General features: G+C 43.5%; 2 protein-coding genes across 13 annotated transcripts; both read right to left on the reverse strand.

Moving 5' to 3' along the window:
- Positions 1 to 14159: 14159 nt before the first annotated feature.
- Positions 14160 to 42174, reverse strand: TCAF2 (TRPM8 channel associated factor 2). Of its 8 annotated transcripts, none has more exons than XM_045495979.1 (9): positions 41812 to 42174; positions 38698 to 39331; positions 24426 to 25417; positions 24027 to 24124; positions 22788 to 23001; positions 22244 to 22483; positions 21060 to 21397; positions 18473 to 18721; positions 14160 to 14367 (listed from the first exon to the last, which is right to left on the reverse strand). In XM_045495979.1, exons 2-9 carry the CDS (start codon positions 39318 to 39320, stop codon positions 14356 to 14358), a joined length of 2766 nt encoding a protein of 921 aa, XP_045351935.1. In that variant the 5' UTR covers positions 39321 to 39331; positions 41812 to 42174; the 3' UTR covers positions 14160 to 14355. The 8 variants fall into 8 exon arrangements, with proteins under 8 accessions (XP_045351935.1, XP_045351933.1, XP_045351932.1 ...); XM_045495977.1 differs by having other exon boundaries at positions 38698 to 39353; positions 41812 to 42105; XM_045495976.1 differs by having other exon boundaries at positions 38698 to 39334; positions 41812 to 42090.
- A 12381-nt stretch (positions 42175 to 54555) lies between these two features.
- On the reverse strand, positions 54556 to 108861 carry TCAF1 (TRPM8 channel associated factor 1). 5 transcript variants are annotated; one of them, XM_045496009.1, is made up of 9 exons: positions 108704 to 108861; positions 85855 to 86488; positions 63246 to 64240; positions 62885 to 62982; positions 61392 to 61605; positions 60894 to 61133; positions 59272 to 59609; positions 57635 to 57885; positions 54556 to 55063 (listed from the first exon to the last, which is right to left on the reverse strand). In XM_045496009.1, exons 2-9 carry the CDS (start codon positions 86472 to 86474, stop codon positions 55054 to 55056), a joined length of 2766 nt encoding a protein of 921 aa, XP_045351965.1. In that variant the 5' UTR covers positions 86475 to 86488; positions 108704 to 108861; the 3' UTR covers positions 54556 to 55053. The 5 variants fall into 5 exon arrangements, with proteins under 5 accessions (XP_045351965.1, XP_045351964.1, XP_045351961.1 ...); XM_045496008.1 differs by lacking the exon at positions 108704 to 108861 and adding an exon at positions 95787 to 95918; XM_045496005.1 differs by lacking the exon at positions 108704 to 108861 and adding an exon at positions 93688 to 93857.
- Between the last annotated feature and the right edge of the window lie 10430 nt (positions 108862 to 119291).

Raw genomic sequence — 119291 nt, forward strand, 5'->3', positions numbered from 1 at the left:
GGAGAGTGGGTGGTCTGGAGATGCTATATATAAGGAAGAAGGTATGATTACCTTCACAATATCCTTTTTTCTGCCTCCTTTTGGGAGAGTGGTGCTTAGCTGGATGACTTCCCTGGACACCTGAGCAACACTCAAGTGATGCTTCTTGCAAACAAGCCCCTGGTCACTTCTCTCTGGATCTGAGTCTATAACTGAGAGGATTTAGGTTGAGACTGTCCCAGTCTCCTCAAGTATTCTCCACTCATCACTGTCACACTCTGCATGGAGGTGTTTCCCTGTGGTGAGCAGAGGGGTCTCTGCAAAACTATTGTTACCTTTAGTGAAAAACATGACCCAAGAGGACAGGAATCGGTAACAGGCTGAGGGGAAACAAAAGGAGTAAAAGCAGAGGTCAGTGACTACTCAGGGATGTCCCATTAGAGAGCCTCCGTAGAGTGTCAGTTTTCATCTTTGCTCTTTGATCTTGGGTTAGGAGATTGGAACACCACTACCGACCATATGGGGCCAGACTGGACATTCTGTGTTGGGCAGCTCCTCTCTGGTGAGAGGCAAGGCAGTCAGTGTACCCTGATGCAGGGCTGGTCAGCTGCTGCTGTGAGGCCTCACAAGATACCTGGGCTCAGTGCTGTTGATTTGGAAAGAGCCAGAGTGCTGAAAGCTGATTCACTAAGAGCTAATGTTTGAAGTGTACATTCTTCACTGGAATCCAGGGTGGCTAGTGATGAGTTTGCTGAATTTATTTGTTCCTTGTAGCTATTTGTATAGGGTACAGCACTTTGTACCAGATGGGGGTCGGTTTTAATGGATTATGAAGATATCTGCCTAATTAAGGTTTGGTTAGTTTTTATTTTAGTTTATGACAGTGTCTGAAAGAATTTTCATGTGTTCTTTTTGCCAAAACTTTGCTACTGGTTGCAGAGGGAGACAGGACAGAGAGAATGAATTGTCTGCTTCGGAAAGATGGAATGAAAAGTGATCATTGATAAATATACATTCTTAAACGTTAGTATAAGAAAGACTGAAAATAAATTGAACTAAACATTTACTTAAGAAGTTAGAAAGTGATAGCAAAACAATGCCTCCGCCAAGAAGCAGAAAAAAGGAAATAATGAAACTAAGAGTAGACATTATTTAAAAAGAAGAAAAGTGTAAATAGCCAAACTCGAAAGTCTGAAAAGATGAGTCTCCTATGACACTGGTCAAAGACGAAAGAGGTGAGAGAAACACAAATAATAACATCAGAAATGAAAAGGGAAAAAAAAGGACAGACGATGTAGAGATTGAATAATCACACAAGGATTTTCTAAAAACCTTGAAGCCAACACATTGGAAAAATTAGATACACAAATTATTGAAAAGCATCACTTTCAAATCTGAATCGAGAAGGAAGTTAATAATTCTGTAACCATCAAGGAAATTTTATCAGTAGGTAAAAATTTCTTATAAATAAAATGCCAGACACAGTGTCCAGTGAGTTCTTTCAAAAAATAATTTTAATCTTATGAAATCTTTCCAAAGAGAGCAAAAGAGGGAAATGTTCAATACCTAACTTTGTGAAGAAGGATGTAACTTTGATATGAAAACTTGGCAAACACGTGTAAAAAGGAGAATTGTAGTCCAATCTAACCTGTAAATGTAGATGTGGGAATCCTAAGAACAGTATTATACTTACAAATAATAACTTATATGTCTCATAATGCACGTGACTAGTTATGTTGATCCCAGATGCCATATTGGTTTAAACATGAGAAATTCAATTCATGAACCCACCTATGTTTACAGGCAAGAAAAGAAAAAGTGTGCAACCATTTGAGCAGTTGAAGAAATACTTTTTATGAAACTCAAAGTTTATCTAGTAAAGTCTCTTAGAAAATAAAGAATAAAAATGAACTTTCCCAAACTGATCATGGATATGTATAAAACCTATTGTTAGACATTAGTTACATGATGAAATATTCAAACATTTCCCTTTGAGATCAGAATAAGATAAGGATGTGCACTGGTACCATTTTTATTCAACATTAAAAGTCCTTGCCAGCATAGAATGCTAAAGTGAAAATACACAAATAATAAAGAAATGAGTAAATGTTAAGAAGGACTGGAAATAAATTTTTAAAACTTTTGTACTTACAAGTGATGTGAGTGTGTAGGTGGAAAATATTTAAAGATTCCCAAAGTTTGGGGCACCTGGGTGGCTCAGTAGGTTGAGTGTCTGACTCTTGATTTCGGCTCAGGTCATGGTCTCCAAGGTTTGTGGGATTAAGCCCCATGTTGGGCTCTGCCTGACAGTGTGGAGCCTGCTTGGGATTCTCTCTCTCTTTCTCTCTCTCTCTCTCTCTTTCTCTCTCTCTCTCTCTCTCTCTCTCTCTCTCTCACTCTCGCTCTCACTCCCTCTCCCCCCTTCCCTCCCTCAAAATAAATGAATAAACATAATTTTTTTTTAATTCTCATAGTTTGAAAGCTATGGGGTTTATCAGTATTGCTGGAGTTAACATACAAATATTATTATTTGATATTGCTGAAGTTAACATACAAACATTACTTGCATTCCTATATACTAGCAATATTCCAGGTGTGAAATGAATATTTTATTCATTTGGAATAATGGGAAAATCCACTTGCATTAAAAAATATGGAGTCAAGAATGAAGTAACATATCTAGAAACTGTTCCACAACTTTGTGGGAAAACTAGGAGTAAACAGGGGCACCTGGGTAGCTCAGTCAGTTAAGCATCCAACTCCTGATTTTGGCTCAAGTTATGATCTCATGATTCGTGAGATAGAGCCGCAAGTCTGGCTGTGTGCTGACAACACAGAGCCTACTTGGGATTCTCTCTCTCTCTCTCTCTCTCTCTTGCTCACTCTCTCTCTCTTCCTGTTTCTCTGCCCCTCCCCTGCTTGTGCTCCCTCTCCCTCTCTCTCTCAAAATAAATAAATGATAAAAAGAAAAAAAGAAATGTGGACAGAGAATCATTGGGGGGTACCTAAAGAGGTGCAGAGGTAAAATATGATCATAGACTGAAAAACTAATTTCTTAAAAGATATAAATTCCCCATAAACTGATGTATACTTAAAAAAGAAATCACTTAGAATCAAAGTGTAGCAGGGCTTGTGGTGGTGATTGTTGTTCACTTATTTGTTTTGGTAGAACACAATGAGCTGATTTTAAAATTTAAATATAAGCAACAAGGAGCCAAGAACAGTTGAGTGTTCTGGAAGAAAAATAAAGAAAAACAAATATAAAAATCTTACACTATTGAACCATTGGCACAGAGATAGAAAAATAAATCAATAGAAAAAAACAGAGCGCTTCCAAAAGACACATATATACGGGCAGTTGGCCCTGCAGATGAGGGGAAGGAGTAGACTTTTCAATGAACAGTGTTACGATAACTGGGAAGCCATATTTTTAGACACTGAAACTGTATTCCTACTTCACATGACACAAAAAACTTATTTAAAGATCTTCACTTGAAAGGAAAATTGCAAAACTCTTGGAAGATAGTATAGAAAAGTGTCTTCTTGTAATTTGGGTAAACAAAGTAATTTTTAATCAAGATGCAATTAGCATTACCCATAAGGAAAAGATTAAAAACTTGGACTTGTAATGTTTATCAGAAGTAATGTTTCTCAAATGATACAAGAAAAAGAAAGAAAGGGCAACCCAGAGTGGGAGAAGCTATCAGAAAACATGTAACCAACCACGGTTATATAAACAGAATAATCATGACATACAGAAAATCCAACAGAAAAATGCACCAAGAATAAAACAAAATCTAAATGTCAAGTTAATATATGCAAAGCTACCTAACCTCATTAGTAATCAGTACAGCATAAATTAAAACCACAATAATATACTATTCTGCACCCATCATTTTGGCCAAAAGGAAGAAAAAAAAAGCCAATGATATTAAGTGCCCACAGTATCTGGAGCAATGGAATCTCCTCATATATTCAAAGTGGTCCAAATTTAACTTGCTGTTGTCTACAACTTGTTTTTATCTAGTAAGGTTGAGTTGTGCATATTTTATTTATTTTTACTTTTTTAAATTTATTTTTTTAATTCACATTCAAGTTAGTTAGCATATAGTGCAATGATGATTTCAGAAGTAGAATCCAGTGATTCATCCCCTACATATAACACCCAGTGCTAATTCCAAAAAGTGTCTTCCTTATTCCCCCTTGCCCATTTAGCTCATCCCCCATCCAAAACTCCTCCAGCAACCCTCAGTTTGTTCTCTGTATTTAAGTCTCTTACGTTTTGTTCCCCTCCCTGTTTTTATATTATTTTTGCTTCCCTTCCTTTATGTTCATCTGTTTTGTATCTTAAATTCCACATATGAGTGAAGTCATATGATACTTGTCTTTCTCTGACTAATTTTGCTTGGCATAATACCCTCCAGTTCAATCCACGTTGTTGCAAATGGCAAGATTTAATTCCTTTTGATTTCCGAGTAATACTCCATTGTGTGTGTGTGTGTGTGTGTGTGTGTGTGTGTGTGTGTATGTATATATGTGTATACACACACACATATACACACACACACACACACATACCACATGTTCTTTATCCATTCATCCGTTGATGGACATTTGGGCTCTTTCCATACTTTGGCTATTGTTGATAGCACTGCTATAAACATTGGGGTGCGTGTGCTCCTTCAAAACAGCATGCCTGTATCTCTTGGATAAATACTTAGTACTGCAGTTGCTGGGTTGTAGGGTAGTTCTATTTTTAGTTTTTTGAGGAACCTCCATACTGTTTTCCAGAGTGGCTGCACCAGCTTGCATTCCCACCAACAATGCAAAAGAGATCCTCTTTCTCCACATCCTTGCCAACATCTGTTGTTGCCTGAGTTGTTAATGTTAGCCATTTTGATAGGTGTGAGGTGGTATCTCATTGTGGTTTTGGTTTGTATTTCCCTGATGATGAGTGATGTTGAGCATTTTTTCATGTGTCTGTTAGCCACCTGGATGTCTTCTTTGGAAAGGTATTCATGTCTTTTGCCCATTTCTTTACTGGATTATTTGTTTTTTGGGTGTTGAGTTGGTAAGTTCTTTATAGATTTTGGATACTAACCCTTTATCTGATACGTCATTTGCGAATATCTTCTCCCATTCCGTTGGCTGCCTTTTAGTTTTGCTGATTGTTTCCTTTGCTTTTTATTTTGATGAGGTCCCAGTAGTTCATTTTTGCTTTTGTTTCCCTTGCCCCTGGAGACGTGTTGAGTAGGAAGTTGCTGTGGCTGAGGTCAAAGAGGTTGTTGCCTGTTTTCTCCTCGAGGATTTTGATGGCTTCCTGTCTTACATTGAGGTCTTTCATCCATTTTGAGTTTATTTTTGTGTGTGGTGTAAGAAAGTGACCCAGGTTCATTCTTCTGCATGTCACTGTCCAGTTTTCCCAGCACCACTTGCTGAAGAGACTGTCTTTATTCCATTGGATATTCTTTCCTGCTTTGTCAAAGATTAGTTGGTCATATGTTTGTGGGTTCACTTCTGGGTTCTCTTTTCAGTTACAATCATCTCTATGTGTCTGTTCTTGTGGCAGTACCATACTGTCTTGATGATTATATCTGTGTAATACATCTTGAAGTCCGGGATTGTGATGCCTCCAGGCTTCGTGTTCTTTTTCAGGATTGTTTTGGCTATTTGGGGTCTTTTCTGGTTCCATACAAATTTTAGGATTGTTTGTTCTAGCTCTGTGAAGAATGCTGGTGTTATTTTGATAGGGATTGCATTGAATATGCAGATTGGTTTGGGTAGTATTGACATTTTAACAATATTTGTTCTTCCTATCCAGGAACACAGAATGGTTTTTCATTTCTTTGTGTCTTCTTTGATTTCTTTGATAAGCTTTCTATAGTTTTCAGTATATAGATTTTTCACCTCTTTGGTTAGGTTTATTCCTAGGTATTTTGTGGGTTTTGATGCAGTTGTAAGTGGGATCAATTCTTGATTTCTCTTTCTGTTGCTTCATTATTGGTGGATAGAAATCTACCGATTTGTGTGCTTTGATTTGATATCCTGCAACTTCGTTGAATTCATGGATCAGTTCTAACAGTTTTTTGGTGGAATCTTTTGGGTTTTCCGTATAGAGTATCATGTCATCTGCAAAGAGTGTAAGTTTGACTTCCTTCTTACTGATATGGATGCCTTTTATTCCTTTGTGTTGGCTGATTGCTGAGGCTAGGACTTCCATACTATGTTGAATAACTGGATAGACTGACCTTAGGGGGAAAGCTCTCAGTTTTTCCCCATTGAGGATGATATTAGTGGTGGGTATTTCAATTATAGCTTTTATGATCTTGAGGTATGATCCTTCTACCCCTACTTTCTTGAGGGCTTTTATCAAGAAAGGATGCTGCATTTTGTCAACTGCTTTCTCTGCATCTATTGAGAGGATCATGTGGTTCTTGTCCTTTCTTTTATTGCTGTGATGTATCACATTGATTATTTTCAGATATTGAAGCAGCCCTGCGTCCCAGGTATAAATCCTGCTTGGTCGTGGTGAATAATTTTTTTAATGTATTGTTGGATCTGGTTGACTAGTATCTTGTTGAGGATTTTTGCGTCCATGTTCATTAGGGAAACTCCTTTTTAGTGGGGTCTTTGGTTTTGGAATCAAGGTAATTCTGGCTTTGTAAGTGAGTTTGGAAGTTTTCCTTCCATTTATATTTTTTGGAATAGCTTCAAAAGAATTGGTGTTAACTCTTCTTTAAATGTTTGATAGAATTCCCCTGCAAAGCCATCTGGCCCTGAACTCTTGTTTTTTGGGAGAGTTTTGATTTCTAATTTGATTTTCTTACTGGTTATGGGTCTGTTCAAATTTTCGATTTCTTCTTGTTTCAGTTTTGGTAGTTAATCTGTTTCTGGGAATTTGTCCCTTTCTTCCAGATTGCCCATTTTATTTGCATATAATTGCTCATAGTATTCTGTTATTATTGTTTGTGTTTCTGCAGTATTGGTTGTGATCTCTCCTCTTTCATTCTTGATTTTGTTTATTTGGGTCCTTTCCTTTTTCTTTTTGCTCAAACTGGCTAGGGGTTTATCAATTTTGTTAATTATTTCAAAGAACCAGCTGCTGGTTTCATTGATCTGTTCTACTGTTTTTTGATTTTGGTATTATTGATTTCTACTCTAATCTTTATTATTTCCTGTCTTCTGGTGTGGGTTTTATTTGCTGTTCTTTTTCCAGCTATTTAAGGTGTGAGGTTAGGTTGTGTATCAGAGACCTTTCTTCCTTCTTTAGGAAACCCTGGATTGCTATATACTTCCCTCTTTTGACCACCTTTGCCCTGTCCCAGAGGTGTTTTGCTGTGGTGTTATCATTTTCATTGGCTTCCATGTAATTTTTAATTTCCTCTTTAATTTCTTGGTTTACCCATTCATTCTTTAGTAAGATGTTCTTTAGTCTCCAAGTATTTGTTGTCTTTCCAAATTTTTTCTTGTGGTTGATTTCGAGTTTCATAGCATTGTGGTTTGAAAATATGCATGGTATGATCTCTATCTTTTTGTACTTGTTGAGGGCTGATTTGTGTCCCAGTATGTGATCTGTTCTGGAGAATGTTCCATGTGCACTTGAGAAGAATGTGTATTATGATGTTTTGGTATGAAATGTTCTGAATATATCTGTTAAGTCCATCTGGTTCAGTGTGTCATTCAAAGCCATGGTTTCCTTGTTGATTTTCTGTTTAGATGATCTGTCCATTGCTGTAAGTGGGGTGTTGAAGGCTCCTACTATTATGGTATTATCAGTGAGTTTCTATATGTTTGTGATTAATTGATTTATATATTTGGGTGCTTCCATATGGATGTTTACAATTGTTAGGTCCTCTTGGTGGATAAACCCCTTAATTATGGTATAATGCCCTTCTTTATCTCTTGTTACTATCTTTATTTTAAAATCTAGATTGTCTGATACAAGTATGGCTACTCTGGCTTTCTTTTGACATCCATTAGCATGATACATAGTTCTCCATCCCTTTACTTTCAATCTGAAGGTGTCTTTAGGTCTAAAATGGATCTTTTGTAAACAGCATGCGGATGGATATTGTTTTCATATCCATTCTGTTACCCCGTGCCTTTTAATTAGAGCCTTTAGTCCATTGACCTTTAGAGTGAGTACTGAAAGAAGAATTTATTGCCATTGTGTTGCCAGTAGAGTTGGAGTTTCTGGTGGTGTTCTCTGGTCCTTTCTAGTCTTTGTTGATTTTGGTCTTTTTTGTTTTGTTTCATCTTTTCTCCCCTCAGCGTGTCCCCCTTAAAATTTCTTGCAGGGCTGGTTTAGTGGTCACAAACTCCTTTAGTTTTTGTTTGTCTGGGATACTGTTTATCTGTCCTTCTATTTTGAATGACAACCTTGCTGGATAAAGAATTCTTGGCTGCATATTTTTCCGATTCAGCACATTGAATATATCCTGCCACTCCTTTCTGGCCTGCCAAGTTTCTGTGTATTGGTCTACTGTGAACCTGATCCGTCTTCCCTTATAGATTAAGGGCTTTTTTCCCTTGTTGCTTTCATGATTCTTTCCTTGTCTGTATATTTTGTGAATTGAACTATGATATGCCTTGTTGATAGTTGGTTTTTGTTGAATCTATGGGAGTTCTCTGTGCTTCCTGGATTTTAAATTTTTTTTTTTTTTCAACGTTTGTTTATTTTTTGGGACAGAGAGAGACAGAGCATGAACGGGGGAGGGGCAGAGAGAGAGGGAGACACAGAATCGGAAACAGGCTCCAGGCTCCGAGCCATCAGCCCAGAGCCCGACGCGGGGCTCGAACTCACGGACCGAGAGATCGTGACCTGGCTGAAGTCGGACGCTTAACCGACTGCGCCACCCAGGCGCCCCATGTGCTTCCTGGATTTTGATGTTTGTGTCTTTCCCCAGGTTAGGAAAGTTTTTCACTATGATTTGCTCACAGAAACCTTCTACCCCTTTTTCTCTCTCTTCATCTTCTGGGAAGTGTATGATTCGGTTGTTATTCCTTTTTCATGGGTCACTGAGCTCTCTAATTCTTATATAGTGCTCTTTTGCCTTAGTTTACCTCTTTTTTTTCCTGCTACATGACTCTCCATAATTTGCCCTCTATATCACTGATTCACTTCTCTGCTTCATCCATCCTTTCTGCTGTGGCATCCATTCAAGATTGCATCTCAGTTATAGCATTTTTAATTTTGTCTTGACTAGATTTTATTTCTTTTGCCTTCGCAGAAAGGGATTCTATGCTTTTTTTCCACCCCTGCTAGTATTCTTATTATCATGATTCTAAATTCTTGTTCATACATCTTGCTTATATCTGTGTTAAGTCCCTGACTGTCAATTCTTTCTGTCCTTTCTTTTGGTGTGAATTCCTTTGTTTCATCATTTTCAAGGAAGAAAAATAATTGATAAAAAAATAAAAATCAAAAACACAAAAAATCAGATAAAGGATGCTAGATCCTAGGTTTGTTTTGATCTGGTTGTTGAAGGAAGCTTGGTAGAATAGAGGGAAAAGGGAAATAAAAGAAAAGGATAAAAAAAGGAAAATGTTTGAAAATTTTAAAAAAGTGAATACAATAAAATAGAATAAAATGAAATGATTAAAGTGAAATAGAGTAAAAAAGTTACAAAAAAGTAAAAAATATAGTAGAAAAAAATTAAGGAAAAATCTTTCTTATAGAAACAAAAATAAAAATAAAAAATTTCTCTTTCTGTATTCAAGAATAAGAAAAGAAAAAGAAAAAATGAATAGATGGACCAGTGAACAGAATGGAATACGATGGAAATTACATCCAGTTTCCCCTAGCAGTCAAACTATGAAGCACTTTATACTCCATAAACTAAGCAGGTGGAGAGACTTATGTTCTTCTAGAGCATGGTTGACACAGTTGGATGGGGCTTGGTGTAACAACTCCATTCTCTACTAGATGGCACTGGTTAACTTACCTGGGGTGGATTGTTGTGGTATGTGTACGTGCACGCGCAGGAGAGGGGAAAATGGCATCACCCAGCTACCCAGTCTCTGGTATCAGAACTTTGTGTTTTTGCCAACCGGCAGTCAAGCACCCCTCCATTGTCTTTGGCCTCCACCCACTCCCCACTTCTACCCTGTCTGCTACCAAGACATCAGCCTGCCAGGTGGCACCTCCCTCCCGAGTTTTATCTCAGATGGGGCTGTGTTGCAAACCCCTCGCTTCTGAGGGCCCTGCCCCTTTGACCCACTCCACCCCTCTGGGGGTGGAGTTTCACCAAGCAATGGCTGGGTACTAGTCCACTTCCAGGAATGCTTATGTGACCACTCCGATGCAGACGCTCAGAGACTGTAGCTGGGGGCCAGCCCACCCCAGAAAAAGTCTGTGTGATTGTGTAGCAGCAGCGTTTCAAGGATTATGGTAAATCACAGCACACATCTGGCACCTTGTTCTTGTCTCTTAACGTCCTTGTTCCAACACCAGCAAGTGTGGCTGTTCCCTGGGTCCACTGGGACCTTTGCCTGTGGGGAGGCTGCACAGCCTCTACCAAATGTCCTCTCAGCAAGAGAACTGCCTCTCCCCGTGTGGCCCAAGGACCCCTCAGACCTCGCTGTCTGCTCCTAGGGATTTGCCCTTCTTACCACAGCTCCACCAGGTATCAAGGTGCAGAGTCTCAGACTCTGCACTCCTCTGTTTACATAGAGTCTTGAGGGTATCCAGACCCTCTCCTTTCTCTTTTCTCCCTTTCTTTTTAATTCCCTTATGGGTGCTTCCAGTCTTTCTCTTTCTCTCCAGCTGCTTTCAGGGGCGGTGCATTTCCTGTACTCTCCCCTCTGTCTCTGTTCTCTCTCTGAAAGCAAAAACAGCTCCCTACCTTCCCTGGCTTCTCTCTCCCCAAGTTCACCTCTCTGCATCACGTATGAGTTCTGTGGTTCAAGTCATGCAGATTGTTGAGTTAATCCTCAGATCAATTTTCTAGGTGTGCAGGTTGGTTTGATGTTGATCTAGCTGCATTTCAGGGATGAGAGACACAAAAAATTTCTATGCTTTTCTGCCATCTTGGTCCCCTCCAACAGTGTTCTTAAAAATACTCCTCAACCCCCAGTTTTAAAGTCTATGTTTTAAGAAATGAGTTATGGCCAGTAAAGTTCAAAGTTCTGCCTGTTTCTGAGTTGTAACTTACTGCTTCTTCCTTCAGATTGTCTGGCCTTTGCACAGATTCAGATAATTTCCATGTTACCTTTTAATTTGATCTTTAAAAACTTTAAGACAGTGTTCCAACACCTACCGCAGAATCTCCTTATTTCTGGAGGGGTCCAAGAGGATGGAATATTTTTGATAGAAAATCATAATACCCTAGTCATGTTAATTTAAATCACTTATTATGTTCAACTGAGAACTGCCTACACCAAGGAGTCTTGCTTCAAGTAAAGGCAAAGAAAAATAGGGTAGAATATCCCTCAACAATATCTGTTTTTCTTTTGTCTTTTTACAGCTGAATATAGGATGTGGATATAATTAAAGGGATACATTAGCTTAAATCCTTTTAAGGGCAACCATGTATCACATTCATAAACCAGTTTCCTGCTACTATAGGAGTAGCTTGAGGTCCCAATAGAACACCCACTCTAATTAAGGTAACCACTGCATAATTCTGCTTAGAGTCTTAAATACTATGTGGACACACACAACACACACACACACACACACACACACACACACACACATTTAGTTGGCATAAACATGTGAGACTAAAACTTTACTCTTCAAAAAAAATTTTTTAATGTTTTTATTTATTTTTGAGAGAGAGTAAGAGAGAGAGAAAGAGTGAGTGAGGGGAGGGGCAGAGAGAGAGAGGAAGATACAGAATCCGAAGCAGGCTCTAGGCTCTGAGCTGTCAGCACAGAGCCTGATGCGGGGCTTGAACTCACGAACTGTGAGGTTCATGACCTGAGCTAAAGTTGTACATTTAACCGACTGAGTCACCCAGGTGCCTCTGAAATTTTACTCTTATCTGTATATTTGGCCAACTGGTTTCAGATTGGTTTGTTCTCTATTACTTTGGATCCAGTATACCAGTTGTCCAATGCCCCAGGGTTTGACCACAGCCAGGTTATTGGAGATGATGCAGAAATTCTCTGTGTGTATTTAATTCTGCAGTCTTTCAAGATCTTGGGGCCTGACATAGTTGCTGATTTCAGAGCCCTCATTTTCTAGTCCTGCAGCAGGGCCAGAGTCCTTGACAGGAAGTTTGAGAACAGAGATCCAAAAGGAGAAAAGACCCCTGAGGTCTGAGATACTGGTCTTCAGGGTAGTCACAATTCCCTGATCATGGGTCCCATTTGGTAAGGTGATCATTGACACAGGTATGGGTGAAATCCCTGATAAATTGAATTTTATTTTATTTCCTAATATGCTTTTTACGTTTTTATTTTGGGCAGAGCTCTTACTAGCCTTAACCATCTCATGGCTGGTATCCTATCATTACTCAATTTTCGATAAGTAGTTTGTAACACTTGATGTCCTTCTGTGAGTAGATTTTTTTTTCTTACACCAAGTGCATAGTTCATGTGGTATAAACCAAGTGAAAATTACACACTTAATAAGAGGTATCAACTAAAATTTCACATGTGTAATTAATAAAGGCAGTGATTCTATTGTATGCCAAGATTCTAAATCCACATTAACAATATTATTAGGTAAACAGTAGATGAATTTGTTTCTATTTGAGTAGAGCAAATTGATTTGGGAGATTGTTCATGGATAGTACAAGTGAAACTTGGCCTCTTCTGTGTATCTCTAGTGAAAGATCAAAAGCCACAGTGTCTTTGGTGAGATGTTTGCCTTTGTAATAAAGACAAGCTCTTTGAGACCTTAAAGAAAGATTTGGTTGGTAGGTTTAAATTACCCCTTCAGGGAATTTGTGTATTTGTCCTCTTCTAAAAGTCATATTTCTTTGCTTTAAAAAATTCACTTAGAATATTTTTTAAGAAGTGAAGACCATACTGGGGGGCCTGGGTGGCTCAGTTGGTTGAGCATCCGGCTTCGGCTCAGGTCATGATCTCGTAGTTCATGAATTCAAGCCCCGTGTCGGGCTCTGTGCTTGACAGCTCAGAGCCTGGAGCCTGCTTGGGATTCTGTGTCTCCCTTTCTCTGCTCCTTCCCTGCTCATGCTCTGTCTCTGTCTCTCAAAGATGAATAAATGTTAAAAAAAATTAGAAAAAAAGAAGTGAAGAGCATTTGACTAGCAATTTTATGGGAAGAGTCACATGGATAAACTCGTAAACTAAAATGAAGGCACGGTCTGAGTTTGCCACTATGGGAACAATACTGTTGATAGCAAGGAGTTGTAATGTTTCTGAGTGGCCACAAGGAGGAGACAAAGAACAACATAGGTGGCCCCAGCATCTCCAATGCCTAAGTTCACTCAAGGTAGACATTACTTTAATTTCCTTTAGCAGGGCTTGTTATTTCATTTTAACAGTATTTGCTAGAGAAGTAGGAGATTTTATTGTTCTGTTCAGTGTGACCAACCATTAGTGCTTTAATCGTTTTGAAATTCATTGTCCATCCTAATAAGTCAGTGGCTGTCTAGTGCTAAGGGAAGAAGATATAGGTAGAGTCCTTTTTATCACCTCAAAAACTGTAAAGCAGCCTTTACTACTTCCCTAAATTGCCCTAGGGTGATGTCTTTCCTTTGAGATTTGTCCAGTATTCTAGGAATTTGGGTATTTCAGATATTGGATCTAACAGGCTATAAGAACACATGTGGTTCCTTGTCCCATGCTCTGAGACATGAAGAATGGAAGTTGGGGTACCCTTAAGAATGAGCAAAGGACATGTGGATACAAGTCCTGTGTTTCAGACCAGCTTCTAGGACTCCACCAGGCTGTTACTTTAAAGCATCAGATCTTTAAAATCCTCCAGACTAGATAGGCCAGGGTCATGGTATTAAAGGATGTGTACCTTAGATGAATGACCCTTATCATTAAGTAGTTTCTTTTGAGTAACTAGAAATAACGTTTTTTGGTTTTAGCAGTTTTGATCTGGTCATTTTTGGTTCAATAATAACTACACATGCAAGTTTTTTTTAACGTTTATTTATTTTTGACAGAGAGAGAGAGAGCATGAATGGCAGAGGGTCAGAGAGAGGGAGGCACAGAAGGCTCCAGGCTCTGAGCTGGCAGCACAGAACCTGATGCAGGGCTTGAACTCACAAACTGTGAGATCATAACCTGGCCTAAAGTCAGACGCTTAACCACCTGAGCCACGCAGGCGCCCCGATACATGCAAGTTTCATGCAAGAGGAGCTGGAGGTTGTGGCAGACCCAGGAAGCACGTGGTATGTTGGCTGAAGGTTTGGGCTCGGCAGTCCAACTTGGGCTTTACCACTTAGCTCTGTGTTTCTACTTCCTTCTCTGCAAAATGGAAGTAGTAAGAGTACTTACTCCGTAGGACTGTTGTGAACATAAAAAATAAAAGCACTTATAACAGTTCCTGGAAGACAGCATTTATTGATGTTGAGACCTACACTGACATCCTTGTGAGCAAATGTACTTGGATACAGAATACCCTGACATTGTAACAGTTACAATTAATTTTGAACTCAGAAACAACCAGCAGAGCCATTTGTAAGAGAGAAGGGCTCCAATTTCCACTACAGAGTGTGTGGGGGAAGAGTCAGGGTTTGTCTTTGTCTCTATGGCAACCTCTTTTTTTTTTTTAATTTTATTTATTTTTTTAAATTAACATCCAAATTGGTTAGCATATAGTGCAACAGTGATTTCAGGAGTAGATTCCTTATTGCCCCTCACCCATTTAGCTCATCCCCCCTCCTACAACCCCTCCAGTAACCCTGTTTGTTCTCCATATTTATGAGTCTCTTCGGTTTTGTCCCTCTCCCTGTTTTTATATTATTTTTGTTTCCCTTCCCTTATGTTCATCTCTTTTGTCTCTTAAAGTCCTCATATGAGTGAAGTCATATGATTTTTGTCTTTCTCTGACTAATTTCACTTAGCATAATACCCTCCAGTTCCATCCACGTAGTTGCAAATGGCAAGATTTCATTCTTTTTGATTGCTGAGTAATACTCCGTTGTACATATATATACCACATCTTCTTTATCCATCCATCCACCGATGGACATTTGGGCTCTTGCCATACTTTGGCTATTGTTGACAATGGTGCTATAAACTTGGGGGTGCATGTGTCCCTTCGAAACAGCACACCTGCATCCCATGGGTAAATGCCTAGTAGTGCAATTGCTGGGTCGTAGGGTAGTTCTGTTGTTAGTTTTTTGAGGAACCTGCATACTGTTTTCCAGAGTGGCTGCACCAGCTTGCATTCCCACTAGCAGTACAAAAGAGATCCTCTTTCTCTGCATCCTCACCAACATCTGTTGTTGCCTGAGTTGTTAATGTTAGCCATTTTTATGGGTGTGAGGTGGTATCTCATTGTGGTTTTGGTTTGTATTTCCCTGATGATGAGTGATGTTGAGCATTTTTTCATGTGTCTGTTAGCCACCTGGATGTCTTCTTTGGAAAGGTATTCATGTCTTTTACCCATTTCTTTACTGGATTAGTTTTTTGGGTGTTGAGTTGGTAAGTTCTTTATAGATTTTGGATACTAACCCTTTATCTGATATGTTATTTGCGAATATCTTCTCCCATTCCGTTGGTTGCCTTTTAGTTTTGCTGATTGTTTCCTTTGCTTTTTATTTTGATGAGGTCCCAGTAGTTCATTTTTGGTTTTGTTTCCCTTGCCCCCGGAGACGTGTTGAGTAGGAAGTTGCTGTGGCTGAGGTCAAAGATGTTGTTGCCTGTTTTCTCCTCAAGGATTTTGATGGCTTCCTGTCTTACATTGAGGTCTTTCATCCATTTTGAGTTTATTTTTGTGTGTGGTGTAAGGAAGTGGTCCAGGTTCGTTCTTCTGCATGTCACTGTCCAGTTTTCCCAGCACCACTTGCTGAAGAGACTGTCTTTATTCCATTGGATATTCTTTCCTGCTTTGTCAAAGATTAGTTGGCCATACGTTTGTGGGTCCATTTCTGGGTTCTCTATTCTGTTCCATTGATCTGAGTGTCTGTTCTTGTGCCAGTACCATACTGTCTTGATGATTACAGCTTTGTAGTATAGGTTGAAGCCCAGGATTGTGATGCCTCCTGCTTTGGTTTTCTTTTGTAAGACTGCTTTGGCTATTCAGGGTCTTTTCTGGTTCCATACGAATTTTAGGATTATTTGTTCTAGCTCTGTGAAGAATGCTGGTGTTACTTTGATAGGGATTGCATTGAATATGTAGATTGCTTTGGATAGTATCAACATTTTAACAATATTTGTTCTTTCTATCCAGGAGCATGGAATCTTTTTCCATTTTTTTTTTGTGTCTTCTTCAATTTCTTTCATAAGCTTTCTGTAGTTTTCAGTGTATAGATTTTCCACCTCTTTGGTTAGATTTATTCCTAGGTATTTTATGGTTTTTGGTGCAATTGTAAATGGGATAGATTCCTTGATTTCTCTTTCTGTTGCTTCATTGTTGGTGTTCTATGGCAGCCTCTTAAAGCTGGTATTATCCATCCATGCAGTCTTCCTTAACATCATGGATAAGAATACCAGTTCTGGAGTTGAATTTCCTGGGTTCAACTCCTTTCTCTACCTATATGGAAGCTAACTAGTCACATGCTGAGACAACCAGAAAATCAGGTACCAATACTTTTTGGAGGTTAAATTTGATATTTAGTAAAAATTCAGTAGTTAACATGAAGTAAGTCAGAAGTTTGTTGAACTTCCATTTTCTAGGTAGATTTTTGTTTAAATTATAAATCTTTCATGGAGGAGTTTTTCACTGCCAGGGGTTTCACTCAAGCCCTGACTTTTCCTCTTATTATCTGGGTGACTTCAGAAGTTATTTAATATTCCTTAGTATTTGTCTCCTCATTTTTGACATGGGAATAATAATAGTACCTACTTCAAAGGGCTGTTGTGTAAATTCCATGAGATAACTCACATTAAATACCCCACACAATGCCTGCACATACTGATCGCTCATTGTGAGCTGGGTGTCACTACTGTTCTTTGAACTCACAAATGTTTATTGAGCACCTTTCATGTGAAAAGCACCTGAGAAAATATAGTAGTGAAATAAAAGGAAATTATCCTAGAATCGGGAGGAGGAGGATGGGATTCAAAAAAGACATTTCCTAAGTCAGTTCTTCTTTGGAAGAGCTACTCTACTCTGAACACAGTTCATGGAATGATATTCAAACCACAAAATATGGTTTAAAAGTAAGCTAGAGAAAAATGGCCACACCCCATTAATCCTGGAGATGTAGCTCCATTTAGAACTCCACCTAGCCAAAGAGTTGGGATGGGCTGGAATGCATTATTAGAAAGCTCAGGGTTAATTTGGTCTGCTGCATCCAGTAATCCTGCTCCTGAGTAAAGGCTGTCACACACAAAGACTTTTCATTCAGTACAGCTGTTGTTATCACCGGAGAGCGCCTTGATTCTTTGGTGACCAGAGGAGTCAGTCACCTGTTTTGTGCTAAGAACAAACAGGCTGGTGGACCTGGTAGGGGTTACTACTGTGACTTTACTTTTGGTTGAAACAAAAATACTAGAAGATGGAACTAACCAAAAAGACCAAGTGGCTTTGTAACATTGAGCTTGAATTTATACCATCTTACTTGAATTTATACCACTCTTTGGGTTAGGTCATACCCACGAGTCCTTCTAGAGGTGGGAGAAAGGACGTAAGACAGGTTAGGATCTCAGTAACTATCATCACCATGTCTGGAAACAACACCTGTACTCATTACATAGTCTTACACAGAGACTGCATGCCTACCTCAAGTGGCCAACTCTGAGGTGGGATTCAGTCTTCAGGTTGTCCACACAAGACTGGATAGACAGGCCAGGCCACCATGGGACCTGGCAAAAGCTGAAGAATGCCCTTGCATGTGTATGCATTTTGCAGTGGATGAACATGTTCACCATTATCAAACAGTGGACGTTTATCCCCAAGTCATGGATGAGAATACAGAAGCACAGAGAGTTGAAGAGATTTCCCACAGAACCGAACAAGTCCAGGGCTCTCTATACCAGCCTGTCTCTCTTGCTATTAGAAAACTTCCCAAAGCATAAGAAATCTACAGTCATGTTCAAGGCTGGCAGGGGTGAGGGAGTGATGTCAGATTGTTATGGTAACCCATAGTCGTTAGAACTGTTGGTCAAAAGTAGAAGCCACGAGCCTGCAGGACCTCAAGATGCGCAGATGAAAGGTCCTCTGCTGGAGAAGGAGGGTGGTGAAGCAAGTCTGTTGAACAGGGAAATAGTAACAAGGGCATTTTCCTGAGAAAGTTGGGGTCATTTTGTCTTATGACCTTAGCTGCCTTCCTGAAGACAGCTCAGGGATGGATGTGGGGCTCAGGCTCAAGAAGCTAAGCTGGAAACATGGGTGGTGGCCTTGGCGAGTGATCGTTCCTCCCCACCACCACCCCCCCACTGCCTTGCTGCACATCCTTTATACCTGAGGATGCACGTACACCCGCACGGGGTTTTCTTGCCACTCAGGCAGACAGGACAGGCCGGCGGCCACTTCCTTCTGGACAGGCCAGCCCCAGGCCTCAAAGAATGGAGCCAGATTCTTCTGCACCTTTTCCGAGAACTTCTTCACCCACAGATTCATCTTGCCAGCCTTGTCTGTGGGGGTGCCAGAGAGTGTCTGGTACTCAGCAAATAACTGGGTGAATGGCTCCCACCCAAAGGCTTCCTGGAGCTGAGAAGGGAAGGAAGGGACAGAATCAGATACCAAGTTGTGAAAGCACCGGCAACATGCATGTTCAGAAGTATATTTCAGTTACAGCGATTTCTTCCCCTTGACCATTCATGAGCCTCCCTCCTGTAGTCTTGGCTGAGACTACAGAGGTATAGAATGTGCAGGGATCCTGGGGTGTCCCAGACCACCCCTCTTTTGTGGAGGAGAATTCTGACCCTGGGGTATAAAAGCCAAAACGGATAACATCCTGAATTCAGACCTCCCTCTGATCTTATTGCCCTGGCCTCTGACAGTCCTGCTCATCACTATTAATTAATGCATCAACAGACACTTATTACAGATACAGCATTTATTAAATACGTATAGTGTGCCAGGCATTGCACTAAACAAAAGTGATTAAGATCTCCTGTCTTCCAGAGGTCACGGGTCAGTGGGAGAGACAGACGTGTAAATAAATGTAAAAAAAAAAAAAAAAAAAAAAAAAAAGGCTCATCAAGGAGATAATGTCAGGAGAGGAGGGCAATAGAACTGAATGTTGACAGGGGACCTGACTTGATGGGTAGATAAGATGTTCAAGCACATATCAGCCACAGGAAGGAAGGAAACCTGGGGACGGGGGGACGAGAAGCTGAAGCAGCATGATGTGTTCATAGTGGGAAGGAGTTTGGAGTACCGGAGGGTAACTCGAGGGGCACGGGAGCTGGGCGATGAAGCTGGTAAAAATCTGAAGCTGGCAGGGTCTTGTACACCCTGCTAGGCGGCTTTGACTTTGTATGTAGAGGAGATCACTTTAAGAGTTTTAATCGTGGAGTATTAAGATTATTTTGGAAGTAGAGTGGATGATGGACAGTAGGGGGTTGAGGCAAGGAGGCTGTTGTCACAGAGCAGAGACGAGCAGGGAGCACCTGTACCAGGGTAACAGTGGGAGGAAGGGTGGCGAGCAGGTAGAGGAATCAGAAGGTGCCTGCCCATCCTGAGACTGAGTCCCAGACCCCAAGATGATGGATCTTTCCGTAAGTTCTGCAAAATGATCTTCAAGGCTCCATGGTGAGTGGGTAGGCGGGTAGGGTGAAATTATGGCTTTAACTTCCACTTCGGTGCAAGCTACTATTTCAGGTCTGTCTCCATGTAGACCCTCAGACCGGCCGTATAAGAATACAGAACTGAGGCAGTGCAAAGTCATCTCATTGAGTGGCGCTGTCTCCATTCACTCTTAGAAAATAAGGGGAAGAGGGGCGCCTGGGTAGCTCAGTCGGTGTACGACATTAGCTCAGGTCATGATCTCGCGTTTGTGAGTTTGTGCCTCACATCAGACTCATGGCTGTCAGACTGTCAGTGCAGAGCCCACTTCGGATCCTCTGTCCCCGTCTCTCTGCCCCTCCCCCGCTTGCACTCTCCCCAAAATAAATAAATATTTTTTTAAAAAATAAGAGGAAGAGAAGTGATTGAGAGGCAGTGCCAAAGCTTGAGTTGTGTCATTAACTTCTGATTTTAGGTTCCGGGTCCATCATTTAAACGAGTGATATGGGAGAGGCTGCTGAACTTCTTTAATCTGGTATTTGCCTCTGTGAAAAGCAGACCATACCACTGCCATATAGGGCTGTGGTCGGCAGCATAAGAGATCTGATCTGGGGAACAGCCTTGAGGACTCTGAAACATTAATATTCAGAGCAGGTTGGGGAGGGGACAGGGCTTTGTGCTTATTTCACAGCAAGTCTACCTGCTTCATGACTTTGGTATTCTTGGGAAGTGGGGTTGGTTGGTTATTCCTTTATTTGTTCTAAAGACATTTCAGGTTCAAGTGGTGTGACTGAAGTCAGAGAGCCTTGATAACAGTTATCTCCTAGAAAGCTCTCGTAATGCAGTTGTCCCGGACTCATACCACTGTTATTACAAACGGATGGATGAAGGGATGTAACATTCTCTTAATTCACAGAACTAAGGTTAGGAAAAACAAAGAAAAACAGAATGACACCCATTTCTGGAGCACTCATTAGGCAACCATGGTCAGAACCAGTAAGTGGAAGTGCTTGGCTCCAGTCTCAGGAATGCCTCAGAACTTCTGCTCATGACCAGTAGACCAGTAGGCTGTATTTTGTCCACTTACTTTGTTTTTCATAATACTTTTCATTTCCTCTTACTTAACATCGCAAAGTACAGAAGGCGAGTGGGACAGGTGTCATTATCTCTATCGTAGAGATATATAACCTGGGAAGCCCCACCATGTGGTCCGGTCCCCCCCTACCTGTGCCCAGTCTGGAGGGGGCAGTGAAGGGGATCCAGGATGCTACATGGTGGAGGGTTCTGGTGGCTCTCAACTCCCTGACCTTCTCCGTACCTGTAGGTATGTTTCCAGAGCTGTCCACACATTCCAGTCGTGCAGTGGGGCTCCCTTTCTTATGTGTGTTTCAATTCTCTTCTCTCGTTCTGGAGGGCTCAGCGCAGGATGGGCCCGAGCCCTGGGGATGCCCAGGACCGTCTCATGCACATAGACTGACCAGAGGTTGCAGGTGGCCTCAGTGGTGTGTGGGGGGAACTCCCACTCTTGTTGCTGCTGGTTGTGACCCAGCTCATGGATGGGTCCCCACAGACCCCCGCTCCTCATGCCTGCCTCATTGATGAGCTCCTGCACTGACTCCACGTGGCACATGATGGGGTATCCTGAGTGCATCCAGCCTGGGAACGCAGAAGCAAGAGGTGAGGGGCAGGGGGTACCCAAACCCATCTCCCTTCATTCCTCTCTGCCGGGTAACTTTCCCTCACCATCCGGGTTGCCTTCCGCAACACCGGAATCTCCATGTTGATCGGAAAGTAGATGGCTTCCTTTACCTGGTCAGAAACTGAACGGTCCCTGGCCCCCTGCCCAGCCTCTCACGCCAGAGTTATGCCCTCCATCTCACTGTGGCCCTGAAGGATATGAATACACTTTACACAGCCATTCTTGCTACAATTCAGTGCTTCACTTTGTGTGATTTTCCTATCCTGTGAGTCTGTGACACCATGTCCTGTGTCTGGGTTGGAGAACAGTGTCATTTCTTCTGCCACGTAAACCACTGTCGTGCAGACTTATACTCATCAGCAGAGGTCATCTTCTCCTTTTTTTAAAGAGAAGAAAACTGAGGTCCAAAGGAAATGTCAATATGTCAGAACCAGATCTCCTCATTTTTCTTTCATGTAAACCACTCAATACTGAACATAAATTGCTCCTTTCCATTGCCAACTCACTTCTGTTTGGAGCAATATTTCTATTTTAACCTCTCCTTGAAATAACAAAGAGATGGCTCGTCACTATCTGTGAACCCCCAGGAGCAATTTTTTTTTTCTGAGATTCTCCTGCCATCCTGTGAAATCTCACCTTGTAGATGTTCACCTTTTCACACGTGAACATCTCTGCATCCCAATCAAGGTCTTTTTTCCTTTACTGGTGAGATTATACCTTTCACATACTGGACATGAAAAAAGGCAAAACACGGAATAAATGGTGTGCGCTGACTAGGAGGAGCACAGCCCTGGAGTACCCACCGGCTGAGATCTGCACGTCGGCAACAATCCTCTCGGGACGGCAGAGAGGGAAAGGCTGGGCTGCCAGCCGGGCTATCGCCTGCATCATCTCGTCCCAGAGGTGGAGTGCAGGCTCGGGGTCCTCCAGGGTACGGAGGTCTGCCGTTGGCACCGTCAGGATGATATTATCTGTGGCCAGCTCTCCCCAGGGAGCCAGGCTCTCCTGGACACAGTTCTTCCACTCCTGCACCGATGTCTTACCTGGGAACAAATATCATGGGCATGTCTCCCCACTTCTCCAGCTTACCTTGAACTCCAGGAGGAGGTCACTGAAACAATGAACTGGACATGTGGGTCTATGTGCCATGAAGTGAAAGACGGGCCTCTAGACCCTCCCCTTAGTTCTGCCCGGAAGTCTCCACAGCCACAGGGTGTTTCATAGCCCCACCCCACCTCTACTTACATCTTGAACACTTCTTCCCCCTTCTGTGTGCCAGTCCCTGCCCCAGCCCCCCTTAGCAACCGGCCTGCAACTCTGGTAGCATCCCCGGCATTGTCTCCTCACCTAGCTTGTAGTATGGGGCGGGCACGGCCCTCTTGATGGTGACAGATATGGGGCCCAGTTTGCTGCCCTCCGGCACAATGACATAGAGGAGGCCGCCCCAGAGGCAGGAGACCGACCGCGTGGTCCTGTCCATGCAGCACTGGTGAGTCACCACAGGGGCTCGGGACAGCTTTCTGGCCTTGGTCAGGTTATCAGTGTGGCAGCCAACCTGTATCTGGGGAGGTGAGTCCATCATGCGTAGCAGGAGCTATGTCTCTGTGGTGAGTGTGGGGGGCCCTGTGTGTGCTGGCTGGATGGCGGGTACCCGACAAACACCAGCTTCCCCCTTCTGTGAGCTACCCGTGAAACCTATGAGGTTGTCCTTCAGCAGTCATAGGGAACGAACGGTATGTGGGATCATTCTTCTGGGGGTTTAAACAGCCCAACGATGGAGTGTCACCAGACAGACCAGGCACGACAGCCCTGAGGCAGATACGGACCAGGGCCCTGCAGCATCTCTGTACCAGGTGGGACCCGGGCTCTCGTGTCAGGGCCTACACCATGTGGTGATTCCAACGCCAGGATGAGCCAGACGGGGTCCTGGGCCGCCTTTTGTGCACAGAGGGGGCCAGCCGTCCAGAGGCGGTGAGATGTGGCCCGAGGCGGGAGGGCTAGTTCTCACTTCCCCCCGCCCTTGTCCAGGGCCCCCCCCCCCCCCCCCCCACCCTTTCTGGTCACACGGGTTGAGGTTTGTTTTGTCCGGAGTCCTGGGGTTTCTTCTTTTAGGTGGAACGTAAGCGAGCTCCTGAAAGGCGGACACAGAAGAGCCCTTGACTGTGGCAGGAAGTGACCCTCAGGTTGAGGCAGGACAGTGTTAATCCTGCCTGTAGGGCCTGCTTGTGTGAGTGACCAGATGAAGCACAGCCTAATGACGTAAAACACAGAAAGGCCGTGTGCTGTTGGCGAAGTGGGTGAGGTTCTGAGGATGTGATGGGGCTCCTGGGGCCCCTCACATCCCTGTGGGGACGTAAAATCACCACACGTGGAAGTGCGAGGGCTTAGGTGTGAGTTCTACGCGTGACAGTAGCTCTCGCATCCCAGTTGCTCCTTCAGGCCCCCTGAAATAGATCTGCTTCGTCTATGAAACCTGTGAAATGGGCAGAATGGTCCCTCCTGGCCTCCTGGGAGCACTGCCAAGAGCCGAGGAAAGCCAAGCGGCTCTGGGGTTTGGGGCGTTGGCAGTGGCTACTCTGGTCTTACCTTCAGACCGGCGCAGGCTGCAGCTTCGGACAGCGAGACTTCTGCACTTTGTCCGTGCGGGAGGTAGAGCCCGGTACTCACCCAGCAGTCCCCGTTGCCTGACAAAAGCCACAGGAAAGGCTGAGTTCTCCGCCCAGCTGACTCTGGGGCACCCTGGAGCCTCCCGGCCCCTCCCAGAGGCACAGCCCCTGCCCTGCAGACCTCAGCTCACCCATGCTTCCGGCATGCATGCCCCCCAAACCCTCAGTGGAACCCCGACCCCATCTTCCCTGAAGTATGTGATAGGGAATGACGCTGGCCCACTGGAGCTCAGTACCTGCAATGTCCTGTGACACCGAGAAACCGCCCCCCCCCCCCCCCCCCCCCGGGGCCTGCTGCTCTGGGCATCTCGCTGTGTACCTGGGTTGCTGCCATCGATCTCCACAGTGATGGGCTGATCTGAGGGGGCCAGAAGGGAGCCGCAGGTCCCCATCCCAAGCTCCCGCACCAGCTGGGAGCAGTCAGTCCCAGAGCGTGCCAGCTCCGTGGCCAGGCAGAGCACCGCGGCCTCACAGGAATCACCAGCCACTGGGTGCTCCCGGCTCACGGCTGGGAGGCCTGACAGACGCAGCATCTTCCTCAGGAGCCGGTGCAAGGACGCGTAAGCCGGGACCCCCTCCGCGGGAATCTGTAGGAAGGCCGCACCGTCTGCTCCCAGCTTTGCCAGCCAGCGCTTTTCCAGGTTCCCAGCCCCACGGTTCAGCGTGGCCTGGAATTCGCACAGCGCCGTGCGGATGTGGTAGCTCCGCATCTCGGGGGTGGGGACAGGGAAGCAGCCCGGATCGAGGGTCTGAGCCAGGATGCTGAGGCCAAAGCGGTTGAGGATGACGTTACCAGGGAAACCGGCCAAAGTGGAGCGGCCCGGGTTCCGGGAGGCCCACCACCAGGCCTGGCCCCCGATCAGCAAGCCCCCACCCTCGGCCACGAACTCCTGTAGCTGCTTGGCCTCCTTGTCACCGTAGGCCTTGCAGCAGTAGACACTCAAATCGTGCGTCAGATGGGACTGCAGACTGCACTCCAGGCCATGCTCCGACAGGAGGGTGCACAGGTTTTTCAGCCCTGTGTTCACCCCACATTTGCCTGTCTGGCCTCTGGCCAACCAGCGCACAGCATTGAGCAAAAAGGGCCCCATCTTGGGAGCCCAGAGCATGCCCTCGTGGGCGGCAAGGACCACCCGGCCCCGGCCATAGCGGGCGGCTGCCAGGAAGCAGCCGAGCGAGGCGTCTAACCCCAGCGGGAAGGCCAGGGCCCCGTGCACCAGCAGCTGCGAGGGGACTCCCCCCGTCTTGATGTCCAGCTCTGAGATCCCTTCCAGGAGCTGCTGCTGATCCCGCCTGAGATCCTCCCCGCACCTGGAGGGTGACACGGGGACAGAGGGTCAGAAGCACCGAAAACAAGCTCCTAGATAGGGAGTTCTCGGTGTGGGTGCAGAGGGGACAGTTCGTGCCAGCCTCCTGGTTCTGACTGATAACTGCTAGGATTCAAGTATGGAATACCATTTACCTTATCGGATCTGAGGCAGATTTTTTCACCGTTGAACGACTAACTGACGGCATATTGCTGTTTAATTGGCAGTGTTGACTCTTACTTCGTGACACAAAAATAGTGCTTATCTTATAACCGACATTGCAGTGGATTTGATGAAATACTGAGGAGTGACGTAGTGGCCTTATCTGTCCATCTTAAAGTCCACCTTCTCCAAATAAACACTGCCAGGAATTCTTCCCATGTTAGTCAACTGGTTGTTGAATATTCTGGCTTGAATTTCATATCTTTTTAAGTAATTAAACATATACATAAGTTAGTAAAAACATAGTGTATTCCTAGAGAAAGTAGTCCTACTGTATTTCTCAGAGCTAATTTTCTGCCAGAAAAAAAGCTGTAAAAACATCAGATTGCTAGCTCTGAGCTAGAAACACAAGTAAATTGTTTAATACTACACTTAAAGATTCATACACACACACACACTGTAAAAATTCTCAAATCTGATGAAAGTATTTGTCAGTTTTTATCGAGAAATGGTCTAAACGTAATAAATTCAAAAAAACTTTTGTATGTCAAGATTTTTTTAAACCAATTTGTAGATAGATTTGTGAATGTCAAACAATGGGACATTGGTTAAATAAGTTATGGTTAACTGTAGATGGCATACCATATGATAATTAAAATAACTATAAGATAATATTGGAAAATGCTTCATGGAAAATATTTAAAAATCAGATTCCAAGATACTGTGCCCTAAATGAGCCAAATTTTTGGAACAAACCACCAAAAATGAAAAAGCAAATAGAAAACATGAAACCAGAGGCAGAATCTAAACATCACAACTATCTGTCTAAACATCTATCACATCTATCACATCTTCAGTGACCATCTTGGCTTGTGGGATTATAGGCAATTTTAATTATCTTTACAAAACTTTATTGTCTCATCATAAAAATCAAGTGTTGTTAAAAAATAGTTTATCCATTTAAGTTGCAAAACATTATTGAAAAAAGTACCTCTTGCACAGCTTCTCCTTAATTTCTCTTCAGCATAAAGGAGGAACAAATAAAAAAATGGCATTAATCATACCATGGCTTGCTATTTATCAGTTAAAAACAACAGGTAAACCCATGTGAATTAACATGGGCAGATGTCCAGAACATTGTGCTGAGCAAAACAATTTGCAAAATAACTTGGGGATGCAATTTATGTAAGACAAAAATAAAACAGTGTTAATATATGTCAATACATATGTCAAAAAAGTCTGGATAAAACCACAATAAACTTTTGGATCGTGGGATGGAGAGAAAGGGCTGATATTGAAAGGGATGGTCACAGGGGTTTTTCCTCATTGGTAGTTTTCAAATAGGGAGAATGTATGAATATAATTTCTCTGGCAATTAAAAATTAAATTTAAAACGCTAAGGTAACTGCTGGAAAAATAGAAATAAAATGTATAATCTACAAATGTGTTCGGGACTTTAAGGAATAGAGAAAACTTAGTCAAAAAAAAAAAAAGAATGCAGAAAGAAACAAAGAAAGCATAAAAGCAGAAAATAAGGCAAGAGGAAGAGATACACTGAAATTATTATTTTATATAAATGGGTTAAATTTCTATATGAAATGACTGAGCCTCTTAGCTCAGGTTAAAAATATCTAGGTATAAGCTGCTTGTAAAAGACATACTCAAAACTGACACAGAAGGACTGAAAATGAGGAAATCTGTGTATCAACAAAGCTGTATCGGAAAAAACCACAACAAAAAGAAAGCAGAAGTGCCGGTATTAATATGAGATGCAACTAAATTCAAAGAGAAAAGAGTTAAAATACACCAAGTGAATATTTTCCATGGGTAAAAGTTACACTTTACCAAAGATACAATTTTCATCAATTTTTAGGGTCCTAAAAACAAAATGCTGAGAGCAAAAACTTGGCACAAAACAAATTAAAATTTGATGAACTCATAATTGCATTTGGGATGGTAATGGATCTGTCAGCATCCAGTGGGTCAATTACATTAAAAAAAAGAAAAACGAGGAGAGAGATGATTTGAGCAGAACAAAAAACACGCTTGATCAGAGAACACTGGTGCAATATCTCCCAGACGCTGAGGATGATGGGGAGAGAGCCTAGGATGCTGCATTCCACCAATTTGAGGCAAGAATATAAGGAAGAAAGTAGATTTTCTTAAACATGATGCATTAAATAACATACCAATTTTCAGCACACAAGCACATGCATAGATGAGCAAATTAGATTATCTGCATCAAGCTTTTAAGAGCAGTAGCAACCTCAGTCCAGAGGCGTCCTCTGGGGATAGGGCCTGGCAGTGTGGGATAAAAGACAATCTATTATTCTGTATATATTTCTCTGTGGGCTGTATGTTCTTGACAATAAGCTTGAATTCCTTTTGAAAGAGTTTTGTAAAAAGATGGGATGTTTCTCAAAAGACAAAGGAAAGATGGAAGGAAGAGCAAACATAGTAGATGGGATACCAAGTAATTCTCAACAGAATGCTTGACAGTGTTATGAGGGCAATATTAATGATCTCAGATATCGATTTACCAATATTCAAATCTTGCATACTGTCAATGGTATTGAAGTCTGGAAAATAATGAACGTAGCTATTGCTTAACGAGGCTTAATATATACTAGGTATCCACACACATGGATTCTCTCTTTTAATCATTATGATAAAACTGAAATACATTACTCTCGCTTCACAAATGAGGCTTAAAAAGTTAAGCAGTTTGCTCCATGGTTCTTAGCTAATAACTGGCAGGGACAGGAAGCAAATCCAGGGTGGTTTGCCTCTAGCCAATGTTGTCCACACAGTGAAAACTCTCCTTCAATTGCTTGAGTCTTTGGAGTAAGCCCACAGGTGGGTATATGGCAATCAATGCATATAGTTTGTGCAAAGGAGACTTCAAAAAGATGTGAAGGTGCAACTAATACTGCGTTTATGAAAAATGAAATATGTGTGTTCCTTCGGAGCTGACAGTGAAGGGAAGTGAGAGGTGATAGTGTTCAGGTAATACACTAGGTCACACCTAAGCAGACAGGTGATACGTGCAGTGGCTTTTTTTTTTTTTTTTTTTTTTTTTTTTTTATGTAGACTTCACACTCAGTGTGGAGCCCAACGCAGGGCTTGAACTTACCCTGAGATCGAGACCTAAGTTGAGGTCAACAGTCAGGTGCTCGCTCAACTGAGCCACCCAGGCATCCCATGTAATGGTTTTCTGAATGCAGCTTAAAGAACCTCACAATAATGACAACTATGAAGAGAGGGCTTAGTGGGAAGTGAGCCACTGTCCCCTTAACCATACATTGGCCTTCCCTATCCTATCCCTTATGATGCCTAATTGACTTTTTTCCTGAGGTGTTTGGTTCTTAATTTGTTTTCTTTGCTCTGACATCCTCCTTTTCACTTCAGTTACTTGTTTAACATATATTTTTGGAAAGTTCTAAATAGAACTGTAATAGCCTGAAACATTCTCAGGGAATCTGCTTCTGCTCACTGGGTCGCATTTTTCTCCCACGCCTGATTGATTCTGTCATCTTTCCATACTAAATTTCTGTCTTTTCTGTATTTCCCTTTCCAATGTATTACGGTGTTTTTATAGAGTTATTGTACAGATTTGTTCCCCCAATTAGCTGCTGCAGATCTCTTGCATGTTCTGAAATAGTTTGGTTCAGTTCTCCTTCATATGCTCCGGGTCCCGTTTGCCTATACACACCCCACCACATCTATCCACCTTCCTGGATTCTACGGAGGTTGGGATATGGCTGCTTTCCACTTTGTTGCCTGAGGTGTGTGGCATGACTCAAACGGCAAAGTAATCACCTGGGCCTACTGCTGTCCTTGCTGGGGGCTAGTCCCTGCACTTTTGGGGACCTAAGGCTATGCCTACCCCACCCGAGCAGGTGTGGAACACGCCTGAGGGGTTCCACCCACCACTGTGCATGGAAGATGGCAGCTCCGGCTTCCCTTTCTGCCTCCACCAAGTCCTGCAGTGGCTCTGGTGCTTTTATATACTCCCCAGTGTGTTCGTTCTAGAATATGAGAAGGCATTAATGATAATTCTTGGGTTTGTGGTGGTAGCTTTCTTCTTGCGTCTGGGTTGGGGGTGGGGTCAGGAGATGGAAATACCGTGCCACACATCAGTCACCTGCCAGCCTCGAAGCCTCCCGTTCAGCTCTCTACTTGGCATTGCTCATTCATTTGGTCAGATTTGGTGGAGAGGGCAGTTCTGGGATCTAGCCCCATTGCATACAGTCTTTACCTGGAAACTCTTTGGACTGTGGTGAGGATCAAATGAGAGAACACAACACCTTCAGAAGATGCATAAGCTGCTGGCATGTGTTTACTTTCACGTGAGCAATTCCTAATATATTCTAGACCTTCTAGGTTACACCATGTATAAATGTCACGAGCTATTGTTCTGGGAGTTGTTTTCCCTAGCAAGTGCCTTTGGATCTGACTTTGTTCTTTTTTTTTTTTTTGAGAGAAAGCGAGTGCGGGAGGGGCAGAGAGGGGGACAGAGAATCCAAAGTGGGCTCTCTGCTGACAGCAGAGAGCCAATGCAGGGCTCCAACTCATAAACCATGAGATCATGACCTGAGCTGAGATCAAGAGTCAGACCCCTAACAGACTGAGCCACCCAGGCACCCCCTGACTTTGCATATTAAAGTAACTTCAGTGTCTCTCTCAGTTATATAAGCATGGGTGTGCAGTCAGCGCTTGCCCTTGGGGACAAGACATTGAGAGTATCTTCTGTTTTGGATTTTGGAGAATGCCCCTCCCCTTGGCAGAGCATTTCCCTTAAGACGCTCGAGGGCCTCCAGCAGGACTTTGAAGTCATCGAACCTGCTGGGTCAGTTCAGGCGCCTTTGACCAAGATTTGCCAGCAGGAAAGTTCCCTAAAAACCTCTAAGGGGACGCCAGGTAAAGGAGGCAGGAATCTGAGCTGAGGGCCTGGGCTCAACATTATCAGGTCTTCTTAGACTTTAGACGTGACCCTCTCAGCCAGCTTCAACCCAGTTTTTGGCTGAGCTCCCCTGGCAGAACATTCCTTAACATGAACTTATCTGTGGGGTTAACACTAGCATACTAGCCACCCTTTCTCCTTCATGGTTTTGGGTGTGTATTCACCTACGTATCCATTAATTTATATGGTATACAAACATGTGTCACTCTATACTGTGTTTCACACGGCAGGCGCTGCGAAGAAAGCAGCAGACATGACAAGCAAGAGCAAGGCATTGGTGCAGCTTAATGTTCTGGCTGGCTGGACAGGCGCCAGCCAGCGCACAGGTCGGGGGTGTGCAGGTTGTGATCACTGATGTCGAGGCCATAAATGCAGAAGAGTGACACGGGGAGGTTAGTCTTAGATTCATTAGGGTCATCGGGAAAGACTCCTCTGAGAAGGGGGTTTGAGCTTGAAACTGAATAAGAAGAATAAATTGTCTGGTCCAGAGCTTCCCAGAGTAGGAAGAGAAATTTGAAAACCAGGTCTTAAAATGAACTTTGCCATTGAACTACTAGTGTTATTTTTTTTTTGAATAACTGGATTTGCAAATGTCTTTAAAAAACTTCTTTAAAGTTTATTTATTTTGAGAGAGAGAGGGAGGAAGAGAGAGAGAATCTCAAGCAGGCTCTGCACTGTCATGTCAGCACAGAGCCGGACGTGGGGCTTAATTTCATGAGCTGTGAGATCATTACCTGAGCTAAAACCAAGAGTCAGTTGCTTAACTGACTGAGCCATCCAGGCACCCCCACAAATGTCTTGAAACTTTATAAGACGAGAAACCTAATGTTGCACCTTGAGGTCTTTGAATTTGGGGGGATTATTTTAGAAATTTAAAGATGTGTGTGACTGATGTACAAGCTATACCCCCCCTCGAAATACTCAAGTTAGAAAATGTCTACGTACTCAACAAAAGGACACAGTTAAACCAACTGTGGCACGTATATTGTGACTAAAAATTCTCATTAAGAACATTACTTTTAAAAATAGAAAAATGTTCTTAAGCAAATACAAAATAGCAGTACATAACAACAACTAGCAAAAATGATGCATGATGACAGAAGATGTGTAAAGGTCAAAATTTTGTTGGGGACACAATGAGAAGCGAAAAATATCCAGATATTTCACTGTCATGTTGTTATTTCAGTAAAAGTTTTACAAATCAGGAAAACTGATAACATGGAAAACTTATTTTCATACTTTACCTGAACATTCCCAACACTTCTGTTGGTCAATCAAGTATGGACTTCAGTTAAACACTACTGTAGGCCCAGAGCCCAAAATAGTGTCTACAGTTTCACAGGCTCTCAGCACATTTTAGCTGAGTGGAAGAATGGATTGACAGGTTCTAGAAAGAGGGAAGGAAAACTGATATGGTAATGAAATTTGCATCTTTACCCATTTTGTTGCTGCATTAATAGAACAATATAAGACATAAGGTCAAAGAAAGAATCTTAGTGTAATTTGAGGAAAATTTCCTATTGTGTAAGGGTTTATACAAAGGCAGAGGAGTGATATAAAATTTTTTTCAGGTTATAATTATAGACAACTTGGAGATAACAAATGTTTAAAGAAGAAAATAATAATCACCTATCAGCTTATCTCTAGAGATATACTATTAATACTTTTGTTTTCTATCTGTACACATCTTAACTAATTTGGCATCATTTAATATAGTTTTATATATTAATTTTGTCTATTGTATCATCAGTATTTTCTTACTCCTTTAAGTAATAAGTCTTTAAGGAGTTAAAGAGTAAGATATACCATAATTACTATTTTTTTAAAGATTTTTATTTTATCTTATTGAAAAAAAATTTTTAACATTTATTTATTTTTGAGAGACAGAGACAGAGCATGAGAGGGGGAAGGGCAGAGAGCGAGAGGGAGACACAGAATCTGAAGCAGGCTCCAGGCTCTGAGCCGTCAGCACAGAGCCCGACTCGGGGTTCGAACTCATGAACTGTGAAATCATGACCTGAGCCGAAGTTGGACGCTTAACCGACTGAACCACCCCGGTGCCCCTGTACCATAATTATTTAAGCAATATTCCATCTGTTAGACACTTATAGTTTTCCCCGTGTTTTACTTACTAGTGAAAACACCATTAAAATTTTTGCTACTAAACTGTGCCCCATAGACACATTTCTCTTTTCCAATCCTTCCATCTTCCCTTCCCCCATAGGTGCTGATTCGGAGAGTCCCTCCTAGTAGACTTTCTGCTTACTGTCTCGGTCTCTGAGTTGGGTTCCTGGGGAACCCAATTCTGGGATAGTTGGTAATGTTTAGCAAAAATTACATGTGCATTTATCCTCTGACTCAGCAATCCCATTTCCAGTGATATGCAAAATTACGAAGACATATGCACACAGGCATTTACTGCAATATAGATGAAATAGTAAGAATACTGGAAAAAATTTTAAATACTACAAACTCAAATCTGTCAGTAAAAAACTATCTGAATAAACTATACTACATCCATACATTTCAGTGTAATAAAATGTATAGTGCATATCTATAGGTTATTACGGAGCCATATCTAGAAAACAATATTAAGTGAAAAAGTAAGGTGGAGAAAAATATGTATCGTATACAGTTGCTTTTTTCAAGAAAAAGGACACCAGTGTGTGTGTGTGTGTGTGTGTGTTCATACATATACTAACAATGGAGTAAAATGATTTTTTTTTAAAAAAGGGAGAAAAAATTATATAAAGGAACAGGGATAGAATATTGGCTTCTTAAGATTTTACTTTAGATCCACATAGCTATGCTAGATTATTATAAAACAAAATTAATTCACAGAAGCACTTCCAAATAGCAAAAGTAAAATATCCAAATGAATCTACAAGTGTATCCATTTAGTGGTATAACCACAAAGAGAAGAACTAGTCTAAGTGACTTTAAAAGATGGTAATTTGACTTTATATACCTCATAAAATATATCATAAGGATGAAAGGAACTGAAAATAATCTTTAACTGTGCTGGTAGTACTGTTATTTGGCAACTGTTATGTGTGTCTTGTGGGATAAAACAAATGAGTTATTAGGGTGCTTTCTTTCAGAACTAGGATTATTTAGCATGGGACAAAAAGGAGGCAGATGTAATAAGATCACTGAAAGGAAATAAAACCCTATAGCTCTGAAGTTGAAGTTGAAGCATCAGAATGAGCTCTTGATGTATTTATCATTTCAAAATCCTTATTTCTTAGCTCTGCCCACTCAAAAGGCCTGGAAACAATGATCAACCCAAGAGCAGTGAGCACACCACTGTGTCTCTGTCTCTGACTCCTAAACACCATTTCCCACTCAAAGGAATAAGGGCTCCTTGTAGAAATGGCTGACGTTGGGTCTGGGGCAGGAAATGTGTAACATGAGGCTGAAACAAGGAAGTCCATTAAGGCTGGGTCAGAAAGTTTTAGTTTGACTTGAATAGGTTCATGATGGAACATGTTTATTATGTGAGTGTTCCAATCCATGAGTTCATAAGGACAATTAAAAAAAAATAAGACACAGTGGAGACCTTTGGAAGATTCTAGGGAGTCCAACTCAGTGCTTTGGAAAATCCAGCATTTATCCTGCCTTCCCTAAGCAGACTATGCCAGGGTATGCAAATAGTAGATGAAGGGAATTATGTTTTTATAGAAGTATTCTAAATACTGGATAAAAGGAATGCTAGAATTTTAAATATACCATTTTAAGTTTATTTTTATTTATTTTGAGAGAGAGAGAGACACAGCAGGTGAGAGAGGGGCAGAGAGAGATAAATAAAATAAACAAAAGAGGAGAATTTCAGGCAGGCTCAGCTGTATCAGTGCAGAGCCCGAAGTGGGGCTTGAACTCACGAATGGTGAGGTCATGACCTGAGCCAAAATCAAGAGTCAGACACTTAACTGGCTGAGCCGCCCAGGCGCCCCTAAATCTACCATTTTATAGTCACTGATGAATTAATGGATCTAGGACTAGGCAATGATTATTAATAACTTTTAATATCACAGTGAGAGAAACAGACATTATGTTCCATTCTGTGGACATACACACATTACCACGTTTAAAGTGGTCAGGCCAAAAATTCAAACATGAGGCTCATCAAGCTTCTAAATTGGGGGTGGGAAACTTTTCCAGCAGGGTAGATAATAGACATTAGGCTTGTGGGCCACATGGTCTCTGTTGATCCTACTCAACTCCACCATTGTAGCTCGAAAGCAGCCACAGACCACATGTACACAGAGGGGCATACTGTGTTGCACTGAAGCTTTATTTACAGAAACAGGCCATGGTTTGCTAATCCCTGCCATAGAATCTACATCTAACTTCCAGTGTACAGGAAATACAGGGAACAAAGGAATATATTACATGACACCGTAAGAATGCAATCTAAAACTTCAGACTGAAGGAAACTGTTCAGGCAGGACAAAGTGCCTAGTTTCTTCAACAACAACAACAACAACAACAACAACAACAACAACAACAAAACAGAACAAAAAAAAAGCAAGAGATAAAAAGAATTGGGAAGGAAACTCATATCTTACAGGAGACATAAAAGTCGTATCAGTCAAAATATTTGGGTTTTAATAAATACCAGTTCCAATAAACTTTGAAAAAAAAAGATAATCATGGAAATAAATGATGCCATTAAGGAATGACAGTGGTGCCTTGTGGTTGTTTTTGAAAAAATTTATATGTTTAGACATACATATTGAAACATGATGGGAGCACCTGGGTGGCTCAGTTGGTTGAGTGGCTGGCTTTGGCTCGGATCATTATCTCATGGTTTGTGAGTTCAAGCTTCACATCAGGCTCACTGCTGTCAGAGCAGAGCCTGCTTCGGGTCCTCTGTTCCCCTCTCTATTCCCCTCCCCGGCCTGTGCTCTCTCTCTTAAAAAAAAAAAAAAAGAAAGAAAAAGAAATATGATATGTCTGCAATTTACTTCCAAGTAATGGTAGGGCTGTGGGTAAAACTGACTATGAGTTGGCTCTTCTGAAGGTCAGGTCATGGCTGCATGGGGCTCATGGGACTGGTCTTTTGCATGTTTGAAGTTTTCCGTAATTAAAAGTTGAAACCAACACAAAACATAACTCAGGTTCAGCAACAGAGATGAAAAAAATGTACGTGTAGATGAAGAAAAATAGCTTTAGTTTGCCGGACAGGAGCCTCTGGAACAATTAAGTAGAATTGGGCTCATGGGATTTCCTGTTTGTCCCATAGAATTAGAATCAAAGACAACCTGGAGTGGATCAGATTCCACTCTGAGGTTTCTGAGTGACCCGTCCCCTCCCATCCCCTCCTGCCCCTCTCGGAGGGAAGGAGGTCCCAGGGCACCAGGGCTTGGGGCTGACGGCCCAGGGTGCTGCCAGCTGCTCACCCAACAAGTGTCTGCTCTTCCTGGCATCAGCAACTTGATTTCTTCAGAGTTGCTAGTGCGCCTTTAAAAATACTCAGCAGGGGCGCCTGGGTGGCTCAGTCGGTTAAGCGGCCGACTTCGGCTCAGGTCATGATTTCGAGGTGTGAGTTCGAGCCCCGCCCGCGTCGGGCTCTGTGCTGACAGCTCAGAGCCTGGAGCCTGTTTCCGATTCTGTGTCTCCCTCTCTCTGACCCTCCCCCGTTCATGCTCTGTCTCTCTCTGTCTCAAAAATAAATCAACGTTAAAAAGAAAAATTTTAAAAACACTCAGCCCCTCAGAGCCTCTGGCAGCAGAGCTGGCCAGGTGAACAGCAAGTCTAATGGTCGGGGCTTCCAAAAATATTTTATTTTCTGAACTAAAAGGGATCTACTCAGCAGGTGTGGATATCCTAGCTTATCCTAGGTATACTTACAGTGCCTGAAGTAGTAGGGGCAGCCTTGTGACCATAAAGAATAAGGTGATACGCCATGACGGGAGGGGTGGAGGTGACGGTGCAGAGACAGAGAGAGAATGAATGAACCTGGCACGTCACGGAGTGTCTGCCACAGGCTTATCTACCTGAACTTTGTGCTACACAAGAAAACTTAATCCTGCATGGTTAATCCACTGCGGTAAGGCTTCTGTGACATGTCACTGAACACAGTCACTGATTTAACCGTTACCCCAACCCCCAAGTATCCAAAATTAAACTTCCTGGTCTCCTCTGAACTCCCTTCTCAGTCTTCCTCCACTTCATAAATAGCAACTTTGGTCTTTAAGGCATTCAGATCCAAACTCCTGTCGCTTTTTCCCTTCTCGCTCCATTTTCATCCATCAGCCATGCCTGTTGGGTCTCCAGTCTCCCCTCCAGCTCCACTGCCGTCACCCTGGTGTGAGCCACAGTACCTCTTAGGTAGCCTGTTTCAGGAGCCTCCTGACTGGTGTCCTGCTTCAGTCCTGCCTCCTACAGCCTATTCTCCATCAATCAGAAGGCCCCTTCTGAAATGCAGGTACTTCCTGTCAGTCCTCTGACCCAAATTCTCTCACTTCCAGTAAGACCCAGAGTGCTGCCAAGGACTACCTCACGTCCTTTTACACCAGCCCTCATTCACCCACCTCTGGTCACACCAGCTTCCTCAGTGTTCCTGCAACAAATCAGGCGGGCTTCTGCTTTGGGCTTTCACCTTTGCTCCCCCCTCTGCCTGAGTTCTCTTTTCTTTTTTTTTTTTTTTTTTTTTTCAACGTTTATTTATTTTCGGGACAGAGAGAGACAGAGCATGAACGGGGGAGGGGCAGAGAGAGGGAGACACAGAATCGGAAACAGGCTCCAGGCTCTGAGCCATCAGCCCAGAGCCTGACGCGGGGCTCGAACTCACGGACCGCGAGATCGTGACCTGGCTGAAGTCGGACGCTTAACCGACTGCGCCACCCAGGCGCCCCTCTTTTCTTTTTAAAAGTGTATTTATTTATTTTGAGGGAGAGAAAGAGAGAGAAAGGGAGCGCATGCAGGTTGGGGAGGGGCAGAGAGAGAAGGAGAGAGGGAATCCCAAGCAGGCTCCACGCTATCAGCACAGCCCGATGTGGGCCTTGATCCCACGAACCATGAGATCTTAACCTGAGCCAAAATCAAGAGTAGGACGCTCAACTGACTGAGCCACCCAGGCGCCCCCTCAGTTCTCTTTTCACGGATGTCCATATGGCTCATTCCTGAAATTCTTTCACATCTCTTAGCTGTCACCTGACCAGACCAGAGAAGCCTTCCAAGGTGGCCGTTTTCTTGTTTGCACTCCTATCCACTCCCCACGCTCCTCTGTCATGCTCTCCATTTTAGGGAGTTGTGTTTCCCTGGCTTCCTTGCCCTTGGGCTTCTGGTGGGTACGCCCACGGGAGGCAGAGGCAGAAAGAAGACTGAAGGCAGGCAGGCAACAAGAAGGAGACGAGGTCTGTGTCTCTCTCTTCAGGCTGTGTCTCTGGCACTCACAGTGTCTACTCTGAGATGCCAGGTCCCACAGACACCCCTCCATCTGCGGTCCCAGCTCCTGCTACACAGGCTCCTACCAGGTGACTCAGAACCTGGGCTCCAGTGACAAGGCCACCTCCCTCTGTTGGTCATGCTGTCACTAAGCCCTCCATTACTGTGCTGTCTCTTGTGTGGCTTTCCAGTTCCTCCCTCACCTGCATAGTCAAGTTCTTATATTAAGTCCTTCTGTTTCAAACACCAACTAGTCCTGACGGGGCCTGACCGATAAGCCTTCCCTGATGACCCTCAGTGCCCTCCACTCCCCTCCCTGTCACTGTCCACTTATGCTGCATTACTTTCCCTGTAGTTCTTATCAACACCTGCTAGAGTTTATATTTATTTGTTTTCTTAATTGCCTGACTCTCCACCGGCATATAAATGAGCAGGGAGTAGGACTTGGTGTGCTGTGTGGGGCTGGCAGTGGGCTGAGCTCACACAAATAAACCAGTGTTCTTTGATTTGTTTAAGAGATCTTGATAAGCACTCTCCCCATCCTGGGCACTAGACACGGGAGACGGAGAGATGAATAAAGCAAACACTTCTATCTGGACACAGGACAGGGGTGGCAGTGAGAACCCAGCCTCCCTCCCTGTGTTTGCCTTGTGGTGCTTCCAAAACAGAGTGGAGAATCACGTGTGTGAAAATGGAAGCTCATCCAAGAGGGAGATGAAATCTATTGTTACCATGCGTCTGACTCCCCGTAGGGAAACACCACTCACCTGACACAGAGTGGGATCTTGGGTACCTTCTTAGAGACCTTGAACCGTCCTCTGTCCCCGTAGATGTCGGTGAAGTACACTCCAGCCACACTTGTCACCTGGTTCCCGGGGAACCTGGACAGCACATTGTCACGACCATGTTGACTGGCCCAATACCAGGCTTGGCCCCCGATGAGCAAGCCGCCTCCACGTTTCACAAACTGGATCAGCTCTGCAGTCATCTCATCATGGTAGGCACTGATGCAGTAAACCCCCAAGGGGGCCCCCAGTTCCGGCTGAATCTGTGCCTGAACTCCACAGCCCTGCAGGATACTTACTAGTGATCCCAGGGATGGGTGTACTCCAGTGGGAGCCCCAGGTGAGGGACAGAGCCAACCCACTGCATTAAGAAGAAATGGAACCAAGCCAGCATCCAGCAGGTAGCCTTCATGGGACACCACCACCAGGCGGCCTCGGCCGTAGAAGGAGGCAGCAATGAGGACCTGGCCCTTGTCATTCACCATCACCGGGAAGGCGGCCTCTCCAATAAGAAGAAGTTCACTAGGGATGGGGTCTTTGGGGACATTCCAGCTTGTCACTCCATCCATGAGGGCCTCGAAAGCACTGGCAGGAGTTGTCGCCATGGTTCAACCAGCTGCTGCAGAGGAGATGAAAGGCTGCGCTTGGTCAGAACTGATGAAGCTTCAAGTGAAAACACAACTACATGCATTCAAACTAAACCATTCACTGGGTTCCCCACTGTGTGCCAACCACTAGGGGGCCCAGCAAGGCACACGCGGACAAGGCCCTCACTTTCATGAATCTGATATTTCAGCAGGGGAAGGACAATAAATAAATCGGTAGACAAACATAAACACAGCAATTCCTAACCATTAGGATGAAAATAAGAAAGTGATGTGATATCAAGTAACTGGAGAGTCCGTTGAGATTGTGTGACAGGAAGGGCCTTTCAAGGTGTAACCTGACGTTTCAGCTGAGATGTGGCATGTGTAGGAGCCCAAAGTAGCCCTGGGCAGGGCAGAACACGACCTGAGTGGCTGAGGGGGGCGGGGCTGGGTCCTGCACAGCCTGGTACAAGGTGACAGCCATGTGCGTGAGCTGACTTAGTATTGTGCTGCATCTCTATGGACAAAACGGTCAAGTGACCTTTCAGAAAACTGCATTTTGGGGGACAGTTTTGACTAAATGAATTGAAATGCCTCCCAACTTATCACGGCTGCCCTAACTAGGAGTTCCCTACCTCTGTGTGGGTAGCTTTCTTTTTCCAGGGGTCTTTCAAAATTCATTGTGCCTGGGGAGCCTGGGTGGCTCAGTCTGTGAAGCGTCAGACTTAGGCTCAGGTCATGATCTCACGGTTCAAGGGTTCAAGCCCTCTTTTGGGCTCTGTGCTGACAACTTGGAGCCTGGAGCCTGCTTCAGTTTCTGTGTCTCCCTTTCTCTCTCCCCTCCCCTGCTTATGCATTCTCTCTCTCTCTCTCAAATATAAATAACATTTTTAAAAAGTCATTGTGCCTAAAATTCAGCTATTTTTTCCCTTAAAGCAGCTTCTCTTGGATAAATTACTTAAGCCTCAGTTTCCCCACTTATAAAAAGAATAATACATCCCTTGGAGGATCGTTTTTGGAGATTGAGAGAATGCACATGAAAACACCTTGTTCTGGGTACACAGTGAGTGCTGGGAAAACATGAGGGTCTGTCCCTATGCTGACCTAACTTCCCCAAATGACAAGGGCCATGTTCTGGGTGCCTGTCTGCCCCCCTCGGCCTACCCCTGACTTCAGCAACTGCCATGGAGGAACTTCCTGGGCACTCGAACGCCTCCTCACTTCCGCAGGTACACAGGGGCAGCCCTGCAGTGGCCCTGAGCGAGGAAGTGGAGGGCATGCGGACTGCATGCCACAGCGGCCGTCCTACGTGTGTCCAGGAGTCCCTCAGCAAGCACCTGAGGGGCTCAGCTCCAGCTGCCCCAGTGGTGAGCAGCTCAGCCCTTCGCTGCCTTTCCCTCCTTCCTGGTCTCCCCCTCCCCACTTCCTCACCTGCATTCGGGGCTCACTTCCCAAACAGGCTGCCCGGCTCCAGTCCTTGTAGCAGGCCTCGCTTTGGGGAAGAATCGAAACTAAGACACCAAAGTTTTCCTCTACCTTTGCCTCCTTCCTTCCTCTCTCCTGTTTCCATAGACAGCTACCTCACTTTGCTCTTCTCACACCGGATCTCTCCAACATGAGTGAGTGCCTTCCGCTTGTATTCACATCCAGACTAAAAACCCATCTGGCTTTAGTCCCAGGATGGATTCTTACCAACCATCTTCTCAAACCATCCTACCCACCACTTCGTAATAAAAACCCTCTGATTTCATCCACTCTCCATAAGGTAAAAGCTGAGTGCCTTGCCCTGGGTTCTAAGACCTCCATGGTCTGGGCTCTCCCCTGTATTCCAGACTTTTTTCCCCTGCTACATACATTCTCTGCAAACCTCTAGCAGGCTTAGCATCCCTGAACATGTCCTGTATGTCCTATAGAAGTCCAGCTCCTGATCACCCTCTAACTTCCCGGCCCATCTAACCATCTCTTTCTCAGTAATGCTCCCAGGAAAGTGAATTCACAAAAGAGAACCGGTACCCACATCGAGTATCGTGGGCCATGAGGGCGAGTGATCTCAGCTTTCTGGTTTAGGACTAGGGAAAAAGCAGCGAAAGAAGTCAGGCAGCCTGAGATCAAGATCATGTTAACTACCTTGGAAAGGGAAGTCTTTCAGTACCCTGGGCCTAACAGGAAAAACAGACAACCCAAGAGATGAGTAATAGTTCCTCCGAACCCTGACCTCAGCTCTCAAGAAGTAGGTGCGCGCGTGTGCGCAGACATGCGCACGTACATGCATACATCTTGGTAAGATTTTTGATTCACGGGTTCAAAGAGGCGAGAGAGAAGTGTTTTCAGAAAAATAGCAAACAGCACCAGACTGGGTACACGAAAGGAAACCCGGGACCCAGGCAGAGAGAAACACCCTGAATGAAGGAACATTCCTGGGCATGCTTCTGGCACCAAGCGGCGCCCCAGCGAGCCCAGGTTCTCGGCCCCCGCCCCACCCGCAACGCTCTCGGATTGGCAAACTCACGATCGGTAGCCGGGTCCGCGGCGCTAGCTCCGAGCGCGGGGAACTTGTGCGGTGGCACAGCGAGCGGTCTGGGGTGGGGCCTGATGGAGGAGGCAGGCGGGGTGGGGCGCGGTTGGGGCCGTCCGGGGTGCGGTTGGGGCGGTCCGCGGCGCGGTGGGCGGTCTCGGGGCCGCGTGGAGAGGGCGCGGAGTGGGACCCAGAGGCGGCGAGGATGCGGCGAGGTGCTGGGGGGACGGCCCGGGGGCAGGGCGCGGCGGTCGGTCTGGGCGCCTTGTGGAGGGGGCGCGGCTGGCCACCCAGGGGCGGGCGTGCGGGGCGGGGTTGGGGTGGTTCAGGGACGGGGCTCAGTGGGCGGTCTGTGGGGCGGAGCCGGCGGGGCGCGGCAGGCGTGGTGGGGCACCGCCCGGTTGATGCGGCCCGGGGGCGGGGCGGCCCGGGGGTGGGCGGGGCGGTTGGGGCGGTTCGTGGGCGGGACAGGCAGGGGAGGGGGCGGGGCGAGGGGCAGCTCGCCTCCGAGAGGCCCCTCCCGGCCCGCTGCGCTTGAGGTGGTGTCGCAGTTTGCGGAGCTCCATCAGGGTGCCTGACTCACGCTCCCAGGAGGTGGAGTTCCTCGATCTGCGGGGTTCGGGCGGAAAGCGGCTCTCTCAGGCCCTCCGAGAGTTCTGGGGTACGAGAGGGGAGCTTTGCCGGAAAGCAAACGCCAGGTCTCTTGTAAACCAGACTCGGGGCAAGCAACGCCCGACGACAGCGTAACCCAGCGCCTAGGGGTTTTGGCGTGGAAGCGCCTCCCTCCCCTCCAGTGGTGGGGTGCAGCGCCAGAGAATAGTTTCCTGCGTTGAAAGGCTGCCTCCTGGTGGTCAGCACCCGCCCGCGCAGCCCGTGCTCGTGGGGTTTCCAGGCTGTGCAGGACACTCAAGCTAGTACTGCGTCTGGGAGTAGAAGAGACACCGGTGCCAAAGATATTCTTGTTTCAGGGGTTTTCTTTAAGTGTATTCAGTGTGCAACACTCCTTCCTAGGAAAGTGAAATTTTCTTCTCTTAGAAAGCGACGCTTTTTCTTACCTTAGCGCAGCAGTCACTTGCCTCGAAAAGAATTTCCTAACCTCCAGATTATACCAAATCCTGCTCCCGACCACACCAGACACCTCTCTTTCTTCTTCTTTCCCAGGTTGCCACTCCACACTTGCTTGTATGACCACCGATTACCTTTGGTTTCTCCCATAGGCTCTCTTGCTGAGTGTGCCGTCTGTCTCCGTCGTGTCCGTCATTGCATCCTCACTGCCGAGTTTCATTTGTCACGTAGCAGGGTTCCGTTTCTTAATAATTGCATAAAAGTGTGTGATTGAATAAGTGAATAAGCATATAGCGAATGTTCAAGAAATGTGTACTGAACTAATAAATAACCGAGTCTTTGGAGAACTAGCAGAAATTTGTCAGAGGACCAAATGCAGTCAGGTTTCAGATAGAAGAGGCAAGGAGAAACCTATACAAGGCACGCGATTTGGCTAAGACCTATCGGAATTTGAGAATACTTCAGGGTGGAAGCCCAATGTGAGCTGGGGTTAGTTGAATTCATAGGTTTCATACCAGGAAACCTTGGAGAAGTAAGGTGGGAGCCAGCCACTGAGGGAGTGTGTCAGGAAAGTTCCATGTCAAATGCGGAGTCTAGGGGCCCTTTTGTGTTTGCGCTCTAAGGTTTTAACCAGTCTCTGCCTACATCAGTGTCACACTTTATGGTCAAGTGCCACGATTCTAGTAACACACCTGTGAGTATTTTTGGTGTTGATCTAATAGAAGAAAGGGCTTCAAATAAAGGTGAATTTTTCAGGGCCAGCGAGCAAATGGTACCTGTGGTCATTAGGGTACCTCCATTTGGGAACAGAAGTTGGCTGAAGAATGGAAACAAAACAACATAAGAAACAGCACAAAGGTCCATTTAAAACCTAGCAAATGAAAGATGGTGGCCAACACGGGTCAGACTAAAGGGTCATTGCTCATGTGCAGACCTCCAGACCCTTCCTCCAGCCTAGGGGAAAACAGAGACTCCTCCATGAAAATCAGCATATTCTCACCGGGCACATATTCTGTGGGGTGCTCCGGGAGATGGAGATGATACTGTAGTCAGTAAATCTAAGAAGACAGTAGACACGAAAGAGCTGTAATACCATAAGGATTTATGTAGGTGTCATAATCAGCTGAAAAATCAGTGCCAGGAAAGAGAAAGGAAGAGGCCATTATTTTTAGTCATCAGAGATGAACTTACAGGGACGGAGCCACTAAAACTTAGCTTTGAAAAACATAAATGTTATTTGTGAGCAGACAAGAGTCAAGGGCATTATAACATGAGCCCACATCGTAGTCCACAGCATGGAGATGTCCTTGTGAAAGCTTGATCTGAGAAAGACAAAATGTTCATTGTGACCGAAATTTGTGAACCGCGCTTGTGGGAGTGAATTTGGATGGCAACCCAGGAGTTTGGATTGTAGTCTGCAGTCTGGAGGAAGGTTTTTAAGAAATGCCGTGTCGTAAACATGGAGACTCCCTCCTCCACATCTATTCCCTACCCCACCTCTACTGCCCTTTCTCAGCAGATCCCATTTTTGTTAGATAATCTCCTTCTCCCTCTCCCTTAAGATTCGGGGGGAAATGGAGCCATTTCCAGGTCCAAGTGTGGGTCTGTCCTAGCTCAGGCCAAGCATGCCAACCCCTGTCCTTTGTGCTACAATGACTGACTCCTTCTGGGTTATACCTAATAAGTATACACGAGCAATATGATACTTAATTGTCTAGCACATGCAAGGGGCATAGGGATCAGAACTTTTACTGTTAACCACTGGTACACCAGCCCGTTTTTGTCAAACAGAGGAAAATTCTTGCAGTAATTCCATTTTCTCACAAAGCCAAATGCAGGGGTTACTTAATACCTAAGCTTTCTAATTATGGGCTAGCATTAATAGTCACTGACTTCCTTCTTCAATTATTTTTAGCTCTGAGTTAAACTTAATGTGGTCCCATATATTCTTTCCCTGAAGGGCCTCAAGAATCTGGGAAGGATTAGCCATGGTCTAATTTAGGAATAGAGATGGTTGAATGCACCTATGCGCATTTATTGGTATGAGTCGCTGGGGAGGGTTACTAAGTCACTATTTAAGATGATCCAGAACAGGTGTCCGCAGCTGTTTGAAGAATAAGTACTGGGCCATGAAAAGGCTCCACTCCGATCTCCAACTGCAAGGAGCGGGTATGTAAGTGACAGGCGGCCACAGCTGGTGCACCCTGGAATCCTGGGTGCTGGGCCATGGATTCTCCTGGCTGGTGATTAAGTGTACTCAGGCTATTGAGGCAGGCCCATTCCTGGGGTACATGGGACTCTTCTGATGGGTGACTTTGGCTCAAGGACTCCTATTGGCCTTGACAGGACTTTCTCTGAGACCTGCCCCACAGAAGCCTTTCCTGCGTTTGCTCTCTTCCTTCAGAGGATGAAACCTCCCTCACGGTCCCATGGCTCTCCCAGCCTCTTCTGGTCCCTCTCCATTTTCTCTCACAGATGTTTCCCTTGAGATAAATCTCTTGCGCATCTGACCTCATCTTGGCTTCTACTGCTTGGAGGATCCAGGCTAACACATGTACGGTTACAAGGATATCTCCTAAAGTTAAAATGCTCAAGTGCACTTATCAAAATTGTGCCTTAGTGGGAGTAAAGAGCAAAGCCATTAACTTGAGAGCATGTAGGAAAGCCTCACCGACTACATTTTTTCATTCTTTAGTACATGTATGATAACCCTCATTCAGATTATAGCATGGTCTATCTCTAGGGCAAGTTCCTGCCTGTCTATTTATTTAAAGCAGTGAGGCTGGAATTTGCTGCTACTCTTGACAGATGGCCAGTGCTTAATCACAGTTAGAAGAGCTTTCATTTTCTCCTTTGGTGTCTTTGTGAAATTAACCTAGGCCTATTTTTTAAAATTTATTTATTTTAAGTAATCTCTACACCCAACACAGTCACAACCCCGAGATCAGGAGTCACATGCTTTACCGACCGAGCCAGCCAGGTTCCCCAACCTGGGCCTATATTTTCTTTTTGGATCGTAAGGATGTGGGACGTATGTGGCAGGAGCAGTAATATTGCAGTCACAGGGTGTGTCTTGGAACATACCACTACCACTCTACAGATATCCATTCTGAAGATGTCTTCTTCACATCAGCAACAAGAGAGGAGTCTTCATACATTTCCAAACTTGTCCCATCTCCATAACGGTTGGTTTTGTACTGAAGATTTCAGTTGTCCCTGAGCCAACGGAGCTGACTTAGCCCAAGGCTGAGTGTGGATGTTTTTCCTCTGGCTCTGAAATATCAGACCCATTAGGTAGGTATACAACAGACCCAGTTTCTATAATTGTACCCACACCAGTGTGGTTTATCTGTCTTCATGCACAAACCCACAAGGGTCGCAGATGTCAAGATGCCAGAGGGGCTGCTGTATGGGAATTGGGAATCACTGAAGGCCAATATCTCTACAATAAAATCCATGTAGAGAAGGAATATCAAAGCTCCCAGTCCTATGGGATCAATAACATTATTTTTTAGATTTTTCTGCAAGTATAAACAATTATTTCCAAATTGATTTATTCCGAGAATTACTGTAATATCAAGGTTTTCCTTCTCAAGGTTTTTCATTTTATATCGATACTTATGACCCAAGTATCTTTTATTTTTTTTTAAGTTTATATATTACTTAGAGAGAGAGAGAGAGAGAGTGTGTGTGTGTGTGTGTGTGTGTGTGTGTGTGTGAGAGTGGGGGAGGATCAGAAAGAGAAGGAGAGAGAGAATCCCAAGCAGGCTCCGTGCTGTCAGTGCAGAGCCTGGTGTGGACCTCCATCTCACAAACCGCGAGCTCGTGACCTGAGCTGAAACCAAGAGTCAGATGCTCAACCTACTGAGCCACCCAGGTGCCCCCATGTGTCTTTTAATTTTAACCAAGGTCAAACGGATATTATACAGCTTAACAGGGGAAGAGGGATATGGACTAGGAGGCCAAGGATAACTGAGGCTGTTTCCCATGACACATTTGTCCTGATGGACATCAATATGGACGTCTAAAACTTGCACTGCTGTGCAAATTTAGTCATTTGCTTCCAAATCAGTTTTCTCCCATGAATGTGGTTCCAAAGCCCACTTGTTACTGGATCCATCAGGCCATCAACAGGGACCCAGAACTTAGTATATAAAAGTTAAAGGCATGTCTTCATTCAGTACCTTTGGTAGAGGTCACAGCAGCCACTAAGATGAGCCCCTCATACTCCTCAGTCACAGGGATATTTCAGAGTGAGAAGTGTGCTTTGACTTTGAAGTTTGAGGAGAGATAACTCAAAAGTAGTGAGTTTCCATTAAGTCAGTGGATTCTATCATAAAGCTAAGGTCAGAAATTAAAGCTTATATCCAAGAAATAGCTATTGACTCTTACGGGGATGAAATTCTTGTCTGTCTTGCTGCTCTCAGTATGCCAAGTATAATTTTACCTCTCTTTGCTTTGAATTATCTGCATGCTTTGCTCCCTCATTTCCTTCAAGAATCTGCCACATGTCCCCTTTATCAGAGAGGCTTTCCTGGACCTCACTGCATAAAACAGCAAACACACCCCTTGTCCAGTGCCCTCCTCCCCAGAACACTCACTTCTCTGTCTTAACTTTGTTTTCTACTTCAACATACTCGATATATGTTTATTTGTTCATTTTAATGTTCAAACTGGAACATAAGCACTATGAAGACAGGTGCTTTATTATGTTTATTGTGTTTTTCCAGACCCTCTAACTAGCATTGTAGTAGGTGTTCAATAAATGTTTATTGAGTGAATTTATAGGTGACCCAATGGCCAGATTGGAAGGAGATGCCCAAATGTGGGACATGCATCTTACAGAAGCCAAAATTTTATAATGATTTTATGAATGTTTAGGGAACATTTCTTTGAACATTTCTTTTTTTAAAACTTTTTTTAATGTTTATTTATTTTTGAGAGAGACAGAGTGCATGCAAATAGGGGAGGGGCAGAGAGAGAAGGAGACACAGAATCCAAAGCAGGCTCCAGGCTCTAAGCTGTTAGCACAGAGCCTGATGAGGGGCTTGGACTCACCAACTGTGAGATCACGACCTGAGCTGAAGTCGGATGCTTAACCGACTGAGCCACCCAGGTGCCCCTCTTTGAACACTTCTTAAAAGAGGGCAGATCAAACACGAAGAATTTTAATTTAACTTGGTAAAGCATTTTTCCAGTGGTTTCATTTAGTTTTATGCTAAAAAATATTTAAAATCTCAGTGAGGCCACAGATCTTTACTGCTTTACTCACCTATCTCCCAGAGACTATGAGCCCCATAAGGGAAGTTTGAGCCCTGGAGAAAATGGTTTCTGCTACTCCTTTTATCAAAGCACTATAGATCTTTTTTAAATATACATTTTTTTAAAAGTTGACTTATCTTTGAGAGAGAGAGAGAGAGTGTGTGTACACAGCAAGCAGGGAAGGGGCAGAGAGGGAGAGAATCCCAAGCAGGCTCTGTGCTGTCAGCACGGAGCCTGATGAGGGGCTCAATTTCATGAACCATAATAAGATCATGACTTGAGCCCAAGTCAAGAGTCAGACGCTTAACTGACTGAGCCAGCCAGGTGCCCCAAAAGCTTTATATATCTAACTAACATAAAGGCACCTTTCAGTTTCTGTTTTAAATTCCAATTTTTCCTGTGTGGCTCAACTAGCAAGTGCATTTAGATGGATTGTAATGGTATCTTACTGTTATGTTCTTCCTGTTAGGTAAAAGCAAACTGCTTCCCTAATGCCTACTTTATATTCTTCTCAGGAATGGCTCAGGGAACCGACATTTCAGAAGTGGGAATGTTTCAGAGAGTAAGTAAGTGGCCTGTTAGTATTAACTTGTGGTCCCAGCCTCATTTTGAATTATAACCAAGACTTGCTCCAAGTCTAGGGAATCATTAGGGAACCACCCTTTCCAGGGGTTGCTCTTGGGCACCTTGTGATATTATTTTTTTCCCCAACTCATCCCTATGCTCAGTCAAGAGAAATGCATATTTTTTTTCAATATATGAAATTTATTGTCAAATTGGCTTCCATACAACACCCAGTGCTCATCCCAAAAGGTGCCCTCCTCAATACCCATCACCCACCCTCCCCACCCTCCCACCCCCACTCCCCCAATCAACCCTCAGTTTGCTCTCAGTTTTTAAGAGTCTCTTATGCTTTGGCTCTCTCCCACTCTAACCTCTTTTTTTTTTTTCCTTCCCCTCCCCCATGGGTTTCTGTTAAGTTTCTCAGGATCCACATAAGAGTGAAAACATATGGTATCTGTCTTTCTCTGTATGGCTTATTTCACTTAACATCACACTCTCCAGTTCCATCCACGTTGCTACAAAGGGCCATATTTCATTCTTTCTCATTGCCCTGTAGTACTCCATTGTGTATATAAACCACAATTTCTTTATCTATTCATCAGTTGATGGACATTTAGGCTCTTTCCATAATTTGGCTATTGTTGAGAGTGCTGCTATAAACATTGGGGTACAAGTGCCCCTATGCATCAGTACTCCTGTATCCCTTGGGTAAATTCCTAGCAGTGCTATTGCTGGGTCATAGGGTAGGTCTATTTTTAATTTTCTGAGGAACCTCCACACTGTTTTCCAGAGTGGCTGCACCAATTTGCATTCCCACCAACAGTGCAAGAGGGTTCCCGTTTTTCCACATCCTCTCCAGCATCTGTAGTCTCCTGATTTGTTCATTTTGGCCACTCTGACTGGCGTGAGGTGATATCTGAGTGTGGTTTCGATTTGTATTTCCCTGAAGAAATGGGCAGAAAACATGAGTAGACACTTCTCTAAAGAAGACATCCGGATGGCCAACAGGCACATGAAGAGAAATGCATATTTTAATCTTGCGTAAGAGGAACAGAGGCTCTTCATTTCATCCCCTAGCACTGAGAAAGAAAAAAAAAGCAGCTCCTGACATCAGGAGCCTGTTTGATACACCTAGGCGCTGTTTTTCCCCTTTGTACATAAACCATTCCATGGAACATCCACGTCAAACAAGATCACTCTGAGACCATGATAAGGCAACAAGAGCATGATCTCTGGGCAACCACAAAATACCAAATATCCCTCTCTCTTACCTAAAATGAGGACCTGCTACTTTTTCAGAGACCAGTTCTGGCTCTATGGCCACTTTAGGCATCCCTTTACCAATAGATGAGATTTCCTGAGACAATCATAGAATTGCCCCTGCGTCTTGACAGCATCCAAACCAGAACGAAGCCTTGCTTCCTTAGACCCTCCCCAAAATGTTTCACCCAAAGCCAAATTCTCTAGTCGTTTCTTTTAAACACCTTTTACTGAGATGCCCAGTTCCCTGCAGTGTGTGCTTTTCCCTAGCCGCAATGAGTTACCCAGCTTGTTCAGCTAGAGGGGTGCTCCTGGTGGTCTTTGGCTGGAGGGCGTCAATACCATCATCTGTTAGACCTGAGGATATTCACCCCTCCCCATCCCATCCACCCCATTAAATTCTCTTCTTCATCCAGTATCAGAGACTCTGTAGGTGTTATCCAAAGGTCACTCTGACACTACTGATGTGAGTCACTGTTCGCCTTTTTATAGTTTAATCTCCATTTCCTACGAGGATTTGAGATTTGTCTGCTCTAGATTTTGACTGTTACCAACGGACCAGCTCACAGTGCCAAATGTCTTGTGAATAAGTATCAGAAACCTTGATTATGACTTACTATTGCTTCCTTTGTGTGGCCCCCAAGCTGCTCTGACAGTAAGAACCACAGGAGAAACTGTTAAAAAATAAAACAAAAAATTGGAGTTGGCCTCTCCCACTCGTTACCTTGATGGAGGCTACAAGGAGAGCTCATGACCTCTTCCAGGTACTTGGCTCTTACTTAAAGCAAACACTTCACAGACAACAGGACTTGGCATAGGTATAGCCAGTTATATATACTTGGGCCCAGAATTACAGGTTGTGTTGGGGAATGGGGGGGGGGATGTCTCGGTCTGTGGGGCCTCTCCTGGACTCCTTGATTTGGTTGTCTTTATGTTTTACATTTGGTCATTTTGCCCTCCTGGCTCCCACCCTCAACGTTCTCCCACCCACCCACCTGTACTATCTCTGAACTCAAATTATACTAAATAATTTTGGCAGTCTGTGACAGTGAATTTTATGCCAAATTTAAGGCAGTTCATGCAAAGAAATTTTTAGTACCCACACGTACATGTTTCTTAATTATGTATATTTGAGTTCCTTTATAGTTCAGATGAACAGAAGTAACATTTTAATGACCTTCATGTACACATACTTGTGTTAACATAGTCCTTGGCTCCTGATAACTGTCATCACTGATCAATGCTTGTTTTGTTTCTAATTTACTCATTTATTCTATTTTTTTCCTAATATAATGAACACCTATAAAACTAAGCACCCAGAATGAGAACATTGCCAATAACAATGTACACAACCTTTCCTCTCAAAGAAATGCTTCTTTATAGCATTCAAATGTGTAAGAATCCAAATGAATCAGTAGCATTTCTATAGCTCTCTTGAATTAGATGTGGTGTGTGTGTGTAGTTAGAAGATGCTTGAAAAGTAGAGGATCACCCCCCCCCCCCACACACACACACCTTCTCTACCACACTTCTGACACTAATGATGAGGGTCAAAGAAAGAAATCCTTTTCAAAATGGAAGCTAAGTAGGGGTCCAAAAGCATTGAAGGAATAAAGAACCTAGAAGTGATGCCATCTTGAAAGAAGGCATAGAATGTGTTACTTTTGCCAGCAAAACCAGTCAACATCTAATGCCATATCTACTTACCTAGTGGCTTGCTAGCATATACCTTAGGTGAGGTTGCGACTCACCAATGTGAGGACATTGGTTTAGGGACTAAATATAGCAGCCTAATGTGTAAGGCCAATATATATGGCTGTAAGGCCAATGTTCCTTAGAGAGTTCCACCTGGCCTTGGGAGTTGGGCAACAGAAGAAAGTAAACTAGTGGGGAAGGAAGAGCCACCAAGAGATGAGGAATAGCAAAACACAAGAAATTTGGGAGCCTGAAGATTTCTCCTACATAGTTGACTGCCTCTCCAAAATATGGGGGTGGGAGGCAGAGGGAGAATTGGAGAAAACAGATTATGATGTTCAAGCAAAGTGGCAAAGAACATAACAAGGAGACTGACAGATGGATAGAAATCTTCTGACATGACCTGGTCTCATCTAAGACTAAAACTTACCCAAATCGTCAAATGAATAGGAATGCAGGAAGACTTACAGCCCCATTATGATCTTGAAATGTTCCCTGGAATAGAATAGGGACAAATATCATGCCTTCTTGGGAAAGAACACTGGTTGGCAATCTTCATGCAACACCTGTTGAGTGTTCCTTCACTCGATGAATATTAAAAATCTGCTAGAGAGTAAGCTTAATCTCAGTTACATGGTGAGATCAGGGACAAGCTTTGTTTTTTGTGGAACACCTGCAGAAACAAGGGAAGGTGAAGTGTGAATAATTGGAAGAGATTTAGTGTGGTCGGACCTAGAGAGTAGTGGGAAGAACAGTGAACCTGGACACACTGGGTGGATCCAAATATCTGAGGGCCTCATAAGCCATTGTAAGGGTTTGGTTTGGAGCATATCTTAGTCAATATGAAGTCACTGGAGAATTTTTATTTGAGTTTATTAAAAATTTTTCAAAGTAATACATGCACAAGGTAAAAAATTAAATAGTACAGAAGGACTTAAAATGAAAAACACGGTTTCCCACCCCACCCTCTTTAACCCTAGCCCCGTTCCCTAGAGGCAATGCATTTAACATTTTCTATTTTTAGATCTTCTGTTAACTAACTTGCTAACATTAAATAATATGTCTGAACAATAATTCTTGACTTATTAACTTTAGACAATCTTTAATAATTCCCATTACAAAAGATAAGGATTTAACTTACACTATCCCCACCTTTCCTTTGCCTGTCCTTTCCCAAGCTTTCAATAGATAATGCCATTTTTAAGACTTCTGTTGATTTCATTTATAACTTTGGACAGTATACTGCCTTCTAGTTCTTGTTCCATTAACTGCAGACTTCATCTTCTCATTCTCGCTGTGAATGCAGAAGTGGCCCATCTCTTCCTTCCACCCCTCCTCCCCCAACCAATTCTCAACCTCTTTCTGTTCTCTTGTTTCTTAGCTTGTCAGGATTCGTTATATTCCATTTCAGTTCTGAATAAAAAATTAAGCTTCTCGTGTTTTGTCTCTAGGCTGATCAGAACACTGAATACCAACAGACAGCATCTACATTATTTTGTCTAGGTAAATAGTGTTTACTGAGAGCCAAGTAGATGCGAGGGCATTTTTTTGCCATTCAAAACCCAGTGTTCATGATTCCTATGCCACTTGTAAGGAAAGGTACCTACCGCCAATGTCAAATTGCATCTCTTCGTACATTCCACGAGTTTTTGTTTCACACTTGGACCTGAATGTCTCGACATACTTCCGTTTTCTTTTTGCCGACTGAAGCATGTATGTCTTCCATATTTTCAAACATTCCAGCTTCTCAATGATACGATCTGTGGAACAGAATGTATATTCTTCCCAAAGAGCCTGAGACTGTGTGCTCTCATCTGAAATGGGTCTGCTAGAGTGAGGCATCCTGCTGGGACAGCTGTCACTCTAGAGTGACACATCTTGCTGGACTGTCACTCTAGAGTGAGACATCCTGCTGGACAACTGTCACTCTAGAGTGAGACATCCTAGGTGAGGTCCATTGTTTCCTGGATTCCATTTCTTCTTCTTTCCTGGTCTTCTTCCTCATTTTCTTGGAGAACTTCCTCAAGGTACTTTCTTAGTAAGGGTGCAAAGTAGGTAGACTTTCTGAAAACTTGCCTGTCAGAAAATGTCTTTATTTTGACGTCACTCTTGACAGTTTGGCTTGCTAGGTTATCCGGGATCCAAATATTTTCCATAAGGGAAGAAACTGCTCCATTGGCTTCCAGCACTCAGTGTTGCTGATGAAAAATCTGCTGCCAGTCTATTTCTCATCCCTTTTTAGTTGAGCTAATTATGATGACTTTATTTTCTCTTTGGGCACTTGTAATATCTTCCCTCTTTCCTTAATATTCCAAAATTTCACAAGATCGTGTCTAGATATAGGTGATATCAGGGTCCCTCCATTTGGAGACTTAGTTCTTTCTGTTCTTCAATTTTTAAAAAATTTCTTCACCTAGATTTTGTATGTTCTCTTTTCCAAAAAGTCCTAATGCTTAGATATTGATTGACTAGATCTCTTTCCTTCATTTTTTTCTACTGTTTCTTTTTGTTGTGTATCTAGGGAGTTGCCCTCAACTTTATTTTCCAGCCTGTCTACTGAATATTTTGGGTAGTTTTATTTCACTTTCAAAGGGCTCTTTTTATTCAGTTTTTCTTTCCTTTGTAGCCTTCTGTTTTCATGTTCACTTTGTTCACCATGTTCACTTTGTTTCCTCTAGAGTTGGTTGTATTTTTCAAGTCTCCCAATTCTAACTGGTTATTTTTCTTACATGCTTCTCCCCTGGTCCTCCCCCTCCACCTCCTAATGCCCAAACTACTGGGCTGACCGTTTGCATTTAAGAATCAATATAACTGTTAACTTCTATAGGAATTGGCGTGGGTATCCTCTGCCATTGTATGGCTGGGTCTGTTTCTCTAGTTAAGCCTCTTCTGGAACTAGAAGCACTTGGGCATTTGTAGAGGGATTTTGACAGAGAATTAGCTGATAGGCTGGGGGGGGGGGTCACTTATTTCCAAAAAAGAGAAATCTTATTCTGGGGCACCAACTTCTACCTCTCCTCAGGCAGCTTAATCAACTTCTGTACAAACAACAACAACAACAAGAACAACAGATTTTTAATGGGTACCAATCGCAATACTGCCTGTGTTCTGCACAATGGTTGGGGTAGGATAGGACGGGGTTCAGATTTACAACGGGTATAAGGTATAACTCTATAGACTCTTCAGGTGCTCATGTTTCTTTGGGATTAGGTTGTTCAGATCAGCTTCTATTCTGTCTGAAAGACACCTTCACTCTTTCATTCATTATCATGCTTCATCCACCTTCTCTCTTCCAGAAATGTGTTGAGATCTTCTTCAGTTATAATCAAATCTGTTCCGTTTTCTTTGCTGAGATGCGTCAATTCTCTTTTGCATTTCTTGACTTCAATTTCAGTGGGGCCTGGGGAGGGAGGGGAAGTAAACTTATATGCTTAGTTCATCATCTTAAATTCAAAGTCCCACTGGAAGCTTTTAGACACAAGAGTGACATGAATAGCTTTATATATTTAAGAGGTCCCCGGGGCTGCAATGCTAAAAATGAACTAAAGAGGGCCAGAATGCATACAAATATTATTCTAGAGGACTAAGAATCTGATTTCCTCACTGAGAACATGCAATGTCTGAGACTTCTGGGAGTCAGGCACTTTACCAAAATAACCCATCATTCAAAACCCAGTAAGCTACTAGAATGCGTTCATGGTGCCCTAGAGATAATGCGTGAAACCTGAATACACTGAACCTGAAAGACCCACACTGTCTTTGGGAAACACTTTAGGAGCCTACTGTAGATTCTTCCTTTGAACTGGCATTTGGGGTAAACAAAGGGACTTTCTGTTCTGATAAAATTGGATGGGGGGTGAGCACAAGCAGCCCAAAAGCTGGCAAGAAGGACATAAAGGTCCTTCTGTTTGCTGGCTGGTTTAATTTACTCACTGATTTGCTTATTCAAAGCACTTTCGTTACTAACACCCATTCAGTAATCAGAGGGCCCTGGTTCGAATCCCAGGTCTACCACCTGTTAGCAATGTAGCCTCAGGCACTTTACTTGATCTCCATAAAATTCAGCTCACTTATTCCTGAAATGGGAGCGATACATTTCCACTTCATCAGATTATTGTGACGATTAAATTAATCTATATTAAAAACAAAAAACAAGTATGTTATTTGGCACACACTCAAAAACCCTCTAATTGGCAGGATTTTTTCAAATGTTGAATGAACGTCCAACATCTACGTTTAAAGCATCTAGAGGAAGACATTCATGAAATAGAGGAAAATAATTCTAGGACTGAGAAATGACATAATAAAGGAATCCACAGAAGAATACTCTGTGGGTCCAATCTTGTTGCCTATGCCTCCACCCAGTTCCTAACAAAGCGAATAAAATAGTGTATTAAAACAACTAAATGAATAGAAGTGATCTAAAGGAAACTGGCTGGGTGTACGAATTAATCCCAGAGCCTCAACTCTAGTTAAAATTACACAGAAAATGGGAGGTTGTGAATAAGATCAGAAGAAAACTTAAGAAAGTCTTTGCATTGTAATTAAATGAAATTTGGGTCAGTCATATCCAGTTAGCTGGTTCTGAAGTAAAGATTTCTCTGTGTGTGTGGACTTCATCTGCCAAACTGGTAAGGAACTCTGGGCAGCGATAGGAATCTGTGCCACTCTGGAAATATAGACACCATCACTAAGCCGGGTGCCCATTGTTTGCTAGACAAACACCCTCATGGATTTGTTCTAGTTTTTCAAGTGACTTCCACTCTTGATCTAATCAAGGAAGGGCTTTTACCTGAAAGGTGGAACTGAATGGAGACCAAACCCCAAGTAGCTATTAAAACCCCACTGTGGATTTAGAGCCTGTGGATCCTGTAGATGCTAAAGCAAGATTCCACAATGCTTTCAGAGGCTGGTGTATAAAGTGTAGGATGGGATGGGATAGATCACACTGCCATCTGTAAATGCCATCTAAAAGGGCGGTCTAGCTCTACAATGATACCGAATTCATTAGACAGTAACAACAGAAGCTGACACTTTCTCAGTACCTGCCAACTGCCTGGTACTGTTCCAATTCCTTTTAGAGATGCTAAAATTTAATCCTCACAATAATTCTATGAAATAGATCCCATTTTATAAGCAGTTTGCCCAGAGTCACGTGACTAACAGGTGGAAGAACCAGGCTTTGGATGCAAGGAGTCTGCTGTGAGAGATGATGGTCTTAACCTCCAGGCTGTGGCGAGAAAAGAGGACGTACTAAGCTCACTACTCCGTGGGCCAGCAGAACGCGGAGCAGTCTCTGAGACGTGCAAGTACTGTATTCGCAGGCCTCTTCAGAGCTATTTATCTGAGTTTTCACGACCACCCTGTGAGGCAGGGATTTTTGTCCTCACCTCACACTCATAGAGCTACAGTGACTTTCCCAAGAGCTAACCCCAGCTATGGGCTCTTTCTGGTACACTAGATTGTGTCTCACGCTCTTGGAAAATGATCTAAGACACAGAATATCAAGGAACTGTCTGGTTATCCTGGTAAATTTGTGCTGCAGTAGATTCTAGGGTCAGGTTTTTGGAGGAGCTGGTCAAAACATACAAGACCAGAGAGTCCTCAGGATGTCAGAATGAGGACCACCCCCTAAGGGCCATGGCCCCCAGTGGTGAGCCAAGGGCTGGCATGAAGGCAGGTGTCAAAGCTCTCAGAACCAGGCCAGTATAGGGCCAGGAGAGAATCTGACAGCTGAGAGCAGAGGAACGAGACTCACAAACAGAAGGCCTTGCTCCTGAGAAATTAGGATTCCCCTTTTTGCTGTGTTCTTAACCCACTCTCTAGGGATGCAGCCAGGCAGTCAGGTACAGGGGCAGGGAGCTGAGAGGGCAAGGCTAGGACCCTAAGAGACAGAGGTCGAGGACTGAATCCCCATCTCTGCCTACCTCCCCAAACCTCTCTACCTGCCACCTCGCTGGGCACTCCTTACATCTGTGTGAGGAGGTATAATTTCATAATATTTTCCTTCCATTCAGGCAGATAGGCCAGGCTGGTAGCCACTTCCTTCTGGATAGGCCAGGCCCAGGCCTCAAAGAACGGAGCCAGATTCTTCTGCACTTGGTGGGAGAACATCTTCACCCACAGATTCATTTTGTCAACATTGTCTGTGGGCAAGTTGGTCTGGTTCCTGTACTCAGTGAAGAGACGGATGAACGGCTCCCACCCAAAGGCCTCCTGTAGCTGGGAAGAGAAAGCAGCAGCAAGATGAGACATTTAATCCACAGAAAGAAGGCCCAGCAGACACTACAGTAAATTAATGTATTTAACCTCTGAAACACAAGTTTCATCTCTGTCACTGACCCTGTCTCCCGTTGTGGCTGCTGGCCTCATGGGCCATCCTTGATCTTATCTTCGGAAGGGCCTCTGAGCTAGCACGGTGCTCAGCACCGAGCAGACACTCAATAAATGATGGCTGTGGTAATAACTGTAAAGGTTATTATCAGTATTTACCACCAGTATCGTTATTCATGTAGCTCACTAGATCGTGAAAGTGTCCACAGGATATCACACAAGGATTCAAAACAGGCTGACGTGAAAAAATCCTTGTATCTTCAACAGTTGCAAAGTTAAACCCCAACAGTTGGGGAACCTCCACCCTTACCCTGACATTAGCCTGCATCGGCCACAGGCCTATGTCAATCTGCAAGGCTAGGAACATGGCCTTTAGGGAAAAGAAGGTGAGTCCTATAGACACAGAAGATTATGTACAGTCTAGGCGGCTAGAATTAAGTTACGTAAGACATAGTTTTAGGAAAAGGCAGCTGTCCTGAGGCCACTGGCAACAGCCCACGTGAGGCTGGGTTATGGTGCTTTACAGTTGGGACGGACATTAGCCATTCTCTGGAACAGCGTCAGCTGGATTTCACACGTGAGCACCTTTTGTCCCTGGGGTGAAAGCGGCCCAACGACAAGGTTAAGGTCTGCAGGCACTTTCACTGTTGTTCTCAGGGCAGCGGATTCGAACAGAGCAAGAACCAGAATAGAGTGTGCCTGGCTGGAGACTGAGTTCCAGAATCCCAGGTGCTGAGACGCTGCCCCAGCGACCGCAGGGAGGGAACTGGCGTGTTGAACAGTAGTTCAAAGGCAGGGGCAACCTTGTGTCCAGGCCAGTGAGGAATCTGGGACTGCCTAAGAGGGAGAAACTGAGGCAGGGAGAAGATCCACCTCCTGTAAGGAAACAACAGGTCCCATCCCATATCTTGTGTGTGGGGGGCAGGGCGGGGGGGTGTTTTTGGTTTTAGAGGGCTATTCTGTGGCACGGCTTGGCTTCAGTCTCAGGTATGTCTGGGTTTAAAGCCAGAGATGATAACTGTATTTAAGTACTCTTTTCGCCTCTACCAAGTTTAAGCTTTCGTGGTGCTTTCTATCCACTCTACTGAACCTCCTCTGAATCATGGTGTGAGGGTGGGGCTGAGGCAGTCATGTCCACTGGGAGGCTTCATCAAATAGCACTGTCACACTTGGGCTCCGTCAGGTCTCCTGGGTCACTAGAACGTCACCTAACAAGGTTGCGCTGCCGGTCCCCTGAGTGGGAGGTTCCCATCCCCCTCCACTGCTGCCCAGTACCTGGAGATATGTTTCCAGGGCGGTCCACGCATTCCAGTTTTTCACATTGGGACCCTTGCCCAGGTAGATTCGGACCCTCTTCTCCCGAACCGGAGGCCACAGAGCAATATTGGCGCGGCCTCGAGGGATGCCCAGGACCGTCTCGTGCACATAAACACACCACAGGTTGCAGGTGGCCTCCGTGGTGTGCGGGGGGAACTCCCACTCCTGCCGTTGCTGGTTGCGGCCGAGCTCGTGGACGGGGCCCCACAGCCCCTTGGTTCTGATGAGCTTCTCATTGATGAGCTCCTGCACAGACTCCAGATGGCACATGATGGGGTACCCTGCGTGCATCCAGCCTGGGCCGCAGGAGGGAGGAAGAGGGGTTAGGATGCTCCCCACGCATCTGTACCAGGACTCCCAGAAACCGTAATGCTCAGAAGGACGATCCACACAAGACCCACCTGGGCTTCCCCCCTCCTCTCATGGTGGATGGGTGCCCCCACCCCACTCCCACCCAAGAGGATGTGGCTGCAGGACTGATGCACGTTACAGACAGCCCTTCGTGTTCCTCTTCAATTTCTATTTTTGTGAGAGTGTCCTCTCCATCTGAACCTGTCTCATTATACCCTTCTCTCAAAACTGAAAAACTCCTGATGGTAGTTTCCCTTTCTCAATATTTAGATGTGGAGTTGCCCACATTGACACTACTTTATAGGGATCATCTCCGGAGGGCAAGAAAACTGGGGTCCAGAGAAATAATTTCCATCGTTCTTTAATGTCCACACCCCCCCCCCCCGGTTTTCTAGGCTTCTTGACCCCCTGGCACAGATCTCTTCATTCAGTGTCTTCTCAAAGTTGTTAAGTTCCTTCTCCCAACAACTGTGACTTAGGTCCAGACCCTCTGCCACTTTTACTTTCTCCTTGACATCCCCTGCTGGGACTGCTGTGAAAGCCTGGCACTATTCTCAATGGTTCCTGCTGTTGAAGACCTCTCTTGACATGCTGACTTCAACTGTTACATACTTTTATGTTTTACTTTATTTTTATTTTTGAGAGAGGAAGAGAGAGAGTGAGAGAGTGGGAGTGGGGCAGAGAGAGAGAGAGAGAGAGGGAGAGAGAGAGAATCCCAAGTGGGCTCCGGGCTGAGAGTGAAAGCCTCATGGGGGCTCGAACTCACGAACTGTGAGATCATGACCTGAGCTGAAGTCTGACGCTTAACCAACGGAGCCACCCAAGCGCCTGTCAACTGTTACATATTTTAATGTGCTGCTCATATAGTTCCGTAGCCTGCTTTTCTTGTGTCACATAATCCCATCATATTTCTTTCTGCCATCAAAATATCACTTTAAATATCTTCCTCAATGACTATTGAAGGTACACACCATATATCACTTAACCATTCCATACTTTTGGACATTTAGGTAGTTTCCCATTTTTTGTTGGGGGATATGGCTGTGTCTATTTTTCTTAGATCCATTTTCCCCCTTTTCATCTAGATGGCAAGACTTACATCTTACATGTCTTGCTAGAAAAACATTTTTAACCTGCTGGCTGCCCACTGGATGGCTGTTGGAAAAAAAAAAAAAGGAGAGGGCCCGAGGGGAGCACGCACAGAGGGCTGGTTCGCCCAGGGCACCCACCAACTGAGATCTGCACGTCGGCGACGATCCTCTGGGGCAGACGCAAAGGGAAGGGCTCGGCCCCCAGCCGCGCCACAGCCTGCATCACCTCATCCCAGAGGCGAAGCAATGGCTCAGGGTTCTCCAGGGTACGGAGATTGGCGGTTGGCACGGTCAGGATGATGTTGTCCGTAGCCAGCTCTCCCCAGGGACCTGGATTCTCCTGGATACGCCTCTTCCACTCCTCCTGCGAGGTCTCCCCTGGGAAGAGAGGCCGTGGGGCTTGAAACTCACTTTCCCAAATCCCTTAACGTGAAAAGATACAACCTGAGCCCAGGCGGAGAACAGCAGGGTCATGAACAACCACATCCCCTCTCTCTCCTTCTGTGAAGTCCCTCCCCATGAATGTGGTTTGGTCCTTCTCTCCTTCCCTCTACCAACCCACGTGTCTCTCTTCCTACACCGAACAGCCCCAGACGACCCATTCCTGCAGGCATGCACCCCACGGCTTCCACTCACCTAGCTTGTAGTACGGGGCATGCACAGCCCCCTTCACAGTGATGGGCACGGAGCCCAGTTTGCTGCTCTGAGGCACGATGATGTAGAGGAGGCCGCCCCAGAGGCAGGTGATGGACTTTGTGGGCTTGTCCAAGCAGCACCGGTTGATCACGAGCGGGCCTCGGAACAGCTTGCTGGCTCTGGTCAGGTCATCCGTGTGGCAGCCAATCTGTATCTGGAGCAGAAGATCCCCCCGGCCCAGAGTCACTTCGGGGAGTGTGCAGGTGGAAAGGGAAGGTTCTCAGGAGGTAGGGACAGTCAGGATCACTGGGCCATGACCCCCGCAAGCCCAGTTTTTCCACCATTCGTGAACCATGTATGCCAAACCCATGCAATTCCATCATTCCTCAGGGCCGCGTGGACTGAACCGCATGTAATGTCCTCCCGGGGACGCTGAAGTGAGGGGCACCGGGTGGAACCCACACGCTAATGCTGAGGAGGGCCGACTCCCGGGCCCCTGGGTGTCTCTGAAACCCACAGGATACTGGGTTGCCTATTTCACTGTGGCCATTCTGGCATTGGTAATGGGGCAGAGGGGATCTTGTGGACTTCTGCGTTTTGTTGACTACAGAGGAGGCCCGGTGAAGGACAGGGTGACCGGCTGATGGCCTGGAGGATGGCCTCAGTTCCTCCTGTTCTCCAGGGCCCCCCTCCTGGGCCAGTGGAGCAGTCCCTGTACTTCGCAGAGTCCTGGGATGGTTCTCTCAGGCTGATGCTAGAGAGTTCCAGGAGAGGTACAGGCACAGAACAGACCCTACATGTCACATCTCTTAAGGGGGCTGAGCAGGATGGCTACTTAATTTGTGATATGTGTGTGTGACAGCGACAGAGCTGAAGGTGGAACAGGGAAGCAGGAACAGTCTTCGGTGTCACAGGGAAGAGGCAGAAAGACCTTGGGCTCCAGTGGGAGGTTAGATGGGCATGGAAAGGGAACTGAGGTTGACTGCACATTGCTGCATGCCGGGGTCCCTCCATGTGGTGTCTTATTTTATTTTACTTTAATGGAAACATTTTATTTTTTAAATTATTACTATTATTATTTTTAAGTAGGCTCTGTGCCCAATGTGGGGCTTGAACTCACGACTCTGAGATTGAGAGTCGCTTGCGTACCGAGTGAGCCAGCCAGGCACTCCTGTTTGCCGCCCTTCTTATTCCCCACTGCAGGACATGAGTGAAAGGCACAGAACTTGAGAGCTAGCAGTTGGTGAGCTTTGAGTCCTGGGCTCTGCAATGCATCAGATCTACTGATCGAGCCAAGTATAGTTGACACACAGTGTCACATTAGTTCCAGGTGTGCTAGATCGATATTTTCAATCCACCTGCCCCCTCAGTTGTCTTACCCTTAAAATGGGGTAAGTCCTTGCCTCACATGGCCAGTAGGGTTTTTAACTGGCAACCAGGACAGCAAGGACCTCTGGCTTCTGCATCACACGGGAGATGGGGCCTGGCCTTACCTTCAGATCAGCAGAGGCAGCAGCTTCAGGCAGCGAGACCTCTATGATCTGCCTTCCAGGAATGTAGAGCCCGGTGCTCATCCAGCAGTATCTGGTGCCTGCCGACGCACAGAAGGGCAGACTTTATCCCTCCTCCGTGACGCCATCTCCGTCCAGCACATCCACAGCCCCTTCGGGAGCTCCGCCCGCCTCCCTCCCTTCATGCCGCCCTGATTCAGGTGCTTAAATGTCACCTAAATCCCCAACCCCCATCTCCTGGAAAGTGCACGGCCAAGGGTGGCGATGGCCTTCTGAGGCCATCAGGCCCCGTCCCCACGGCCCCCCATGCTGAGTTCTCCTTCTCCCTGCCCCCATTCCTTACCTGGATTGTTGCAGTTGACGTCAACGGTGATAGGAGATTCCGAGGGGCGCAGATAGGGGCTGCTGTACATGTCTTCGATTTCTGGCACTAACAGAGAGAGGTCGCTTCCCGAGTGGGCCAGACCAGTGGCCAGGGAGAGCATAGCACCCCTGCAGCAATCATTGATAACGGGGTTCTCTCGCGTTGCTACCGGGAGCCGATAGCGACTCAGCAGTTTCCTCAGGAGCCGGTGCACAGACATATAGGCAGGGATCTCCTCTGCGGGGATCTGGAGGAAAGCAGCCCCGTCCGGCCCCAGCTTTGCCAGCCAGCCCTTCTCCACATTCCCTCTCTTCCGGCCCATTATGACCTGGAACTCGGCCAGAGTGGAGCGGAAGTGATAGGTCCTGATCCCTGCTTTAGGAGTACGGAAGGGCCCCGGATTGAGGCTCTGGCTTGTGATGCTGATGCCAAAGGGGTTGAGGAGGAGGTTTCCTGGGAACCGAGCCAAAGGGGACACTCCAGGGTTCTTGAAGGCCCACCACCAGGCTTGGGCTCCAACGAACAGTCCCCCGCCCTCTGCTACGAACTCCTGCAGCTCTTTGACCCCCACATCGCTCACGGGTTCAAAGCAATAGACACTCGCGTCGCTGGTCAGATGGGGCTCGATGCTGGTGTCTATGCCCCCCACTGCGAGCAGGCCGCTCAGTGTCCTCAGTTCTGTCTGCACCACGATCTTGCCTCTGCGGCCCCCGTCCAGCCAGCGCACGGCATTGAGCAGAAAGGGGCCCAGTTTGCCAACGGTGAATAATACCTTGTGGCCGGTCACGACCACCCGGCCCCGGCCATAGCGGGCAGCCGCTATGACACAGCCATGGTAGGAGTCTAACCCCAGGGGAAAGGCCAGAGCCCCGTGCACCAGCAGCTGGGATGGGAAGCAGTCTGAGTTGCTGATGTCCAGCTCTGAAATCCCGTGCAGGAGCTCGTCTCTGTCCTCGGAGAGGTCATCCTCACAGCTGCAAAGACACACAAGTGTTCTCCATTCAAGGAGCAGCCACAGAAAGCCCCGGGGACAGCACCCAGCATACAGCAGGCAGCAGCTTTCCTAATATGACCACTTTTGTCTCTCACAGGGCAGCTGGGAGAACAAGGTGGGCATATCTGACCTCCCTGGGTATGGAGGCTGGTCAGAGGGAAGACAGGGGGACGTTGATTCTGGTCTACTCATTCTTGGAAGACACACTCTCCAAAGCAGGGGCGCCTGGGTGGCTCTGTCGGTTAAGGGCCCTATTCTTGATTTCAGCTCCAGTCGTGATCTCCCGGTTGATGGGATCAACCCCCACGTTGGGCTCTGCACTAAGAGCTCAGAGCTTGCTTGGGATTCTCTCTCTGACCTCTCTCTCTGCACTTCCCCCCCGTCCCCCCCCGCCCCCCCCGCCACTTGCAAGTGTGTGCTGTCTCTCTCTCTCTCTCTCTCTCAAAATAAATAAATAAACCGGGGCTCCTGGGTGGCTCAGTCAGTTAAGTGTCCAACTTCGGCTCAGGTCACAATCTCGCAGTCAGTGAGTTCGAGTCCCGCATCAGGCTCTGTGCTGCCAGCTCAGAGCCTGGGGCTTGCTTCAGGTTCTGTGTCTCCCTCTCTCTCTGCTCCTCCCCCACTCATGCTCTGTCTCTCTCTGTCTCTCAAAGATGAATAAATGTTAAAAAAAGTTAAAAATAAATAAACATTAAAAAAACACAACACAAATTTATTAAAAAAAAAAAAACAAACAAACCCAAATTCTCCAAAGGAAATCTCAAAGGAAGGCTTGCTGTGTTTACCTAATATTATATCTTAAATATTCCAGATTTAAGTGTTTATTTCAGCCTTTTGCACATTATATAAATAACTGAATGGTAAATCATGTTTTCATTCTCATAAAGAACCTTATTTATAAGTTCTGTGCAGCCAATTTTCTGCAAATAAAGTCAATGGAGAGCTGAGTTGGTGGCACCAGTATTACCTCAAAAGGTGGGGCAGGGGAGCTGAGTGGCTTCAACTCTAGTGAGACCCTCCTGGTAACTTGAACCTAAAAGGATTGACTGCTGACACCCAGCACTCCACCCACTCATTGCCGGCTCGCTGGAGTGACATCCACACTATAAGTTCTTTCTCAGCACCATCTGTACCCGTCTCTGGGTAACGGACCCCTATCACCTCAGGACACCTGTAACCCCAAAACAGGAGATGCAGCCCTGGCCACCTAGTGGGATCCTCAGGGGGTAAGAGGTGGAGTGACCTCCATAAGTTCGAGATCCCAGAACTGGCTGTGCCACTTTTGTAAAGATGTGGTAACTGCAGAAGGCAGCTGCCAGGATACAATGGAAAACAGGAGCCAGGCGGACAGCAGAGCTGAGTCGTGTCCTCTGGCTGGGAGAACTCCAGTTAACCAACGGGGAGATTGCGGTGCTCTCAGTGGGTACGAGCCTTTCCTGGAGACAAGGTATCACCCTAGTGACTCTCCAGCTCCTTCAGGTAGTAACCTCTGAAGTTATTCAGCTCGCTGTTCCTGCTCTGATTCTCAGTTTACCCAACCACCTTATGATTATAATCTTGCTTCTGATTCTGACGATCACCTGCCCCAACAGGCCAGGCCACACAGAATGTTCTAGTTTTGTTACATGTCTATTTCTCAAGCAATATCTTGGACAGTCTGTCTTTAATTTGGTGATTCTAAAATTAAAAATATTAATTTAAAAAATTTTTATGACTTTATACCTGCATATAAAATTAAATGCAAAATGTGTTTAAATTCTTATAAGAAGCAGTTCTGTGTATAAATTTCACGCAGTTGTTTTACAGGTGAAATCAGTGAAGAGGTAGGTCACTGTGTTTTATTTATTGTTTTATTTTTTTTAAGTTTATTTATTTATTTTGAGAAAGACAAAAACTAGACAAGTAGGGGAGGGGCAGAGAGAGAGGGAGACAGAGAATCCCAAGCAGGCTCCGTTGCCAGCACAGAGCCCGACGCGGGACTTGAACCCAAGAAACTGTGAGATCGTGACCTGAGCCAAACCCAAGAGTCAGATGCTTAACTGACTGAGCCACCCAGGCACCCCTGTGTTTTAGATAAATACACTGGCATCAAGGTTTATACACTATTATGCCAAGGGGGGTGATACTGAATGTGCAAACTTGAGGTCCAGACACTGAGTCGCTAGAACCTCATCTAGACAATGACCCTGGGTGAGGTCCTGCTCATGCTAAGCTGGGGGGCACCCTCAGAGTGTCTTTTAAGTCTAATAGCCATGACTTCTATGCAGGGGGAGAAAAATTTTTCTTTCATAAACTGAAAAAAATCTGAACTGGATTTTTACTTCTCTTTCCCATTCTCTTCTGAAATGAAACATTAAGTTTTAAAATCAGAATAAATCCATGATTGCACTGGGTTTGGAGAAGGGCACAATCAATAAACTGGGCCAGTGAGAAATTTATAGAAAATGGAAATCAAATGGAATCAGACTGATCAGAAACCCTTGAAAACAGAAGAATCTGTAACTGCATCTATGTGAAAGAAAAAGACCAAGAAAACAGGAAGAGTAGGGATTATCATTTGTCCTGAGAAAATACACCTCAGTAACCAGTAATGACCAATCTAGAATTTCAATGCCACTTAATATTTAAATAAACAAGAATCACTGAATATGCAATGAAAAGTAACACCGTGAAAGAGAAGCACGAAACTAACCAGAGAAAACCAACACTCTAGTAACAGTGATAAATGAAGAAGAAAGTCCTACATAAATATTGTAGATTATTGGAGTTTTGAGATGACATACTTTGTCTCCAAAAAAAAAAAAAAAAAAAAAAAGGAACAGGCTGCTGTAATAAGTTACTCATTAGAATAAAAGTATAATTGCCAGGGAATCTCAATTTTAATACATGGCAGAAAGTAAATCTTGATGGGGATGAACACTATGAATAAGTCAACAGGGAAACTGAGTCAAGTGATCGTTCCAGAGGGCAGTGCTGAAAGGCACGAAGCTAAACAGCAGAAAAAAAGAGAATGAAGGACAAAGGAGAAGATCTAGCAAGCGGGAGTTAAGAAAGCAAAGAAAGAGAAAAAAGTAGCAAGAAACCTACAATTACATGCAATTTCCTTGCACTGAAAAACCGATTCCAGTTCTCAGAAAGACAGGACTACCCGAATGCAAAGCAGGGTAAATGAGAAGGGCAGGATCTAGCTGGTTACTGACAAGCTAATGAACTTCAAACATGAAGAAAAAGCCTTGAAGGCCGCCAGAAAGAAAACAAAGCCAAAGAGAACAAATTACCTAGTTCCCTAAATTACCAAGTTCCCTAAAAACAAAGTATTTGAGGGCAGTGAAGGCACTCTGTGTGGCACACACAGCTGCCTAAAACTCTTCGTTGGCACGTGGAAATACTGATACCACATCAAGGGTTAGGAAATGTACCACTCATGAAAGTTTTCCCCAAAATGTACCTAAGGTTACCCTGTAGGTCTAGAAAAAGAAAAACAAGTACAACAGACAAATTGGCTTCACGAAACAGTGGCGGGCACGAATACCAGTGTAATTTATAAGTAATGCTGAGAAAGGTCTTCTGATACTTGCTGCAGTTGCTAAGAAAGAATCCCGAATTAGCAGGACCATGACGTTAAACTAAACTGAGGCAAAACCAAACTGGAACCAAGGTGCCGCTGTTTTGGGAGGTAGAGGGTGAGCAGGCAAAAGTGCGAGAAAGAGACAAATGGCGTTCTTAATTTGGAGATGTAGATTATAAAAACTAGTTAATTCGCAACTCAGATCTAAAAATATAAAGCTTACTAAAACAATAAGGGCAACACAGTAAATATGGCTATTAGTGTATAATAAAGGTGGCATCTTGTATTACTGGGAAAAGATACTTTCATAAATATAATTTCAAATAACCTATATTATAAATTATATTATAATAACTTATTATAGTAAATATTTATGTAATAATATATAATGCATAATATTATATAATATAGTTATAAAATGTAAATAATAAATATATTATCATATTATAAATTATAAATATAATTTCATAAATGTTGGGATGACTGGATAGGCATTTGGGAAAAGATAAAATGGATACCCTCTGTCACACAACACACAAGACAAGATTCCAAATGCATCCGAGCGGTAAATTTTTTTTTTTTTTCAACGTTTATTTATTTTTGGGACGGAGAGAGACAGAGCATGAACGGGAGAGGGGCAGAGAGAGAGGGAGACACAGAATCGGAAACAGGCTCCAGGCTCTGAGCCATCAGCCCAGAGCCCGACGCGGGGCTCGAACTCACGGACCGCGAGATCGTGACCTGGCTGAAGTCGGACGCTTAACCGACTGCACCACCCAGGCGCCCCCCGAGCGGTAAATTTTAAAAGGGAAACCACCCAAGTACTGGAAGAAACCAAGAGTGAAATCTCATAATCTAGGTGTGAGGAAAGGCTTCCTAACTATGACCCCAAATCAAATGTGCTAAGAGAAAAGATTGATAAAATTAGCTACATATGCATTTTTGAATGGCAGAAATACTAAGTACATTCAAAAAACAAACATGCTGTAATCACAGATAAAAGATGAATATTTCTAGTCTGTAAAGAACTCTTAAAATGGGAACACGAAAAACATATCTGAAAATGGGCAAAACATGTAAAAGGACAGTTTGCAACCAAAAAAACCTAAATGACTCTTAACACACACTGATTTACTTCTAGAAAAAAGAATGAAGGGGTGCCTGGGTGGCTCAGTCAGTTAAGTGTCCGACTCTTAGATTTGGCTCAAATCATGACCTCATGGTCCCTGGGTTCAAGCCCCTCTTCGGGCTCTGTGCTGACAGTGCAGAGCCTACTTGGGATTCTCTCTCTCTTTCCATCTCTCTGCCCCTCCCCTGCTCATGCTCTCTCTCCCTCTCTCTAAAAATAAATAAACTTAAAACAGAAAAAAGAATACAAGTTACAACTATATTGGAATACCATTTCCCAGCTATCAGGCTAACAAAGCTTCAGAAGTCTGATAACTGTTCTGTTAGAATTGTGTGGGGGAAACAGGCATCTCTCTCCACTGCTGGTGAGAATGCTAAGTGGTACAACCCAACATGGAGATGAACTTGGCAATTTCTAACAAAAGTATACATACATTTATCTTTGGACCTAGCAATTTTATCCCTAGAAAGTTAGCCAAAAGGCGTTAATTTCAATAAAATGAAAACACTTAAAACAAAGTTATCCATTGCAACTTTATGATAGCAAAAACATGAAAGCAACACAAATGCCCGTACATTAGAGGTTGGTTGAATCAACTATGGTATACTCATAGAAACAAACAGAACGCCACTATGGAAAAAAAAATAAGGGAGATTTCTAAATATTGTCAAAGCATAATTATCAAGATATATTAACTGAAAAAAGCAGGGTGTAAAAGAGTATTCATAGCATGCTTCCTTTAATTTGTGAAATACTGGGCACAATATGTATCCACACACACACTGTTGTAAAAAGAAACAGGAAGGAATAATCAAGAAACTAATGAAATTGGTTATCATACAGGGGTGAGAACAGATTACAAACAGAGGGAAAGAGAATGAGAAGGTTTTTTCTTTTTTTTCAGGCTTTAACATGCCAATTAAAAAAACTATGCTTTATTTATTTTTTTTAAGTAGGCTCCATGCTCAATATGGACTTGAACTTATGACCCTGACATCAAGAGTCTCAAGCTGTACTGACTGAGCCAGCCAAAGGCCCCTAAGAGTACTTTTAGGCTCACAGCACTATTGAGGGGAGAGCACACAGAAGTCCCATATACCCCCCCCCCCAACACACACACACACACACACACACACACACACACACACACATATGCATAGCCTCCCGTTACCAACATCCCCATCAGGGTAGTACATCTGTTACACTCAAACCTACATTAGCACATTATTATCACCCAAAGCCCATGGTTCTCATTAGGGTTCACTCTTGTTGTACATCCTGTGGGTTTGGACAAAGGTATAATGACATGTATCCCTAATTATGGTATCATCAAGTATTTTCACTGCCCCCAAAATACTCTGTGTCCTGCCTATTCATCCTCTCATCTTGCCCCTGGCATCCACAGATCTTTTTACTGTCTCCAGAGTTTTGCCTTTTCCAGATGTCATCCAGTTGCAATCATACATTAATCATGCATTTAAATTTCCTCCATGTCTGTTCATGGCTTATTAGCTCATTTATTTTTAGCACTGAATAATACCCTACTTCTGAATGTACCACAATTTACTTACTCATTCACCCCCTGAAGAACATCTTGGTTGCTTCTACGTTTGGCAATTATGAACACAGCTGCTACTAATATCCACTTGCATGTTTTTGTGTGGATATAACTCCTTTGAGTAAACAGCAAGGAGTGTGATTGCAAGATCATATGGTAAGAGTAGTTTAGTCTGTAAGAAACTGTGAAACTGTCTTCAAAGGTGGCTGTACCGTGTTGCATTCCCATCAGCAGTGAACGAGAGTTCCTGTTGCTCCACATCCTCATCAGCATTTGGTGGTGTCAATGTCTTGGATTTTCAGTGTAGTGACAGCTCATTGTTTTACTTTGCATTTCCCCGATGACATGTGATATGAAGTGTCTTTTTATAGGATTATCTTACATCTGTACATCTTATTGTGAGGTGTCTATTAAGGTCATTGGACCATTTTATTATATTGTTATCTTATTGTTATTTTAAGAGTTCATTATATATTTTGGATGATAATGCTTTATATGATGTGCCTTTTGCAGATACATGTTCCCAGTCTGTGGCCTGTCTTCTCATTCTCTTGACATTGACTTTTGCAGAGAAGTTTTCAATTTTAATGAAGCCCAGCCTACCCATGATCATGTTCATGTTTCCTTGGTATTATAGCTAAAAAGTCATAGCCATAGTCAAGATCATCTAGGATTATTTCCTATGTTATCTACTAGGAGTTTTACAGTTCTGTGTTTTACCTTCAGGTCTGTGATCTATTTTGAGTTATTTTATGAAAGCTATAAGGTCTGTGCCTAGGTTTCATTTTTTTGCCTGTGGATGTCCAGTTCCAGCATCATTTTTGAAGACTTTCTTTGCTCCATTATATGGCCTTTGTTCCTCTATCAAAGATCAGATGACCAGATTTATGTGGGTCTCTTTCTGGGCTCTCTATTCCATTCAGTTTGTCTGTTCTTTCACAAATACCACGCTCTTTTCTCTTTTGATTACTGTGAGTCTCAAGTATAGTGAGTCCCACTTTGTTCTCCTTTGATATTGTGTTGAATATGCCAACTTTGAAAAAATCAACCTCACAGACATGTGTTAAAATCCATCCATTTAAAGTGTACATCTTGATGAGATTTTGTTACATTTATACACTGGTATAATCACAATAAAAATACATAACATTTCCATCACCACATAAAGCTATCTTTTGCCCTATTTCGGTCACTTCAGTCCCCGGGCAACCACTGACATGCTGGCTTTCAGTGTAGATAAGGTCTGCCTTTTCTAAAACTTCATATAAATGGAATCACAAAGTAGATACTCTTGCATTTGGCTTCTTCCACTTAGAGTCCATTTTTGAGAGCCACCTATATTATTAAGCCTATCAGTAATCTATCCCCCCCCCCTTTTTTTTTAACTGCTGAGTAGTATGTCCCTGGGTGGATATGTCACATTTTGTTTATCTGTTCATCTGTTGATGAACATTTGGGTAGCTTCCAGTTTGGGGCTTGCTGCCATGAACAATGATGTGCAGAATTTTTGTGTGGACATGTTTTCCGTTCTTCTGGATAAATAGTTAGGAATGAGATGTCTGAGTGGTATGGGAAGAGTAGGCTTAAGTTGATTAAGAAATTGCCAAACTGTTTTCCAACTGTACATTCCCAACAGTAATGTATGAGAGCTCCAGTCGCTCCACATTATTACCAACACTTCTTGTCAGTCTTTTTAGGAGCAGTTCTAGTGGGGTGTATGGTATCTAATTGTGACATTAATTTGCATTTCTCTGATCACTAACAATATTGAGAATCTTTTCATGGGCTTACTGGCCTTTCATAGCTTATCTTCCATGAAGTATGTTGAAATATTTTGTACTTTTATTTTTTTTATTGGATCGTTTGTCTTCTTATTGAGATGTAAGAGTTCTCTATGTATCCTAAATGCAAATCCATTGTCAGATACAAATACAGCAAATAATTTTTCTAGTCTATAGCCTGCCTTTTTGTTTTCTTTCTCCCTTTCTTTTCTTTTCTTTTCTTTTCTTTTCTTTTCTTTTCTTTTCTTTTCCTTTCTTTCTTTCTTTCTTTTTCTTTCTTTCTTTCTTTCTCTTTCCTTTTTGTTTTCTTAATATTATCTACTGAACTTCAGAAGTTATTAAAATTTTATGAAGCTCAGTTTATCAATCATTTCCTCTTATGGCTCATGTACTTTTTGTGTCCTATCTAGTCCATCTTTGCCTAACCCAGGGTCACAGATAATCTCTCCTGTGCATTCATTTAGAAGTTTTTGACATAAAAAAAGAAAAAGAAAAAAGAAGGAAGAAGAAAGGAAGAGAAAGAAAGAAAGAAAGAAAGAAAGAAAGAAAGAAAGAAAGAAAGAAAGAAAAAGAAAAGATGGTTTTGAATCTTAGGCTTTTAGGTCCAGATCTTTTTAGTTATTTGTTTTGTATGGAGCAGGATAAGTGTCAGGATTCACCTTTTCTCCATAAGGGTATCCATTTACTCCAGAACCATATGTTGAAAAGATTGAGCATGGATCTGTGAGCCTATTTCTGAACCACGTGTAGTCATTTCACTGATCTGTATGGCTGTCCTTATGCCAGCACCACAGTATCTTGATTATTTTAGCTTTCTAGTAAGTCTTGAACTTAGGTTATATTAGTTCCTTTCATTTGCATTAATTTTAGAGTCCATTTGAACTTTGGTTGGGATTGCATTGAATCTTTATGTCATTTGGGGGAAAACTGACATCTTAAAATTACTGAGTGTTCTGATTCATCAATCTGGTGTATTTCTCTATTTCTTTAGGCTTTACTTAATTTCAGTGATGTTTTATAGTTTTAGGATATAGGTCTTATAACATTTCGTTAACTTTATTCATCAGTATTTCATGATTTGGGGTCCTATCTTTATTGGATTATTTTTAATTTCAGTTGTCAATTTTTGGCTGCTAGTATATAAGAATGTAATTGATTTTTATTGACCTTGTATCTTGCAAACTTACTAATTTCAATTATTATAGTGCTTTTTTTGTAGTTTTAAAGAGTGTTTTTTTACATAGATCTCATGTTTCCTGCTAATAAACATAGGTTTACTTCTTAATTTTTCATCTCTGCGCCTTCTTTTACCGGCCTTACTGAACTGGCTATGATCATTAGTGCAGTGTTGAATAAGAGCAGTGACAGCAGATATCCTTCCTTGCCTTGTTTTCAATTTTAGGATATTTCCCTATGAAGCACATTCTTAGCTATAGCTTTTTCAAAGATGACTCTCACAATATTGAAGAAGTTCCTTTTTATTTCTAGTTGGCTAAAATATTATCATGATTTGGTACTGAATTTTGTCAAATGCTTTTGTGTGTGTGTGTGTGTGTGTGTGTGTGTGTGTGTGTGCGCGCGCACACACACGTGTACTGAATTATATGGTTTTCTCATTCATTCTGTTCATATGGTGAATTACTGGGGTGCTCGGATGGCTCAGTCGGTTACGTGTCCAACTTCGGCTCAGGTCGTGATCTCACGGTTTGTGGGTTCAAGGCCCACGTCCGGCTCCATGCTGACAGCTCAGCCTGCTTCGGATTCTGTGTCTCTCTCTTTCTCTCTCTGCCCTTCCCCTGCTCATGCTTGGTCTCTCTCTGTTTCAAAAGTAAGTAAGCATTAAAAAAAAAGTATGATGAATTACTTCCATGGTAGAGTATTAAACCAGCCATGCATTCCCAGGATAAGCCATACTTGGTCATGATGTAGTATCCTTCTTATATATTACTTTTATTCTTTTTACAATATTTTATTAAGAATTTTTGCATCTGCATGAGGGACATTGTTCTGTAGTTTTCTTGTGATGTCTTTCTCCAGTTTTGGTATCAGAGAAATACTAGTGTAATAAATTAAGTTGCAGAAAGTTTCCTCCTCTTCTACTTTCTTGAAGAGTTTATGTAGGGTTAGTATCTTTTGTTCTTTGAATGTTTGATAAAATTCATCAGTGAAGCTATCTCCTTATTGGTTTTTTTGCATTGTTGTTTATTTTAAATAAAATTTTTATTTTAAAATAAAAAAACATAAAAGTTGCAAATCGTACCAAGTTCCAGTGTACCCTTCACTCAGTTTTCCAAATGTTAACATGTTACACAGTTATGGTACGTTTGCCAAAACTAGTAAGTTAAAATTAGTAAAATGCTCTTAACTCCAGACTTTACACAAATTTCACCTTTTCCCACTGATATTTTCTAGGATCCAATCCAGGATACCAGATTGCATTTAGTATTGGGATGTTTTAAATTAGAATTCAACTCCTTTAACATACATTTTCTGTTTCTTCTTGTGTCAATTCTAGCAGTTTGTCTCTCTGTGGAAAGCTGTCAAATGCATTGGCATACGGTTGTAATATTCCCTTATATCTTAATGTCTGTAGGATCTATATTAATCATCTGTATTCCATTCCTGGAATTTATCATTTGTATTCATCTCTTGTTTTTGTGATCAATGTATCTAGAGATTTATCACTTTATTGATTTTTTTCCAACTAACCAACTTCTGTTTTTACTGATTTTCCCTATTGTTTTTCTACTTCCTGTTTCATTGATTTCTGCTCTCATCTTTATTATCTTCTTATTCCTTCCACATATTTTGGGTCAGGTTTTTCTTTTCTTTCTTTTCTTTTCTTTTTTTTTTTTTTTAGCTTCTTGATGTGGAAATTCAGGCCACTGAATTTAAGCCTTTCATTTTTTCTAATAAAAGCATTTAAAAGTATACCTTTCTTTCTCTGCACTACTTTAACTACATTACACAAATTTTGGCATGTTGTGTTTTCATTTTTATTCAGTTCAAAACATTTCCTAATTTCCTTGGCAATTTCTTTTTTGACTTGTAGGGTATTCATGTATTTTTTAACTTACAAATATTTAGATATTCCAGATATGTTTATCCCACTGATTTCTAGTGCAGTACCACTGTGATCAGAACATACTATGTATAGGGGCGCCTGGTGGCTGTTAAGAGTCCGACACTTGATTTCAGCTCAGGACATGATCTCATGGAGGTTAATCAAGCCCTACATTTGTCAGGCTCCATACCTGGCATAGAGCCTGCTTAAGGTCGTCTCTCTCTGCCCCTCCCCCACTCATGCATGCTCTCTCTCTCTCTCAAAATAAATAAGTAAACTTAAAAAAAAATAAAGAAGTGTACTTTGCTGTTACAACCATGTCAGTACTTAATACATTCAAAAAATAAAATTAAATAAGCAAATATAGGCAAAAACCCACATTAAATAAAAGTAGGACCAAATGAAAACAAACAATTCTGAACACCGTACTCGGACATTCTACGCTCAGTAAAGTATATTCTGAGTATAAAAATAAATACAAAGAAATCTTTAAAACTTACTATTTATGCTCTTGGCTATACTGTGGGAATAGTAATCATGAAATTATTTTGTGCGCACTGTAGGACTGAGCTAATGAGTAAATACTGAAGTTGTGGAAACCAGTATTCGCATTATGGGAGACGGAAGATACAAACAGGGAATCTTCCCTGTGGTTTTGGATTAAAACTGGGGGTATCAGTATGAACTTATGATTATGAGATCAATATTTCCTGGCTGTCTTCTGAGGAGCCCAGGAATGAGGACAGTCCAACAGCAGTGAGTACACCGTGATGACCATAGTTTCTAAATACCATTCACCACCAAAAGGAACTAAGAATTCTTGAAGAAATGGCTGAATCTGGTTTTGGACTAGAAAAGGACAACATGAACCTGCAACGTCTTGTTGTACCAGACACTGAGTAAATACAAGAAAACTGATGGGGCGTGTCAAATGATTTAGGAGTCAGCTTAATAGGGCTTTGCACTTGCCAAATTTGAGACAGTATGACCTTCCAAAAACACGCACTATAAATGATTTATATTTGATTTTTTTTTAAAGTGTCCATGTGTGGGGTGCCTAGGTGGCTCAGTTGGTTAAGCATCTGACTCCTGGTCTCCGCCGAGGTCATGATCTCATGGTTCATGAGTTCCAGCCCCACATCCGGCTCTGCACTGTCAGCACAGAGCCTACGTGGAGTTCTCTCTCTCCCTCTCTCTGCCCTCCCCCCCCTCCTGCTCGCACTCTCTCTCTCTCTCTCAAAATGAAATAAACTTAAAAAAAAATAAAAGGGTCCATGAGTACAGAGTGATACTCAAGCAAAATTTTAAAACCACCACAAAATCAACAACAAATGTTGTGGGGGTAGGGAGGGATCCCAACCAATTCTGGCAGAAATCTACAAGTAAACCTACACTCAGCTAGAAGGTCAGGTTGCTACAGGTGCTCAGAAGAGAGACATCCATGTCAGAATGGGAGAGGGTGGGAGAGGTTTTCTGGAAGAGGTGATGTTTGACATGAATCTTTAAGAAAGGGGCAGGAAGTACCCGTGTGCGGTAGAAGTAATCACTTTTGTAAATATTGACCCGGGCACAGATCATCAACTAGTGCTAAAACCACTGGGTGGAAGGTTGCTGGTGAACAGGACATTAATACTCTCAAATTGTCACACCATAGGTTAAACTGGTTAAAAGGGGGGGGAAAGGCACTATTACACTAGGAAAATCTGGCAAACTCCAATTTAACTAAATAGCCAATTCTGTCATCACCAGTAACAATAAAACTGATGTCATATGCCTCCCAATTTGATACCTTGTAACGAGCCCAATGTCACCTATGTAGTATTCTTGCCAAAAAATGTTTGGACTGAGTATAATCATGAGAAAATAATTCGACAAATCCAAACTGAGGGGCATTCCACAAAATGGCTGGGCTTCAAAACCACCAGTGTCCTGAAAGATAAGAAAAGCTGTCAAATGTTTTGGTTGGATCCTATATTAAAAAAAAAAAAAATCTAAAAAAGATGTTGTTGGGGTAATTGCAGACATTTGAACATGGACATTAAATAATAGTGTTGTATCAATGGCACCGTTTGGTTTTTTTTTTAGATCATTGTATTATGGTTATACTGGAAAATGCCCTTGTCTCTAGGAGATATATACTGGAGTATTTAGATGTGATGTGTTACTCCGTCTATAGGTTTCTCTCGAATGGTTAGGCAAAGTAATCTGTTTCTGTGTGTTTATACAGTATATGTGACAAAATCTAGTCACTGACGTATCTAGGTGAAGGGTATGGTTATCATTACATTATTCTTGCAATGTTCCCATAAGTGTGAAAAATTTTTACATAAAGATGTGGGAAAAAATTAAGGATAGCTACAAGAAGAATAGAAAAATCCTGTGTAATTTCCAAATAGTGAGAAGAGAAAAAGAAACTCAACCAATGGAGCAAAAGGCTGTAAAGGAAAATTTTAAAAGAAGCAATGAGAAAGTATAACAAAATATTGAGCAAGATTATAGTATCTAGAACATTATTTTTTTGATTATATAAATGGATTATTTACCTTGTAAACCGCAGAGGCACTATGATTAGGTTAAAAAGTCAGATTTACACTAAGAGACAAACCTTTTAGAAAAAAAACATAGAAAGAGTAACAAAACAAAAAGAGAAGCAAAACAAAATAAAATAGGAATAGTAACTACATACTAGACAAAATAGAATTCAAGGTGAAAAACACCAGTTGCTAGAAAGGGTATGTTCTGACAAAATGTACACACCATGAAAAAAACTCAGGAGTTTTCAGGATACCAAAATATAGCTTTAAAATATGGGAAATAAAAGCCAAGTTCAGTTTTAAAATCTCAGTGGGAGTTTGGAACAGTTGTCTTAGAGATCTCTTTTAGATCAAGTATGCAAAAATTAAGTAATTTATGGAGAATATGAATAATCCAGTTTCTCTAAGGGATAAATTTAGACATATGTACGTAAGAGAGAATACTTACAGAATGCTCTCAAAAAACGATATTGTTACTGATATTTTGCTAGGTCAGAAAAAGTAATGCTATTTAAAATATGTGATAACAGTAGTGTGGTTATATTTAAAGATCAGTCCTTGTCTTTTAGAGATACACTATTTTATGGACAGAATGATGCAATGTCAGAGACTTGCTCAAAACAAACTGGAAGAGGGAGGAAAGGGGTAGGAAGGTGGTGAGTGGAGACAGTTAGCTGGTAGTTGAGAATTGCACTGGCTGGGTGACGGATACGTGTTTGTTCACTGCTCTTATTTCTATTTCTATGAATATATACATTTGAAGATTTCCAAAATAAGAAATTTCTAAAAGGAAACTGCCAAGCACTTAAAATGAATAAGTGTATATCCAGCCTGTGTGGGTTTCAGTGAAAGGATATTCATTATATCTTTATTTACAGAAGAATTAGAAAGTAACTTTACTGTGTGCTAACAGGCGTATAGTTAAATGACTTATGGAACAATCCAACGCAAAACGCTATTCAGCTATTCTGAAGGATGATGCATATTATCAGAAAGATGCACGTGGAAAATGTTCAAGATAATTAAGTGGAAAACCAAGTTGCAGGTTTCTCTGTCTCTGTCTCTGTCTCTCTGTTCCCCCAGCTCTTCCACACCGTCCTCCCACACAAATGGGGGAAAAGTCAGAAAAGATAGAGTCCAAACTCTGGAGGAACAAATCAGCAGGGGCAGAGGGACAGGCAGAGATGAAGATCTTTCCCTTTTTACTTTGCCTACTTCTGGATTATTTCTGTTATTTTCCAGCAAGCATGTATTTTGAAACTGGAAGAAAATGTTCATAAAAAGGGAAAGCAGGGGTGCCTGGGTGGGTCAGTCGGTTGAGCAGCCGACTTCGGCTCAGGTCATGATCTCGCGGTCCGTAAGTTCGAGCCCCGCGTCGGGCTCTGTGCTGACAGCTCAGAGCCTGGAGCCTGTTTCAGATTCTGTGTCTCCCTCTCTCTGACCCTCCCCCGTTCATGCTCTGTCTCTCTCTGTCTCAAAAATAAATAAACGTTAAAAAAAAAAGGGGGGGGGAAGCAATCTAAATTGTGATTTAGCAATTCCTCTTTTTTTTTATTTAAAAATTTTTAAAATGTTTATTTAGTTTTGAGAGAGAGACAGAGTATGAGTGGGGGAGGGACAGAGAGAGGGAGACACAGAATGCGAAGCAGGCTCCAGGCTCTGAGCTGTCAGCACAGAGCCCGACGCGGGGCTCGAACTCACTGACCGCGAGATCATGACCTGAGCAGAAGTCAGAAGCTCAACCAACTGAGCCCCCGGGAGCCCCTAGCAATTACTCTTCTAACGTGGCCTGTCTTTCCACTTGGATTCGCTCTCTGAAATGTCTTGTTTATTTTTTGAGAGCCAGTTGATGCCATTTTAGCCTACATAACTAAGCATGCAGTGAGGACAGAGTAGGAGTTCGGTGAGGATATTTACCCCCACCACGCCCAGCCATGATCCTGACATAAAATTCTATAGTTAGCATTCTGAATATTCCTAACATGTAACAAGCAATGACCTGCAACGATTTGTGGATCCTTGTTATAAGTAACCTTATTAATTAATATCTGCGTAAGGTTTGTCAATTCAGGTTTCACAGGGCCAAGGAATTTGGAGCATGCAGACATTGGAGAGCACGACCGTTGGTATAACATTCTTTTCTATGCATCTCTGATGACCGAATATATATGGGGAGCACCGTAGACAGAAAACCAGTCTCAGTGGAGTAATAGCTAAAAGGAGGACAAGGATGTTCTACTCCAGCACTTTCCATTTAGAGGCAAGAAGAGGTGAAACTGCATGCCAAGCATGTCTTGCTGCATATAGTGGCAGGAAGATCCCAGGTTTCCAGGTTCCAGTGAAACTCAGTATCACAGCCCTCTTCCTAACACAGTTATTTGTTTTTTGTAAATTCTTCCAGGTCTTGTTACTGAAGGTTTCTGTGTTTTTAATTACTAGATCTTTGGAAATCATTGTCTTGACATACAAAACACTGCCTGGGATATAGAATATATTCAGTAAATTGCTGGCTACAAAATGAACGAACAACATTCCTTAACAGAACTCTGTAATAGAAGCCTGAGATTTTGGTAAAAGTGAGATCAGGGACTTCTTATCCAAAAGAGGGACTAGACAAACTATTCTGGTTTGTCTCCCTAACCTCCTCCTCTCCTAAACCTCCCTAGGTTGATCATCTAATGATGCGTTTAATTTACATCACATCTCTTATTGGTGGAGCCAATTCGGTCCCTAGTACCTGTTTTAGTAAATGTATAAAGAGGATAAAATGTGGCAATTGATTATGATGATGCAGCTTCAGTTTGGTAGAGGAAGTAGGTGAAAACATGAGTAAAAATGCCAATATTTGCGGTGCCTGGGTAGCTCAGTCGGTTAAGCGTCCAACTCTTGATCTCAGCGCAGGTCATGGTCTCGAGGTTGGTGGGATGGAGCCTCGTGTCAGGCTCTGTGCTGACCACTTGGAGCCTGCTTGGGATTCTCTTTCTCCCTCTCTCTCTGCCCCTCTCCTCTTGCATGAGAACATATGCACATGCTCTCTCTCTCTCTCTCTCTCTCTCAAAATAAATACATAATTTCCTAAAAGGCCAATACTTTACACAACTCGGAGAACACACATGACCTGGGGTAAAGCAGCATAATGATGGATGCTAGGTAATCATCAGTGGTTGGGAATGATATTCATGGCATCCTACAACTTATATACCATAGTGTGGAGGCTGGATGTCAAAATAATTAAAGTGCCTTAGGTATTTGAGCATGTTTTCTTCATTCATTTAATCCTCACAACCACCCTGAAAGGTAGTCATCGTTAATCCCACTTTGAAGATGAGGCTTAGAGAGGGTGGCTCCAACACCAGGTTATAGCACATGCACCAGACAGAGCTTGGGAACTTACTGAAGTCTACCTACTCTAAAATCTGGGCCTTTTCCAGGTTATATGAATATTGAGTCCTGCAATGGGACCAGGTAGTTTATGACAATGGACCCAGTGTTTTTCAAATGAAATACTTAATAGAAGGCGAGGCTTCTTTTGCACATAAAGTGCAGTGCCACTGGCCTCAGAGCCAAGGCGCAATCGAGGCACTGAATGAAGCTGGTAGGAGAGTAGAAATCGCTCAGGGAACAGCCTACATGTGGCTTGGTCTTACGGGGCACGTGGAGGCTAGTGTTTTTCTTAAAATAAAAATTTTTTTTTTTGGGGCGCCTGGGTGGCGCAGTCGGTTAAGCGTCCGACTTCAGCCAGGTCACGATCTCGCGGTCCGTGAGTTCGAGCCCTGCGTCAGGCTCTGGGCTGATGGCTCAGAGCCTGGAGCCTGTTTCTGATTCTGTGTCTCCCTCTCTCTCTGCCCCTCCCCCGTTCATGCTCTGTCTCTCTCTGTCCCAAAAATAAATAAACGTTGAAAAAAAAAATTTTTTTTTTAATTAAAAAAAAATTAAATAAATAAAAATAAAATTTTTTTTTTAATGTTTATTCATTTCTGAGAGAGAGAGAGAGAGAGAGAGAGAACACAAACGGGAGAGGAGCAGAGACAGAGAATGGAGACACAGAATCCAAAGCACAGTCCAGGCTCTGAGCTGTCAGCACAGAGCCCGACGTGGGGCTTGAACTCACAAACCATGAGACGGTGACCTGAGCCGAAGTCAGAAGCTTAACCGACTGAACAACCCAGGCGGCCCATGGAGGCTAGTGTTCTAAATGCAGATGATGACGCTTTGCTTTCTGGGCAGGAAACCAGGGCAGTGACTAGGAGGCTCATGTCCTGACAACTGTGGGTATTCTCACCCGGCTAAAAGTAGATCATCTGGTTTTATTACTTAGGGATATTATTTTTCTGATCATAAATTAGACTTTTCCTCTGATAAAAATATGATTCATCTTGATAACAACCTGTGGACAGTTTACTCTTTTAGAAGGCTAAGAGGATCCCAGGATCATATGTAGAATTTAATTTAGTAAGAAATATGCAAGTAATAAGATTAAGGTTAGCTTAATTCACACTCTTATGTTTAAATGAGGGTTTAAAAATAAATAAGATACTTTGGCAGAGTAACTAAATCCATAGGGGCTTTCCATCTGAACCTCACTCAGCCGGTGGTGGAAATAATCTCCCTTGAATTCTAATAGAATCATCTTGGTGTCTTGTATTGTCTAATACTTCTAAAATGTTTTGAAGATATTCTCTGCAGTACTACCTATAAGAACAAGAGTAGAGAAAGATCCAGATGCTCAACAGCAGGCAAATGATTAAATAAATATGGTGTATGCACTGCATTCTCATGAAGTGAATCAAATATAACTTTAAAGACTATATAGAATGAAAAATATTTGTGAGTAGAATTCAAACTAGCATGTATACTAAGAGGACAATGATGTAAAATTATGGATGAATGGGGAAAATAATATATGAAGATGAAAAGAGTTGTATTGTGAGTTTATGACATTACTTTTTAAAATGAAAATTAGGGGCGCCTGGGTGGCTCAGTCGGTTAAGCATCTAACTCTTAATTTTGGCTCAGGTCATGATCTCCTGGTTTGTGAGATCAAGCCCTGCACTGGGCTCCACAATGACAGCAGGGAGCTTGCTTGGGATTCTCGGTCTCTCTCTCTCTCTCTTCCCCTCCTTTGCTCATGCACGTGCTGTCTCTCTTTCAAAATAAATAAATAAACGTAAAAAAAAATTTTTTAAATAAAATGAAAATTAAAAAAATAATAGATCCCACAATATTGAAAAAGTGGTTTAAAAGACCATCCATGAAGAAGAAACATAATTCAAAAGTATTGGCAATTGGCAATACACACACACACACACACATTTATATGTATATCAGAGATGTCAAAAAAATTGAACTAAGAGACTTAAATTCGGTTTTATATTTTTTGTTTATGTCCTAGAATGGTGCATTGATAGATGTGGAAGATCTTTAACAGGACTTCTAAATTATTTTTCTTGTCTTTAATGTTCTTGTATGTGAAGTGATATTATGGCCTTCTCCTTTGATAATATTTTCTACACATAGCCATATTTTTTGAACAGAAGTGGGAACATACTGAACAACAGGTTAGTATCCTACTTTATTTCATTTCATGGTACCCCCTGAGAGGTTTTTTCCATGCCCTTTTCCCCATGCCTAAAACTATATTCTTGGAAATAGTTTTAATGGTTGGTTAATAATTCTATAATTTATTTAGCTATACTACTCTTCCTTATTACAAATAGTGCTGCATTGCATATCCTTGGACATGAATCTGATTGTCTCTGATTATTTTTTTTAAGTCCTATTAAAAAATCTATTTTTTCTCCTGAAACCAATACCACACTGTATGTTAACTAACTTAAATTTATTTTATTGTATTTTTTTATGTTTATTTATTTTGAGAGAGAGAGAGATAAAGAGAGAGAGAGATCATGAACGGGGGAGCAGGGGGCAGAGAGAGAGACAGAGATAAGCACAAGCAGGCTCCACACTGTCAGCGCAGAGCCCAGTGCAGGGCTTGAACCCACAAACTGTGAAATCATGACCAGAGCTGAAATCAATAGTCAAACGTTCAATGGGCTGAGCCACCCAGGCGCCCATTAACTAACTTGAATTTAAATTAAAAAATAAAAATAAATAAAAATAAAAATGCTAGTTTTAAAGGTTTATTAAGGTCTAATTTACATAAAGTAAAATTCACTCAATTTAGGTTTATAATTAAAAAAATTTTTTAATGTTTATTTTTGAGAGAGAGAGAGACAGAGAGAGAGGGAGAGAACGAGCAAGGGAGGGGCAGAGACAGAGGAAATCAGAATCTGAAGCAGACTCCAGGCTCTGAACTGTCAGCACAGAGCCTGATGCGGGGATGGAACTCACCAGCTGGGAGATCATGACCTGAGCCTAAGTTGGATGCTCAACTGACTGAGCCACCCAGGGGCCCCAGATTTAGGTTTATTATTAATGAATGTGGATAAATATATAGTTAAGCAACTGCAACAACATCAGGTGGGAGAAATATCCCTCAACGTCTACTTTTCAGCGTTGGCTACAAGAGAGTGAATATTAAAACTATAGGGAGAGGAGGAGAGGGTTCTTGTTTTCTCTTTTCCCATACTAATCTCAACGTATCATTTAATCAGTATTTCACGCCTCTCTCTCTCTCCCTCACACACACACATGCACATGCACATGCTCAGCTCAGGAAAATCAGTATTGCCATCTTCAATCCATCTACACGTCTAAAATGACCTACATAACATATGAGCAATGCTTTGCTATAACTATCTGTAGAAGTAGAGACAGTCAATGATTGTGATGCAGTCTCACCTAGTTAACAACCGAAACTAAAACCCACAATCTCCACAACAGAGTCTGCATACTTGCCTTATTAACTCTGATTTTCCCTCAAGCATCAGTCTTCCAGTTGGTTTTACACGTGTGCATACACATATATGAGTGCATACACACACACACACAACCGAGCTCCACCCGCAATTCAGAATCACTGATGATGAGAAATGATTTAGGTAGAGCCAAAGAAAAAAGAAGTATGGTTTTGATAGAGAAAAACATCTTTGAAGGCAAGTAAGGGGGGTTAGGTAGTTAAGAAAGAATTATGGCCCTCCCTATTCCTTAGGATGAAGGTCATCAGTAAACTGAAATTTGATCAATTTGATCAATCACTATGCCCCAGAATAACCGTGTCTTTCCTCCTTGCACATATGGGGTTTTGTTTCAAATGTTCCATGCCAAGGAGAGGCCACAGCCCATGATCTGTATGTCTGTTCTAACCCTGCTGTGCCTTCCTCACCCAACCCTACTTTACCATGCTCCCACCGGTCAGAAATACCAGTGCTCTTTGCTCCAAGGATGCTGTGAGTTTTAATGTACAACAGGGTGTGGCCTGGTACACTTCTTCTACTCCTGGAACTATACCCGCCTCTACTCTCCCTCATTCATCCATCCAGTCACCAGCCAACACATGTTTATTGAGCATCTACAAACCTGCTTACGTCCAGCACTGTATGAGATGCTGGAGCATAGTGTGCACAGAACAGGCTGGTTAGTGCTCTTAAAGAACCTTCCATGTAGCCTGTCTCTGTACCCATCATCGGCGTCCCTCATTCTCCATCATCAGGTCTTTTGCCTGCAGACATAAAATCCTCCCCTAACTCTTAGACTTAGCACAAACAACATATTTCAAGCTAGACGTCAGGGAACATCATGGTCACTAAGAAATTTCTCTGCTCAAAGAGCCAAGTGGTCTGGTCTTGGGAGGCAACAGCAATGGTCTGGTCTGAGTGCCTGGTCTGAGAAGGCAGGAACCCTCCTGTGCCTCAGGGTATTTTTAAAATCTGGTTGACTTAGGGTGAATCAATGCCTAAGTGCCAAGTTCTCTTCTGTTAGCCTGGGAGCAACCTAAACACAAGAACCATGTCTGTTTTTGAACCTGCAACCAAATCCCCACCGGGGTAAATGCACTTACCTAACTAAGACTGGGATCTTGGGCATCTTCTTGGAGACTTTAAAGAAACTTGTGTCCCCTTTGTTGTCAGTGAAGTACACGCCGGCCACACTGGTCACGAGGTTGCCAGGGAACGTGAAAAGCACCCTTTCGTCATCGCCCTGGTTGGCCCAGTCCCAGGCCTGGCCTCCAATGAGCAAGCCCCCTCCACGTTTCATAAACTTGACCAACTTTTCTGTCATGGTTTCATTGTAGGCATCAATGCAGTAAACCCCCAGCGAGTCTTTCACTTCGGGCTCAATCTTCGCCTCTACCCCAGAACCCTCAAGGATTTTGGCCAGGGGTGCCAGGGACGGGTGTATGCCAATGGGAGCCCCAGGGGAAGAACAAAGCCAACCCACTGCATTGAGGAGAAAGGGAGTGAGCTGGGCTTCTACCAAGTAGTCCTCGTGGGACACCACCACCAGGCGGCCTCGGCCATAGGAGGAGGCAGCAATGAGGACCTGGCCCATGTCATTCACCATGACCGGAAAGGAGGCCTCTCCAATGAGAAGCAGTTCACATGGGATGGCATCTTCGGGGACATCCCAGCTGGTCACTCCATTCATAAGGGCCTCAAAGGCAGCAGAGGGAGTCGCCATGGCTGGATCGGCTTCTGTAAAGAGAAAATCAAAGACTCAGTTTGGGGAAGGACAGATAAACAAATAAATAAACAAGCCAAACAGTTCACTGCTCCCCCAGCTGGGGCAATTCTTCTGTCTATGCAGACGAGACTGACTCTATGAAATAACTCAGGGACTCACCAAGGGGGGTCAAGGTATCCAATCCAGGAGAATGCATTGCACCCTGACCAGTCCTCCTGAACTCCTGTGGTTAAACTAAAACAGCCCGGCACTTTTCTACCACAGAAGGAAACAAACAGAAATGAAGGCAGAATTGTGTCCCCAAAGAGATACGTTCAAGTCCTAACTCCCGGTACCTGTGAATGCGACCTTCTTTGGAAATAGGGTCTTTGCAGGTACAATCCAGTTAAGATGAGGCCATACTGGATTTGAGCGGGCCCTAATTCAATGACTCACGTCCTTTAAGAAGAAATCTGGATGCAGACAAGACACACAGAGGAGAATGCTAAGAGATGGGAGTGATATATCTACACCAAGGGCGGCCAAAGGTTGCTGGTGAGCACTAGAAGCCAAGAGAGGGAGGCGAGGAGCAGATTTTCCTTCAGAACCTGCAGACCGAACCACCGTGCCAGTACCTTGACTTCAAACTTCTGTGCCCCCAGGACCGGGAGAGAATAGATTTCTGCCGTTTGAAGTCCCCCAGTTCGTGGGAATGTCTTACAGCAGCCACCGGAAACACACACACTGGTGCAGCATGCTGTCCCCACCCCACTCAGCTCCCACACCGATCTCACTAAGTCCCTCACCGATCTCACCGAGATCTCACCGATCTCGGGGACCCCAGAGTTTCAGTCTGGAAAGCCTGTGTCCTCTGAGAAGTGTCCTTGGTCACAGTCACAGCTGGAGAAGAGGAAAGCGGAAGTCCTCTGTGGCTTGAATCCAGAAGCGGAATGTATGCAACACATTATGAAACGATGGCCGATTCTCACTTGTGCCCCGACACCGTGGAGACGGGTGTGTATGTCTGTGGCCGTGGCCTCGCATAAATCCTCTGCTGCTTCCCCGTGAGCTCCCTGCTCGGGATGCGCTACAGTCTGACCTCCACTGTGGGCACGGCACTGGAGCAATCCCCTCAAGAGCAGATGTGTTTTCGTCATCAGGACACCGAGGGCTTGCCGTTCTCACTGCCCACCCGGTGGCACCGGACAGTGCCGGTCCCCGAGGCTGTCACCATCAGTAATGTTACCGCCTGGGCCAAGCGCAACATCTTCAACCTGCTGGCCCATTTACTTTCCAGCCTTCTCTTCCCCCTTCTGAAAAGTCCCAGGTTTTTAGTCTTGGGCCCGTAACCTCTTTTCTTTCTGTTTCCCTTGTCAGAGAATATTCTCACTCTGAAGGCAATATGGCAAAGCGGCTCCAAGCCCGGGCTCTGGAGGTAGGCTACCAGGGCTTGAATCTCAGCTGTTCGCTTACTGACTGTGAGATGGGCAGCACATTTCCGTCCTCATTTCCTCATTCATTAAGAAGGGATAAGAGTATCTACCACATCAGGTTGTCCCAAGGATTAAAGGAAGTAACAGGATAAGTGCCTTTCAATTACTTATTTCATAATATATATATATATATATATATATATATATATATATATATACACCTGTATATATACACACTCATATATATATATACCTATATATATATATATACCTATATATATATATATATATATACATATACATATATACACTTATATGTGTATATACACACATACACATGTATGTTTGCTTATAATTATTTGGTTAAGGGTAAGCTATTTAACTTGCCAACGTGCATAATAGAGAATTCTTACAAAGTGAACAACAAGCAAACCTAATGTTAGAATTTACAAATACTGGACTAAGCATTTAATGATTTTTTTTAAGTTTATTTATTTTGAGAGAGAGATGATGGGGGGAGGAGCAGAGGCAGAGGGAGAGAGAGACAATTCCAAGCAGGCTCCATGCTGCCAGAGCACAGAGTCCGACGCGGGGCTGGGTCTCACGAACCATGAGATTGTGACGTGCGCCGATGCCAAGGGTCGGATGCGTAACCAACTGGGACACCCAGGTGCCCCTAATGATTCTGATTTTATAGTTTTCACATTTTGGAGCCAATGCTGACACTAAAACTAACGATGACTACATTTAGTTCTCAAATATTTCCACGGGCCTTTGAAAAGGTCCAAGGCACAGACAAAAAGGCCCTGGTTCTGAGGTAACGAATAAACCCAAGATCCCTCCTGAAGGAGCACGTTCTACCATTTGCAGAGGCCTCTAAAACTAAAGAAGTACTAAATTTACTCTTTTCCCTTTAAACTAGCTCCTCTTAGGCAAACTATGTGAGCTTAGTGGCCCTAGTTGTTAAGGAGACATCTACCTCAGAGAAGCTTTGAGACCACAGAATCAGCAAGTGATTGGTTGCCAAGGGCTTGTGCCTTCTCCGTTCTTCCTGGTGTCCACAAATAGCCAGGACGGCAAACCACACAGGCACGGTTGTGTCCCTTCTCTCTCCTGTCCCTTATCCAGCTGGTCACAGGCCTGTCAAGGTCATCGTTCATAGTTTCCAACCACACTGCCAGTAACCTAGTTCGGGTGCTCAGTAATTCATTCCTCGACTGAAGTGATCCAGTTTCTAAGTCACCAGGGTCCTGTTCTGGCCTCTGTTCTCCTAAAGCCACAGATCACATTAGTTCCCAGAAGAGAACCCCCGCCTAGAGCTTCGCCTTTTCCTACGGGGTTAAATCTGACACCTTTATCCTGGGGTTTAAGGTCTCTGGGGCAGGCTGCTCCTTCCATTTTCCAGCCATGTCTCCGGCCACTCTGCAGTTTCCAGAACACTTGGCATCCCTGGACATACCCTGCTGTCATTTTAGATTCTCTTTCCTTCCTGTTCCCTCTCCCACATCTTTCTATCTGCTGAAATCCTATCCTTTTAAGAGAAGATATTCACAGAAGAGGACATTTAAATGGCCAATTAGTCTATGAAAATATGCTCAATCTCACTTTCAGGCAATTCACGATAGGATGCATGATGCTGCCCACAAGATTGTCAAAAAAGGGAGATGGTGAGGGAGAAAGGGAGGGAGGAGGAGGAGAAGGCGGAGAAGGTGAAGGCAGACAATAATGCCCAATGTCCAAAAGGCTAAGCGGACACTACTGCAATTTGCCGGACGGGCTGAGAAGCTGAGAGCGATCTGACAGATTGCTTTGTCAACAGAGTGGCAGCTCCGTTTCAGGGCCGAGCCTGTCCCCAGACCAGCAATCCCTCTTCTGATTACCCTGCTTACAGAAATAAGAGCAGCATTACAGATATATGTACAAGGATGCTCGCTGCCATATGAAACTATGAATGGAGACGGATAAATGCAAACGTAGGAGATAAATGACGAAGGATGTTTTCTGGAACCATCTGTGACTCCTGTGGGTGCAGCTCTCTACCCTAAAGCACACCTACCCCACTTCCACAAACTGTGGCACCCCACAGCCCATTATGGCAACATAAGACCCCAGGGCGCAGCCCCCAGGCAGCCACCCATACACGCCCCACCCGGAAGGAGCCGCCTATCAGATCCCTCCTCTGGGGGCCCTTGTCACTGCCAGTGCGGATCCTCCAAAAATGCTCAGAGCAGGGAACTCACATTTTTCTCTCACTAGCTGTCTTTCCAGCTAGTTCATGGGAGAAGAGCTATCTGTGGAAAAGTGACAAAGACACAGGCAGATGGCCTCGACACCTGAAAAGGAGGGGACCAGAATGAAGAGGGCTCTTCGTGTGGAGTTGCCTCCTTCTACCTGTCTCCTGGGCTGGACTAGTGGCCCGAGGTGAGTGGGGTTTGGTGGGGACACTCAAGCTCACCTCCTCTCCGTCCTGCATCACGAGTGGGGACTTGAGCGCAGCCTCAGCTTTATACCAACACTGTGTGTGTGGCAAGCCAGCTTTTGAGAGGGAGAATGTCTGAATAAAGTATGATCATCTATATTGTAGAATATCCCATCACTGTTACAAAGAATGCGTTAAATTTTGCACGTACGTAGAACACCCTAGGTGTGTTTTAAATTTTTTTTTTTCAACTTTTATTTATTTTTGGGACAGAGAGAGACAGAGCATGAACGGGGGAGGGGCAGAGAGAGAGGGAGACACAGAATCGGAAACAGGCTCCAGGCTCTGAGCCATCAGCCCAGAGCCCGACGCGGGGCTCGAACTCACAGACCGCGAGATCGTGACCTGGCTGAAGTCGGACGCTTAACCGACTGCGCCACCCAGGCGCCCCCCTAGGTGTGTTTTAAATGAAACTTTCAAATCACTGTACACAGGACACACACCCGTTTTTGTATGAATGAAAATAGTAATCGTTTTAGTAGTAGTAATGACACTACAGTGCTTCCCAGGCTCCAGACGTTACTGGAAGTGCTTTACATCAGTTCCTTAGGTACATCAGTACCTAACAATACACCTGTGAGGTATGTACTATCACTATCTCCATTTTATAGGTGGGCAAAAACAAAAAATGTGATGGTCAGAGAATGTGTTACTTGCTCAAGTCACACAGGTGTGAGCGGTGGGACCCAGGATTCAAACCTGAGGAATCTTATACTGGAGTCCACACTTGTAAATACCGGAAATAGATAAGCCTCTTAAGTACCAGGATTTTATATACGATAAAAAAAAATCTATGGAGGCCACATTTCAGCATGCGAACATTCACTGCATCAGGAAGGGACGAGGCGCACAAGTCTGCATCCTTTGAACTGCTGTGTGTATCACAGTGAAAAATAACACAGATAATAGAACTTCAAGCAAACATTAAATGAATGAGTATACACATCATTGGCCTGCTCAACCGATCGTCTCTCACTCATTCTAAAATGTCTTTGTTCATCTCCCAATCGGTTGAGCATTTACCCACCAAGAAATCCGATTTCCTCCTCTGTGGGGTTCCTTGAACTTTGCAGCTGGTTCTGTTCCCACTGTAACCAGTTATATCCAGGACTGCAGCACTTGACTGTTAAACGAAATGCTTCCTGTTTATGCCCAAATCCCTGTTTGCTCTCCTAGCTTGGTGAACGCAGATGGACACGGCCTGGGGGAATCCCTTTTATTTCTCTAAGTTCTTCATCCTCCATTCTCCTTCCATGGCTCCTGCTTTCTCTCCTTTGGGCCAACTCTGGCCTCTGAGCTTGCTGGAACCCAAGGCACCCGTAAAGCAGAAAGTACCTCAAGCACAACTTGTAACTCTACAAATCCCTCCCCCTACCACAAAGAGGCCTCATGCTACCTAAATGGTGTTTTCCTGTAAGAGCTGTATTTGGAAGGGAAGGAGGGTAGTGGGCTGGTCTTGGATAATGTGCCACATCCTGCATTATGGTTTGATTTCAAATCCCCAAAGCAGGATACGTGTCTGAAATCAGGGGATATGTTTGATTCTTTGGATTCCCCAGGAGAATGAAGACAGTACTCCATGGATGGGTGACTGGGAGATGGATGTGGGTATCAAGGGCAGGCCTAGGATCACTTCTCCAGCAAATAGCTACCTTGGCCTTGATGAATGAGTAATACCACAGACATCCAGTCCTATAGGTCTTCCCTTCTCCATGCCATTTTCTTCCACGAGCCCCTGTTTCTTTTTCCCTGTATACATCCAATATCCTTTCCAGTGTCCATCAACTAAACTAGAGTTGGGGTGGGTTCCCCCTTCTTTTGCATTCTGTCCTACATACTTACAGATCAATCTTACTTGTTTTTCACTTAAAAATGGTTTCATTGGGGCACCTGAGTGGCTCAGTAGGCTGAGCATTTGACTTCGGCTCAGGTCATGATCTTATGATTCATGAGTTCAAGCCTCACACCTGGAGCCTGCTTCAGATTCTGTGTCTCCCTCTCTTGCTGCCCCTCCCCCCCACTCTCTCTCTCTCAAAAAAATAAACATTAAAATTTTTGTAATGGTAGGGAATATGTAATGTGTGTGGAAGGACACAGATGGTAAAACAAGTTAAAAAATTAAACATTCCTACGTAGCTACTACCCAACTTAAAAAACAGACCATTACCAATGTTTTTGAAGGCCTCCTCGTGGCCCTGTCCCATCCCTCTCCCATTCTCTAAAAAGCACGATTCAAAATGCTGTTTTCTGTTCCCCTGTTCCTATCTCACTACATTCCCTTAATTCCTGAGTTCCCCTGGGGCTCTCTTTCCCTCACTCATATTTGCTCAGTTCTCTCACCAGGAAACTCCCAGGAGAAGGCATCACGCAGGAGTCCCGGAGTGGTGACCGGCCTGCCTCCGAGAGCAGAGCGTTCTATCAAAGGGACAACGTGCAAGACAGGTCATTCTTAACCTCGAGGGGTTGTTGATACCTTCTTCTGGTGTGGGATCCTCTCCGTTAACCCCCAGGCTCCCACCCCAGCCAGACTATCCTACGCAGGCTCGGAACCAGTAGGCAAAGAGCTTGGCGGTGACGTCAGAGGAGGAAGGGAGAGGGGCTGGGATCGGGGGAGGACACGGGTGGGGGGCGGGGGAGGACAGCATGGGGAGGAGGGGAGCGAAGCGGAAAAGCTCTGCCTGGCAGGGAATGGCTCCAGACCCGCTGGCACGGTTGGGGTGAGGTAGGGGTACACAGACAGACCACTGGCCCTTCCTGCACTTACACGCGCCCGCGCGCGCGTGTACACACACACACACACCCACCCACCCACCCCAGCCTCCGGCGGGCCGGTGAGAGTGGGCAAGGGAGCTCAGTCCCCGAGCCGGTGTTTGCAAAGATCAAAGGGCAGTAAGACAGAAGTGATGCTCTGTCACCAGCCACCTGTGTGACGCCGCGCGAGCCCTGCCTCCTCCCTGGGCTGCGGCATTCTCCTCCGACGCAGCTGCGGACAAGATGCTGTGCTCCCGCTCGGGCCTGCGCGTCTCGACGACACAAAGCACGCAAACACAAACATCAGATGTCAGAGCCCGGAGAGGGGCAGCACTGCGGCAGCGGCGACGCGGCGCCCAGGCCAGAGAACATCACCAGCAGGGGCGCGGACACGGTCAGCGAGAGGCCCGTCCCCGGCCTGGTCGCCCCCCGGCCCCGCGGCGCGCCGCTGCCGCAGGTCCGCCCGCGCCCCCATCGCGCCCCCTCGGCCTCCGGCACCGCCCTCCCTGGAGCCGGGCCGAGGCCACCGCCGGCCGCCCCTCCTGCGCTTTCGCAGAGGGCCACTCACCAGGTCGCCCTGCGACTTCCACGGGGACAGCTGGAGGGGGCAGGGCTGGACGCAGAGGGGACGCGCGGTGCTGCGGGGAAGGGGCTTCCCTGCGGGCGGCGCCGGGCAGGCTGGCGAGCGGGCACCGGGAGGAGGGGTTCCCGAGGAGTCTCCTCCTCCCCACTTCCTCCCGGGCGCGACCGCCAGCCCGAGGGGCGGCGCTTGGCAGGGGACAGCGCTTCTTTGTGTCGCCGGCCCAGTGGGCTCGGCGCTGCGACGGCCCCCACCCTGGCAGAGTGGACGGGATTAGGGACATAAACTCTACTCGTTACCCAGGGCAAGGCTGAATAGATGATAGGGTATCAGTTCTTAGGAGGAGCTTAGATCTCCATTTGGTTGGGGGGAATGTACTTGACGCACTGCCAAGGGGAAAATAAAAACTGTAGGAAGCTGTTGACAATGCTTTCGTTTTTATAGTAAAAACTAGCCCTTTACGTATTCGTATTGCGGTGGGAGAAGGCACGCTGCGTCTCTACCTGTTAATACCGTCTGCCCTGAGGAACAGCAGAGGGCAACTTTCCTAGAGCTCTGCATTGTTACATACGTTACTTCTGTAAGTGAAAAATGAGATGGTATTGCAGACAGACAATACGCAGCCAGAGTTTATGCATCTGGGTCCACTTCCGTTCCTATTTCTACCTCGAACTCGTTTCCAGTAACCAGCTGACTGTTGCTCGTCACTTCGTCTGGAGCCTTCACCTCCCTCAGGTGCTAGCTAGTTCCAGCATGTGAAGTGCAGGGTGGCGCAGCGGTTAGACACTCAAGGCTGTCACCAGATGCCCTGGATCCAGATCGCGGTGCTACACTTCACAGGCTGAGTGGCTTCCCCAGAGTTACTCTGCACGTCAGTTTTTACCTGTACACCCGGGATGCTGAAATTAGTACCTGTATTACAGATCTCTTACAAGGCTTAAATTAGGTGAGTGAATACTTACAACGTTCTTAGATCAGTAAGACTGTACCAGTGCTTCTTAAGTAAGATAAATATTCAAGTTGTGCTAAGATTCAATTCTTCGTGTTTCAGGAAAATGCATCCAAGTCATATTTCCTTTCGGCTCCTCCCTTCAACCCCCTTTCCAATTTCCTTTCTTCTTTAAATCCTTCCCCAAACCGAATCATATCAGCCAGAGCCAACAGGGGGATGTGGGTGGGTGAGCTCAGTGGCATAAAACATGGAACGCAGGGAACAGAAACCAAGAGAACCTCAATTCAGGCTCCTGCCCAGTGAAGGACCACCTGTGTGAAAGCGAGAAGGCAGATCCTTTACCTCCCACAGGGCTCAGGGCTCCCAGATGATAAAGGAGGAGGGCTGGAAACTTGTAAGTCCCTTTCCAGTCTGAAATGCCACGACTAGAAGCACCGCAAGGCAAAACCCCCAAATACTGAGTTTCACGAAAAATGTTAAGGGGCAAAACAAAAACGCACATATTGCTTACATAAAGATAAATACAATAAAAGTACAAAAACATACATGAGAAGGACAGACTATAACTTAACATCTGAGGATGGACACGAGATTTGGTGGAGTAAGGATTTTCACTGTCAGGTTTTGTATCTTAGAAGGAGGGGACACACACACACACACACACACACACACACACACACACACGGCGGAGTGGGGGAGACCAAGTGCGCTGAAGCGAAGGTAATAAAAAATGTTCGCATCTGATAATTCTGTCACGTTATGGTCTGTACCTATCTGCAGTTTTAGAACATTTCATTATGAGAAGTGTTTTTAAAAGGCATAAATTCCTGGAGAACAAGAATGAAGCACGAAAGAAATAAGAGCCAGAGTGGTAGAAAAGGAGCAGAACCAGACGCAGGGATGGAGAGACCTCAGGGAATCCTCTTTGGAAGCCATCCGCCTCCTTAGGCCCAAAGCCCGACTACCTTCGCAGGCGCCCCCTCCCCCGCGCTCCCCCGGACCCCGGGCGGGTCCGTCCTTCTCCCCCCTCCCCCCCCCCCCCCCCCCCCCGGGCCGTGCGGGCTTGATCGGTGGGCCAGATCGGTGCGCCGGGGGGCCTGCCCCGGTTCTAGAACCGTCTTTGGACGAGACTCACCCGTTTTCCAGCAGTTTGCACACCGGGCTACTTCGGAGGGGGAAGGGACTCCTCTGCAGAGACGTGACAAGGAGACAGGGCAATCAGCCTGCGGATTTGGTAATTGGTGGAGGTGGGGGCGGGAGGCGTGTGGGGGGAGACTGGCTGCAGTGCGGTGAGGGGCTGGGGGGGGGGGGCGTGCATCCCGGGAGCTGATTGGCGGCTGTGGCGGTGGGGGGGCGGGGGGGGCGGAGCCTGGCCGGCCGCCCCCAGACCTCAGAGGCCCTGCTTTGTGTCGGGTTCTGGGAGAGGATGCAGCCACGAATGCTGGACGGTGTCCCAGCAGGGCTTCGGGAGTGCGGCAGGGCGATTAAAAAAAAATAATAATAAATCCGTGAGACTATTTACTAACAAGGGAGGGGTTGGTAAATATAGATTTGTATGTAAGACAAGGATGAGTTAAATCTACATATATGTGCCAGGAGTTGGGCTGTAGCTATATTCATATTTTTAATGAACATTTAACATGGTAGAATGGAGAGCTTGCATTTTTGTACGAAAAACTTTTAAAATGTATATGCTTATATAAACACAGGAATTATATGGAAAACACACATGAACATATTAGAATCAGTTCAGACAGTTAAGAGTAGATTACTTTTAAGTATCTTTACTTCACACCCCTCTTTAACATTTCAATGGTGATATGTGTCATTTTGTGATAAAAAAAAATGATACATTTAATCAACTAAAATAGATAAAAAGATCCTTGCTCAAGTAGCTGGTAGCGACGCCTCTATAAATATGATTTCTCCCTGTGTGGGGGATTCTTGAACTTTGTTCTTCGTCCTGTCTCATTTCAGTCAAGAAAGAGCGGGATATAACAGGTGACTTGAGCGGGGACTGGACTATATGGCCCTGTCTTGAGTCCATGTCTGCTCCTCTAGCTTGGTGAGCTCAACATGAGAAGCTGGGGGAAAACCACCTGTCCCTTTTATGGCTGCCGGTCCCAAAGACCTGAAAGATGCGTGTGGCCTCTGCACATTCGCCTGTTTCCTCACCCTTCACCCCTCACTGCACTGGCCCCTGTTCTCTGGGTGCCTAAGGAGAAGGGGTCCCTGGCCAAACTTCTCAGGAAGCGACCATGAAACAGCTTTCTCCCCTCCTGCAAAGCAGTGTCCAGGCTGGACCTTCCACAGGAATGCGGACTCAGTGGTAAAGGGGATAGATTACTACATCCTGTATTACTTCACGGTTTCATTACCACTCACCACACTAGAGGAAACATAAGTCTAGACCTATATTTTCTTCCTCTTCTTCTTCTTCAGATTCTCCACTTCATGTGGCCATAAACCGGTACTTCGTAAGGTCCACTTGACGGATGGATGGACAAGATACATGAACGTGAGGTCAGCCTATCATTTTCTTTCTATATCTGCTAAAACTTCAGCTAGTTCTAGCCTCTCTCTCTTTCAGACTGCACATTACTAGCTTGGTTTTAAATCCTATATCCTTCCTTATTTATACTTTCTCTAGCGTTTCTGTTTTTCTTTCCAGTTTCTACCTCGAGTAACAGAAATTGCCAGGAAATCCTGAAAGTACTGAAATAAATTTGGGGATGTTACATTCTGTAAATACTCGGCTACACTGGGATGAATAAACAATTTGTTAAAAATCCATACTGTAAAATATTATGGAGTTCTAAAAAGGATGAGCTCAAGTTATACCTTGAATGCTCCCAATATATACTTTCAGTGAAAATATTGTAATGCTCCTTTTGTGTATTTATGTTTATCTAGCAGGAAAAATAAGGACATATTTGGCTACCTCAAGAAGTGGGGCGGGTTGGCCAGTAATTTTTTTCTTTAGACATTTTGCATTTTTAAAATGTTACAAAAATAATTTTGAAAAAAAATAGGACTACTCAGTAATACCACTCTTAGGTATGTACATATACCCAAGATGTATATATACGTCACCAAAAGACATGCACTAGAATATTCAAAGCAGCACCATCCATAATAATCTAAAACTGGTGGCTAGTCAAATGCTACCCTCCCTGCTTTCTGACCCCTAGTGCTGTCCTGGCATTATCTTCTATTATAAGTGTCTTAAAAATGACCAGCAAATACTGAGAATTTATTTTCAAAAGCTCTTTAAAGGAAATTCTAAAGGATGTATCTCAAGAAGAAATAAAATAATATTAGATAAATTATCTAAAATGTAAGACATAATGGTAAGAGACTTCTAAATCTGGCGTTGAGAGGATACCTTATTTGGACAATACTTCCACTGAAAATTCACAGCAATAGATGTTGGACAAAATACAGGAAACAATGGAAGACTATGAAGAGCAAACAACACAGGGAGAACTTGAGAAGCTACAGTCCCAAGGGAAGAAAAACACAGGACATGAGTTCCACATCTGCTGTGGCTTTTTGGTTTAGGACAGTTTCCAGTTCACAATGCATTTCACGGGCTGAAAGTGTCAATCTTACTGGTTCAGGATTCTCAAACCAACTGAACCCAAAGGGCAACATTTCAGACAAGAAGAAGTCCCTGAGAAGTGAATCTAAAAATCTATGTACAAGATCCCCTTAATTTGTCCCTGGCTGACTGGCTTTCAAGCTCTGCGCACACAGGGAAAGACCCCCCACCTTCCCCCCCAAAAAAACTTGTTGAAAATAGAGGCTAACATGCTAAATAGTTGAGCTGTCAATTCAGTAATTGTACTGCTCTGGGAACAAAGCAGTAGAGTTAAAGTCACACAGAAGTAAGTGATTCTTATCAACACTCTGCTTTCAGTTGAGAAAATCCATGGCGTATCAATAAGAATGACACCTTAGGAGTAAGCATTATGGGTGGGTAAAGGAAAAACTTCAAATGTACCAGTTTTAAGAAAGCTTAAAACCCAACTTTGATAGTATGAAAGTAATCTTCTGGTACTTTATCTGTTCCCCATCCCCCCAAAAGTCCTCTTTGACAAACAATAACATCAACCATAACTTTATAATTTTTCATTCATGATGTCCTGCACCCCATCAAAAATTTAGAGGGAGGCTAAAAATCAGAAGACATGGCCAAGAACTCAAAAGAACAACAAATAATAGAAATAGACTCACAGGTGGCTTGGACATTTGCATTCTTAGGGACTTACTTTAAAATAACTGTGATCCAACGGAGTACTACGTGGCAATGAGAAAGAATGAAATATGGCCCTTTGTAGCAACGTGGATGGAACTGGAGAGTGTGATGCTAAGTGAAATAAGCCATACAGAGAAAGACAGATACCGTATGTTTTCACTCTTATGTGGAACCTGAGAAACTTAACAGAAACCCATGAGGGAGGGGAAGGAAAAAAAAAAAAAAAAGAGGTTAGGGTGGGAGAGATCCAAAGCATAAGAGACTCTTAAAAACTGAGAACAAACTGAGGGTTGATGGGGGGTTGGAGGGAGGGGAGGGTAGGTGATTGGGCATTGAAGAGGGCATATTTTGGGATGAGCACTGGATGTTGTATGGAAACCAATTTGACAATAAATTTCATATATTAATAAATAAATAAATAAATAAATAAATAAAAAAAATAACTGTGATCAGTATGTTAAAAAATTACAGAAGCCAGGTTGGAGGATTTCAGTATAGAATTAAAACTCATATATAGAAAACTATAAAAGCTCCATCAAAAAACTATTAGAACTAATAAATGAATTCAGCATATTCATTCAGGAAGCATAATCAACATATAAAAATTAGTTATGTTTTTCTATACTAACAGTGAAGTATCTGTAAAGGAAAGTAAGAAAACAACCCCATTTACAATAGCATTAAAAACAATAAAATACTTAACCAATTTAACCAAGGAGGTAAAAGATCTGTACACTGATAACTATAAAACGTTGAAGAAAAAAGTTGAAGACACAAATAAATGAAACGATATTCCATGTTCATAGATTGGAAGAATTAAGGTTAAAATGTCCATACCAACCAAAATTATCTATTAATTTAATATAATCCCTATCAAAATTCCAATGGCATTTTTTCACAAAAATAGAAAAAAATTCCAAAATTCGTATGAACCATAAAAGAACTCAAGTTTCTAAAGCCATCTTCAGCAAGAAGAATAAAATTTGAGGCATAAAATGCATGATTTCAAACTATACTACAAAGCTACAGTAATCAAAATACTATGGTACTTGCATAAAAACATATAGGCCAATGGAAAAAAGTAGAGAGCCCAGAAATAGGCCCATACATTTGTATCCAACTCATTGTCAACAAAAGTACAAAGAACACACAATGGGGGAAAGAATAGACTCTTCAGTAAATGGTATTGAAATAACTGTATACCCACATGCAAAAAAGTGAAATTAGGCTATTATCTCATACCATATACGAAAATCAACTCAAAATGCATTAAAGACTTAAAATTGTAAAGCTACTAGAAGTAAACATAGGGAAGAAAGTTCTTGACATTGATCTGGGCAATACATTTTTATATGACCCCAAAAGGGATCCAGAGCAACAGGCAACAAGAGCAAAAATAAACAAGTGGGACTACTTCAAACTGAAAAGCATCTCCACAGCAAAGGAAACAATCAGCAGAGTGAAGGGACAACTTATGGAACCGAGAAAATATTTGTAAAACATCCCCAACAAGGGGTTAATATCCAAAATACGTAGGGAATTCAAGCAACTAAATAGTAAATGGTCCAATTAAAAAATGAGCACAGGACGTAAGTGGACATTTCTCAAAGGAAGACATACAAATGGCCAATAGGTATATGAAAAGGCACACAAGTCCACTAATCATCAGGGAAATACAAATCTAAACCATGACATATCACCTCATAACCTGTTAGAAGAGCTACTATCAAAAAGATAAAAAGTGTTGGTGAGGATATGGAGAAAAGGAAAGACTTGTGCGCCATTGGTGTGAATGCATATTGGTATAGCCATTATGGGAAATAGCATGGATGTTCCTTCTGAAATTAAAAGCAGAACTACCTGTGTGCTTGGATGGCTCAGTCAGTTAAGCGTTCAGCTCTTGATTTTGGCACAGGTCATGATCTCATGGTTGTGAGATTGAGCCCTGCATCAATCAGGCTCTCAGCTGGGCATAGAGCCTGCTTAAAATTATTTCTCTCTCCCTCTCCCTTTGTCCCGCTTCCCTGTTTTCTCTCTCTCTCTCTCTCTCTCTCTCTCAAATAAAAAAAAAATGAAAAAAAAATAGAACTACCATATTATCCAGGAATCCAGCTTTTAGGTATATATTCAAAGGAAATGAAATCAATATCTAGAAGTGATATTTGCACGTCCATGTTCACTGCAGCATTATTCGTAGTAACTGAGGTATGGAAAAAACTTAAGTGTCTAGCAAATGAATGAATGGATAAATAAATTGTTGTATGAATATACAGTGGAATTTATTTAGCTATAAAAAAGAAGAAAATCTGGCCATTTGTGGCAACACGGATGAAACTTGAATGCATTATGTTAAGTTTTGAAATAATTCAAGGCAAATACTGTATGATCTCGTATGTGGAATCTAAAATAGTCGAACTCAGAAGCAGAAAGTAGCATAGTGGTTACTAGAATGTGGGAGGTGGGGGAAATGGGGAGATATATAGGTCAAAGGTTGCAAAGTTTCAGATATGTAAGATAAATAAGTTCTGGAGATCTAATGTATAGTACAGTGTCTATAGTTAATAATATTGTATATATACTTGAAATTTGCTAAAAAAAATAGATCTCAGTTGTTCTCATACACACAAAAACGGTAAACTATGTGTGGTGATCAGTGTATTAATTAGCATGTGTGGTAATCATTTAATAATTATACATATCACATTGTACATCTTTTATATATGCAAATTTTATCTCTCAGTTCTACCTCAATAAATGTTATGAATTAAATGTATCATACAACTAAGTTATAAAATTTAGGAATTTTGGAGTATTCCTAAAACATTCAAACTAAAATGTTACAACATATAATTTCCAAATAAGAGGAGCAGTAAAATGGGGACACAAAGGAGTAAAAGAGGGGAGAGGAATAAAAGAGACAGACAAAGCATAAAAAATAATAAGCAAATAAAATTACAGAAATAAATCTATTTGCACTACTAATCACAATAAATATAACTGGAATAAATTATTCAGTGGTAAGTTATAAATTGTCAAACAATAGTTTTATTTTACTTATTTTTTTAAATGTTTATTCATTTTTGAGAGCGAGAACGTGAGCAGGGGAGGGGCAGAGGGAGATGGGGGCAGGGGATCTGAAGCAGGCTCTGTGCTGACAGCAGTGGGCCTGACGCAGGGCTTGAACTCATGAACCATGAAATCATGACCTGAGGTGAAGTTGGAAGCTCAACCAACTGAGCCACCCAAATGCCCTGTCAAACAATAATTTTAAAACCCAGCATTTAAAAAATACAAATAAGTTCATGATATATATCCTTGAAACATAGATTCAGAAATATTTAAAGCCATAGGATGAAAGAAAGATAAATCTTCCTTGGAAGTAAACACCAATCAGGGTAAACACTAATCAGAGAAACCTTGATTGATTGATTTAAATCTTTATTTATTTTTTGAAAAAAAATTTTTTTTTCAACATTTATTTATTTTTGGGACAGAGAGAGACAGAGTATGAACGGGGGAGGGGCAGAGAGAGAGGGAGACACAGAATTGGAAACAGGCTCCAGGCTCTGAGCCATCAGCCCAGAGCCCGACGCGGGGCTCGAACTCACGGACCGCGAGATCGTGACCTGGCTGAAGTCGGACGCTTAACCGACTGCGCCACCCAGGCGCCCCTATCTTTATTTATTTTTGAGACAAAGACAGCGTGTGAGCAGGGGAGGAGCAGAGAGAGAGAGGGAGACACAGAATCTGAAGCAGGCTCCAGGCTCTGAGCTGTCAGCACAGAGTCCGATGTGGGGCTCGAACTCACGAACTGTGAGATCATGACCTGAGCCAAAGTCGGACACTCAACCAACTGAGCCACACAGGCGCCCCAGAGAAACCTTGATTTGATACCTGAGCAAATTAAGAATTTAAAACAAAAAGCATTAATAGGTAGCCACAATACTGAATCCCTACATTGTGATAAAATTTTCAATTTACTCCAATTCACTAGTAACATAGCCTCAAAATATATAAGGTAAAAATATACAGATCTATAATGATAAATTTCAAAATCTACCATCAGAGTGAGAGATTTTAACATACGTATTTTTGTAATTAATAATTCAAACAGATAAAAATTGGTAACGATATGGAAGATCTGGATTGCATAATTAATGCACTTGCTTTAAAGGTATATATAGGACATTATATAATTAGAAACTACACATTATTTTCAAGCACACAGATGAAACTCACTGTGTGGTAGGTTATGAAACTAGCTTCAAGAAATCAAAAGCACTTGATATTGTACATTCTCTGACTACATTATGAATTAGGCAACATTTACTGCAAAATAAAGAATCTTCATGTGAATAACTGAAAATTAAAGTACACTGTCCAAAAAATTGCATGGCTTAAATAAGAAACTATAATCAAAATTATAGATACTTAAAGCTACATGATAGCAAAATATTCATATCAAAACTTGTGAGAGACAGCTAAGCAGTGACAAAATTTTATAGTTTTAAGAGCTTAACAAGCTAAGCATATACCTTAAAAGATACCTTAGGAAATAAGGGGCGCCTGGATGACTCAGTTGGTTAAGTGACCAACTTTTGATTTTGGCTCTGGTCATGATCTCACTTTTCGTGGGATCACGCCCTGTGTAGGGCTCTGTGCTGACAGCATGGAGCCTGCTTGGGATTCTCTCTCTGCCCCTCCCCCAATCACATGCATATTATCTCTCTCTCTCTCAAAAGTAAATAAATAAATATATTTTTTAAAAGCTTAGAAAATAAATAAAAATTCAAAGAATCAAGAAGTACTAATAAAATAATTAATGAAAAAAAACCCTAAGGGGTGTGTGTGTGTGTGTGTGTGTGAGTGTGTGTGTGTAAGTATGTGAAAGAGATAATAAAGTAGTCCAAATTCTGACAAAATTAGTCAAAATAAAATGAGAAAATATATACACACATTAATAATGAAAAAATGGGTCAGAATAATAGGTGATGAAACTGTTTAAACAGATAATGAGGGAATATTATAAAACCATTTTATTCTATTAAGTTTGAATAATACACATATGTAATGGTAAAATATCTTAGAAAACAAGTTTAATGAAAGTTGATTCCATAAGAAGACCTAAATAATCCTAAAATCCTTAAAGTAACTGAAACAACAAGTTTAATACATTCTGATAAAGTGAACTTCACTTCCTAAAGGTTTTGCTGGTGATTCGAGGAAATACTCAAGGACCAGATAATTACAACCTAGACCAAATTCTTCCAAATTCCACAGAATTCTTCTACAGAATAGAAATAGTGAGAATACTACTTATCTTATTTTATGAGATGATATCAATAACAGATAAAGTTAGAACCAAACGGGATAATGACATGTCAATCTCAATTCACATATACAAATGCAGATATCTAATGCTTATCTTTATATCTGTATCTTTACATAAAAGTTATTGCATATTTACCATCGGCCATTTGTTCCAGGAATGCAAAGTTGAATTAATATTAAAGATTGAATACTACACTTCATCATATTAACATATTTAAATGGAAAAAATATATGAGAAAATCAATAGCTCCAGAAGAAGCATTCAATAAAACATCTCCTCATAATAAAAGTGCTTACCAGAAGAAGAATCAAACTTTCTTATGGGACAAGGCAATTACAAAATAACCATTGCAAATGCAATATTTAAAGTTGACCTAATGAAATCTTTTCTCTTTATTATGTTAAGGATAAAACAAGATGCCCTTCTCTACTTTTATTCTTTATACTGGCAATGCAGTAAGACAGAAAAAAGAAATTAAAGGTATAAGGATTGGAAAGGAAGAAACAAAACCGTCATTATTTTCAGGTGATATGATTGCCTATGTAGCAAATCTGAAAGACTCTATAGGTAATTTTTGAACTATTAATGGAGTTTATCAAGCTTGATACAGTTAATATATAAAAGGCAAATGAATGATACAGAAGCAGCAATAAGCTACACAATATAAACTTATAAAAGAAAACATTTACAATAGCAGTAAAAATATAATGTACTTAGAAATAAATTTAATAAAACTAAGCAAAAGGAAAGCAATAAAAATATTACAAAATATTGAAAAACATTAAAGATGAACTAAATAAATAGCATTATATACCAAGTTCATAGATGAAAAGGTGAAACATCTTTTTTTTTACTGCTTATTTATTTTGGGAGACACAGAGAGAGAGAGAGAGAGACAGAGAGAATCCAAGCAGGCTCCATGCTGTCAGCACAGAGCCCACACAGGGCTTGATCTCACCCGCAGGGCTCAATCTCATGAACTGTGAGATCATGACCTGAGCTGAAATCGAGTCAGACGCTTAACCAGCTGAGCCACCCAGGCACCCCAGGTACAAATCTTAAAGAGGCCTTTTCTCCACAGATTGATATATAAAGTTAATGCAATATCAATCAAAATTCTAGTGGGTATGTTTGTTTGCTTGTTTGTTTCTTGTTTTGGAGAACTTGACAAGTTTATTTAAATATTTATATGGAAGGTCAAAGATCCAAGAATTGTTAAAACACTCCTGAAGAAGAATAAAATAAATAGCAGGATCTTTATTACCATATTTCAAGACTTATTCTAAAAGTAGAGTAGTGAGGAAAATAGATAACTATAGGATTAGGGAGCTTATAACAAATTCATGCATATATGAAAAACCAAATTTATTCAGATCACTAGTGTTGAGACAATTGATTATCCCTGTGCAATAAACAATATAACAACCAGTTTCCCGGTGGATTAAGACTAATTGCCAAATGCAAAACTATAAATGCTTTTAGAGGTAAATGTAGTAAAATTAATGTATTATCTTGAGAAAACAATTTTCTCAAACAAGACAAAGTATAAAAGAAAATCTTGGTAACTTGAAATTAAAATTCAAAACTTAGTTCGTTAAGAGAAATGGACATACAGAGAAAGAAAAGCTAAGCACCAAAATGAAAGCAAGTACTTGTGGCATATACAGCTGACAAAGGATTGATTATCCTCCACATTATATAAGGAAAGCATTCCAATGAGTCAATAAGAAAAAGACAAACAACCCACTATGAACATGAGGAAAAGACAGGAACCAGGATTTCAGAGAGGATGCACAAGAGTTCACAGATATATGAAAAGATGGACACTTCATTAGTTAGAAGAGAAATGCTAATTAAAATCACAATGGAACACTATTTCATGCCCACCAGACTGGCTAAAAATGAAATTTGATAATACCAAGTTATAACAAGTATGTGGAGGAACAGAAATGCTCATCCATTGCTGGAGGGAGTAAAAACTGGCTCAATACATTGGAAACGGGTTGGAAATAACCTAATGAAGTTGAACATACACCAATCTTATAGCCCAGTAATTCTAGGTATACAATCCAGGGAACCAGAGTGAGCCTGTGCATGAGAAACAGAAGACATGTACAAGAGTGTTGGAGAACAACATTATTTGTTAATATCCCCTGTAGTAGGCAGCCTTTATAATGGCCCCCAATGATTCCTGCCTCCTGATATTCATGGTCTTGTGTAAGCCCTTTCCCTGGAGTGTGGGCTGCAAATAGTGACTCACTTCTTTTTTTTTTTTTTTTTTTTAATTTTTTTTTTTTCAACGTTTATTTATTTTTGGGACAGAGAGAGACAGAGCATGAACGGGGGAGGGGCAGAGAGAGAGAGGGAGACACAGAATCGGAAACAGGCTCCAGGCTCCGAGCCATCAGCCCAGAGCCCGATGCGGGGCTCGAACTCACGGACCGCGAGATCGTGACCTGGCTGAAGTCGGACGCTTAACCGACTGCGCCACCCAGGCGCCCCAATAGTGACTCACTTCTAATAGAAGATCACATGTCGCTTTTGACCTTAGGTTACAAAAAGAATCTGGCCTTCGTCTTTCTCTCTCTCTTTCTCTCAGGGAGCCTTTATCCTGGGGGGAGCAAGTTTCCATGTTTTGACTAACTCCTAAATAGAGGCCCATTTGGCAAGGAACTGATGTGTCCAACCCAAGCCAGTGAGGCCAAGAGGCCTGCCAAGAGTCACCTGAGGGAGTTTGAAAGGGGTTCCCCTCTACCCTCAGCCTTCAGATGATTGTAGTCTCGACACCTTGCTTAGAGCCCAGCCCATGAGAGATACTGAGTCAGAGATTCCCAGATGGATTCCTGACCCACAGAAACTGAGCTAATAGGTTTTTGTTTTGTTTTGTGTTAAGCCAAGTCTTGAGGTAATTTGTTACATAGCACTAGATAGCTAATACCTTTTCCAAACTAGCAACAGCCTAAATGGAGAAGGGATAAACTATAGTATACTCATACCATAAAACAGTGAAAATGAAGGAACCATCAACAACGGTGAATCTCAAAAACTTGAGTATGTACAGTATACTGCCATTAATACGAAAATTTAAAAGGGAAAGCAAATATGTACATATATGTTTCTGGAATGCACACACAAATCACAAAGCTATAAAGAAAAGCAAAGAAATAATTAATATAAACTTCAGGAGAGATGTCACCTCTTGGGGGAGGGAGAAGGGGGCTTCTAAGGTACTGCAATATCTTATTATTTCGATCTAGGTGGTGGTCAGGCATTTTACTCATTATTCTCTAGACCACTCTTAGATGTTTTATAATGCCTCTTAATGATTAAAAAAAATCAAACCAAAGCAAAAAAGAAAGCAAGGTATTGAAATGAAGTCAATGGACAAATAAATAGTTTGGAATATGAAAGGATGGATGGATGGATGGATGGATGGATGGATGGTTGGACGGATGGATGGACGGATGGTTGGACGGATGGTTGGACGGATGGATGGATCGATGGACGGACGGATGGACGGTTGGATGGACGGACGGATGGATGGATAGTTGGATGGATGGATAGTTGGATGGATGGATGGATGGATGGATGGTTGGATGGATGGATGGATGGATGGATGGTTTGCTAGACAGATACATTTGGTCCTTTATGTCTAATTTGACTTGCACGTGTTCCAAGAAGTTTCATGATTATGTGATTCATAAATCCTTCCTTTCTATAGGTAAGGCATTCACAGTCCATTGCAGGTTGACCCAACTCATTCATTGGCCAGCTTGGGCTGTTTCCCTGGGGAACTGTTTATAATCCGGCACTTACTGCTAAGGCCAAAGGCATTCCAGACTAAACGTTCAGCCTGCTTCTCCACACCTACTCTCACCACCACCCCTCCGGCACCCTGCACCTCCCTCCCACAGAGCTGACACACTCAGAGCCTTTGGGTGCCTAGAACACTGGAGTAGGTGAGGACATTACCTTTCAAGGGGTGGGGTGGGGTGGGGTGGGGTGGGAGTGTTCCTGTAAAGGCAAGCAACGCCCAAATAATTCAAAAGCAAGGCCGCAGGAGATGAGGTAACATCACCTCCAGGGCTCCCTTTTAGCTCAAAACTCCGTAGCTCCTTGCAGAGCACACACACACAAAAGCGCAAGAAAATGGGGAAGGGGAAGTTCATCCATCGCCTCCTGACAAGCAAGGGTGAAAAACAATGCGGCAAGAAGAAAAGAGAGACGGAGCTGCAGAGACTGCAGAGAAGGATCCGAGAGGTAAACAGCAAGAAGTCCTCTATTCGACACGTCTGCCACCCTCCCCTTGGGGCCCCGCAGAGGCCCACACCAGTCCCCATCCTTCCCACACCACACCACGCACAGTCTCCCCGGGCATCCCTCTGTCCCCGGTCTCCCCTCCCGGGCCACCGCACTTCAAGCAGTGGCCTGTGTCACTAGCAGGCCTCTTTGGGCCACTCACCGTTTGCCCCGCTCTTCCCTGCGGCGAGGGTTGGGGCAGAGAAGACCTGCTCGCAGGGGGCAGCGTCAGTTCCCTAAGGGAAGGCGCCTCTCAGGTGAGAAGGGACTGGGCGGCCGACGACGCTGGGGACGTGGAAAGTCGCAGGCAGACGGGGTGAAAGGGGGGATGCGGGGGGAGTGGGGGCGTCCCGGGAGCTGATTGGTGGCCGCAGCGCTGGGGCGGAGCCTGGCCCGCAGCCCCTGGACCGCAGAGGCCTCGCTTTGTATCAGTTTCTGCAAGAAGATGCGGCCCCAAATCCGGGGCGGAGACCCCAGCACCCGTCCAGAGAGTGCGGCTGGGCAATTTGTTGAAAAATAAATCTGAGACTATTCATGAACAAGTGAGCAGTTGACATATAATAATATATTTTTCTGTAAACAGTGCACACTTATTTCTAAGGACGAATTTAATCTATGGGTCCTAGATGCATTTTTTAATTAAAAGCATCAAGTTGCATTAGAATGGAGCATATGATTACAAGAAAATCTTGCATCGCTTATATAAAGGGCGGGGATAAGAGTGAAGAAGTTGGCAATTGATATCTTCATAACCATTGAATTATTTTAAAGTAGCCCATGTTTTGTTTTATAAGTCACATAAAACACGAAGGTGTCAACAATTTTACTAACCAACAAATAGGTGACAGATACTGGGCATCAGAGAGAGAAAGAAAGGTGTGGCTACTGAAAACCTAGACTCTGTATCGACTGCTGCTTACCAGCTTACCAGCTGGGGAGTGCATTTGCTTTCTGGGGCCTCAGTAAGAAACGACCACAAATCTGTGTACATTTATTATCTGACACTTCTGTAGGTCAGGAGCCCACTGGCTAAGATCCAGGTGTAACAGGGGTGTGTTTTCTGGAGGCTCTAGGGGTAGAATCCACTTCCTTGCCTTTTTCAGCTCCTGGAGGCTGCCCAAATTCGTTGCCTTTTGGGCCCCATCTCCAAAGCCGACCATCTCACCGCCTGAATCTCTGCCTGTGTCTGCATATTTCTCTGCTTCTGTTTCACTTCTTTCTGAGCGAGTTTGACCTGTTAAGTTCCCTTTCCGTCCCGGACCCAGCAGGCCACCCTCAATTCTTAATCCCACCTCCTTTTTTGTGCTTATAGTATTTCTCTTTCTTTCCATCTGCTCTCTTCCTGCATTTGTTTGCCTCTGTCCCCCAGATAACTTCCCCTCTTTACAGGTAGAAAGTGTAGTGGGTGGAACACCTTATCAAAAGGACACTTGGCTGTGTGCTCTTACTGCCACTTAAAGCTGGTGCTTTTCAGGGTTGTTGAAACACACATGATAACATGTGAGACACGACGTTTTTGTTTTTTTAATGTTTATTCATTTTTGAGAGAGAGGCGGGGAGGGGCAGAGAGAGAGGGAGACACAGAATCCCAAGCAGGCTCCAGGCTCCAAGCTGTCAGCATAGAGCTGTCAGCACAGAGCCCCACGGAGGGGCTCAAACTCACCAACCAGGAGATCATGAGCTGAGCTGAAGTCTGAGGCTTAACCTGCTGAGCCACCCAGGCGTCCCTCGAGATATGAGATTCTTAACTGATGGCTGTCTGTACTAGTTCCTGGTCTTTCTCCCCTCCTCTCCAGACCCTCACCCCAGGCTGAACTTCCTTCCCAGGCCCAATGCGGGTCCTCAAAGAGCATATCGGTGATTTCAGAGGAGGAGGGCCTAGGGGGCTGGCGTGTGGGGAGGCAGCTGTGGGAGGAGAGGAGCTGAGCGGAACAGCAGGGCCCCCCATTGGCAGGGGATTAGCTGGCTGAGGTCCGTGCAGTCTTGGGTGGAGGAGATTTGCAGGCTGCACTTGCCCTGTCTCTTGCCAGCCCCCCCCCCCCCCCCACCAGGAGCAAAGCCTAGAGGGCTGGCCCAGGGATCTCTGCCAGGGGGATTTTGGACTGAAAGCACTGGCCTCAGTGGGTATTGAAATGTCAAGGTCATGCTTTCTTGCTACCTATGCTAACTCTTTCTGCTGTCTGCATTCAGTACATTTCTTTTTTTCCATAAAGGAGGTTGGGTGAGATGTTTTCACTCTCAAAGTCTGTGACCAAATGCTCAGGAAAAACAACTGAAAATGGTGGGTTTTGTGAGTGTGTCAGGGGAGAGAGTGGGGGCAGGCAGGCATGTGTCCTGCTGACTCTCAGTGTCTGGGAGGAGGAGGAATATGGCAAGAGAGAAACGCAGCTGCCTTGGCAGAGAGAATGAGTGAGAGACAGAGAAAACTCAACGCCAAAGAAGCCCAGGTCTTTCAGGAACACTCTGTCTGCCTCCACAGAAACCCGCTCCCCAAGCACCCCTCTCAGCTGCACAAACATGCCCAGACATTGGCTTTGCCTTTCACCCTCAAAGGACTTTCTAGTCAGAGACGGCCCCTCTGTGTCTGGGAAGCTGGTTGCTCATTTCTAGAAACCCCTGAGACCTGAACCCCCATGTCTGCCTCCACTCTGTGGCCAGGCCTGGTGGGGCCGTTCTGAGGGAGACGAGGCTTTGGCAGGGAGGCGAGGAGAGAGGACAGGCGGCTTGCAGATTTCTAGAGAGCAGGAGATGGTGGTTGTACCAGTGAACAGAAAGGCTGATCTCTCCTGAGTAAGAGGATTCTTCCTGTCCTTTCTCCCTGGATGTTGAGCCCGTTGGCCTTGGGACTGGAGTTTCACCAGTCAGTCCTCAGTGTGCTGACTGTAGAGTTGGCCTCCACAATCGCCCAAGTCAACTCCTCGATATAAATCTGTGTGTGATGTACTATCCGCACAGATACACCGAGTGTATCTGTCCCGGTAGGTCTGTTCCTCTGGAGAGCGCTGACTGTGGCAGGCCCCTTTCCACACCCCCCGCCCCCCCAGGGTTATTCATTTGGAATTTGCTGCTGTTTCAGCTGCTTCCGGTCTCCACTGGGGCTTTGCCTGTGGCCACTACTGACAACTCCCTGGGGCTTTTCTTTATTTACAGAGATGCAGGGTGAACACTGGGTGGGCCTCACTCCCTGAGTGTTTGCCTGAGCCTTTTTTCCTCCTCAATACCCCTAAGAGCTCTATGTTGCATAACAAAGGACTTGTAGGGTGAGAGGGGGACACTTACCTACACGGAATGTAACTCTTCACTGTAGAGTCTGTGATAAAGGCCTCCAGGAAGAGAAATTGGCTACTGGAGGGCCCTTCTGGTTGATTCCTTCTCTCCCCATTTTTTTCTCTCACTTCCTCCTATGTCCCTCCCTGTGGGTTTTAATAGGGACTGAAATTGATTTGTAAAATGGAATTAATACAAACACAAGTACAAAGAAGAACATTTGTAAAGCTTATCTTGGAACATTTTGTATTTAGAAATCAAGTTTGCTCAGAGTCTTAGGAACTTCACTGAGCAATAAATATAATCAAAATAGGAACAGTGGAAGGATGGGGGAGAAATGAGGGAAGACTGGTGGGAAAATTATTGTTATTATTATTATTATTTCTAAGTTTACTTACTTATTTTGTGAGAGAGAGCCTGTGTGTGGGAGCACAAGTTGGGGAGGGGTGGGGGGGGGCGCAGAGTCCCAGCAGAGCCTGACGTGGGCTCGATCTCACAACCGTGAGATCGTGACCTGAGCTAAAATCAACAGTCCGAGGCTTAACCAACTGGAGCCACTCAGGCACCCCCATTTTTCTTTTTAAAGAATGGTTAAGTGCTATCTTCTGTTTTTAGGACAACAAATTCCTTATTTTTATGAAAGCAATACAGTTCATCAATAGATGGAAATAAAAGAAAAAAGAAAGAGGATTATACTGCACCTGCTATTTTTAATTTAAAAGGTATTTAACTAGTCCCAGCCGCTTTGGGCTGCTATAAGGAAACTTTCGTAGCTGGATGGCTTGAAAACAAATACTTTTCTCACAATTTGCTGGAGTGTCACGTTGTTGTGGTCGTTGTTGTTGTTGTTGTTGTTGTTGTTGTTGTTAATGTATTTAATTTGAGAGACAGAGCATAGAGGGAGCAGAGAGAGGAGAGAGAGAGTCCCAAATGGGCTCTGCACTGTCAGCGTGGAGCCTGATACAGGGCTCAAACTCACGAACTTGAGCCGATTATCAAGAGTCAGACCCTTAACCAACTAAGCCACCCAGGGCCCCCCTGGTACCTAGCAGTGTCACTTTTAAGTGAACTTGAATTCAACTAAGAAGCCAAAGAATTGCTCAGCTAAATGTGTCTCTACAGCAAGGATGTCTGAAATACTGCAAAGTGTTCTGAACCGAAGTTTTCTGCACTTGACTGGATATGTCTTCTTGGGGTGCAGCACTTTTGAACCCTAGGAAACTGTGAGTGCTAAAGATTTCTTTGGGCTCTGTGAAGACTATGTTGGATGTAGAGAGATGATTCTACCTTGAAAGATTTTACTGTCTTTTTCCAGAGCTACGCGCCTCACCAGTCCACTATCTCAGGATTGGCCAATAACAGCAAGAATTCCTAGCATTTTGTCAACTCACCTTCAGTATAATTTCTCAGGCTCTGGGGGAGCTCTTGGCAGAATGAGTAGGGGTGAGTGTTTAAATATCATTCAAAGATCAACCAGAATCGTGTTTTTTGTTTGTTTTTGCAGAGGATTTGGAGCCAAACATCCTGGCCTCAAATATCCATTCTTACATAAGACATCTTTGAAGAGAGCCTCGTACATAGAAGGGCTCAGTAAATGTCATGCATTTTTTAAATTATATTCACGTTTAGGCTTCATGGAATGATGTTGTGCCCCATTCCTTCTTTGCTTTATACTAAGAAATGTATTTTTTATGCTTGTACACCTTTCTTTACCTTAATTTCATTAGATATTGATGGAAGGGATTCTGTGACCTAGCCTCCTGCCATCTTTACATGGATTTTCCTGTTTCTGCCTCCTAACAGAAGAAGCATTTAGGCTAACCAGCATGTTCCTGGAAGGATTTTACCTATTTCCCTTTATAGATTTCTCAAATGTTCAGTTTTTACATTGACTTGAAAAAATGCCTTGGCCTTTTTTCTCCTGGTCACTGAAATAGATAGCCTCCCCACCCTAAATCTGTGGTCTCTTTCTCTCTCAGTCTGTCTCTCTTTAAATCCCATGTAGGAAATTCAAATAGGGTGGTTTGGAGAAAGAAAAACAAAATACACTAACATCCTTCTAAAAGAAGAAAAATAACCTACTTGAAAGGATCCAGAAACAAGTCTTTACAGATCTGACGCGGGCCTGGACACTCTTAGGGGGCACTCATGGACACTTCTTGGCTTACGGATGTTCCTCGGCGACGACACTAACAGAGCCTGGGGGCAAGGGAGCCTCCAAGGCCACCCGCTTCTTTCAGCTAGCCTCCTCCTAGGGCCCCAGTCCCTCAGATCCAGGGCCTGGATTTCAGGTGTATAACCCTTGGGCAAGTTGGATTTAGGTTGGCCATTCATGGAGGAAATTCCAATTTCCTGAAGACACTAGGGGGCGGCCCCAACAGACCCAGGGGCAGCAGAAGCCTCCTGACCCACCCACACCTCCTGAGCCAGACAGATGTCATTCCCTCAAACCACCCCCCCCCCCCGCCCCCAGCTGCTTTTTTTTTCTTCCAGGGTCTCGCTGCTAGGCTGGAAGTCCTGGAAGAGGCTGGAAGCTGACCGAGGTTCATGCGTTCTGAAAGGCAAGAGACTCCAACTGACCCTTGGGTGTGAGGAAAGTCCCTTTTCTCAACCCACCGCACCCCTTGAGCTAACTGCCAGTTCTGCCCCTAACCCACTAGGGCCTCCATCTGACCTGGAAGCCCCCGGGGGGTCTAGGGATGGCCAGGCGATGCTCATAGCAATCTCTATCTACAAGGTAGATAGGTGGGGTCTGTCCTCACCCTCGGCTACTGCCAAAAAGAAACAAAAACCCACCACCCCTGTTTTATTTGCTGTGGATAGAAAACTACACATCCCCATTAGGTTGGATACCCATTGGATTGCCGAGAAAGATCCCTCACAGATGGTGCAGGCTCCCAATAGGACTGATGTACTTTCAATGGCAAGTGCAGAGGGGCTGAAGAAGTCAAACGAAAAGCCAGGTATGTAACCACTGTGATTCTGTGAGGTTTTGACTTTAGACACTGATGTAAATCCTATTTATGGCCTGTTTATTTTGTTCACCTAAAATATCATTTTTTTGTCACTACATTTTCCAACTGGCCATTGCTGTTCTGAAGGAATGCTACTGATATTTTGTTTTAAAGAACCTATTAACTGAGATGTTAGCTATTGATTTAAAGTGGAGAGATAATACTTAATCATGTTAAAGAAATATACTTTTATTTCTAGTGTGCCAAAATATATAAAATATGGAGTGAACAAAGCATCTTACTAAATTTCTTCCTTTTTTTTTTTTTTATTGATCCAGGAGATTTTCAGGTTTAACTTCTTACATTCATAGAATATATGCACTTAATTATGGTAAATTATGTTTTCATTAAGTTGTTAAAATCACTAATCCTTCCTTTTTTAGGAGTTTTGATCTATTTTTTTCATCTAATCAGCAGTTTTAGATTTTTATTTTGTGGAACAGTGGTCAGGAACATATTAGTACGTGAACTACTTAAATAACCTTAAGAAATGCCATGTTTACATATGTTTTTCAAATTCAAAGTCATGTTAGCATATTGAAGGCTCTGAGCAATCCTGTAGTAAATAATACTCCTTAAATTTATTTAATGCAACACTCTATAAATTTACCTAAAAATGAAAGGAAACCTTTCCTATTTATTAAAATATATGGGTCAGACTTCTGTAGAATACCAACTTTGGGACACATTGAACTGTGGGTTTTTTTTTTTTTTCCTTATACTGACTTTGCCAGGTTTTGTACCATAGCTATATTAGCTTTATAAGATCTAGGCATGGACAGACTTTTGCCAATATTTTCACTTATTTATATTAAAATAACATTTTTATGATGATAAAAGTACTGTGTGTTTATTATAAAAAGTGAAGAGAGGCACTTGGGCGGCTTGGTCAGTTGAGTGTTCAACTCTTGTTTTCAGCTCAGGTCAAGATCCCAGGGTTGTGGGATCAAGCCCCATGTCAGGCTCCATGCTAAGGCACTGAGCACAGAGCCTGCTTAAGATTCTCTCTCTCTGTCTGCCCTTCACCCCCACTCTCACGAACATGTTCTGTCTCTCTAAAGTAAATATTTTAAAAAATGAGGAGGGGCTCCTGGGTGGCTCAGTACGTTAAGTGCCTGACTCTTGATTTCAACTCAGATTTTGATCTTACTGTTCATGAGTCTGAGCCCCTGTTTGGGCTCTGTGCCAACAGTGAGGAGCCTGCTTGGGATTCTCTCTCTACCTCTCTCTTTGCCCCCACTTGTGCTCGCTCGCTCTCTCTCAAAAATAAGTAAATTAAAAAAGAGAAAATGAGGAAATACCAAAAATAATAGAAAAAAATATCACCTATATATAATCCCAATATTAGAAATAACCCTAGTTAACACTCCAATCGATTATTATACATCTGTATCTATAAAGTATCTATCTATATACAATCTATATATGTACATATATTTAGGTATTTATAAAATTGGAATTATTTTGTATATTGTATACAATTCCATGTTGTATTCTTTTACCCATGATTTACATCTTGAACGTTTTACCACACATACATACATTTAAACATAGTTTTTTAATGGCTGTATACCAGCCCAACTCTTCTACTGAAATTGCATTTGGTCATTTTCCATTTTGGAAATTAAATTCTTCCAGAACTGTGGTAGTCACAATAATTGTGTTAAAAATACCTTTTTTTAAAAATGTTTATTTATTTTGAGAGAGAGAGAGAGACAGCGTATGAGTGGGGGAGGGGCAGAGAGAGATGGAGACACAGAATCCCAGCAGGCTCTGGCTCTGAGCAGTCAGCACAGAGCCTGACACAGGGCTCAAACTCATGAACTATGAGATCATGACCTGAGCTGAAGTCGGACGCTCAATCAACTGAGCCACCTAGGCGCCCCTGTATTATTTACCTCTTGATCTGCATTTCTGATTATAAGATGGATTCCTAGAAGGAGAATTGAAACAAGCCAAAAGATTAGCATTTAGAGGGTTTTTGATACATAGTGACAAATTATCCTGTAGAAATGTTTTTATACATTTATACGTCCATCCCTGGATATGCATGTACCCATCTGAACTTCTGATGCACTCAGTATCTTCTTTTCCAAACATTATGGAGGCTGTCTACATGTTGACTGAAATCCTTTTCAGTACAGATTACAGCATGTGTGAAAGAATAGGTTTTTCTCTCCTTTCTTTCCTTCCTGGAGCCTGATCCATATAGAGCCTACAATGAGAAAGGGGCATATTTTCAAAATATGAGCTAGGGTGTGGGGGAGTTTAGGAAGATTTACCAGCTTAAACTTAGTACCTGCACTTTATAAGCCCATATATCTTCTAGACAATCCTTGCAGAGGCCAGTCTGGTAAGGATCTTGCCACCTCTCCTTTGCCATCTCATTCCCCCTTCCCAACTTAGCCTCGGAATAAGTAGGGAAGCTGAACGGAGCAAGAAAAATGGCTAGACAAGGCACGGAGCATTTGCCAAAGGGCTGGCAAAGAAAAGGGAGAAGACCCAGGAAGAAAGGTTGCTGCTGATTGCAGACACATGCTTAGGATAAACGTTGAGAATATAGGACTAAAGCCCTGTGCTCGTGGATGGAGTTTGGAAACAGGTAGAATATAAAAAAGAAGTTGCTCCAAAACCTCTGCATGGATTAGAATCTATCACACACACTTGCAATAAGACATGATTGGTCTTTCTCTGGGATTCTGATTGTGTGTTGGATTGGGCAGCATGAAGCCTGCTTTGTTGCTGTGCGTTGCCCTCCAGTGTTTCAATGCCATCAGGTTATAGAACTGAGCCAAGGGCATTGCTTAGCCATGGCTGCTAAACCGTTAGAAAAATAGTTTCAAGAAGCTGAAGTAGACCCTGAGAAAGTGGTAATGGTACCTAAGATGTGTTTTGAGGAGAAAAGAAGATGCTGTGGCCTCATTTCCTTAAAAAAATTTTTTTTAATGTTTATTTATTTTTTGAGAGAGAGGGACAGAAGGCAAGCAGGTGAGGGGCAGAGAGAGAGGGAGACACAGAACCCAAAGCAGGTTCCAGGCTCTGAACTGTCAGCACAGAGCCCTACATGGGGCTTGAACCCACGAACTGAGAGATCATGACCTGAGCTGAAGTCGGACACATAACCGACTGAGCCACTCAGGTGCCCCATGGTCTCATTTCTAAAAATGAAGCATATGCTTTAAAACTGATGGTTCAATTGCAGAGTCAGGGTTATTCGGTGTTGTGAAAGATGCCAGGTAGCTCATAGCAGGGTGGGGGATGTGTGCTGGTGAGAACAAGTCCATATCAATTAACATATTTGGGGGGAAAAGTAGATTATTTTTGGAGGACAACATTAGATTGACAGGTGATATGAAAAATCCAAACAGAATGGGACTTTCTGGTTTCAGTTATAGGATCCCAGGCTTTGGGGCTCTGTTGGGAAACAGGACAAGCCACACATCCATGTGGGATCATATTCATGTCTTTCTACCAAGTCCAGAAAGTCACAGGTATTCATATGGTGCAGAAAAGGCAAGGCCGAAGTAGGGAGGAGCTCAAACTATGGGACAGATCCATTAGGAGGCTGAGAGAAAGGACTCTTATGGCAGGTGGAATGCAAAGACGATGGGTGAATTGGAAGCTATGAAAGCAGTAACTCAGTGCATTATTGTGTGCTGGTCTTCGAGCCTTTGGAAAGGTAGAGAGGGCTGAGAAAATGCATGCCAGATTTCTGACTGTCAGGGAATGAGCAAAACATTTCAATTATGTAATGAGGTTACAAAAAGTTTTCTATAAGGCAATAATAAAGACCCTGAAAAAATGGGGCCGGTTCAGCCAAGCACAGGGTAAAGCTTGACTCCTGGCCCTTCTTGTAGAAGCAGCCTGAGAGCCGCCTGGAGCTCTGTTTGCTAGTGTAACTGCAGTGGTGGCAGGGGAAGGCAGGGCCAGGAGAATTAGGAGACTCAGGACAGAGCAGCTGAGGCTGCATGCTGGACCCTCGCTGGCATCTTGGCGGATGACGCACGAAGTGACAGGTTGAACTGACGGTGGCTCTTCTCTTCTAAAGGCAGAGAGCCCTGAGGCGGCAAACCCCACCTTGGCCCCGGGAGGGTGAGGTGGAAAGGATGCCTCAACTTTCATTATTTATGAAAACTCGATGGGCCTGAGATCACAAACTTGACTCTCCTGGAGGGACTTCACTTCCGTGTTGAGGTTAAACAACGTGTCTTAACGGCCAGTTGGATGATTTTGATAGAAACACATTGGACATTTGAATCAGAGTCTTGCCTGACTCATTACGGATCCCACAACCTCCCTGACCTTTGGAGACCACGTGCTCCCCCTGAAGGACCTGGCAGTGTCCCCTCCAAGGAGTTACGCGCGTTACATTTGATTGTCATTGTTTGAGTCTTCTTCAGTCTTTCCTTCACCTTATGACCTTGACACCTTTGACGACTACAGCCGGTGTCTTTGTATATCCTCAATTTG

The sequence above is a fragment of the Leopardus geoffroyi genome, chromosome A2 (assembly GCF_018350155.1).
Source record: "Leopardus geoffroyi isolate Oge1 chromosome A2, O.geoffroyi_Oge1_pat1.0, whole genome shotgun sequence".
NCBI classification, from domain to species: domain Eukaryota; kingdom Metazoa; phylum Chordata; class Mammalia; order Carnivora; family Felidae; genus Leopardus; species Leopardus geoffroyi.

What these genes read in the sequence shown, in the direction of transcription:
- TCAF2 (XM_045495979.1), bottom strand. Translation starts at nt 39,320, where the DNA reads ATGGCGACAACTCCTGCCAGTGCTTTCGAGGCCCTCATGGATGGAGTG. An exon ending in GATCGATGGCAGCAACCCAG is followed by an intron (nt 24,125 to 24,425) that starts GTACACAGCGAG and finishes GGCTTTTGTCAG; the next exon opens with GCAACGGGGACTGCTGGGTG. An exon ending in CGCCCCATACTACAAGCTAG is followed by an intron (nt 22,484 to 22,787) that starts GTGAGGAGACAA and finishes ATTTGTTCCCAG; the next exon opens with GTAAGACATCGGTGCAGGAG.
- TCAF1 (XM_045496009.1), bottom strand. Translation starts at nt 86,474, where the DNA reads ATGGCGACTCCCTCTGCTGCCTTTGAGGCCCTTATGAATGGAGTGACC. An exon ending in AAGATCCCAGTCTTAGTTAG is followed by an intron (nt 64,241 to 85,854) that starts GTAAGTGCATTT and finishes GTGTCTTTGCAG; the next exon opens with CTGTGAGGATGACCTCTCCG. An exon ending in CGACGTGCAGATCTCAGTTG is followed by an intron (nt 59,610 to 60,893) that starts GTGGGTGCCCTG and finishes CCTGCGGCCCAG; the next exon opens with GCTGGATGCACGCAGGGTAC.